We start from the raw sequence: 144179 nt of genomic DNA, 5'->3' as shown, positions 1-144179 counted from the left end.
ATTCTCTTGCTTTTCCCATGTTTGGTGAGGATGAGCTCTGGCATGGCAGAGCTTGGAGAGGATAGTGGAGAGGGAGTCTTCCTCACACTTCCAAGGCAGAGAAGAGTGCTAGTGATTGCTCACAGACCACAGCATAGGTCAAGAAAGGAGTAAACCCTTCTACTTTGATCAAGGAAAAACTGAAAATTTCCTGACCCCTAGAATTATCTCTGAAAATAGCTGCACAAAACCCCTGAAGTTTGGGATAGGATACCCTACACACTGGAAGCAGAGTCTTACCTTAATAAAGACTCAGAATTTCAAGATTTTGGCTGAAAAAACTCAGACTGTAGAATCTTACTTTGGTGACAAAGAAGATCAGAACATACAACCAGAAGAAGAGAACAAAGTCAAAGCTCCTACATCAAAGGCCTCCAAGAAAAATGTGAATTGGTCACAGGCCATGGAAAAGCTCAAAAAAGATTTTGAAAATCAAGTAAGAAAAGCAGAGGAAAAATTGGAAAGAGAAATGAGAGTGATGCAAGAAAATCATAAAAAACAAGTCAATATCTTGTTACAGGAACCCCCTCAAAATACTGAAGAAAATAATATTTTAAAAAATAGACTAACCTCCAGGAAACACAGAGCACACACAACGCAGCCCAACATGACAGGGATGGGACCCTGAACAGACTTCAGGGAGCCACCAACAGCACCAGTTCCCAGATTGTTTAACCCACAAAGAGCTTCAAAGGTCAGTGGGAGGGCTCCTTCACCCAAGAGAGGGGAGTGTGGTCTGGAGTGGCAGCCCCAGGAGACCTCCACCTAAAATGCCTGGGGAAATTGAGCAACTAATCTGAATCTCAGCCTTGAGCTCAGTCAATCCTGACAAAGAACTCAAAAGTCAAGTAACTGGCTGGGAAAATGCCCCAAAAAGGGAAAAAAAAAATAAGACAATAGAGGGTTACTTTCTTGGTGAGCAGATATTTTCTTCCATCCTTTCAGATAAGGAGGAACAATTTGGGTCTTCAGAGGAAGACCTAAAAGTCAAGGCTTCTGCATGCAAAACCTCCAAAATAAATGTGCAGTGATCTCAGGCCATGGGAGAGCTCAAAAAGGATTTTGAAAATCATATAAAAGAGGTGGAGGAAAAATTGGGAAGAGAAAATTGGCAAAAAAATCATGAAAAGTGAGTCAACAACTTGCTAAAGGAGACCCAAAAAAAATGTTGAAGAAAAGAACACCTTTAAAAATAGACTAGCCCAAATGGCAAAAGAGGTCCAAAAAGCCAATGAGGAGAAGAATGCTTTAAAGAGCAGAATTAGTCAAATGGAAAAGAAGGTTCAAAAGTTCACTGAAGAAAATAGTTCTTTAAAAATTAGAATGGAGCAGATGGGAGCTAGTGACTATGAGAAACTAAGAAATTATAAAACAAAACCAAAAGAATAAAAAAAAATAGAAGATAATGCAAAATATCTCATTGGAAAAACAACTGACCTGGAAAATACATTTAGGAGAGACAATTTAAAAATTATGGGACTACCTGAAAACCATGATCAAAAAAAGAGACTAGATATCATCTTTCAAGAAATTATCAAGGAAAACTGCCTTGATATTCTAGAATCAGAGGGCAAAATAAATATTGAAAGAATCCATCAATCACCTCTTGAAAGAGATCCAAAAAGAGAAACTCCTAGGAATATTGTAGCCAAATTCCAGAGTTCCCAGGTCAAGAAGAAAATATTGCAAGCAGCTAGAAAGAAACAATTCGAGTATTGTGGAAATACAATCAGGATAACACAGGATCTGGCAGCTTCTACATTAAGGGATGGAAGGATTTGGAGCAGAATAATCCAGAAGTCAAAGGAACTAGGATTAAAACCAAGAATCACCTACCCAGCAAAACTGACTATAATACTTCCGGGGAAAAAATGGTCATTAAATGATATAGAGGACTTTCAAGCATTCTTGATGAAAAGACCAGAGCTGAAAAGAAAATTTGACTTTCAAACACAAGAATCAAGGGAGGCATGAAAAGGTAAACAGGAAAGAGAAATCATAAAGGACTTTCTAAAGTTGCACTGTTTACACTCCTACATGGAAAGACAATATTTGTAACTATTGAAATTTTTCTCAGTATTTGGGTAGTTGGAGGGGTTACACACACACACACACACACACACACACACACACACACACACACATTTTATATATACAGAAAGCCCAAGAGTGAATTGATTAAGAAGGGATAATATCTAAAAAAAAAAAATAAAAATTAATGGGTGAGAGGGGAATATATTGGGAGGAGAAAGGGAGAAATGGAATGGGGCAAATTATCTTTCATAAAAGAGGCAAGAATAAGCTTTTTCAATGGAGGACAAAAAGGAGGAGGTGAGAGGGAAAAAGTGAAACTTTTTTTCTTCACATTTGGCTTAAGGAGGGAATAACACACTCACTCAATTTGATATGAAAATCTATATTACACTACAGGAAAGTAGGGGAGAAGGAGACAAATGGGGTGAGGGGGATGATAGAAGGGAAGATAAATAGGAGAAGGGAGTAATTAGAAGTAAACACTTATGGGGAGGGACGAAGTCAAAAGAGAGAATAGAATAAATGGGGGGCAGGATAGGATGAAGGGAAATACAGTTAATCTTATACAGCATGACTATTATGGAAGTCTTGTAAAACTACACATATATAGCCTATATTGAATTGCTTGCCTTCTCAGTGGGAACTGGTGGGGAGGGAGGAAGGGAGAGAAGTTGGAGTTCAAAGTATTAGGAATGAATGTTGAAAAATATTTTTGCATACAACTGGGAAACAAGAAACGCAGGTAATGGGGTATAGAAATCTATCTTGCCCTATAAGAAAAAAGAGAAGATAAGGATAAGGGAAGGGAGGGGTGCAATAGAAGGGAGGGCATATGGAAGGAAAGGGGTAATCAGAATGCAAGACATTATGGGATGTGGAAGGGGAGAGATGGGTAGAAAATTTTGGAACTCAAAATTTTGTGGAAATAAATGTTGAAAACTAAAAATTAGTAAATAAACATTTAAAATTAAAAAAAAAAATACTAACCCAAATGGCAAAAAAGACTCAAAAAGCCAATGAGGAGAAGAATGGCTTAAAAAACTGAATTGGCCAAATAGAAAAGGAGGTCCAAAAGCTCACTGAAGAAAATAATTCCTTAAAAATTGTAATGGAGCTAATGACTTTATGAGAAATCAAGAAATTATAAAACAGAACCAAAAAAATAGAAGACAATGTGAAATACCTCACTGGAAAAGACGATGATCTGGAAAATAGATCCAGGAGAGACAATTTAAAAATTATTGGACTACCTGAAAGCCATGATCAAAAAAAGAGCCTAGACATCGTCTTTCAAGAAATTATCAAGGAAAACTGCCCTCATATTCTAGAACCAGAGGGTAAAATAAATATTGAAAGAATCCACTGATCACCTTCTGAAAGAGATCCCAAAGGGAAAACTTGTAGGAATATTGTAGCCAAATTCCAGAGTTCCCAGGCCAAGGAGAAAATATTGCAAGCAGACAGAGAGAAACAATTTGAGTATTTTGGAAACACAATCAGGTTAACACAAGATCTAGTAGCTTCTATAGTAAGGAATCAGAGGCCTTGGAATATGATATTTTGGAGGTCAAGGAAGCTAGGATTAAAACCAAGAATCATCTACCCAGCAAAACTGATTATAATACTTCAGGGGGAAAAATGGACATTCAATGAAATAGAGGAATTTCAAGCATTCTTGATGAAAATATCAGAGTTGAATAGCAAATCTGACTTTCAAATACAAGAATCAAGAGAAGCATGAAAAAGTAAACACGAAAGAGAAATCATAAGGAACTTATTAAAGTTGAACTGTTTACAATCTTACATGGAAAGATGATATTTGAAATTTATAAGACCTTTCTCAGTATTAGGATACATATATATGTATATATGTACATTTGTGTGTATATATAGTATGTGTATGTATATGTGTATGCATATGTATGTATATATACATACATGTATACATATATATGTATAGAGAGAGAAAGAGACAGGGCACAAGGTGAGTTGAATATGAAGGGATGATATTTAAAAAATAAAATTAAGGGGTGAAAGATGAATATAATGGGAGAAGAAGAAAGGGAGAGATAGAATGGGGTAAATTAGCTCGCATAAAAGAGACAAGAAAAAAGCTTTTTCAATGGAGGAGAAGAGGGGTTGGAGGTGAGAGGAAATGAGTGAACCTTACTCTCATCAGATTTGGCTTAAGAAGGAAGTAACATATATACTCAATTGGGTATGAAAATCTATCTTACCCTACAGGAATGTAGGGAAAAGGTGATAGGAAGGAGGAATGATAGAAGGGAGGGAAGACTGGGGGAGAGGGTAGTAGAAAGCAAATACTTTTGAAAAGGGACAGGGTCAAAGAAGATAGAAAAAATGACAGAGTGAGATAGGATGGAGGGAAATATAGTTAATCTCTCACAACATGACTATTATGGAAGTGTTTTGCATAACTACACATGAATAACTTATACTGAATTGCTTGCCTTCTCAATGTGGGTGGTTGGGGAAGGGGAAAAGGAAGAGAATTTCAAACTCAAAGATTTAAAAGGAAAGGTTAAAAATTTGTTTTCACATGTAACTGGGAAATAAGATGTATAGGCAATGGGGTATAGAAATCTATCTTTCCCTGCAAGAAAGTGAGGATGAGGGAGATTAGGGGGTGGAATGAAAGAAGGGAGGGCTGACTGGGGGAAGGGGTAATCAGAATGCATGTCATCTTGGGGTGGGTGGGAGGGGAGAGATAGGGAGAAAATTTGGAACTCCAAATCTTGTGGAAATAAATGTTGAAAACTAAAATGAATAAATTAATTTTTAAAATGGGTGAAATTGGAATAGGTAAAGGAGAGATTACTTGCTGACCTGGGGAGGGGACAGGGAAGGAGAAAGAGGAAACAACATGAACAAGAATCAAGGTAATCATGAGTATGGTGTGCCAATGTAGGAAGGGGAGGGGGAAGAATTAGGGTCACACAGATGCCTTATTGGAGAAGAATGGTAGATGATCCTAAATAGATAAGGGCCAGTTAGAAAGCACAGATGGCATACTAAGGAGTTTAAAGCATATCTGGCATGTAATAAGAAGCCACTGTAAGTCCTTGTGAAGGGGGGTTATATGAGTAAAGAAATATTCTTAAGAGCATTTTGACAGGAGTTTGTAGTATGGATTAAAAGGAGAGAGAAATTGGGGAGACTATCTTAGAGGGGGCCTTTGTGGCACTTCCCACACAAGCTAATGAAGGTCTAGCCTAAGATTATGTCAGGGAGAATGGAGATGATGAATTAGGGACACTGAAAAGGAAGAATGAGTACAATAGAATAAAAAGAAATGAGAAATAGGGACTCTAGCATGTAGGGCTGGTGACAGTATAAAGAACATAAAAATATGGCATGATTTGAGATAAGAAAAAAGTAATTTTTGCATTAAACATGGTTTATAATTTAGCATAATTTTTATCTTGTGGCTCTACAAGTTCTATTAGTGGTGTATGAACTGTCTGATACTAGAGGCACCTGGTGGTTCAGTCAAAGAGGGCTGGGCCTGGAGTCAGGAAGACTTGAGTTTAAACTTAGAACTCAGACATTTAACTGTTTGACCCTGGGTAAGTCACTTAACCTCTGTTTGCCACAGTCTTTTTTCAACGGTAAAATGAGGATAAATAAGATATATCCTTCCCTAATCTCTAAGGTTTGTTCAGCAATCAGCTGTTGGTTTTTTCACTTTCTATAGATTGATTGCTGAATTACATCTGAGAGAATTCTTTCACCCCAATGATCAGGTTTAAAATAGCTCAGAGTCCTTTTTGTTTTGCGGGGTTTTATAAAGCAAACTTTTTTACCCCTCGGGTACTAAGTTCCCCATGCTCCCTCTCCCCCAAACCAATGACTATAATACATTGTGGCTGCTTTCTGTATCTTTCTCTACTCACCCTCAGTCAACAGGGTTCAGCTAACTAATTGAGTGAGCTGATATTTTTGCCACTGAGGACACAAACCAAATGAGATGCTTGAATTTCTTTTCTAGAAACGTTAGGAAAATGGGTTGCACTAAATGTGGAGTAGTGGGGTTTTAAGGGTTACAGGTCACGAAACTCCCCTGTTCTGGGGCCCTTTCCAGTTTCTGCCTTGCCTTTAGTTTGTGGTGTGATGTAATTGTGCCTTTGTCACACTGTAAGATTATCCAACCTATTTCATCTTTCAGTACAGACATGGGGAAAATTCAACTCAACAACCGCTTCCAGTTTTCCAATTCAGAGTTAATTGGCTAACTGTAAATGACAAATCCCCCTTAATCTTTTGGCTATGCTCACGTCTATGTCTGATACAACTATTAGTGCTGGGATTTTAAAGTACCTATTTCCCAGTCAAAGAAACTCTCTAAGCAGTGTTGGAGGTAGGGAAGGAGGAACAAGGAAATGTTGTGCACTGATTTTTTTTAAGGCTACAATGCATTAATTGTGAGAACTTGTTTTCCGTAAACTATTGGCAAATCCTTTTTTCCTCTTTTTTCCCCTCTTATTTTATTTTATTTTTTCTCAATTACATGCAAAACTTTTAAAATTTTTTATTTAAAAAATTGAGTTCCAAATTGTCTGCCTCCTTCCCTTCACTCTTTTTGAGAAAGCACACAATTTGATATAGATCATACATGTGCAGTCATGCAAAATACATTTCCATATTAGCTACGTTACAAAAGAAAATACAGAGAAAAAAAGAAGAAAAATGAAGTAAAAACAACTATACTTCAATCTGTGTTCAGGCTCTATCAATTCTTTCTCTGGAGATGGAATAGTCTTGGATCATTGTTTGCTGAGAATAGCGAAGTCATTCTTAGTTGATCATCATGCAATATTGCTGTTACTGTGTACAGTATTCTTCAGGTTCTTCCCACTTCACTTTGCATCAATTCATACATGCCTTCTCAGGTTTGTCTGAAAGCATCCTTCTTGTCATTTCTTATAGAACAATGGTATTCCATCACAAACATATACTACAGTGTTTTTAGCCATTCCCTAATAGATGAGCCACCCCTTGATTTCCAGTTCTTTGCCACCAAAAAAAGAGCTGCTATAAATATCTTTGTACATATAGGTCCTTTTCCTTTTTCTGGGATCTCTTTAGGGTACAGACCTATTAGTGGTATTATTGAGTCAAAAGGTATGCACAGTTTTATAGCTCTTTGGACATAGCTCCAAACTGATCTCCGAAATGGTTGGGTCAGTTTGCAACTCCATCAAAAAAACATTAGTGTTCCAATTTTTCCACACTCCTTCCAACATTAGTCATTTCACTTTTCTGTCATATTAGCCAATGTGATAGTTGTGAAGTGGTACTTCAGAATTGTTTTAACTTGTATTTCTCCAATCTGTAGTGATTTAGAACTTGTTTTTATATGACTATAAATAGATTTGATTTTTTCTTCTCAAAACTGCCTGCTCATATCCTATGACCATTTATCAGTTGGGGAATGACTCATGTTCTTATACATTTGACTCAATTCTCTCTGTATTTGAGAAATGAGACTTTTATCAGAGACACTCTACAAAATTTTCCCCAGTTTTCTATGTTTCTTCTAATCTTGACTGCATTGGTTTTGTGTGTGCAAAACCTTTTTAATTTAATGCAACCAAAATCCTATTTTGCATAAATTCTTCATAGATCTGACAGGTAAAATTCTCCATGTTCCCATAATTTACTTATGATATCACCCTTTATGTCTAAATCATGAACCCATTTTGATCTTATCTTGATATACAATGTGAGATGCTGGTCTATACTCTTTCTGTCAAACTGATTTTTAGTTTTCCCAGCAATTTTTGCCAGATAGTGAATATTTATCTCAAAAGCTTGGATCTTTGGATTTATTAAATACTAGATTACTATAATCATTTACTGTATATTGTGTACCTATAATCTATTCCATTGATCCACCACTCTGTTTCTTAGCTAGTATCAGATTGTTTTGATAGTTATTGCTTTGTAATACAGTTTGAGATCTGGTAATGCTAAGCCACCTTCCTTTACATTTTTCCCCCACTAATTCCCTTGATATTCCTAACTTCTTGTTCTTCCAGATGAATTTTGTTATTGTTTTTTTACTAGCTCTATAAAATAATTTTTGGTAGCTTGGTATGACAGTGAATAAGTAAATTAATTAGGTAGAATTGTCATTTTTATCATATTGACTTGGTCTACCCATGAACAACTGATATTTCTCCAGTTGCTTATATCTGACTTTATTTGTATGAAAAATATTTTGTAATCGTATTAATGTAGCTCCTGGGCCTGTAGGTTACTTTCAACCTTGTTTTGCTCATCTGCAGAGACGGTTTTACTGGGGATGTGGTCACTGCATATACTATAGCTTTTTGGGGCCACAGGTGAGTTAGGTGACAGGTGGACACCAAAGGTAGATGTTTAGCCCTGAAAAGGGCTCAGGAAGCCCTCCCTGAACAACATATCTGTCATAGTTAGGAGTATGTCTACCCCAAGCATGTGAAGACTTCCCCTGGCAGAATGGGAGGATAAGAACAATTTGTTCCAATGGTCATGAAGTTGAAGCAAGTGCTATGCAGAGCTTATTGAAGACACCAAAGTCATCCACTGCATCACAGGCATTCTCATCATCATCGCAGGCCAGTCATTTTTGACTTTGTCTTGCCACTGGACTTTGGTAACTCTGGAAGAAAGAATGAGGCTGATAACTTTATGCAACTCTTCCTCATTTAAATCCAATTAATCACCTCATGATGTCATTGGTCTTCTTTGAAAATGCAGGACAAACAATATAGTTCTTGGATTTTTCTTGGCAGGTACACATCCACATGTTTTATATTGTCTGCTATCTTTTGCTGCTGGACTTTGTTGGTAATATATAGAAATGCTGATGATTTATGTGGGTTTATTTTATATTCTACTTTCCTGAAGTTAATTATTTCAATTAGTTTTTTAGTTGATTCTCCAAGAGTGTCTGACTATACCATCATATAATCTGCAAAGAGTGACAGTTTTGTTTCCCCATTGCCTGTTTTAATTCCTTCAGTTTCTTTTTCTTGTCTTATTGATATAGCTTTCTAGTACAATATTGAGTAATAATGATGATAATTGGCATTCTTGCTTCACCCCTATCTTATTGGGAAACCTTCTAACTTATCTCCTTTACAAATAATGTGTTATGATGGCTTTACAAAACTTCACTTTTTATTATGCTTTCTAGTGTTTTTAATAGGAATGACTGTTGTATTTTGTCAAAAACTTTTTCTGGTAGGAGTGGGGAGGGAAGAGAAATATTTCCCCCATAACTTTATTATTATATATTTAAAAGGAATGACAGATTTCACATGGTGAATTTGCAGTATAATGTGCAATCATCTTTTTTATTATACTATGCTATGGAAATGTTTGTTTCATTCCATAAATTAAAATAAAATAAATTTTAAAAAAGAAATTTGCACAATAACATCTATTGAGATAACGAAACGATTTTTTTTATTGATATGGTCAATTCTACTGATAAGTTTTCCTAATATTGAACCAGTCCTGCATTCCTGGAATAAATTCCATGTGGTCAAAGTGTATGATCTTTGTGTAATATTGATTAATCTCCTTGGTAATAGTTTATTTAAAATTCTGCATCAGTATCCATTAGGGAGATTGGCCTATGGTGTTCCTTCTCTGTTTTTGCCCTTCCTGGTTTAGGTATCAGCACCATATTTGTGTTGTAAAAGAAATTTGTCTATTTCAAATAGTATATACAGTATTGGAATTAATTGTTTTTTAAAAATATATGGTAGTATTCAGTTGTGAATCCATGTGGTCCTGGGGATTTTTTCTTAGAGAACTCATTTATGGCTTATTAAATTTCTTTTTCTAAGATAGGGTTATTATTCTATTTTTTTCTTCTGTTAATCTGGACAATTTATATTTTTGGTAATATAAATAACTATTTCACTTAGATTGTTAGATTTACTGGCATACAATTGTGTAAAATAGATCCTAGTAGTTGCTTTAATCTCATCTTCATTGGTGGCAAATTCATCTTTTTCTTTTTTGATACTGGTATTTCAGTTTTCTTTATTTTTTCTTCCTTCCTTCCTTCCTTTCTTTGTTTCCTCCCCTCCTTCCTTCCTTTCTTTCCTTCTTTCTTTCTTTATCTATTTTATTGCTTTTATTCATTAAAGCAGCTCTTAGTTTTACTTATTAGTTCAATATTTTTCTTACTTTCAATTTTATTAATCTCTCCTTTGACTTTCAGTATTTCCAATTTGGTGTCTAACTGAGAATTTTTAATTTGTTCTTTTTCTAGTTTTTTTTTTTAAGCTGCATGCCCATTTCATTGGCCTGCTTTCTTTATTTTATTGATGTTAATGTTTTAGACATAAAAATTTTCCCCTAAGTATTGCTTTGGCTGCATCCCATAAATTTTGATGTGTGTTTCATTGTTGTCATTACTTTAATGAAATTATTTCTATGATTTGTTCTTTGACCCACTTATTCTTTAGGATTAGATTATGCAGTATCCAATTAGTTTTTAATATGTTTACACAGCCATTTATTGAATGTAATTTTATGGTATCATGATGTGAAAAGGATGCATTTAATATTTCTGCTTTTCTGCATTTGGTTCTGAAGTTTTTATGCCATAATATATGGTCAGATTTTGTGAAGGTGCCATGTACAGCTGAGAATAAGATATGCTCCTTTTTATTCCCATTCATTTTTTTCCAGAAATCTATCATATCTAACTTTCCTAAAATCCTGTACATTTCTTTAGCTTCTTTCTTGTTTATTTTATGGTTAGATTTATCTAGTTCTGAGAGGGGAAAGTTGAGGTTCCCTGCTAGTATAGCTTTACTCTCTATTTCCTTCTGTATCTTATTTAACTTTTCCTTTGGGAATTTGGATGCTATACCACTTTGGACATATATATTTAGTATCGACATTATTTCATTATCTATGGTACCTTTTAGCCAAATGTAGTTTCCCAGCTTATTTCTTTTAATTAAGCCTATTTTTGCATTGGCTTTATGATGGTTGCTATTCCTGCTTTTTTTTAAATCTCAGCTGAGGCATAATAGATTCTGCTCCCACCCCTTATTTTTAACTCTGTGTGTGTCTCTCCATTTAAAGTGCATTTCTTATAAACAACATATTGCTGGATTCTGGCTTTTAATCTATTCTGCTGTCCATTTAAATTTTTTCATCTCAATCACATTCACAATTATGATTACTGTACATTTTCATCCCTCCTAGTTTTTCTTTGTTTATCCTTCTCTCTCTTTCTCTCCCCATTTCTCTTCAAAAGACTGTTTTGCTTTTACCCACTTCCTCCCTTAATCTGTCCTCCTTTCTATTGGTCCCCACCTCACCCTACCTTCTCTTATTTCTTATTCCTCCTACTGAGGCAGCTAGGTGGTGCAGTGGATAGAGCACCAGTGCAGGAGTCAGGAGAACCTGAGTTCAAATCTCACCTCAGACACCTGACACTCACTAGCTGTGTGACCTTGGGCAAGTCACTTAACCCCAGTTGCCTCATCCTGGGTCATCTCCAGTCATCCTGATGAACATCTGGTCACTGGATTCAGATGGCTCTGGAGGAGAAGTGAGGCTGGTGACCTGCATAGCCTTCCCTCACCCAAAACAAAGTCAAGTGCAAGTCATGTCATCATTTCTCTGATGGCATGGTTTTATTTGGCAATGAAAGATGAACACACTCATCCTACTTCCCTTACTTCTATGGTAAAATAGATTTCTCTATATGCAACTGAGTGTGTATGTTATTCCTTTTTTGAGCCAATTCCAATTAGAGTAAGGTTCAAGTATTGCCTGCCACCCCACACCATTTCCCCTTCCATTGCAAAAACTCTACGTTTCATGCCTCTTCTATGAGAAAATTTTCTTTTCTTTCTCTTTCTTTCCCCTTTTCCCCATTACATTCCCCTTTCTCACCCTCTAATTTTGTTTTTTTTAAATAATCCCCTAATGGCTCACACATATGCCCTCTCTCTATGTGTACTCCTTCTAACTGCCCTAAGAATGATAAATTTCTTAGGAGTTACAAGTATCATCTTCTCATATGGGAATGTAAACAGTTTAACCTTATTGATTCCCTCATGATTTCTCTTTCCTATTTACCTTTTTGTGCTTGTCTTGGGTCTTGTATTGGAAAGTCAGATTTTCTATTCAACTCTGCTCTTTTCAACAGGAATTCTATTTCATTCAAAATTCAATTTTCCCCGGAAGGATTATGGTCAGTTTTCCTGGGTAGGTGATTATTGGTTGTAATCATCGCTCCTTTGTCTTCCAGAATATTATATTCAAATCCCTCTGATCCTTTAATGCAGAAGCTTCTAAATCCTGTGACACTCTGATTTTGGCTGTATGATACTTGAATTGTTTCTGATTGTTTGCAATATTTTCTCCTTATAGAAAATAAGGGGGAAGGAAAGGAGGGAAAAGGGAAAAATGATATTTACATGATAATTTTGTTACATATTTGAAAGAAATAGCAAGTTGTGCATAGTAGATTTGCAGTTTCATGTACAATCTTTTTTAAATTATGCTATATTATGAAATGCTTGTTTTATTCCATAAATTTAAAAAAAATTCAACTTGACCTGGGAACTTTGGATTTGGCTATAATATTCCTTGGAATTTTCATTTTGGGATCTCTTTGAGGAAATGATTGGTGAATTATTTCAATTTTTATTTTACCCTCCAGTTCTAATATACACAGTAATTTTCCTTGATAATTTCTTGAAATATGATGCCTAGTTCTCTTTTTGATTATAGATTTGAGATAGTCCAATAATTCTTAAATGATCTCTTCTGGATCTATTTTCCAGGTCAGTTTTCTAAAAATGAGATATTTGACATTTTCTTCTATTTTTTCATTCTCTTAATTTTGTTGTATTGTTTCTTGATAATTTATGAAGTCATTAGCTTACATTTTCCCTATTCTAATTTTTAAGGAATTAGTTGTACTTCTTTTTCTAGTTGGCCAATTCTATTTTTTAATCAGTTCTTTTCTTAAGTGAATATTTGTGTCTCTTTTTCCATTTGGCCAATTCTGCTTTTTTAAGGAATTTTCTTTAGTGTATTTTTGTGATACTTTTGCCTTTTGGCCAATACTGTTTTTTAAAGTGTTATTTTCTTCAATTTTTTTGTTCCTCCTTTACCAAGCTTTTGATTCTCTTCATAATTCTTGTACCACTCTCATTTCTTTTCCCAACTTTTCCTCTACATTTCTTATTTGATTTTTAAAATTCTTTTTGAGCTCTTCCCGGAATTCTTGTTGATTTTTGTTCGATTCAGTTTTCTTTGAGGTTTTGTTTGTTGCTGTTTTGATATTATCTTCTTCTGAATGTGTATCTTGATCTTCCCTGTCAACATGGTAACTTTCTATGGTCACATTCTTTTTTTTCATTTGCTCATTTTTCCAATCCATTTCTTGACTTTTAACTTTATGTTGAATTTTGGCTCCTCTGGTGGTTGAAGGGCCACTATACCAAGCTTTAAGTTTTTCATGTCTAATATTAACTATGTTAATGAGAGTTAAAGATCTTCCCCACCCATTAATGGGCCTGTCCATTAAGGGAAGTTTGATTAGAGGAGATTTGTTTTGTAGGAAGGCCCATACCTTTTGTTAATTTCTAATGAGGCACTGGTTCTCAATGGTCATGATGCCCTTTGGCTCTGAAAAGTGTATATATACTCTGAGGTAAAGTTTTGTTTTGGGGCTTACTCATTGGAAGTGTTTGTTTGGCCAGATGAGACTCTGGGTAACCACTAAGGAGTCCCTTGGTTTTGAAAACCCAGATTTTGGTGCTTCTCTCTCTGGTAACTATGTATGTATGGTCAGACATTTTTATCTGTCTGTTGATCTGTGATGTATATATTGCTTATGTTCAGACAGTTGGAAGCCCTGTCTTTATTTCTCTGTTTCTATTTTCTCTGAAGTTCGGGGCATGACTTTCCTCCCAGAATTAAGTGAATGATATACGTGATTGATTAAAGTAGATTGTTGACCTCTCAAAAGCTGCTTTCCTTTTAGAAAAGCAGATCTAACAACATGTACAACAAGCCCTCTTGTGTATGCTGGGGTCCTTGTTGATACATTATGATGCTGTTTTCAGAGCTAGCTCTAGGAATCTATAAGTTTTCAGTGCTTTCAAACTGGAATTAGAGGTGTAATCACTGCTCTCCTGGCGTATGCTCTGATCTTTCATTGAGAAAGGGACCTTGTTCCATTGTAGCCACAATTGCTAGTACTTCTCCTGGCCCTAGAACTGTGACTATGTTTCCAGACCCTCTGCAGCTGCAAGTGCTATCAGTCCTTTTGATCCTGGAACTGTGACTCAGGACCCTACTCTCCTGAAGCCATAAACACTAATGCTCCTTTCTTCCTTGGAACTGAGACCAGGGCCCTTGCTATTTTATGAGTAACCACAAGCCTCTTCTATGCCCTAGAACTATGACCAGGCCTTTGCTCTTCTGTGACTGAAAGAGCTGGTGCTCCTCTTTGCTGTGACCCAGAACTGCATAGGGGCAATGTAACAGGGTCCTGAACCCAATACCAGCAAAATATCCTCTGTAATTGCTTTCTCATCAGTAGTTCGACTTCCTTATTGCCGGTGGGCTAAGAGCTCTGCAAGCTGCTACTTCTGCCACTGCAGCCACTCCAATGGTTTGCTGCTGGCACTATAGCAAGACCTACGCTGTACTCTAAGATCAACCATCACCCCAGTGTGACAGAATATTTCTTGCCTTCTGCCTAAGTTGTCTTTAGGCTGGAAAATAGTTTTATTCCAGCCTTTTGTTGGTTCTACCATTCTAGAAATCAATTTGAGGAATTATTTGAAAGTTGTTTGGAGGGGAATTTGAGAGAATTAGGTGAGTTCCTGCCTCTTCATTGTCTTGGCTCCCTCCCTGAACTGATTCTTTTTCAGAGGTTGTAATTCCCTTCCCCTACATCTGAGAAATGCCAAAACATTCTCATTCCAAGCCTTCACTTCCTGCTTTCCGATGTTCTTCCTTTATCTTTTTCTCCCAACCTCTCACACAATATAATCCATTGCTTAGCCCTGAACTAGTCTTTAAGAGACTTTGATTTGCTTCCAAAGGATGCTTTTTATTTGTGTTTCTTAAGCCTGTTTTTACATCTAAAGTACCATGCTACAAATTTTCCTTGGAGACAGTGATGTAATGATTATAAAATATTTTATGCTCTTGGAAAATCTATACTATATAAATACAAGATAGAGGACTGGAGAAAATCACACACAATGACTTTTTTCTTTATAAATGTGTCCTGGCATCTACCTCTTTGGACCTGGCATTTCCAGAGTCCAATAAAAGTTAGGAGGAAAAGTGGGGAAAAAAATAATAGAAAATTTAGATACTTTATATTTTAACTCAGAAAAGGTATTATGAAAAATAAATGCCTATCTACAATGGCAAATTAGGAAGTATGATTACTACATTTTTGAATTAGTGTTTTTATTAGTATTGATAAGTACAAATAGAACCATGGGAGGATTTCAGAAGTCTATGCTACTGATAAGGTTTGTATAAATTGATGCATAATAAAACCAAAGAATAAGGAAAACAAAATGCACAATGACTATAATAACGAGAAAAAACCTGCATTTTGACTATAACAATGTAAATGAAAAGAACAATAAAATGAAACTAAACATTGTGGAATGAATGATTGAGTGAGCAAATGAGTGAAAAAAACTTGCTAATGCCTCCAACTGGCAAGCATTATACTAATCCCTAGAGATACAAACACAAAAGCAAAATAGTCCCTGATCTCAAGAGAGTTATATTCTAATGGAGAAATATAATGCATAGAGGAATGGTGGTCAGGGAGAGGCACTCTGATAAGGAAGCCTCAGGGATGGTTATAAGGGAGTAGATTAATACACTCCATTCAGGAACAGTAGCAGAATTGACTTGATCATGGTTCATGGTTCTATGAGCAAGCTTGTTCATGTATATATATAATGTATATGTAATATCTTACACCCCAGAAACTATGAATATAAACTATTGTGTACTGTCAGGCATGGTCATCTATTGGTTGGTTTTTGCTTACTTATATTTATATTTTGCCTGGCAAATAGTAAGTTACAAATTAATACTTATTGACTGATTTTTAAAATGAGAGGCTCACATAGGGGTAGAAAAGATAGAAGAGAGATGTTATTTTTCAACTGGTTATGTACCTGGAAATGACTATAACCTGAAACCAATAGATATCAATGAAACTGTAAAAAAAAAGACTATGTTTCTATGTAAACTTAAGAATAATCATTATGGCAATGTATTGTAATAGCACAGATGACTGTTATTCATAGAAGGACCTTCTGTATTTAGTGAAAGGCCCAAATGCAAGATTTAAAGAGCAGAGAAGTTAACATAAAAAGAAATATTTCAAGTGGAAACAATGGATATTACCTGATGCTACAATCAAATGGTGTAATTTTACTAATTGGTTGCCATTTTTAAGTGAATTCCTAAAGTAGATGCATATTATCTATTTAAAAAAGCCTTATTAGCACATCAATTTCATAAAGAAGAAGAGATAGCTAATATCCCCTGTTATGTCTGGGATCTAACACTATATGATTACTCTGATAAATAGAAAAGATGCATTTATTAAGAGAGAACAAGTCACTTTGAGGTGCTCTGAATTAATAATCTAATTATTATTTACTGAATGATATTCTAATTAAAAGCTCATGAAATACAACAGCAAGAGGAAATAGATATAGGATAAGGCTAATCCTTACTTTACTAATCCATAAAACTGATACTTCTCACAAAATACCTGGTAAGCTACCCTCAGGTCTTACGGGAAAAAATGAATAGCTGCACTTGGATCTCATTACTAATTCTTAAGTTAAAAAAAAAAACCAAAACAAACTTGGAGCACATTTTGAAAGGTACTCTCAAGGTCATCACACATTAAACTATTCTTATTAGAGAATGATTTAATTTTAGTGATAGCATAGGCCTTCCTGGGCACAGGGAGCCTTCACTAAGAACTTTTCACTTTGAATAGCTAAATGATACAGTAGATAACACTGGGCTTAGAATCAGGAAAACTTGTCTTCATGAGTTCAAATCCATCCCCAGTTATTTACTAGCTGTGTGACTCTGGGCAAATCACTTAACCCTATTTGCCTCAGTTTCCTCATCAGTAAAATGAGCCAGAGAAGAAAATGGCAAATGACTCTAGCATCTCTGCCAAAAAAAATCCCAAATGGAGTCACAAAGAGTTGGACATGACTGAAAGGATTCAACAGCACTACCTTGGGCACATGCATCTTTCAGGGCTCTGCATCCTCCAGGATGCACCCTTCAATTTTTTTTGTGTAGTATCTATACTTCATTTCCCTTATCCTTTCTCCATAAACAACTCCTTCCTAATCTCTCCAACTTCTTATATATCTGCAAAACTATGCAAAATTTTATCCTATGAAAAAGGCCAGATGACCTAAAGTATACTAGAAAATTACTTCCCAATTCTTGTATGTCACTAAAATAACTGAGGACCATGTAGATTTTTTTTTTTTTACTGAAGTACATTCATGTGTCACTCTGATGATTCTTCATGGTTTGGTGGTCACCCTGGTTTTACCAAGGCTATGCCACCAGATCACAAACTCTTAGGAGGCCTACCAAAATGAAAGCCTTCAGGTTGGGTTCTGGGAAAGGACTGTTTGTTTGATTGCTGCCCAAAATAGCTAAATTCATGGAAAATCATCAAACAGGTGGCCACCTGATTATTTCTTTTGACCCTGGCAGTCATTTATGAGGTCATGGAGAGACTGTGATCTCTGTTAGTGGAAGGATCATACAGGCTGATGAAATCACAGATCTTTTGACAAATCCAAGTTATCACATTCACCTCCCATTTCCTCACTTTATCATCGCTCTTGACCTATTCCTCCATCACAGTTACATACAGAGCTACCATACCTTTGTTTTTGCCATCACCCATAACTCTGTTCATGAACCCTGAAATGCCTTTATCTGATCATAATCTGATGTCATTTCACCTCTTCCTCTGTCTTTCACCTCAAAACTCTGTTCTTCATCCTCACATGACCTCCAATCTCTCTACCCCTCATTTCTTTCCCAGGTTATCACACCTACACTGGCCTACACTTGCATTCCCTCCCCAACTCGACATCTTGGCAAACTAGTTCAACTCTACACTGTCCTCTCAAATATCATACCCTCATTGAAGAGCTTGCCCTTCTAAACCACAGCTTTGAATTACCCTCACCATCCACTGCCTTTGCAGCTACTCACATGTTGCTGAATGAAGCTGGAAAAAAAAATCACAAAATCATTGTGTCTGGGTCCCAGGCTTGAAACCTAGATATCATTCTTGACTCCTCATTCTCTTTCATCTCCCTACCACCATATCCAATCATTTGTCAAGTCCTACCATTTCCACCATTGTAACATCTCTTGTATTCACCCCTTCTCTCCTCTGTTATTGCCACCTTCTTAACCACACGCCTGTACTATTACAATAGCTTGCTTGTTGGTCTCTCTGCCTCGACTCTCTCCCCACTCCAATCCATCCTCCACTCAGCTGTGAAGACCTTAAAGTTCAGGCCTGTCCACATCACCTTCCCTACTATTACTTCACTTCCCTACCCTACTTCACCTACCTATTCAAAAGCTCCAGGGGCTCCCTATTACCTCCAGAATCAAACCCTCTATTTTTACAGTCCTATTAAACCTGACTCCTTTTCAATATTCTTAAACCTTACTCCCATCCACATACTCTGTATTCTAGTGTTATCATTGCTTTTTTTACTTGATTAAAAAATATCTTTTATTTTTTTAATTACATGTAAAAAATTTTTAACATTCATTTTTTTAAATTTTGTATTCCAAATTCTCTTTCTGTCTCATTCCACCCCTCCCCCATTGAGAAGACAAGCAATTTGATATGTTAGACACGTGCAAAGTGACATTGGGCTTATTATTATTTCTCATTCCTGAGACTCTCTTAACTGAGCATTCTCACTGGCTGTTCCCCATGCCTAGAATGCTCTCCCTCCTCATCTCTATCTCCAGGCTTCTCTAGCTTCCTTCAGCTCTCAACTAAATTCCCAATTTGCATAAGAAGCCTTAATCTTAGGGCTTTCCCTCTGAGATCATCTTCAATTAATATATCTTATATTTATTAATTATATATCTATTCATATTATGTAAATTAACATATGTTAATTATATGTGTATATAATTAATATACATTAATGATAAATTTACACATATAATTAATACACAATTATGTATCTCTACATGTAATTAACATGAATTAATTATGTTTGTATATATATTATATACATTAATATATATTCATTATATATCTGTATATCTTACTTACACATAGTTGCTCATGAGAGCAAGAAACGTTTCTTTTTTGCTTTGTTGTGTTTTTTGTCTTTCTTTCTATCTCCAGAGCTTGATCCAGGACCTGGCACATAGTATGTGCTTAAAAAATGCTAGTAGACTGACTGACTGACCTTTTGCAGTGGGAGAAGTGACCCTTAATAACAAATAATCATATAATTTGAAGAGTTGAAGGAATCTTCAAAGTCATTTAGCCCAACCCCATTACACACAAAGTCTCTATAGTCAGACCACATTAACTCTAATTCCAATTTTCTAGTGAAATACATATTCATCTCAAAAAATTTTATCAAAGTAGAAAATACAGATACAAACACCATTTAGGCAATGTTACTCCTGACTGCTAGTATTTAGCTGTGCCCAAGCAGCTGCTATTTTGAAGTTTTAATATGTGAAATATATGGCATATTTCATATATGAAGGAGCCATTACATTTCATGAGCTTTTCAGGATCCAACATTAGAGTCACATTATTCTGTTAATGTTTCTTCCTTAGTCTACTTTGCTAGTGAAATAAGTTCCTAGACCTCTATGATCTATGCAAAGGTTGAAAACAGTTTTCCATATAATAAAACATCATGAATCTAATTATGTAGTTTATTAGGAGAATAGGTATTAATTATAAACTGGGAAGCTTTTTACTGTGCATTTTCCTTGCATATGTTCTACTCATTGACTTTGAAATCAAATCAAGTTGTTATAGAAGAGTAAAGCTGAGTGGAAACTAGAGGTCATCCAGAATTTTTCATGTATCCCTCTGGTAATCTCTGTGTGTCCATGATTATACATGGATAGCAGATACTAATGCCTTCCCCTCTTTGGTTATCTGGCATCTACTCTAGAGGCAACTAGGTCATACGACTTAGAATCAGAAAGATATGAGTTCAGATATGACCTCAGAGACTAACTAGCTGTCTAACCCTGAGCAAGTCACTTAACTTTAGTCTGCCTCAATTTCCTCAACTGTAAAATAGGGATAAAAGCACCGACCTCATAGGGTTGTTGTGAGAATCAAGGAAGCTAATATTTATAAAGCACCTACCATGGTAGGCACTTAACAAATGTTGTTCCTTCCCCTCCTTCTATATGTATTTTTTATCTGCCTACATATATGCATGTTGCAATGTTGTCATGTATTATAAGTTCCTTGAGAACAGAGACTATTTTTCTTTTTTCTTTGTAACCTCAGTGTAAGCACAATGCCTGCTATAAAACAAATGCATATCAATTTATTGTTGATTGATTAGATAGTAAAGAGGAGTGGTAAATTAAGAGAGATGATAAAGTGGAATGAGTAAAAGTATGTGGGTATAATGCTTACTTTCAACATAGGGCGCAAGGATCATTAAAACACTGATTCCCTTTCTTTACTTCTCTGTTCCTACATCAAGACAGCCTTGCTTAGAGAAGGTGTTAGTCCTGATGTAGTTTCTGCTTTCAATGTACTCTGGGAGGCAACCTTTGATGGTTACTTCTTTTTTCCATACCCTATCTCAAGTCAGTGTTGGCTTTCACCCTAGAAACAGCCAAGAGATGACTGCAATCATTGTTCCAGAGCAAAATAATGAAATAATGACCTGGTTTTGATTAAATCACAGGAATTGAACTACCATTGTTAGATAATGATCAATAATTTTAGCCATAATTTAGCACATCCGTTCCTATTGCTTTCCTAGTAGTACAGAGAGTGCTTAGTTAGAACTCTCCACTTTGAGTCCATGATAGACAACTAGTCAGGCTCTGCATCCTCCACGATTCTCCCTTCTTTCTGGATTTGTTGTCCTGCTTTGGCATCTAGAACACAATTCTGTTTCCTTTGATGATGATCTGTCTTCTCTAAAAGTAGGTGACTCTAAGACTCTGCCTTGAAGCTTTTTTCTTCTTTATATAGTCTACTCCTTGGCAATCTCATTTGGTCACCAGAATTCAATTGTCCTGTCTATTAACTAACCAACCCTAATCTCTTGAATTCTAGTTCTGTATCTCCATCTGCCTGTTGAATACCTCCACCTGGATGTCCTGTTGGCATCTCAAATTCAAAATGTCTAAAATGGAACTTATCATGTTCCCACTAAACATGTAGCTTCTCCAAACTTCCCTATTTCTGTTGAAAGCATTAACACCCTCCCAGTCATCCACATTTTTAGTTGCCAAGTTATACTTGATTCCCTCACTTCCTTATCAGTTGCCAAGTCAAGCTGGTTCTACCTCCACAAAATCTCTTTTATTTTTCTCTTTCTCTCTACTTATATTGCACTACCCTAGTTTAGGTCCTCATCACCTCTTTCCTGGATATTTTAAGTCTTCTCAATGGCATCCTTGCTTTTAGTCTCCATCCTCTCCAATCCATCTTCCTGAGGCACAGATCTGACCTCCCTGAAAAATATTCAATGACTCTTTTTGTACTAGGAGAAAACACAAACACTTCAATCAGGCATTTAAGGCAGTACTTCACAGTCTGCCTCTAAATACATTTCGAATCATATTAATATCGTCCCTCTTCATACATTCTATGTTCCAACTACACTGATCTACTAGCTGTTTCCTGGACCTAGTATTCCAATCCTTATCTCAGTACATTTACAAAAACCATCCATCTCCTAGCTCAAATTCAATCCCATTCCTTCCCCCGCCCCCATCCCCTCATTTTATCTTTGACCTTCAGAATCCTTAGTTTTCTTCGAGGTCCAAGGTGGGTGTCAGTCCTTGGTGTTACTTTTTCTTATCACTTCAACTGTCAGTATTCTCTCCCTTCTCCAATCATCTTGTATTAATTTATCGGTTTATTTGTGGTAATGATAATAGCTGTTATGCAGCACTTTTAGGTTTGCAGAAAAGCACTTTATGCATATTATTTCATTTGATCCTGTTAACAGACAACAGCTATCACTGACAACAACTCTATAAGATAGGTGCTATTATTATTTCCATTTTACAGATGAGGAAATTAAATCTGGAAGAAAAATGACTTGCCCAAGGTCACACAGCTTGCTTTTGTAGGATCTGAATTCAGATCTTCCTCGCTCCAAATCTAGCTCTATATCTACTATTCTCCTTGTCTTGTTATATATACTATATATAGTTATATAATATACACACATATGTGTATATTTACATACATATATACATGTATACATGCACACACACATATATGTGTGTGTGTGTGTGTGTATAAAATTAGAGTGTTAATCCTGTTAAGTTTGTTGCATGCAGTTCCCCATAGTGGAACTGGTTTCAACAGAGAAGAGAATTAGAATGTAAGCTCTTTGAGAGCTTTAGTTCTTGACTTTCCAAGTCTCAGTCTCTGGCACAGTGTCCTGCACATAGTAGGTACTTAATAAATGCTTGTTGACTTGAACTAACAATTGGTAAAGAATGAATTTTGGTTTTGACTTTCATTCTGAATTTGGACCCCAAAATTCAATGAATAAATAACCTGATGATTAAGGTTATTGATTCATGAAACCTGTTTTAATTAGTCCATTCTTTTAAATGATCTTGTAGGCTTCTGTGAGAATCACTGTTTTGGCATGTTTAATAATTACCTCTACAGAAGATCCCTCTACTAAAGTTCCCTACTGTTGCTTCATCAGTGTTGAGGAAACCCAGGGTTCTAGAAAGCTAAGTCAGTTCAACACAAGCTCCATGAGGTCCCACTAAGCTGGAAAGGCTGGTATAGGCCTAGCCACACCTGCTATATTTGTTGTCAGAAACAGGCTATGTTCAGACAAGCTCAAACCAGACTGGACACAGTACTGTAGATTTTTTCAGCCACTGCAACTGTGAAAAACCTAACCTGATTGCCGCATTCGCTAGTACCTTCCACTCATCCCACAAATTACTTTTTTTATTTTCTATTTTATTTTCTTTGTACATATTGTTTCCCCATAGTAGAATACACCATTCTAGAAGGCAAAGGCTGTTTTGTTTTGTCTTTGTATCTCTAACACATAGCATCATAACTGGTTCATAGAAGGCCTTTAATAAACGATTGGTGAATGAATAAATAAATAACCTACCTGCTAAATTGTGGAGAGGATCGCACTCTGCTTCAATGGAGTATATATATCAATAAATCACACATTTGAATTACTGGAATAGAAGTAAAATGTACAGATTTTTCTAGAAAATACTGAAAATATAAAGTGGGCATAATATCAGTTTTATTTTTGTCAAAACTTACTGGTTTTCCTTTAAACAGATTTAACAAGGAGGTTTATGTCAGAAGTCACCGTATGAATCATCTACATGGCTCTAAATTTAACCAGTCTAAATTATTAAGTGGAAAAAAAAAATCAAAGAAGAAACTTCTAACCTTCATAGTTTTCCTCTATGCTACCGATTGGGACTTAAATTAGTTTGTACTTCATCAAACAACACTGCCTTTCTCTTAAGAGAACCTGATGCATGAGTTTTTTTATTGGCTCCTACTTGCCACTGTAGAACTCATCTGTTACCTAGACCAGTCACAGTGCAATGAAATTTCTCATTCCCAAAGCTAATAAGATTTATTTTAATTACCTTCTAATTGTTTATTAAAGAGGAGCTGTTCTGCAGATTTTCACTTCAGAGCACAAAATCCTGTTAAGCTTGTTGCATACAGCTCCCTGGAGTGGAACTGGTAGCTTCAACAGGCAGGAGAAAGAACAGAACTGCCCAGAACATTATCTCTGAACAAGTCCCAAACTAAAGTGAATCATCCCAAGCAGAACCACAAGCGAACACTTTGCCTGAAGGTCAAGAAGACATTTGGAGCTTTTGCCTTAAGATGTCAAGAAATCAAAGATGCCACTTGGGTCACTGGGAAGCATACCATCTAGTAAATAATAAGACTTATTGATTGCTACAGCTCCAGAAAGGTTGATCTCATTTACTGACCATCTGCAAATGGAGATGTCTCCCCAAAGCCTGTGGTGGCTACATCTTTGTGCTAGTAAGTGCCTAATGACTCATTTTCCTCAGCAGAAGTTTTCATAATCCTGGAATTTAGTGAGGTGTGTCTGGGGAAAGTCTGAGTGTGAAACCTCTCATGTCAGTTTCCCAGGCTCTGCTGGAGAAGAACTCAGCTGGTATCCAGACCAGAAGGCTAAAATAAATAGCAAATGACCTGCCAACTTTAACATACTGTCCATATTCTTGGGTTCCTCATTCCTGAACCACCTAGAAGTCCGTTTTATTTCCGGAGGAAAAAAATAGGGCATTTCTAACAGTCATCTCCACTCTGCTCGTGGGTATTTGGTGAATTATTTATAATCTTAGTTTTTACGCCATGTTCATACACATCTAACTTATACTCATTCATATCAGGCAGTCTTTATTCTTTAAGACATTTGATTTTTTTAAAGAATGTCTATATTTGACAAAACTGCATGTGAAGCTGTACAAATGAAGGAATAAGACTGAGAGAAACAGTATTTCTTTAAGGATTTCTTAAGCTCCTCATAGAGACAGAGTAGACAAGGTTAATTTTATTTCTTATATAGTGCCATATACTTTCATTGTCATTTGCTGTTAAAAGCTGGGCAGACAGTACACACATAAAAAAAAAAGAATGTTTTACTTTTAATCCTTCATTTAGTTGCAAATAAAGTTATTTTAAACCCAGTGGTTTTCCAAAGCATACTGCAAGTGATTTCCAGGGGAAAATGAAACATAAAACTGGACATGTATTTAAAAACGAAAAAAAAACAAAAAAACACAAAACTATATGTCAATGTAAGCAGAGGTTGGTGTACAATTTACAAGGATGCGGGAGCTATAAAGCCTCTCTAGAGCCACCCACAGGTCATTTTAAGGCCAAGAATGCCCCCAAAATCTGTTTTTAATTTTACAGAAATCCTTTGAAATTTGGCACAGCATTCAAAAGTACGCAGAAAAAAAATCTGGTCTTGGGTTTGGCCTCCAACTGCGAAAACAGACTGCTTCTTTTTAACTGCTCTCATAGATCCAGTGACCCACACTCCGAAGAGAGGATTTTCTTTCCTTCAGAAACATCTGGAAAAATGAAGGTTAGTATATGGAAAGTAGATGTCTTTTAAAGAAAGTGTTGGACCTATTGTTAGGAGATTTTTCTGTTTAGAAGGTAAGATTTTTGTCCATTAGTATTTACTTCCTGGAGGGGGCCGGGGATGGGAAATTGTGCTAAATATACTGTAGAAACATAGTTTCAGAGTTGGATGGATTCCAGCAATTACAGTCAGATCGGTGGGAAAAGACAATCAAATGCTTTGTAGGGTGAGAGCAGGAGGATTTAGGTGCAAACACATTTTTGCCGTTTCAACTTTTGAGCAGACCCCGAGACTACAAGTAACTTTTTTTTCTATGTGTGTAGCTCTGGCTCAAAATTGTCCTTGGAGTCGTCACCTGTGTTCTCCTGGCGTTGCTTGTAGTCTGTATTGTTTTACGTCCACCAAGAGGTAAGACCTTACTGTGGTTTACCCTGTTTCCCCATAGTATCTAGAAATTTGGAATGTTGCTACTCATGCTCCCAAATGATTTAAACATCTCCTGAGGGCTGATTTGTCAAAGAAAATATGTTAGTATTCATAAGGCTTTAAAAAAATCATATAATATGATTATTATCGCAGATTAGAGATATACCAAACTAATGAGGATATCAGTGTAGAGATTTAAGGTGAAATTTTAACACACAAGATTCACCAAATCTCTTAAGTATCACCCATCCCATATCAATTTACTTTGTCTATTCGAAATGACATTGATTTAATGGATTCAAAAGTAATTTCTATACTTCATCAGCCTTGTTCTCAGGTTTACTTAGAAAAAAAATCATCTTTGTGGAACTGAAAGTCTCAGGAATATCTGCGTATTGTATAGAGAAAACGAAAGTATTCATTTAAACAGTAGAATTGATGAAGTAGCCCAGTAATACCTAGGTATTGATTTTCTCACTGAACGACATAAATTTGGGCCCAGATCAGAGAATGAGTAGGCTCTTTATTTGAAGTTGAACTAAAGAATACTAATTTCTAAAAATGAGTGTGTATTATGGTAACAACCAATCATGGTGGGCAGGCAGAAAAGGAAAGTGTCACCAGATGAATAGCTTAGATTAAAATTTATTTTGGCTTTTCACCGGAAAGCAAATACTTTTCACTTACCCTGTGGGGTGATTTGAATTTTAAATTAAATGTCCAGAAAAGATAACCTATGGATTTGGTGGCATAACTTCCTTATGTAAATCTTTTTTTGGGAAGAAAGCCTTACCTTTTAGAGGTATTGTTTAGACAAAAGGAAAAAAAAAAGCTAAACGCTCCAGACTCTAATGTTTGGCAAATATCTGGATAATGCATTGTACTGGCAAAGAGATGTCTTCAGCTGGAAGTAAATTGATAGCAATAGGGATATCAAATGGAAACGGTATGATTTTTCAAGTTAAGAAAACACACACAGCCTGAATGCTCCCTGAGCTTCCAAGGACTACAATGAAAATGGGTCTCAGAAAATACATTCTTTGCAGATATGAAAAACTTCCACAGAATTTTCACAGATTTAGAAAGGGGATAGGATTTAACAGAGGGTGAAAAGCAGTATTCAGAATGTCGTTATTAAAAATAGTTTCTTGTCTTCGATGCTTTTTTGTCACTTCTCACTGCTATCTGGCCCCAAAGGAATGTTCGCAGGCTGTTAGGCTGTTGAGGTGTCCCTTTGGCACTGAGTTACACAGGGAAAATAGGATTTTACCTGAGGGATTTGGGGCAATTTACAATCGCAGTGGTCAGGTGGTAGTTCAGAACTGATTTTGACCCCCTTGAGTGTCAATCTAGTTGAAAATAGCAACTGATTTTTAGAAACTCAAGAGAACATGAAAATGACCACTTCCACTTGTTCCCTCAAAATGAATACTTGGAGACAAAAGGGGGATGTTTTGCTCCAACTCCATTTTAGACACACACACTCCCACTTAGATACCTGCATACCTATAATACACCTATAGAAAAGAATAGACTGTCCTTTGAGTTTGGGAATTTAACCACCAATATCTTTTTTTTTAACTGAACACATGATTTTATTAGTACAGGAAAGTCTCAATGAAGAAACCCTCCCTCTACCAATGCAGATGATGAAACTTAGAGTCTTAGAATATTTCCCAGGGAAGTTAGGTGATTTCCCTCGGGTCACACAGACAGTAAATCAGAGGCAGGACTTTGTTCCTGGTCTTCCTCACTCCCGAAGCTGTTTATATTGCTACGCGTCTCCAGGGCAGTTGGTGGCACAGTGGATAGAACACTGGGATGGTCAGTCAGGAAAACCTGAGTTTAAATATGACTTCAGACACTAGTTGTATAACCCAGAGCAAACCATTTAACCTCAGTTTTCTCAAATGTAAAAAGTGAATAGTAATAGCACCTACTCCACAAGCTTGTTTGAGGATCAAATGAGGTAAATTTGTAAAAGCACTTAACACAGTGCCTGGCATATACTAGGTGCTATATAAATTCTTATTTCCTTCCCTACGATTAAAGAATATAGATATGTGATGATTTTCCTTCAAGTCAATAAGTGTGCTGTTCAAGTTTGAGAAAGAGGAGATATTTCAAAAGGGAGAAATTTTCCCCAGCTCTGGCCGAGGCAAAGGTTAGGCAATTAAAGAGAGAATTTCTGAAATTTTAATAATCTCTGAACGTATTCACAGCTCAGACTGTATGTGAACCCAGAGAAAGACTTAACAAAGAAACAAGCCATTAGCAGTGAAAGATAGAGGTTGCTGTGTCTGTTCAGGTAATCACCTAGTTAGTATATTACATCCAGCTAACCCTGGCATCCTAATGAATAAATACTAAAGTACACTGGAGACCAGGTTTTTCACTTCTATCCTGAGAGTTCATTGGTCAGTGACAAATTAGAGATCACTACTATTTAAATCATAGGCTTACATGAGATAGGGAAAAATCATTTTAATGTAAGAGTCCAAAAGTCATATCTGACTACAAAAATACTTAGAAGACCAAAAGATTTAACATCTCTGTTCTGTTTCTGGATTTAGGTCCTCAGATGACAAGCCATGGTTAATCCTAATAGCACAGAGGGCCATGGATCCAAAGCTGAAAGGGACCTCGGTGACTTTCTAATCCAGTGCCAAATGCTTATTTATTTTAAAGATGAGGAAATTGAGAGCAAAGAGTTTGTTAAAGTGACTTGACCAGGAGTTCTACACGCTGCACACCTTTTCTTGCCATTACTTACCCACAACATTCTATGTCTCTGACTGCATAACTTGTCCACCTTGCCCAAAATACTCTGTTTAGAAAATAGACAAGGAGGAGGCTGGAGGTTGGTTTAGTTTGTTTGATTGGAGTAGTAGCCTGAAACAGAGGCTCCCAATATCATTAAATTCCTGTTTCCCATTATTTCAGATTGGGTTTGTTTTCTGTTTTATTTTTTATTCTCATAGGATTGTGTCTATCAAATGACCTTGAGGCTCAAAATATATAAAAAAATAGCTCTAATAAAAACAGTATTTTTGCATTCATATAATGACTTGAAAATAACTTTTTTTAACTGACTTATCTAATTAAGTCATAAGATCGTAGATTTAGGGCTAAAAGGAATGATGAAAGAAGTCATGGAATCCAATGCCCTCTTTTTGCAGGGAAACTGAGGAACAGAGAGATGAATTCGCTTGCCCAAAATTACAAAGAAGAACCAGAGTGAGGATTTGTATGTACCCTGATCCTCTAGAATCCTAATCCACTGCTCACACCACAGCCAACTTTTTAAATTCCAAGTCAGTCAAAAGATCTTAACTCATTTGCAAACTGCATTTGAAACAGGTAGTCAAAAGGAGTTCAGTAATAACCTAAGTGAAAACTTTTTGAAGTTTGGGGAAACAGAAATCTATTTCTTTTTAAATTATCACGTTTAGAAAAATTGGAAGGAATTTTACATGATCACTTAGTTACTTTTCCAAATTAAATTTCAAGGAATTGGTTGGTTAACTGAATGTAATCCCCCTTCCCCAAAAGCCAATTTTATCACCCTCATTTTAATGTAAAGATAGAGCATTCGTGAAATAGATCAACTCTGGCCACAGGGTGATTAGTAGAGGACAGTTAGTATGGCAGTGCTTAGGAAAATGTAAATATCGAGCTGTGGAGAGAACGATAGGAAAGGACCAAAGTGTGATATTAGTGGTGAGCCTAGTTGGATTATTTTTCTTAAACTTATGCTGCCCTAGGAGATTAATATAAAGAGTGGAACAAGGAAGTATTTATTGTCACTTTTACCATAAACCCAGTGGCTCAGAAATAGGACCTAGTCTTAGACAGTGTGGTACAATGGAAAGAGGCAAGAGTTAGAGGACCTAAGTTCAAATCCCTCCTCAGGCACTTATTACTTGGGTGACCTTGGGCAAATGATTTAACCTCTCTAGGCCTCAGTTTCCTCACCTGTAAAATGAGGAGATTGGACTCGACGACTTCTAAGGTCTCTTCTATCTCTGGATCTATAATTCTGTTTTTGGAATCACTGAGGTGCTGGCTCTGTAAATGGCTGCACTTTGGGGATGGGGTTGATGACTGTGCACAAACAGATGTTTTGTTAGTTTTGCGGAGATAGGAGATATATGCCATCTGTGCCCTACTCTGTCACTTTGTAAACAAGATAAGGAAATTTCACTTGAGGGCATTTGTGGGAAGAGAGAGGTGGTGTCCCAGGCATTTGGGGACTCACCTAATTAACCATATTGTACCATATTCTTAATGAATGTTAAAATAAAGGGGAGAAAAGGGGTCATCAGACATATTAATAAAGTTATAACCTTTTTAAAGATTTTGCCCTCAACCTCTAGGTTTAGAATAATAACACAATAATATCAACCAAATTCCAAATAAATATAATTATGAACTTTCAAGAACGTTGAAAAAGGAAGATGAAAGCATCATCAACTTGTTTGTGAATCATTTTTGTGAATTGTAATTTCTTGGATTCATAATTGAAACAATTTTCTGCTTTGCACTCACATAAAAGTCAGAAAATTGCAAATAATTAAAACACAGTTAATTAGTGTTTAAGTGGTTTATGAGTAACTATGCAAAAGATGGGCCAACAAATTGAGTATAAGGGCACTGTCAGGAATTAAGTGTTAATCAAGTAAGTGCTAGATATATTTAGAAGAAGGATATGTTTTTAATATTCATTTCAACTTCTGCTCAACTATTAGAGATCATAAATGATGGCTGCCAAAAGTATGGTTCCAGCATAAGAAAAAGATTACATTTTAATATTGAAATATTAGGAGAGGGAAGTTGAAATTCATTCATATTTATTGCACGCCTCCTACGTGCTTTGATATTATAAACGGCTATAAAAGAAACATAGGACGGGGCTGACAATACATTCATTTACATTATTATTAGGGAGACAGTTCTTACCTATGTGAAACAATTAGGAACAACATCAAATATAGACAGCATTAGAGAAAACCATGAATGCAGTTGTTTTCCTTACCATGAAATTAAGTCGTTTAATTTAATTTACACTAATACATAATCACTTTCTTCCCATTGTCCCACACTCCAGCCTTTAAGGTATGTAATGGAAGCATGTTGTAATTGAGAGTCAAGAGAGATCTGGGTTCGAATCTTACTGCTGAAGTTTATTAGCTGTGTGATTACAGACAAGTCATTTAACTTCTCTCAGCCTTGATTTCTTTATCTATAGAATGGAGATGTTAATAACAGTCACACTTGTCCTCTCCCAATTATACCCTGGTCAGAGTTCATTCATTTTTCTCAGTAGCTGCACATCCAAACTGTGGTGATGTGCTTTTCGGGGAGGGTGAAGAAAGTGGGTTTTAAATTCATCAACCAAATAATTACTTTGAAATTTAATTTCAGTTAGCAGCTATCTGATCTCAAAGGATGTTATGAAGAACAAATGAGAATGTGGAGTGTAAGTGTTTGTGAATAATAAAGTGCTAAAGTAATGTCAGCAATTATTATTACCCCGAGGAATTATACCCAAGGACTGCTGCTATACTAAGAACCCCAGAAATTCAGGGCCTGAAGGAGATAATGAGTCACCATGTTGCATAAGGGACAAAGATGGCAGGGTTCCAGACTGCCATTGTTGGACCTAACACCTGACAACATTCCACATTCCATGGCATTTGAAAGTATCCATCTAAGCAGAATGGCACTGCTTGCCTTGTAACCTAGTACGTGTAGCATTAGGTCTTTAAGTTAGACCTTTAAATGAAGGGAAATGACTGCCAATGTCATCCTAGCACAGCTCATATATACTTGCTACTTCTCCTAGAGCCCTTTGCATTGGGCTGACTTTATTCCCTATCATTCTCTATAAAGCTCCTTTTCTTTTGCACTAAGCTGAAAAAACTTAGCTTTGTTTTAGGGAAGTCTTGATTTGTATCTAGCTGCTGTTGTCTGGCCCCCCCTTTTTAAAACTTTTTAAATAATTTTTTTTAATTTCAAATTTTCTCCCTCCCTTACCTCCTGAGAAGGCAAGAACCACAAAACTCATTGCCCTGTTAAACAAATTTTTACATTGATTCGCCATATTCAATTAAAAAAAGAAAAAGAAAGCAAGAAGTAAGGAAGGAAGAAAGAAAAAAGAAATAAAAAAGGAAAAAAGAAAGAGAGAAAAATTGGCTTCAGCTTGCACTCATTCATCAGTTCTCTATCTGGTGATGGACAGCATATTTCATCACTAGTCTTTGGAATTGTGGTGGATCATCATTTTTCAGAGTTACTATGGTTTTCAAAGTTGATTATCTTGGCAGTCTTACTGTTACCATGCAGATTATTCTCCTGGTTCTACCCATTTTACTTTGCATCAGTTCATATAAATAGTTCTAGGTTCCCCTCCCCCCAAACCATCCCATTCATCACCTCCTACAGTATAATAGTATTCCATCACAATCATATATAACAACTTGTTTAGCCATTCCTCAAATGATGGTCATTCCTTCAGTTTCCAAATCTTTGCCACCACAAAAAGAGCTGCTATAAATATTTCTGTCTGTATTGGTCCTTTTCCTCTTTCTTTGATCTCTTTGGGGTGTAGACTTATGCTACTATCTTCTATTTATACTCAACTTCCTCAAACCACCTTATGTTCTTGGGAGTGAGAAACACAAGCTCTTTCTTTTGTCCTCCATATACCTCCTACTTTGTCCCTAAAAACAAAATATGCCTTTTGGAATGGTGAAGAAAGCACTAGACTTGGACTTACGGGACCTGGGTTCAAATTTCTTTCTCTAGCACTTATTATCACATTATTATTATTTTATTTGTTTTCAGTGTTCTACAATCACTTCCATATATCTTAGATTTTTTTCCCCTCCCTCCCCCACTTCCCTGCTACCTCCCCACTTCTTTCCTGAGACAGTATACAGTTTACACTTATTATCACATGAGAACTTGGGGAACAGGACCTATCCTGGCAAATTATTTTTCCTCTCCAGGGACTTAACTTTCTCACCTATAAAATAAGGAGCTTAAACTATGATTCCATGATCCTAATAATAAGAACTAGTTCATGTTAATCAATCTCACCTTTTCCAGTCAATCTCACCTTTCTCTACTTCAGGGTAACTATAAACTTTGCTTTCTGAGGAATTCCTTATTTTTTTTCTCAAATCTCATTCAGCATATTACCTCAGTCTGAAGTCAACAAATTTGACTTGGCAAAGCACAGCAAATAGGATTTAGAGCTTGAAAACACCTGGGAAATAATCTAGGCCAAATTCCTCTTTTTACAGCTGGGAAAAATGAGGTCCAGAGAAGTGGGGATATTTCCAAGGCCATACAGATAGAAGAAGAGTTGGTGTTTTGTCCAGGTCCTCTGCTTCCAAAACCAGTGCTCTTTTCCGTTGTCTACATCATACTCAGTGGCCACCATGCTTAAGGGAGCTCCCAGTTTCACTCACTTCAGGAATTGCTTATAGCCCCCTTCAGTTAGCCAACTTTTCCATAGCTTAGATGTTTCCTTCTCTTCCTCTGTGTCAAAACCAAAAATTAAAAATTGATTCTGCCACTACTCATGTTCAGAAGCCTCTTTTGCTTCACATATTCAGTAGCTTTCTCCATTTCCTCCACCTTCTCTATCCCCTGTAGCAATTCCCCAGACCAATCAGTTGGCACTATGGGATCTGTACCTGGCAGGAGATGGAGTTCTAATTCTTTCAATGATCATTCATACCACAGCCCATGCATCCAGGGAAATGTGTTGCTACCCTGCCTCAGCCTGGCCTGCAATACACCCTTAAAAAGATTCTCTACCTTACTGTTCTCAATTGATCTGGCTTGCTTTACTCCAGAGTAATTACTCAAACTCTTTCTTGGCCAGCATTTTGGTCTCTGTTGTTTATCCTGCTTCTAAGCATGTAGTCTCCTCCTCAGTTCCCTTTCTGTTCTTTGAGACTATGGCCCATCTTCTTTTCTTCCCACCAGATTTCCTATTCTAGCTTTCATGCACCAAAGCCATTGGTGAACTACACTTGATGACATCCTTGGATTTAATTAATGATGGATAGGGTTCCCTCTCCCTCCTTCCTCTTGCTCCATGCCCATAGTTTGCCCTAAGGCTACTTCATTATTGTTGGACCTACATGTTTTCAAGTAGACAACTGGGTGGTTCAGTGACTCCAGAGCTGAGCTTAGAGTCAGAAAGACTTGAGTTCAAATCCAACCTCAGATACTTATCAGTTGTGTAGCCCTGGGCAGATCTTTTAACCTGTTTGCCTTAATCTACTAAAGAAGGAAATGGCAAACCACTCTAGCATCTTTGCCAAGAAAACCCCATGGACAACATAGTCCATGGGATCGTGAAGAGTTATATAGTAGTGAACTACATATATTTACAATATCTGGTGATTTAGTCACTCCAGGTTTACAATTAGGAAAAAAAAATTCAGCAGTATCTATGAAAACAACAAAGGTATCCCAGCACTGATAAGAAAAGGGTATGGTGTCTCAAATCTACTCTCATTCGTGGTAGCTAGGTGGTATAATGATTAGAGTGCTGGGCTCAGAGTTGGAAAGAATTGAATTTGAACGCTGGTACATATTTCTTGGCTATGTAGCCCTAGGCAAGTCACAACCTTTCTCAGCCTCAGTTTCCCCTTTTGTAAAATGAAAGGGTTAGACTTGATGGTTCCTTAAATCTCTTCTATCTCTGGTCCTTCCTTTCACCTAATCATGAGAACAGGAGCATTGCTACCAAATTCTAGATCTAAAGTTAACAAAAGAAAACATAGAAAGCACCAAATTCTTCCTTTTTCTGTGAAAATAGCAGTATCCTCTGCAGGCAGAAACACACCCCTCACTTGATCTCATAAAACTTTATATTTTAAGGTCCTTACAAAAAGGGACCATGTCTAATTTATCTTTCTATGAAGTCCTATTAATGTACACTAGATATTTAATAAATAGTTGTTGAAGACATCCAGTTGGTTTTCATAAAAGGATAATAATTTTAGAATTAGAAGGAACACTGAAGATCATCTAGTCCACTTATTTTTCTGATAAGGAAAATTGAAGTCCAAAGAGGTTAATTTAACTTGCGTAAGCCATATAAATAGGAAGGAATAGAGCTAAGATTTGAACTCAGGTCCTCTGACTCAAATTCAGCACTCTTATGATTGCCCCCACTGCCTATTAACCGTACAAAGACACAGTCATTAGCCCTGCTCCTGTGAATTAGCAATGTAAGGGTCTATACTGATACTTTTATAAAATAACTAAATAAAAACACTAAATTGAGGCATGAATGATCAGTTAGGCAAAGTTACACATATCAATTAAGAATCAATTGTAGAGAGCAAGGGCAAATATGGAAGAAAAATGAAAGAAAACAAAGCATTTTTCTCTTCAGAATCTTTTATTTACCCTAGACTACACATGTCAAGTTGGTTGTTAATACTATTTCTTTGACTGCATTAATGCAGAAAAACCTGTCAAGTTCAATAAAAATAGAAGCTAATTCAAAGGTGAAAATTTGTGTCAAGGTACATATTGGATTAGCAATAAGCCTGTATGGGGCATTACCATAAAGATTTTTATGAAAGTCAGTTCTGCTTGTCAGGTGACATTCCAGCAGATTTTTAACCATATAAAGAAGGGAAACCAGGATTTTAAATATATTAAGCATTTTCATTTTCCCCCCAGAAAACATGAACCTCTTAAAGAGGAAGGATGTTTTGTTTTAGCTTTTTATCCTCAGCTTTACAAAAATGCTTTGTGCATAATAAGCACTGAATAAATGTTTATTAGATTGGATTAAATTAAATTAAGAAGAATTAAAAATTTATCACCAAAAAAATCTGCCACACACAAAAAAAGAAAAAACCAGTCTCCGCAATAAAGCAAGAGGCAATTCACAGAACCTTTGCCAAAGATACGGTGGAAAATGTCTTGGTTCTGTAGCCAAATCTTGCCTCTGATTGTCTCTTCCTATGTTCCCTCAGGTAAGTTGCTTAATTTATCTGGGCTTCAATTTGCTCATCTATAGTTAAAAAAAAGACCATAGGCCTCTTTTCAGGTCCTTTACAGTTTTAGAGCTATGATCTGATAGAAAAATAGGTAAATGACGCTTAAAAAGTTCTTCCTTGCTATGTCATTAGGATCCTTCTCTACTCATAAAGAATTCAGTGGTGGTGGGGTCTAAATTCGAACCCTACTACACATACCCTTTATTCCTCTTTTTTTTAAATCTTTGACACATCCCTTGGGTTGCACAGCTGTAAACTGAGACAGGTGGAGCAGTGAGTAGAGGCATAGCCTTGGAGTCAGGAAAAGCTGAGTTCAAATACTGTTTCACATACTGACTAGCTGTGTAACCCTGGGTGAGTCAGTTAAACTCTCTCAGTCTCAGTTTCCTTATCTGTAAAATGTGGATAATAACAGTGCCCACCCCACATGCTGTGAAGATCAAATGGGATAACATTTATAAATCACATTGCAAACCTTCTAGCTCTATGTGCATTTTAGCTAGTATTAACAAACTGAAATACTAAAAAATGGACATACTTGCCAAGTATAAAACGCTGACCTAAAATTCTTTCCCTTCAAGGGAAATTGGCTACACTGTGCTCCCTCTGGCTCTACTTTTCCTCCTTCCTCTTGCCTCTGTGGGCATTGTAAACACTTGTATACCAGCATACTATAGAGTTTGGAGGAGGCACTCAATTCACATTATGTCAGTAAGCATTTACTGAGCACTTACTATGAGCCAGGCATTATGCTAAGCCCTGCCAAAACACATATAAGAAGAAAATAAAATATTTATTACCCTCAAGGAACTTAAATTCTAGAGGAAGGTGGCAAAGGTGCCCAGAGTAGGGGCACAGTTAAGAAAGTCCTGTGGCAATGAGCTAGGAGTGTAACATGGAGAAGAATGAAGGTTTGTTAAGCCCTGGGCCTCCTCCTTAAATTGGAGGTTCTGGAAAGAACCAATCAATCAGAGGGAGAGGCTAAAGGGGCAGCAAGTATTTCCAATCCGGTAAAAGAGTAAGCTTCCAGGATAAAGAGTTTTCTGTGGCATGAGAATGTCCCATGGAGATGAATTAGCAAGCGCAGCCTGGAGAGGAAAGATGACACCCCATCTGTCCTCCTTTCCCTTCTCTCCCACCTCCTAACTCTGGCATAAAAAGTTTGCTGGCTTGTCAGTACATGATTTCTAAGAACCCAGTCTACCCTTTGAAGATGGAGGGATGGTATAGACCAAGCTCATTAGAGTAAATGGTAGCAGGATTCATAAAGCCCTTTACTAATTGCTTTTCAGATATTTTTTGAGTCATAATAGAACATATGCTAAGCTCTTCCTGAAGATCAATGGCACTTACAACACCCACCCATATAAAAGAAATGACTAACTAGAAAGGAAGATGGAACATGCCCTCATGCCTTATTTTCCTGGACAAGTAAAAGAGAAATGAGGGATTCTAATTTAGGACATTTGAAAACTGCTCCTGAGAGTGAAGTTATACTAGGGACTCTGGATCCCCAAAAGAATGATCTTTTGATATACATATATATAATATAATATAGTATAATATAATATATATTTTAATAATAAATAATCTATTACTGATAAGGTGAGAGGGAAAATAGTTAAGTTAGAACACACTTTGTTAAAATATATGTTAATAATGGGTGCTATTTAGCATTAATATTAATTATGATTATACTAATAGTTTTAATGTCTCCGTTATAAAGATAAGTTGATAACTTATATTCCAAAAATAGACAATACTTTCTACTGAAGCAAGATCTTAATATTTTAGTGATTTATGACTTCATCTGTATATGTTCCCGTTCCATTTGTAGATTGTAACCATTTTGCAGCTTAATAGGTAGAAATTTTATTGCCTGATGGTCAGCTCACTCATGATGAAGCTCTGTAAACCTAGGCGGTTAGGTGGCACAGTGGAAAAAGTGCTGCACTTAAATGCAGGAGGGATCTAAGTTTGAATCTACCCTCAGATACTTCCTAGCTTTGTGACCCTGCACAAGTCACTTGGGCTCTGTTTGCCTCAATTTCTTCATCTAAAAATGGGAATAAGAATAGCACCTACTTCCCTGAGTTGTTATTAGGATAAAATAAGACAATATTTATAAAGTATTTTTCAAATCTTAAAGCTCTATATAAATATTATCATTATTATTAAATGTAACTAGGCCTGTCCTCAGATGATGAAAAATCAGCTGTCAAGCTATACCTGAAGCCTCTTTAGTATTAAATTTTTTTGGATTTTATATTGACTGCACGTATTTAACCTATATCAAATTGCTTACCATCTGGGGGGGGGGGCAAGGATGGAAAGAAGGGATGTAGAAAATTAGGAACTCAAAATTTCACAACAAATGATTGGTAAAAATTCTATTTACTATGTAATTGAAAAAATAAAATGCTATTTAAATGGGGGGAAAAAAGAGAATTTTTGGAATCTGTGGTTTTACTGGTATATATTTGGAGACCCCAGGGTCACTGCTATGTTTTGATGGGAAAAGTTTAATGGATTAAAAACAAGATAGTTTCTGCAATGCCTCAACATATCTGTGATCTAAGTGAGGTGAGCTTTCCTTCCATTGGAGCACCTACCTCCACCTTCTAATCCTACCTATTAAGACTTTCAATAATTTTCTCCCAAAGTTTCTCTTCTCAGAATGTGTCCAACACATTGGAGGTCCTCCTTATTTATTTGTTAGTTCATTCACTCATTCAATTATCTATCTGTCTGTCTATCTATCTATCTATCTATCTATCTATCTATCTATCTATCTATCTATCTATCTATCTATCTATCAGAACATGTGCTTCCTCACTCTCATTACATGACCAAACCACCACTTTTAGTCATACACTTTCTGAGAGGCAGGAGGTCATCCAGCATAGAGAGATAACCTGAAAATCAAGAAGACTGGACTTCAAGTCCCGCCTTTGGGACCTCTCAATGTCCCAAGCAAATCTCTAAGACTCTTAAGGAAGAAATGAATTCCTGAACTGTACCAGTAGAGGAGTCTTCATGCCGGAAGTTACTCATCCTATGAAATCATAAGTCCTGAATAAAAAATTTTAAATCTCATATGCCACTTCTTGCTCATAAGTCATCATTGGAAGTTTATTATAGCTGACTTGTGCACAATCTGTGACTCTGCACTGCCCCCTGAGTCACCTGTGACTGTGATTTGGTTTTGAAACATTCTAAGATTTGCAATCAGACAGCTTTACCATGAGAATACTTGAGTTAAAAAGAGAGGATTTTATCCTGGGAATCACCCTGTTATCATTAAAAGCAATAGGCATTTTCTCATATACCATCTGAGGCATAATCCATATTGTAATTAAAATGTGATCAAAGTAAACTGTACTATTTCATATGTACTATATATGTACTATAATGTACTCATTTATATGAAGTATTTTGATGAATTCTGCAGTATGGGTCAATAAGGATTAAAATCAATTTTTACAGATTGCTTAAAAAAGCAAGATTACAAGTAAAGAAAATAAGTGAAGTATCTTTATGAAGAAATAAAGCTCATTACACAAGATCATAGCTATAAACATAGGAAAAGGTTTAGGTCTAAAAAAAAGTTAGGTTTTAAAAAGTGTCTTTACATGATGGATGAAAATACAGGAGAAAAGTGAAAATTTTAGTCAATTATTTATACATATACACATATATCCATACTTCCTAGCATCAAAATGATTTGACTGAATTTTTTAATTTTCATCCATATGTTTCAGCATTTCAGTATTGAGTAGACATAGCTCAAGTATATTTCAAGTGGAAAATCATTTTGACTGTAAATTGTGTTGTGATTTTTTCCTCCTCATTACATTAGGAGCAGATTGCTATTTGTTTGTAGAATTTCTAAGAAAAATTGGATGAAGCAAATATGGAGGGTTTTTCTAAGGCTATTGTTTTTTTGTAAAATGGTTTACTGTCAGTTAAATAGAGTTTATAAAACAAATGGTATGAGTTTCATGTATAACAGTTCAATTAAACAGAGGAGTTTTTGCAGTATATGATTATGGAATAAATTCAAGCTTAATTAGGATGGAGAGGAAATGTGAGAAAGCAGATTATAGGACATTTTTAAAAAAGGAAAAATGTGATGTTGTTGACAGTCCACTTCCTGGTTGAAAAAGAGCTAATAACCCTTATCTCACTATAACTACTGTTTGACATCACTTTCTTTAGGAAAAAAAAATATATAGCATTAATAGCCATGCAGATTAATGGAACAAAACTACATTAGTCTTAACTGGTTAAATGGCTGGAGTAATCAGTGGAGTGTGCTACTATACTATACTATACAACATATATACTATATGTTGCTCTGATAAAGACACAAGGGCTTGCTTATAAAATCGGGGAGTTTGATGCTATGACCGCCAAGGTCCCTTCTGGCCCTAAAGCTGTGATGCTATCATCCACAGGCCTTTTGGTATAAGAGATTTGAATTGAGATGCAGCTCAGGGTCATAGCATCACCAGCATACCAAGTCACAGCATACCAGAGCTGGAAGGAACCTTAGAGATCATTTCATTTAATCACATCATTTTATGAATGAGGAAACTGAGGACTAGAGAGATTGCTGACTTGCTAACAAGGGTCACTGGGCTAATTAGCAACAAGGTCATCCATAAGTCGTAAAAAAGGTATAAAGTTTTCTTTACTATGGTTAATATCGTATAAAATGATATATAAAGTCATATATATGTGTATGTTTATGTATATGACTATAAAAGTCATATAAAGACTTTTGAATACAGTCAAAGTTAGAGGAACTTATATCTCCACTTCCTTCCCCACATATATATTTTAATGCTGTGACTGAGGATGGAAAGAGAATTAAAATAAAAACAAAAGGAAAGAGAAAAGAGCTAGGGAACAGTTATTTGAAAAACAATAACTAGTTACACTTCTAGGATATATTTTTATTTTCACACCACTCAAAGACTCGAGTTCAAATATATTCCTGTACTCTGATCAACATAATGAACAACCACAAATTCAAATGAAAGATGTTGAAGAAAGTCACCTACCTCCTGAAAGAGAGGTGATAGACTCATAGAACACAATGAGAGATATATTTTTGAGAGATGGCCACTGTGGGAATTCGTTTTGTTTGACCATGTATATTTGTTAAAAGATTTTAGTTTTTCTTTTTTTTTATTTCAGTGAAGGAAAGGAGGGAAGGTGGGGAATAGATAAAATCATTTTTTGCTTACTGAAAAAAAATTTAATTTATTAAGGCAATATATTCTTGCATGGTTATCATTTAACCTTGAACTGGAATGTGAGTTTCTTAGAGTAAAATTTTCCCTATTTAGAGAAAAATGAGTAGTCCAGATCATTTAAAAAGGCAAAATATTGTTCTTTTGTAGTTCATTTTTTCTTTCTCGCTTTCTCTATTTTTTTGGAGGGAGATTTCTTTTACATGTATATGCATGCATGTAATATACACGTATGTAAACATGTGCATGTATGTTCACTTACACATATACATACATACTTACACCAAAATACATATACATCTTTACTTATTCATCTAGCCCTTAAACATCCCTTTGAGGAGTCTAACTCCTTTGGCCAGTTGGCATATTACCAGTGTATCTTATTTCTTTAAACATAAGGAAGGATACAGAAAGCACTGGAGAAAAGACAAGGCAGATAGAGCTTGCAATGGTTTTCTTTATTGGTGTTCATTGATCTGGTCATTAATACTATCTTCATTTTGATGTTTTCTTTCTAAAGTCCACCACTCAGAAAGAAGTGCAAGAGCTCTCACGTTAAAAGATGTTTTGAATGGAACTTTTCATTACAAAACATTTTTTCCAAATTGGATTTCAGGTAAGTTGATTGTCATGTTTGTGTTTTTGTCTTTCAGTTCTTAATGAGTGTTCTATTCCTATGTGAGTTCCCCAGATGCTAGAACATCTTTCAAATGCCTAAAGCCATCTAAGCTGAAGTGAAAACAAAGGCAATTTGTTTTATATCTCTTAGACCTCATATTAGACCTTGCTTGATAGCTTTCTAACGAACTTTTTCAATTAATATTTATTAAGCACCTACTGGGGTCCTGGGAACAAGAAATTTGAAGCTGAAAGAGGCCTTAGAAATGATATTATTTTGTATTATTTATCTTTGTAAGACTCATGTCCCTCTAAGATTCACTGTTAGCTCCGTGAGGGCAGAGAGTTCTTTTAGAGAGCTTCGCATATAGTGGATGCTTCATAATGCTTATTGCATTAAGTTGAATTAAATTGGAAAATCTAAAAATAAGACCAGAAAACTTTTCTCTAAACACAAAAATTCAGGATCCACATAAGTACAGATGTGGGTTTGGCTCTCTATTAACAATGAAATTAATTAGATTTTTGAAGTAAAATTCCACAAAGATGCTTAAAATTTGGCCACACATGACATAACAATTACAATACATAAGAACTGCTTTTGAGAATGGCTGACACGGGCATACTCTTCTGGTCTGGAATTACGGTAATGAGTTTTCAGATAAGGGTATGGGTGGAATATGAGCAAGAGAACAGAATGCCATTACATAGTTTTGATTATTGAAAACATAAGCGTGTCTGCGTCTGTGTGCATGTGTATACGAGTGTGTGTTTGAGTGTTTGTGTTGAAAAGGGTTGGTGGGGAGAACCTAACCCAACCAGTAATGAGCCAAATGTTCATACTGTCAGACTTTTTCAACATGTTGGTTAGTTTTGCTAAACTGTTTTAACAAACTTTTTAGAATGTCATAAAAGCAGCAGCATTTGGTGATTTTTATACCAATAATGGCTTGTTTTCCCATACAAGTGCTACAAAGAGTGGTGATTTGTAGCTGATATAGTCAAAACAGTAACCAATATTCACCAAAGGTATTTATTTTGTGTTGTGCTTCGTATATCCACTGCCTGTGGAAATATAATCATGAAAGTTAATATAGATATACTTTAATTAATAATGGAGGGGTGTGTGGAATGTTCAGGGAGGACTAGCAACTCTGGTGTGAGGGCATGCCAAGCCCTTTTCAGGGCTGCTCATCCACCTTTAGTGTTCACTTGTCACTCAGCTCTTATCTGTGGCTCCAAGAAGCTGTAGCATGCACAGTGGCCACACCCTGCTAAACCATCTGGGCAGATGGGCTAAGTCAGGTTGAGGGTAACTGACAGGCTTCAAACTAAGTTAGAGGTATATGAAATTCAAAGGTATATGAATTCAGAGGTATATGAAATGCAAAGACTTCTCTAGCGGAATGGCAGATGAGAACAATTTGTTCCAATGGTATGAAGGCAATGGAAGCAGGCACTGTGGAATGCTTTGAGTTTGGTCAGACATTGAAGAAGCCACGGTCACCCACTGCATCCTGGGCATTACCATTCATCCTGACTTTTTTGTCTTGCCACTGGACTTCAAGGACTCTGGAAAAGAGAGCAGGACCAAGGGCTTTGCACAACTCTGCCTCACTTAAATTCAATTCACACACAAGACATCAACAAGTGATGTCATTGGACCTTTTTGAAACAGAGGACAAAAAATAATTAATAATGGAAATGAAGGAAATGGATAAAAACAGTATTCCAGTCACTAAACAGTGTGGAAATGGAATGAGTAATATAACTTGAGTTTAAAGTTAAAAAGATTACCATTGCATTTTTTTTTTTTCAGATATCTAGGGTCACTTTTAAAGATGAATTAAAACACAAAGACACGTTGACATCCTTTCTTTTATAACACCTAGATTTTCTAATGTATTCTATATATCCCTTTTCCTCCAAGAGAGCCATCCATTACATCAAACAGTTAAAAAGGGAAAAAAAGTTTAATAAAACCTACCAACATGTTGAAAAAGTCTGACATTATATACAACACTCCTTATGCACCTTCACAAAGATGAGGAGGAAGAAGCCCTGCAGTGCCTCCTCATAGCTCTCTTTGGGACCAAGCTTGGTCATTGTTATTTCGAAACATCTGTGTTTGTTTTGTTTCTGTTCCTAAAAAGTGATTTTTTAAAATGCTGTTTCATAAAGAAGTGTACCTATTTACTTAATGCAGTTTACATTCACAATCTCAATTGCAGAAGAATATCTTGTTAACATTTTGACATTTCAATAGTAACCTATAACTAGAGAGGTTTGGTATTAATCATAATGTGCATACGTGTGCCCTAACGAAGGGTTCAAGCTAGAAGGCTCTTACTACAATCCAACTATTTCATTTTACAGATGAGGGTCAAGCACTTGTCCAAGGTCCTATCGCAAGTTAGTGCTGGAACCTGTGTCCTCATTCTCAGTGAAGTGCTCATTTTCCTTTAAATAGGGTCACTGTTGAGTTACATTCTTCTCCTTTCTTATTTAAAGGAAATGAATACCTCCGAAAATCTGCAGATGATAACATTATATTGTATAATATCGAAACGGGAGAAACATCTATCCTCTTAAGCAATAGCACCATGGTAAAGTATCACATACATTTATACTTTTCAACATACAGTTTAAAGGTGTTCAACTTATTTAAATGCAAAGTAATCAATCTTGATTAAATTGTCTTGTTCTGTAATCAATTTCTTTATGATTTCAGAAGAGTGTGAATGCTTCAAATTATGGATTATCATCTGATCGGCAGTTTGTTTATCTAGAAAGTGATTATTCAAAGGTATTGTCTTACATTAGTTGCTTAATTTGCCTGCCTGCATGTGTTTGTGCATGTATGTTCTCAAACCCATTATGTAACAAACTGTAGAAACAATTTTGTTCAATAGCTATATCTGTACAAGCAAGTAGAAAAGGCTGGGGAAACCCTTCTATGTAAACTAGACTTCCTGAGTTGCGCTTCACTTTCAGATTTCCTAGCACCTAGTTACTTTATTGGGGCAGTTAGATGGTGCAGTGTATCAAACATCTGGCATGGAGTCAGGAAGACTCTTATTCATGAGTTCAAATCTGGCCTCAGACACTAGTTATGTGACTGTGGGAGCTTCACTCTGATTGTGTGACAAGATGGATCCACCAGAGAAGGACTTAGCCAACCTCTCCAGAATCTTTGCCAAGAAAATCCCCAAGTGGGGTCATAAAGAGTCAGATACAACTGAAATGACTGAACAACAAAGTGACTTTTTAGGATAGAAAGAGAAGCCAAAACTGAGTTTTCCAGGATATTCTTGAGTTGTCTTCAGGTTTCAGTTCATTGCAACCAGGTAACTAAGGAAATACTTCTTGGGAATAAGTGAAGTTAGTCCTGATAAAAGTCCTGATAAATGGGGAGAATTGGATCAAATAAGACTTTATATTTAAAATAAGCCTTTATGAATTCTAATTTGCTTTCCAGGTTAAAATACTCCTCCAACATAAAAGCAGCACAGATAATCCCTGATTTCTGAATAGGTTATCCTTTAAAAGTTTATAAACTATCATTTAGAACTCTGATCTTTATTACCTTTGTGATATTGGACAAATTACTTCACCTGGGCCTAAATTCTCTCATCCATAAAATCAAGGGGTTGGATTAGATGATCTCTGTGGTCCCTTTCAGTTCAAGAACTATTACCCTAAGACTAAAGAAATTTGAATTTCATCCTGAAGTGTATCATGTAACTTAAAGAAGAGAATTTATGATGATAATACTGATTGTGAAGATAGGAAATCTAAGATACGGAAATATTGATTGATGTCCAATCTCACAGAGTCAGTATTAGAGGCAGAACTAAATACCATTTTCTCCAACTCTCAACTCAATGCTATTTTCACTAGATTCTCATCAATTCTTTTTTTTTAAATCTCAGTAAGGATGGAAAATAACTGGTCATTATCCTCCTTATACTACAACATGGAATTTGGAGAAATGACCACAAGTCACTGTCAAGCTAGATTTTTGATGTGTGGAATTTGGGGAAAAATTATATAAAGTATCTTTGATTTCTATGTCCAAATTTTCCTTTACTCTTGGATTCAAAATACTATTTTGAATCCTATTTTGTCACATATCTTTAATATTAAAGAGCAAAAAGTTATTCTTGTCCATCCTCAACACCTAATCAATTATTAATCTTCCAGGTAGATGACAAGTCATTGTTTCCTGGTAAACCATAGCATTTTTTTTTAACTCAGAGAAGTTTCTTTGCCAAACATTCAAGAATCTCTTGAAAAGAATGACACTCTTCATGTTTACCTAGCACATATGCTGCAGAAACATATGAAACAAAACACACACAAAAATGTTATATTCTTCGCTGAATATTTTTTTGTTTTTATCATTCTGAAAAACACTCAATTGTGTGCAAGTCAATATCTCACAAAATGACTACATGTGTAGATAAAATGCATCTCTAAACCTTAATTCCAACATTCTTTTCCCTTTTCTTCATAGCATTATTTTTATGAGTTATCCAAAAATCTTAGTTAAATAGGCACATATGGGAGTGGTCTCAGACAAGGTATTTGCATTTTAATTTATTCACATAATATGTTTTTTAACTTCAAAGTATGTATTATAATGTCATGTGTAGGTATTATGCAGGTGTAAATATTATATAGGTATTTTAAAGTTCAGTTAATTCTTAGTTGAATGAATAAAAATGTCCTTTATGATTTCTTATTCAATAAATGTTTACTTTTAAAAAATAAATAAATAAAATTTCCCCAGTCTATTCACTAAGGCAGCTTATGCTTAAGGTGACTAATGTTATGATACTTTTGAATTCATCTAAATTGGGAACAGGTCAGATGGACCTAATATGAGGTAAAAGCATTATGGGATTAGAACTTTGGAGTGTGCCAAGAAGCACAAAGGACTATGGTTGAAAAAAAAAAGATTCAAAGACCATCAGTGTTGAGTGGGGTATTATTGTGTTCAATCCTGTACTATCTATATGATAATATTACTTTCACAATCCTGAATTTTGCAAGATTTATTGGGTACCTATGGTAATTATTTCTATAATTGTTTTTTTCTTTATCTGACAGCTTTGGAGATATTCCTATACAGCAACATATTATATTTTTGACCTTATAAATGGGTAAGACTTGTTGTCTATTTACATATGTGCATATATAACATTGAAATATAATATGATATGATAGAACATAATATAATACAGTATATTAAAATGAAATAGGACAGAATAATAGACTAGAATAATGAAAGCTAACTTGTGGAAACTTCTATTGGAAATCCTAATTTGAGTATAGACTCCCTTATTTTGTTGCTTTTTTAAGAGACAGATCAGAGCTAATTTTCATTAGGAAACAAAGAAAATATATCCATTTTCTCATATTTGCCAGTTTTGTAGTATTCATGCTAACTGAATACTGTGAACCTTAAATATCAAGATGTTGGACTTTCATCTTGCATCCAGATTTTCACTGATTGCTTTTCTCTAACCTTAAATAAGTCCTTTACTTTACTAAACTATGCCTCAATTTCCTTATCTGTATAATGGGCTTTGGGAGAGCACTGATCTGTACTCTAGTTCTAAAATTCTGGGGTTTTTTATTCTCTAATTTCTTCCTATTTTGGCAGCTTCATGCTGTTCTAACCTCTTCTCTTCATCTGACCTTTTAAAAAATTTTCTCCCTTCTTCCCCATTTCCTTAGCCCCTTTCATTTTAATTGTTCTTTGATTTAATCCCAAATTTATCTAACACTTATTGAATATATATTATATACATATATATATGCAATGTACAAGTCATTATCAGCAGTTGGAGAATGAATGAGTTTGTACTCTCAGCCAATTCATTAAGTGGCATTATATGAATCTCATAGCAGAGGTCAACTAAAACACATTCCAGTCACTGAAGTGTGGAAATGGAATAAAAGTAATAGAACTTGATTTTAAAGTTAAAAGGATAGTTGTTGCCTTAGTCTAAATAAAGGACTTTGCGAGATTTGAAGATGAGATCCCATTTGAATGAGAGATTCAGCTTGGGGTTACAAAATGGGAGAGATCGAAGAGCACCTGAACTAGACTTTATTTACTAATCTTTTCAATTCAAACAGGCTAGTCTAAAACTGGATTATATTTGGGACAGTCATTGGTATTTCACTGGAAATTCCAATCCCAAACTCATGGTCTAATTAGAAATGATTTACCAATTATGCTTCAAGGATAAAATCATTTTAGGGAAAAATTTATGCATCAACCATTTCCCAACACACCTATTTTTCTTAGTCTAGTACTTCTGGAGAGTGGATATATCACATTTAAGTTTCCAAAAGGAGAAAAACACTAGGGAAGGGAATGCTGATTTTGACTTTCTCTTATTTAAAATGGCTTTACCTGAAAGAGGGCATAGACTGTATATTCCTAAGGATTTACTTATCTTGACATGATGTATGTTTCTTTGCTTTTTAAGACAATGAAAACCACAGAGTTAGAAAGAACCTTCTTATAGGCAGGAATGTGCTGAACCTCAAAGATTCTAACTGCTTATAAGAAGCAGGGGGTAGTAGAGTGGAAATGTCAGTAGGCTAGCTTGGAGTTCAAAGACCTAGTCAAAAGGCTGAGATCATTTACCTTACAGGCTAGCAATGTGTCCTTAGGCTTGCCTACAAGTCACTTTTAAATTCCTGGATCTCAGTTTCCTCATCTATAGAATGTGAATAATTTTTATACTTACCTGACAGGTTTGTTCTGAGGATCAGTCAAATAAGACTATCTGTAGACACTGATCCATAAGTAGAAATCAATATGTTAATCTGTGCTCTTATTTAAAGAAGAAAGCCTATCTTTAAAATTTTCAGTTTTGTTTTCTTATCTTTTAGTTTTCCCATATCTTTTCACCTATTTTCCAGAGAGCCATCTGTTTTAACAAATTAAAACAATATAGTAAACCAGTTCATCGAACTAACAGTACCAAGTTCAGTATGATATGTATTATTCTATACCCATAGTCCCTCATCTCAAGAAAGAAGAGAATGTGATACATTCTCATAGTTCTTATTTGAGATCAGACTTGGTTGTTACAATTTCACAATATTCAGCTTTAATTATTTTACTGTTGTGTTTTTGTTTCCATTTTAATCATTGTAAATACTGTGTATGTAAGGAGAGGGGAGTCCACCCCCTCCTCAATTAATTCCAGAAAGTCCAGTTATCTCAATTGCATCAGTCAAAAAAAAAAAAAAAAGCTGAGTGTGAATTAATTGGATAAAGACAAATGACAACATACAGGAGATACCTTGTGATTGATTGAAGATCATACAATGCTTCCTAGACAACATATAAAAAATTTGGAGCTAGGTAGTTAAGTGGGAAAAGACTCCAAATTTAGGATCTGAGGAGGTCTCCTACCCCCTTCTCGTTTACTATTTCCACTAAGTAATTAGCCTATTAGGACACTACACACCCAACTGGGACTAGAGAGAGACACAATGTTGGCCAATGAAAGATCTCCCAAGAAAAGACAACTGACAATCTAGAGATAGAATTGAACAGATCTAACTTTGGAAAATTTTAAAGGTTAGAAGATCTAGAAGTCTGGTTAGCCTTGGTAGCAGTGTCCACCAGAGCATCATGAACCAAGAGAAACACACAACAAGGGCTGACTATATACACTCAAAAAAGGCAGCCACAAATCTCTAAAAGGGCACTCACTCTCAAAGTTCTTGAACTTTGAACTGCAGCGAAAGGGAACTTCTTGAACTCTTTATGCAGGGAGGAAAGGAACTGTAAGTTACCTCTTTGACACACAGGTGTCCTATATGTGCAGCTCACTACCCTTTTACTACACAGACCATTCAAGGGGAGAGTCAACCTCCAGGATGGAGTATTTTTTTTTAATAAAAATTGTCCCTCCTAGGGCTGCTTAGTTAAGTATTCTAGCTTTACTAAGATACAGTTGCTTGGCAAATTACCTTTCTGAAAGCTAATTAAGCCTGCCATAATCAGTGGGAAGCACACCCAGAGAGAGTTCTTGAGCAACAGTAGTAAAAACCCTGGACTCTCAGGGTTATGCTGTCCCCTCAGGGCTCTGCTTAGAACCTTGAGGGGAGAAGTCATCAGCAACTCTCTGAGGACTCAGTCTGTCAATGTGAGTGGGAGCCAGAGAAGAAGTAGCCTGGAGATGGTACTACACATATTTTGTTTTCCTGGTTTTGCTTTCTTCTCTTTGCATCTGTTCATAAAACAGTCTTCCCACACGTCTCTGCATTCATTAGATTAATTGTTTCTTATAGCAAAGAAATACTCCATTTCATTTATTTTCTATAACCTGTTTAGTCATTCCCAATCATCTTTTAAACCAACATTTTCCTAGTGATGCTATCTGATGGTGACACATGGAACACCACAATCTAGAAACAGTCAAAATTGTAGAGATATATGGTAGACATAACTACACTGTGGCATTTTATCAGTGATAACATATATTTGACAAGTGGCATAAAAGCTATCATCCAATAAATGTATCATCTTCTGAAGAAGGCCAGTCATATTAAGAGAGAAAGAAAAGAGATAGCTTGAGTATTATAATGGTATACACAGTAGGAGAAGCATAGGTACCGAATCTTTGATTTTGTGAGTATAGTGAACTCCCAGATAAGGAGATTTTTTTCTACTATTACAGACCAGGACTTTCTTTGTAACTTATAGTCTTAAATGTTTGCCTCCAAGTATAAGGTTAAATGATGTGGAAAAAGTCTTCCAATATAATGCTTAGATCCTTTATAGAAGCTTCATGGGAAGACATAGTTAAGAAGAACAGGGATGGTATGGGTTGCAATCAACATCATTAGAGGGAAAATATACAATGAAATTATTGATCCATTAAAGTATCATAATGTTATTGATCACATCTCTTTTAGAGGTCCTGGGAAGAATAATCAAAATGTCTGTTAGTAAACTAATGTCTTAAAGATAAAAATTTATTTTTAGTACATAATCTAAATCCCATTGGCGGCTGTTTTATCTCTTCTTGTGTAGTATATAGGTGTATATAAGTATATAAGAGGTGTATAGTCATTTATTCAATACGTATATTTAAAGACTTATCAAATTGCCCTGTAATCTCTTTATTTGCATATTAAGTAAATCAAAATATTCTATGTGGAAGGTTCTATGATACGAACAGGAAGAAAGCAAATAGTACCAGAGAATTTATAATATGTCAGGGGATAGAAAATAAACTTTCCCTAAGAGGCCTTTTCAAACATTTTGTCATTTTTATTGTTCATTTCTGTACAGCATTGGAATTTTCCATGCTGTGCTTTATCAACAGACCTAAAAATTAAGTTCAGGTTTCAAGTAAAGTAGAAGGCAGACTGGTTCACAGTTCTTGCACGCCATACATCTCAGTACCATATTTAATTTTTAACTACTAAACAGTAAATTCAGGCAAAAACTTTTCTCCTCAAAACCAAATTAATGGATCATCTTGGAATCTTTAATTAGAGCCTAATTGAGATGTGCATGATTCTAACAACCATTGAAAAACAAAGATGACTCAATTCATCTTACGTAGGAAAAGGTTCCTGAAATAATTTCCGTCATTCTAAAATAATACACACACAGACGTCAGAAACAAGAGTATCTACTGAGCTGTGAAGATTTCACCAGTAATTGGAAGAGACCCAAGGGTACAAATATCAATATTTTCAAAAAAGTCTACTTGAATAATTGTACAGACTACTCTTCAACATTCAGAAAAATAAGGAAGTGCCATAAAATTTCATAAAAGGCTTATTAACAAGCCCTTAAAGGATATGCAAAATAAGCAGTTTGTCTTCAAGACCTACTTGTCTGCCTTAACGTACACAGTACTCCCATTCAACATTCTCCTCTCATGAATATCCAAGATCTTTATACTTTCCAGCTTATGAGAAAAAGCCTATTCTCCAAATGTTTCTTCCCTCTCCATACTCCCTCTTAAGTTATCTGGCTCCACTAACACATTGTTGGTGGAGCTGTGAAATGGTTTAACCATTCTGGAAAGTAATTTAGAATTATGTAAAGAAAGTGGTTAAAATGTCCACAATTTTTGACCCAAAGATTTCGCTGTTAGGCATATATCTTAAAGAGGTCAATAAGAAACAGTATACTCAAAAATTTATAACAGGACTTATTTATGTAGCAGAGATATGGAAACAAAGGCTGCGCTCATTTTTTAGGGAATGAATAAAAGTTACAGGATGTGAATGTAATGGAATATTATTGTAATGGAATGCTATTAGAAATTATGAACACAAAAATGCAAGGAAAAATTTGAATGAACTGATATAAAGTAAAGCACAGACAATTGGGAAACCAATATACACAATGACTACAGCAGGGTAAACGAGATCAACAATAAAACAATTGAAACTGAATATGATAAAATTAGAATGAGTAAGAGAAGTATGAGGAGGCACCTCCCCCTACTTTGCATAAGTGGAGGACTGTTGATATGGAACACTGCATATAATATAAATTTTTTCCATATATTGCTGAGTTTTGTTGAGCTATATTCTCTCCTTCTAAAAAAATTCTTTATTATAAGGTATATGCTGAAAAATGTAAATCATATCCAAACACACAATGAGTACAACGTCACCACAAACACCAGCTTTCCTTCGATGCTTCTTGGATCCCAGCTACCAGGTCACTCTCTCAACCTAAAAAGTGACCCACATTATCCCTGGGGTTATTTTCTGATATTCATATAAGCCTGGAAAATGATGCCTGCCTTCCTCTGTAGATTCTGGAACACAGCTACATTATCCCTCTAACCATCTCCTAAAGAGGAAAAAAACTGTAGGTGGTGAAAAACAAAAAGTGTCAAGCATTTACTCTTTAAAAAATTATCCTCCCCCTTCCTATGTGGAGCATACTAACCTGATAAACAAATTCAACCTAAGGTGTTAATGACTGCTAATGCATTGCTATTTTCTGCTAAGATTTGCATTTTCATAAAGTTTTTCAGACACTTAATTCAAAGGGAACAAACTCAGATTTTTGGTACAGTAGTAAGATGTGTTTGGTGGGGGGAGCAGAGGTTGGACACTATTGGTAATATTACTGGTGTAGGGAAATCCCATTTCTACCAATGAATATCAATCCTAACTGTGCAATCTACTGTACAATTGCCTAGAATTCAGAAAGGCTTCATGAATTGCGCAGGGTCACACACGTAATATGGAGCAGGAGAAGGACTTTGAGGTTTCCTTCTTCTAAGGCCAGTTCTCTTTCCACTACCCCAGTCTGTTTAGACAGTTTTGAACAGGTAGGTCTTTTGTCTGTCTGTCAACACTCTAAAGGCAGTATTTTGCTTTGCCTCCCCACTAGACTAGCCCAAATGCACCCATTACTACAATCTTCAGGAATGATAAATGGAAAAAAATTGACCATGGTAAACCTGGAGGCATCTCACTGTTCTCATCACTCATTAAGATCATTGCCAAAGCTTCTCTGGAAAACTTACAATAAAAACCAGTGAACTAGTACTCCCCAAATAACACTGTGACATCAATCACTAAATCAAGCTTTTGGGCCATAGAATGTTTGAAAGTTTCCCTTGGGTGGAGGTCTTTGTAATATGAAGGCACATTGCCCAAAATGAAAATTGGCTTTCAGTTTAGCCAGAAATCAAAGTTTCTCTTCTTTTTTTCTGCTTGAAGTTTTATTTAAGGCAAAACCTTGCACAAATTTTCAAATAGTAACTATATCTCTTAAAATGTGAATTGCATATTAGCTCAAAGACACTGGGACTTATAAATGAGGATGTTGAAGGTGAATTTTGGTTCTACTATAATCTTACAAATCCCATTCACATACAGGCATGCACAGCCTCTGAAATGATTTCCAAATGTCTTTTGCTATGCATCCTGGGTTCTGTGCCTTGAAAGGTGGGTTACACTATTTTATAGAATTTCAGAGCCTTAATGGGACCTGATGGACTATTAAATCCAGCCAGTCGCCATATTTTATAGGTGGGATTACTGAGGCCCCAAAATGCAAGAGATGCCCCAAATCACCTAGCTAGTTAGGGTCAGAGCAAGAGCTAGGATCCAGGACTCTTCACTCCCAGGTCAGTGATCTTTTCAATATACCATATTCCCTCGCATATGTATTTAATGTTTTTCCACTTTGGTTTTGTCATTTCTATAGATATTCTCTTATTCATTGCATAATAAATGTTTGTTTTCTTTCTAGAGATTTTACAAGAGAAAATGAACTTCCTCATCCAATTCAGTATTTATGTTGGTCACCTGTTGGAAGTAAATTGGTTAGTAATTGCTTAATATACAAAATAATTTTTACTATTTAATCGACCAAAAATAGATAGTTCCAGTTTGCTGTTTGTTTAATTTACTTCCCTGAGAGGGAATTCATTTCAGCATCTATTGGACACTTACTATGTGCAAAGCACCAGGGTGAAAAGACAAAAAAAAATGAATAGGCCCTCACCTCAAGAAACATATATTCTACCAGCCAATATCCATTTATAATTTTTTCTGTTCTTTTTAAACCAGTTTTGATAAATTGAAATGCATCTAAAAAGTCAATGAAAACCTCAGGTTCATCATTGCACTTTAAATTTTTTTATCCTTTTAAAAATGAGTTTTTAAAATGAACATCAGTGAAAATAATATTTTCACAACTTTCTTCGATTAAATGCAGAAATCAGTAGACCTGACAATGTCTAGAATGGTTAATAAAGCATTCCATAGATTATTCATGCATAATCAGACTTTGGGAGGAAAAAGTATCAATTTTCAGAACTGTTATCTAATGAGAGAACCTAATGTATTATTAAGGGTTTGAAATAAAACTTTTCACAAAAGTTATAGTTGGTCCTATTGGGAAACATTTGGGGTAAGGTCTATATTAACTTAATATTTCAGATGTGAACTTCTTTGCATATAAACCAATAGCAAGTTAGCAACTGAGTTTCAATAACAATCATTTTGGAAGAAAAAGTCAATTTTATTTTTCCATTGTCATTATGCTTCCTAACAAACTCATGTTCTTCTCTAGGTATATGTCTATGAAAACAATATCTATTTGAAAGAATCCCCAAGAGAGCCACCTATTCAAATAACATATACTGGGAAAGACAATCAGATTTTTAACGGAATTCCTGATTGGGTCTACGAAGGTAAGTAAGCTAGTGTAATTGTTGTGATTGCTGTTGCTTTACCTATTACTTGAAAATAACTTCATAAGATCAGTAGTACTGGGTTCCATCAATATTTAGGTAGGTCTTTGGCTAATGTGGCACCTGGTGATGTAGGGAATCAGAGGTAATTAGCTGATAAATGGCAACCTGGCATAATGACTCAGAGGGCTATCCTTGGGGTAACATTGGGTTTAAGTTCCACCTCTGACTCATTCTGGATATGTAATGCTAGGGGAGCCACTTAACCTCTCATTAGCCTCAAACAACTCTCTAAAACTATAAATTATACAGAAGTTTCTGATCCACAGTGGTACAGAGGATTTCTTCACTGAGAGTTCCTTACATCAGTGAGATCACAGGTCCAAGTCTTAGACCCCAGGATCCATCTCTGTTAGATTTTCTCTTCCTAACCCCAAAGCAGAAAGTCAAGGAGATTTGGCACTATGCATTATTATTAATACCATCAACATAGCAGCAGAATCCACAGATTATTTAATTATAAAGTGAATTTGATCTACATATTTTTCAAGTGTTTATACTGAGGAACATTTCCTGTGTTCTCCAAAAAGGGGAGAGGAGTGAACCTCTTTTAGCACCAATTTACTCATTTATAAGATGGACCTAATAATAATACTTACCTCACATGGTGGTCATGAGGATCTCATGAATGCAGAAAAAATCATTTTGTAAGTCTTCAAGTACAATGTGAATGACAACCACTTCTACTATTAAAAGATTATGATTACTGTCATCATTATCTGTTTAGATCAACCAATCAATCAATAAACATTAAGTGTATTCTATGTGCCAAGGATTATGTTAAGTGCTGGGTCCTTGAGTGGAAGTCCATCCTTTATTTTCCATGGTTCCCACATATTCTGCCCTCCTTTCCACGGTAGATGCTTCCAAAAAAGACATTTCCACCAAGAAAATTCTGGTGAAATCTGAGTGTAGAATTAGAGAATTAGAGAATCTCAAGCTTGAGAGGGACTTTATAGAAATGTAATTAGATCCAGCTCTTTCCTGTATGAAAAATCCATCTCAACTATCGCTGTCAGAAAAAAGCTTGCAAAGCAATTCCACAACCTCCCTGAGGGACCCATTCTTCCCACTTTCACTGAGGCCCCACATTCCAGTGTAAGCCTGCTTCCCTCAGTTCTGGCTGCCGGAGAACTGTTAAAACCAGGAATGGTTTTGAGAAATCACTGCTGCTGACATTGATCCACTATTAATAAAGAGGAGGTTTCTCATTTCGGTATGGGATAATACACAGAATAACAGACCTGTAGTCAGGAAGACCTGGGATCCTATCCTACTTCTGACATCTACTAGCTGTGTGACCATGGATAAGGTAACAACCTCTCTGAGCCTCTGCATCCTCATTTTTTAAAATGAACATAAAGAATATCTATAGTAGTTGTTTTACAATGTGGTTAGAAAGGTCACGTCAAATAATCTAAGGCATTTTAGAAACTTTGAAGCAATGTATAATAGTTATAAAATAATCTGTGCAATAGATTATTAAATGATATTTCTTGGCCATAATTGGATAAAAGTTTTGACATGGGATACAAGAATAAAATATTCCTGTTTACCACAAATATTTGTTTTTTTAAATTACTGAACCTGTTTCATATAGCATGTCGGTCCTATAAGAGAATCCTTTTATTCAACAAAGAGCTATTTGAAAGTATCTGTAATTATTTTGAAAAGTAAATTATAACAGTAATTAATATAGAGGTGCTTATTTTTCAGAGGAAATGCTTGCTATAAAATATGCTCTCTGGTGGTCTCCAAGTGGAAGGTTTTTAGCATATGCAGAATTTAATGATACAGATATACCAGTTATTACATATTCTTATTATGGTGATGAACAGTATCCTAGAACAATAAATATCCCCTACCCAAAGGTATGTTGAATGCTTTTAACAGCTGCTTTTATTCCCTTGGTGTAAACATGAGCAATAATAACCATGAACAAAGGTGGGATCCACACGTTTGGAAAACTTCTTGTCCTTATGTGTTACAAAAGCAGTTGGGTTTTCTTCGTTTGAACTTCTAACACTTTGGACATCTGGGTGTGCTGCATGAGGCTGCCTTTACAACATACATCTTGGGAAAGCATATGGTCTAAATTATTGAGGGGAAATAAGCTAAATTTCATTTTGGTCCTTTTCAACTTTTAAACCCACAATTCATATTTCCATTTTTTTAAACCCTTCTTCAAGTATCTTAAAATGTGAAGTGGAGAGGGAAGCCTAAATACTGAACTTATTGATTTTTCTCTTAGGCAGATACTGACTTAATTCTCTCTAGCTATAAGGATAGATGGGCTGCTTAATACAGAATTATAGACCCTAGGAGTATTAGTTTCTTAATCTAGGAAGTGTGTTTGTGTGTTGGGGATAGCAGAGAGTAGACACAGCTAAGTAATCTCTAAATAATACCTTTAGCTTTTCTAGTTTAAAAATTCTATGGCTCAATTATTCTCTGCTTTGATGTTTCATCTCCCTGTACTCAGAGAGGAATATGAATAGAGGGTCTAACAGAGCCCTCATTAGGAATTTTTGAGCCCAGGTTTTGTTTAGTCACTTTTCAGTCAGGTCCAACTCTTTATGACCCCATTTAGAGTTTTCTTATCAAAGATACTGGAGTGGTTTGTCATTTTCTTCTCCTGCTCATTTTACAGATAAGGAAACTGAGGCAAGCAGTGTTAAGTGACTAGCTGTGTCACTTAGTAAGTGTCTGAGGCCAGATTTGAACTCAGGAAGATGAGTCTTTGGGCCCAGCACTCTATCCACTGAACCACCTAGCTGCCCTTTATGGACAATCCCTATAAATCAAACGTGAGCAAATGACATGAAAGACATTTACAGTTGAGGGGGACAGAGCAATTTTTACAATGTAATAAATCAGAGACACTCCAACACTGATGTGAGAAAAAGGGGTTGGATTGGCTAGAGAAGACAAGAAGTCATCTTCTCCAAATGCAGACCTGACCATGTGGCTCCTCTACTCAGCCAACTCCAGTGGCCCCATGCAACCTGTAGGATAAAATAGAAGCACTTTTGTTTAGCTTTTAAAGACCTATATACAACCTGCACCAACATTCTTTCCAGATTCTTTGGTTTCTACTGCCCTTCCTTTGCTCTGTGATCCAGGGAAAGTGGTGTTATCTCTGTTTCTCACACACAGTGTGCCCAATTCTATCTCTTTGCCTTCCCATTGTCTGTCTCCAATTTCCTGAAATATTCTCCCACCTAATCTCTGACTCATACAGTGTCTCACCTTCTGGATTAAGTTTTTTTCTGATCTCCCAATGCCTAGCACCCAGCTTCCCCAAAAACCTTGTATTTAATAGTGATAGATACATAGATACATAGATACATAGACAGACAGACAGATAGATAGATAGATAGATAGATAGATAGATAGATAGATAGATAGATAGATAGATAGATAGATGATATAGAAGGAAATAGCAAACCACTCTAGGATCTTTGTCAAGAAAACCCCAAATGGGGTCAAGAAAAGTTGGACTGAAAGGAGTGAACAACAATCACTGAACAGCAGCAGAATATATTTGTATTTATTCCCTCTATATTTATATATGTACTTGCTGTCTTAGAATATAAGCTCAGTGTGAATATGGATTGCTTTGTTCTCAGTTCTGGTCTCCCTACCACCCAGCTTAGTGCTTAGCACAGGAGAGGTGCTTACTAAATATTTGTCTCATCTCATCCTATTGTTCCCTCATTTGACTATTTTTGCTAATTATTATTAAAGTTCTAGAGTTGGAAGGGATCGCAGAGGTCAAATGGGGGTCATTTTACAGAGGAGGAAACTAAGGCCCTTAAAGGTTAAGTGAATTGCCCAAGATGGCACAGGTGCTACGTGGCAGGACTTTAATATGAACCTCAAGTTCTGTGATGCCAGTTTTGACACTTGTCCAGACACTATGCCATTTGCTTCTGCGTGTATTGTTTCTATACTTCTGAAATACCACCAGTGCTGGCAATGCCTGGGCATTTGTGACCTGGGCAAAGCTTAGTAGTGCTTTCCTTCATTACGATTCTGAGCTGCCTAGAGAATATGATAGAAGAGCTGAGCTCCTCATAGACTTCATATCTAACTTTTATAAGGGACCTGAAAATGGGAATTAAAAAATAAATTTCCCATTAGATATGGAAACAGAAATATATTTAGAAGAGTCATTCTTAGCTGTTTTCAAAGACTAAGCAAGCATTAAAAGAACACTATCATGAGGTCAATGAACTACTCTGGGCTGTCCCAGGTTAAAAAAAAACATTCTTTTGGAGACTACATTGTCTTCATGAGTGCAAGTGGTAGCAAAAACAAATTTTTTTTTAAAATCTTCCCTTTCCCCCTGAATCTTATGTAGATTTAAGAATAAACCCACTCGGTCCTGAGACAAAGTAATTGAAATATAGTGAAGTTGAAGAGGTCTTTGTGAAATGATGTCAGCCAGAAACTGTGTGCCTAAGATTGAGGAGTCTCTGAGAGTGGGAGTAGAGATCCAGGATGGGAGGCTGGGAGCTAATGGTGCCTTCAGGGGATTGAATATGGAAGCACATGTGGCTTCGGTGACATCAGGAAGGGTTGAAAAAGCTGAGACAGCAGGAGCAGATCAGGGAAGCTGAGCCTTGCCAAGAAGAGAGAAGGGACTGGAACCGAAGAAGGAATTGGGGCTCAAATAAGGCCCTTGTTTCCTTGGGGGTGAAAAGCTTTGAGAGAAGTTCAAGTTCAGAAGTGGGCTGGGGTGTGTGGAAGGGTGGACTTGTAAGGAAAGCCAACTCGATCCAAAGGATGTAGAGGTGGGAAGACTTAGCCGACCTGGTCCTGAATCCTAAATCCTGAAACAGGCTGAGCAACGTTTGAAACTGATTCAAGCCAAATTGTATAATGTGAGACTTTATATTTGAAGTTTATTGGATTCAAATATGGTTTTTTCCTCCAAGATTCCCTCTAACTAAAGTAAAATAATTTGAGGACTTGAAAAAATGTCTGTGTATGAAGAATAGTGGGCACTGTGAGGGAAGGACACAACAGGAGGGCTAAAAGGAAAAATTTGTGTATCCTGGGGCTATCCCATTTTCTTTTACTGAAATTATTATACTTTGAATTTTATTTAGGAGGAGTTCACACTTCTTTTTTTAGGAAATTGCAGCCTAGGCTCTGTAAGCCTGTGTTAACATATTGAGTAGAAGACAATCAAATTGCTGTTACCACAATTTTCTTTTCAATCAATCAACAAGTATTTATTAAGCATCTATCATGTGCCAGTCACTGTACCATGCACAAAGAATACCAAGATAAAATTGTTACTGTCTTCAAGAAATTTACCTTCTATCAAAAGACAGCACGTACATGTAAGCATATGCCTTCCAAAAGGCATATACAAAATAAATTCTTCCCGACTATTTTGTTTGGAGGCAAATCTCTCCTGCTCCTAAGGGTGGCAGTAACAGCAGGACCAACCAGGTATCCTTCTGTGTGAGAGCTGTCCTGGCCTAGATTTCATCAGACAAACACAATGTGGGCTGATTTCAGTCTCTCCCATACATAACCTCCATCTTTCTCCCCAGTGCCTGCTCTTTCTTTTGCAGGTAGGAAAGAATAATAATGGATGTGAAAGAGTCCCTTGGGAGGAAGAGATCTGCTATGGTGATACATAAAGAGAATCTTCCTCTCACTTCCCCCCTCAAAATGCAGTTTTCATACCTTAAGTATGAAAGTATCAAAAGTCACTCAAAGTTAAGCATCCCAAGTGTTATCACCATGTGCACTTTTTGATGCAAAATTCTTCATTGCCCTACAAATGAAATGTAAATGAACAGTGGTGGGGGGGATAAGAAGGTATTTTTATGATGATACATGCTTTGTTTTGGCTATCCTATTGAAACATTCTTAATGTCCTTAAACAGTACCGAGAAATAGAATTTTATAAACTGATATTCATTGTCTTGACAGGCTGGAGCTAAAAATCCTACGGTTAGGTTATATATTATTGATACCGCTTATCCTGAATATGTAGGTCCTAGAGAAGTACCAGTTCCAGAAATGATTTCATCAAGGTAGTGTATTCTCTGACTCTTCTTACTTTTATTGAAATTATTGTGTTTTGGATTATGTTAAGGAATTCATATCGCATTTTGAAAGTTATAATCTAGAGTTTGTCAATCTATGTTAACCTATAGAAAAGATAAACAATTCCCTGTAAACATTAAGTTTCTTTTCAGTCAGCAAGCGTTTCTTAAACATGGGTGATGTAGTAGGCAATGGAGATTACAGAGCCAAAACGGAAACGGTCCATGGCCTAAAAGAGTTTAAAATCTACAAATAGAGGTTACTATAGGTGCATAAAGAAACCACATTTTTAAAAGTTATACAAGACATATGCCAAATAAATTTTACCTTAATATAACACAACTCTGGTTAACCCCATCCTCCAATTTATGCTTGGGTTGGGGGGAGGCACCATCCCAAGTTCAAGGTACTCTGGGTTTGCCCTTTGAAAAGTTTAGTTCATGAGCTCCTATCAGTGTGTTTACCATTAGTAATCAGTCATGGGACATAATTAGCTCAAAGCATAAACTTTTGCTTATTAACATTGCATGAACAAAATATTCTTTCCAAAAACTGAGAGCTCACTTTTCCACAACTACACACAGCATCAGTGGGAAAACTGAGCACACACATAGATTACACTAGTATAGAGGCAGAGGACCTGGACTCAAGACCTGAGTTTAAATGTTACAAGATACTTATTGACTGCAAAAATGAGATAGTATTTGGAAACTGCTTTGCAAACATTATATAAATATTAGCTTTTATTATTTATTATGTGGCAAATCACTTAGCTTCTGCCCTATTTAACTGTCCAAAAATAAGACTTTCAGAAAAGTTGGTAATCTAGACCAGTGGGCATAATTTTCACACCAGGAATTCTCCACAGTTATGAAATCACAGATATCGATTTTTTAAAAATAAGACTATGTATTTGGATGGCAATGCCTTATAAAATAATATTAATTGCTAATCATAAAAAATCAACCATCTTATAAAACAAGTGAAAAGATCATTGAATTAAAGACAAGATATCAGATTTTCAGGTCTGGTTCTGCCACAAACTAATTGATATGATTTTATGCAAGTTAAAAATTCTACAGTCCTCAGTTTCCTCATCTATAAAACGAGAGTTATACTAGATGGTGTCTATGGCCCCTTTTGATTCTTAGATTCTATGATTCTTCACATCAATATTCTCTATTGTTGTACATATAAAACAATTGCAGTGTCACTGTTCAATTCACAATTGAAAAGAGAAATTTGAAAAATTCAGATGGAAAAATTTGAAGAAAACCTGAAAAGCAAAAAAAATTCAGGGCCCAACTGTTACACCAAAATAACTAGTTTGATTGAATTTTTTTAACCTACTGAATAAATCTATAGTTTTGACATTATTTCTTAAATTCTTTCCCCAAAAATAATTCCTTGAAGGAAGCTATTTGGTATAAAATGGTGGTGTCAGTTTCTAATAGAAAGATTCCTGTGGCAGCATATTGACTTATTATTAACATTATCTATGTTGTAGCATATTTTTCTTTATTTAGTTAAACATTTCCAATTCCATTTTAATCTGGTTGGGCCTCACTGGGGAGTTTTGTTGGCCTCAGTTGACATCTCTGGTATAATAGAGCATTGGACCTGGACTGAGGAAGACCCGCGTCTGAAAGCTCCTCTCAGACATTTACTAGCTAAGTGTCCCTGAGTCACTTAACCACTCTCAGACTCAGTTTCTTTGTCCGTAAAATGGGGATAGTGAAAGTCCCTGTCTCACAGGGTCAATGTGAAGGTCAAATGAGACAGGATACATGAAGCACTTTGCAAACATTTAAGGTCAATAAGCATTCTAGCTATTTTTGTCATTTATTGTTATCATCATTGCTGATCATGGGGCAGTTTATCCAAGAGAGCACAGTGTGTGGCAAAAGTTTCCTAAGGACATCAACTTCCCTGGTGATGCCATTTAGTCACTATGTGACTGTGGACAGATCATTTAACTGTCTTTGGGCCTTCCTTTACTCATATGCAAAATGAGGAGATTGAACTATAGCACAGATATAAAACTGAAACTAAAATTAGAAGTCATAGGATCTAAGATCTAATCCTCTCCTTTTAGAGGGGAGTTGAAACAAAGGACTTTCCCAAACTCACATCTGTAGTAAGTTGCCTAGCAGAATTCGAACCCATGTCCTCTGACTCAAGAGCCAGATCTCTTTCCACTCTCCCACACGGTCTCTAAGGTTGCTTTCACCTCTAAGTTTATGATCCTTTGATCTTGTCATATCTAATAAATATCCCATAACACCATCTTTTCAAAATGACTGCCAACAAGTTACATTATTTTGTTCTGCTGATTAGAATTGTGATTTCACAATCTAGACCAAATGATAATAACTGTCCATTTTGTTTTATTTACAGTGACTATTATTTTAGTTGGCTCACATGGGTAGCAGATGAACGAATATGTTTGCAATGGCTAAAACGTGTCCAAAATGTTACAGTGCTGTCTATATGTGACTTCAGAGACCACACACAAAACTGGGAGTGTCCAAAGGTATGGTACATCAAAACCATTGTTGTATTTTCTGAAAATGAATATACAAAACCAGAGATTTCTATAGCTAATGTTTATAATAAGGTTAGTTTTAATGCTATGATTATTTGGCACTCTACAAAAAAAAGTCAGGTTACAAATTTTCTCTTTTTCTGAAATAATGTATAACACAAGTCCATAGTTATACTTATTCTAGTACTAACATATAAATGTACTTAGTATATAAATGCTAAAAATGTAATACATACAAAATGGAATTTAGAAAGATGGTGGATAAAAGGATAAAATATACTTAGGCAGCTAGGAATCTGAAATTGAAATAAGGTCAGAAATAAAATCTTATAGAAGGAGGACAGAAAAATAAAACGTGAAAAGAAATTAGGGCAAGGTAGGACAAAATGATGCAGAAGAGCCTTTTTGACAAATACATGATAATGAAAAAGACTGAGGAGATGAAATGAAGTAGTTTATAAGTTTAATTCAAGAAAGAAAAGGAAGAAAAAGGGAAAAGGTAAGAATATAGGAAAACCTGGAAACAAAAGGATGTTCATGGAATCTTTAATTAGGAAGAAATGTTTCATTAGGTCAAGTAGAATAAACATTTATAAAGCAAGAAAGAAAAGCAGTCTTTGAATTAAAGTAAACCATTTGATTCTATCTAGAAAATAGGACACATTTTGCAAGGGAAAAGTTATCAGAATTTTATGTAAAAATATTTCAGGTCCTCTATAAGTCAAAATAACTCAAGCTAAAAATGTTTTTAAAATCATTAAATTTTAAATCATTAAAATCATTTGTCTGCAAGATACTTAAATTCTTTCTTAAAGTTTCTGGAAGTTTTTTTTTTTTTTTAGCTCAATGTTAAGTGAGATACACATATTTCTTACACATGAGCCTCATTGCTATTATGGTCTAAGTTTAAGCTTGCTCCTCCCATGGATGCTGTGTGTATTTGTGGGAAGGAGAGAACCAGGCTCTTAGGAAAATGCTTTGTATTATAACTGTCTTTACTATGTTATCTGAGAGTAGAGCTGCCCTCTGGGGACCCAACCTGCCCATTTGAGCAGAAGTAGGGGAATTTTCTTCTTTTCCTTCTTTTCCTTTTTCTTCTTTTCCTTTTCAAAAAGCTGGGCAGTTTACTTTTTGTCCTGTGCAGTTTTCATTTTTGATTTCCTGAAATATAGCTCTGAAAAGACAGGCTTTTTAAAAGTCCATTGTGTTTTTAAACAGAGCTGTTTGAGATGTCTTTAAACCCAAATCATTCTGGCTTTCATTGAACAGCCAATAATAGCCCCAATCCAAGCCTCTGCAGCTCACTGTTTAGGTTTTGATGACTTAAAATGAGTGTAAATAGCAATTGTTTTCTTTTCTCTGGTCTCACTCTCCATCATGTCACTGGTCCTCTTCAAGAACAAAGGATAAACAACAAAAAAATGAAAAGATATCTTTGATTCAATATATGATATTACAGACAAAAAAGGGTACAATTTCTTGTTAGTCCTAGGTATTTTGAAAACACTCATTTCTGCTATTATACTTTTCTTTATGGAGCTTCAGGTATTTTAAACATGTTGACATTTAGAAATATTGACTGCATTTTGGAATTTGCATATAAATATTTATGGTCATTTAGGTATAACATTTATTTAAAGCATTTCTCTAATCTATAGTGTTTCAGAGCAATTTTTTATATGACTATAGATAGCCCTGATTTGTTTTTTTTCTGAAAACTGCTTGTTCATATCCTTTGACCATTTATCAGTTAGGGACAAGATTTTGGATTTCAGAAACTTTTAATTACATTTATCCTCTCAAGAAAAGTTAGAGTAGGCACAAGTTTCTCAGAAAAACATTTATTAGATTATGAAAATGTGTAGCAACTTTAAAAATAGTTTTTCAGAGACATTTAAAACTTTTGTTTAATAAGTAATGAACATCTTGAAAACTTCATTTTAATGTTATGTCCCTAAAATAGACACTGAAATTCACCAAAGGTCTCGTATTTAGGTAATGTCTACTAATGTTCATATTCTGAAACATTTCATCTTCAAAATGTAAATTTTCTGTGATCAAGTCTTTGGAGAGATCTGAGGACACACAAGTTGTCAGTGATCCAACAATGTGATCCAATGTTTAGTTGATTAATAAGGATATCAGGTAAATAAAAGACTTTAAGAGTTAAATGACCAATATCAATAAAACTCCATGGATATATCTGAACTGAGACAGAAAAGCAAGACACCAAGATAACCCAGATTACAAAGTTAGCAATATTGGTTCTTAATAAAAGTTGTAGTTACTTTCCATTCTGGAAGATAGACTGAGATAATACTCATGCAAAAATTGTCAAAATGACCAATTTGATATGAGTAATCACACTGAAATGATGGCCTTACTATGTATAAATGTGTTTGAAATAAAACCCTACCACTAATACGTTAAAAAAATTAACTGGAACATTTTCCATTTTATGATTATTTATAAAAATAGAATGACTCACAAACTGTTAACTGTTTCCTTCCTCAGAGTTCAGAGACTAAGGAAGGAAACAATCTAAGCATTGTTCCCGCTGTGAGATATGACTGTTCTCCAGCTATTATTTAACTACTATACTAAGCACTTAAATCGCATCAGATCTCCACAGGATGTTGAAATGGACATGAGCCCTTGCCGCTTGGGAGAAGAGACATCAATACGTTGGCATCTATAGAGAAAAAATAACAAAATGTCTATAGTAAGAGCCAACATTTCAAATTTAACTATGCTTCAAATGATTTTTTTTTAATGTTCATTTAGATCATCTTCAAATTCTTATTGGAAGTTAATCATCTACCACAGGACCTTGCACATAGTCAATAAAAGTGATTTCATTTCTATTTTTAAGAATGTTAAATCTAATGATCATCATTGTAACAAAATCCTTAATGTCTTATTTTGTTATTCAGAGCCAGCAGCACATAGAAGAAAGCAGAACCGGATGGGCTGGTGGAGTATGGTTTTGCTCTTTACCTTAATATTTTCATGAAATTTGACAGATACTCAGCTATCAAAGGAATTTTTGAAATGTATCCAAACTGGCATTACTTGTTTTCATAGCACATTTAAAGGTAAAAAGCACAAAGGAAGTAATTCCTTAAGTAATTTTGTGCCAGATAATTTCAAAATTTGAAATGGGATTTCAGGCTCTATATTTTTAGGGCTATATTGGAAGTAAGAAAGATGCCTCATGCCCTAATCTTAATTTCTTCACTTGAACGTGCATTTCTAAACTCTTCTTCCTGAGCCCACCTATAAAATTATTTTCAAAGAGAGAAAAATTAGCAGAACTGAAACATTGTGAGAGTCCTGCTATTCATCAAACATCTGAGATATATTAATAGTTTTGACTGATTAATAAGGTATGAAAAAGCAAATAGGATTTTTACAGGAAATTGATCAGACAGGTGGTTTATAGAGGATAATTCTTTCTTTAGAAAGTTCTTTAAAAATAGCTCTTTCTGTATTAAATTCCATGCAACCTGGACTGAAAAAAATGTGGTTGGTTTTTTTTTTTAATGAAGCCCACAAGGAAGGTAGGTATTCTAATATTCATGACTGCTCAATTAACTTTTGTGTTTATTCTGATCTTTTTTGTTCAGCTTTTTTGGTTGATTTTTACCCCTGGATCTAAGTAGGTCCAGGGGGAAATTGTGTTATGATCATCATCCCACTGGAAATCACCTATCCCTGATAAGCATTACAAGATAGGTTTGAACTCACCTGAAAAGCAAGATAAAGATGCTACTTGTACTCACATAAGAGGGCTTATATTCAAGTAATAGCTGGATAGGAAGGCTGCTTATCTACTATGTGGACACATTAGACTTCATAAAGGAAACTCTCAGCACCTTAACACATTAACTCAGGGTACATGGATAAAGAAGACCTAAAAATCATTCATAGAGTGAAATGCTTTGTACATATGGAAACTTAGAAAAGGCAAGTTGACAGTTAAATTATAAATGAAAATCTGCCAAAATTTATTTAAAATTCATTTACTTACCTTTACCTTACATTTACCTTCAGATTCAGTTTTTCCCATTACTTTCCCATTATAAAAGAGCACTTTCATAAAAAGTTATCCAATTCATATATACATTTACATAATAAATTTCATTTAATATATTTACAATACATCCCAAATAAACCTGTGGATAAGTTATACAGAAAAAGGAGATGCCTTGTTGAATTCATACTCTGATACATTATGACACACATTCCTGGTTTTTGTCAGAGGACCTGGGTTTAAATTCTGCCTCTGAAGTGTTTTATCTTTGTCAGTTCACACAAGTCACTTAACCTGCCTGGACCTCAGTTTCCTTATCTGTAAAATGAGACAAATGGACTAGCTGTACTTTGAGGTTCCTTTCAGTTCTAGATCTATAGATTTTTGATCCTAAAGTGACTTTGGGGTGGCATCTGTCTTTGAAACCTCAGTGCCCAGCACAATGCTTTGCATACAGAAGACTCTTAGGTTTGTCACATTGAGTGGGAAGAACTCAGTAAAAGACTGACTTTCTTTAAGGGTCGTCTTATATTCTTGGTCCCTCTCAAATGGACTTCCTAGATTTAGCAGATATAGAAAATATACTTCCTAAGTAATCCTGTCAGAAGCTCAGAATATGAGCTTATTAAAGACAACAGAAAATGGTTATACATTCCCTATGTTTGTTTGAAAATAAGTTATATTTTCACATATATACTCCATATGTCATTATCTACATTTGACCCTGTTCACAGTCCAAAGGAAAGAAAACTAGTCATTTTTATTTAAGCAAATTTGAAGTATCTTTTTAAATATTAGATCAAAAATTTTTAAACATTTTTATTTTAAATTCAAATTCTCTCCTCCCCTCTATCCTTTCTCCACTCATTAAGAAGGTAAGAAATATATTATCCATTATACACATGAAATCATGCAAAACATATTTCTGTAGTAGCTACTTTCTGGGGAGAAAAGCAAGGGAAATAAAGAAAGGGGGAAATATGCTTCAATATACAATCTGAATCCATCAGTTCTCTATCTGGAGATAGACAGTACTTTTCATTATGAGTCCTTCAGAGTTGTGGTGGATTACTGTACTGATCATAATTACTAAGTCTTCCACAGTTGATTCTCTTTATAATACTGCTGTTGCTTTGTACAGTGTTCTTCTGGTTATGCTCATTTCACTTAGTATAAGTCTTCCCAGAGTTTTAAATCTGCATCAGTTCGTGTTAAGTCTTTGTATATTGGGTTTTTTTTTTTCTGACATCATCTTGGTCTTTATTTCTTTTAACACAGTAGTGTTCCATTACAATCATATACCTAAACTTGTTCAGCCATTATCTTAATTTTTAATTCTTTGCCACCACAAAAAGAGTTCTATAAATATTTCTGTACAAATAGATCCTTTTCCCTTTTAAAAAAAATCTCTGACATACAGACCTAGGAGTGGTATTGCTCAGTCAAAGGGTACGTACAGTTTTATAGTTCTTTTAGTATAGTTCTAAATTACTCTCCAGAATCTTTGGATCAGTTCTCCACCAACAGCCCATCAGCGTCCCAATTATCTCACATTCCTTCCAATATTTGTCATTTTCCTTTTCTGTTACATTAGCCAATCTATGGGTGTGAGGTAGTACCTCAGAGTTGTTTTAATTTGCATTTCTCTAACCTATAGTGATTCAGAGAAATTTTTTTATATGACTATAGATAGCTCTGATTTATTTTTCTGAAAATTGCTTGTTCACATCCTTTGACCATTTATCAATTAGGGACAAGATTTTGGATTTCAGAAACTTTTAATTGTATTTATGCTCTCAAGAAAAGATGGAAAGGATCATTGATTTAGACCTAGCGGATACCGTAAAAATCACCTAGTCCCACATTCTTATTTTACAAAAGAGAAAAATGAATTCCAGAAAAGACTTGCCTAGAGAATCATAGAGCATCAGAATCAGAATTCCAGCTCCAAACCCAGTATATGCTTCCCATCATCATATTGTGTGTGTATATACACATATGGTATATAGCATGTATGTGTGTGTAGGTGAAATATATCTCATCTATTTCCTATTGTACATTTTAAAATTATCTTAGTTTTGATGTGCCTTTAGGATGTAGCATAAAATTTTAGCATTAGAATGGATCTCAGAGATGATTGAATATTTTATGTTACATTAAATTTGACAGATGAGAAAATGACTGCAAGATATTAAATTACTGATATATGGTCAGATAGCTATCACAGAGTCAAAAGTTGGAACCAGGGGTTTTGCTTGAGGATTCAGGGCTTTTTTCCATTGATGATGATGACAATGATAGCTAGCATTTATATAGCTCTTCAAGGTTTACAAAGCTTTTTTCATATAATCTAATTTTATCCTCACAACAACCCTGGGAGGTTGGTACTATTATATTTTGCAGATGAGAAAACTGAGAGAAATAGAAGATAAGGGATGTGACCTGTAATAAGTGTTTAAGGCTAGATTTCAGCTAGGTCTTCCTGACTTCTGCTATGGACCTCTATGTTATCCAAGATTCCTATCTGGGTTTAGTAAAATATCAAACAATTCAGAGCAAAAGTATTAGACCAGCTTACTTTCTTGGTTTATTCCTGGAGGAAAAACAAACAATGAAAATCTAGGTTATTACTTTTATTCAACTTTTTAGTAGATTGTTTTATTATGTAGTAACAACCTAAAAAGAGGGAGAAATTAGTTAAGTTATCTAGGATGCTGGCCCTTGAATTTAGAGAAGAGGCAGCAAGGGATGCAGTCACTAAGGTGCTGGACCTGAAGTCAGGAAGACCTGAGTTCAAATACAGCCTCAGACTTTTATTAGCTATGTGACCTTGGGCAAATCATTTAACCTTTTTTACCTCAGTTTCCTCATCTGTAAAATGAGTTGGAGAAGGAAATAGCAAATCACTGCAGTGTCTTTGCCAAGAAAACCCCAAATGGGATCATAAAGAGCTGGACACGACTGAAGTGGCTGAACCATATCAACAAAAAAGAACTTGAAACAATGTTTAGATCAATGAAATATTTTGATATTTTACGCACAATACTACCTGGCTTATATTTCCAACAAAGCCCCTAGGTTTAAGCAAAGTGGACATTTTTCTGGATGTTTCCAAGCCTTATTTTGATTGGGTGTAGACTGAGGTTAGCCATTAATTAGGTTCAAAGAATTAGGAATTTTATCTCTCTCGTTTCTTTTCTGCATTTATATCAACTGCAATCTTGAGCCATGCCATAAGTAAGCACTCCTTCTTAGGAAGTAAGTAATAAATAAAGGCTCATAAACTTTTATATCTAGATGCACAAATTATCAAGAAAATCGACCCTGACAAATGACTCAAATGAAGAGGCTGTCATGGTTTTCTTTGAGTAAGATCTTGATCTGGGTGCTTATCTAGGGCACAGGTGTGACTCACTGGGTAGCCACCTTTAATGCAAAATGCATTATGGGCTCCTGCTCTCCAAATGTGAACTCGGAAATATTTCACACTCTCTTTACTGCACCTGAGTTACATGTTCGGCTAAAGTATTGTTTACTTAGATGTGTGCACTGGAAAGAGTGAAAAAGATAACACAATCTTTGCTTAACATAAATGCTCTTCCTGTTTTCCTGATTTTTAATTCTTAGCACAAAGCTGTACATCATTTTTCACTTAACAGTATTATGAAGTTATAACTACTTTTTTCCACCTCCTCAGAGAAATAACTTACTGAAAGGGCTACAAAAAAACCTTTTGCTCATCTTTACCACCGAATGTCCTGAAATATTTTGAGACCATTTAATATTCAAGTCAATGTTTTTTTCTCTTTATGTTTCTTTTTTTTCTTTTTTAAAAATTCTTTGTTACAAGGGATAGCTCTTTGGGAGGGAAAAGGAGGCATTATATTTGGAAATGAATGAAATGTAAAAACAAAAGATAACAAGAATTTAGTTTAAAATTTAGTTTGAAAGAATTTAGTAGTAAACTGTTGGTCTTGATTTTGAGGATGGAACCAATTTGTAAAGAACCTCTCTTCTTGTTGTAAAGAACCTCTCTTTTTGAAATTGAGGAATCTCTGTTAACAGTTATAATGAAGTCACCAATAAGGTATTTTCATGATTTGGCTCAGTGGGGATGGCATATTGCAAACTGAAAGCTGACCGTACCAGGAGACCCCAGTCATGAAATGACAAACTGCACCAACAAACATTTCTGGAGTCAGCGAAAGGATTAAGTAATCCAGACATCCTAGGATCATAAATTTAGAAATGAAAAGACTTCAGAGGTGATTAACTCCGTTACTTTCTAGATGTGCATACTTGAGATTCAAAAAGGTTAAGCAATTTGCCCAAGGTCAGACAGGAAGGAAGGAAACAAGCATTAAAAAAGTGCCTACTATGGACCAGGCACCATACTGAGTACTTCACAAATGCTATCTCATTTGATCCTTGGAACAGTTCCTTGAGGTAGGTGTTATTATCCCCATTTTACAGTTGAAGAGACTAAGATAGACAAAGGTTCAGTTACTTGCGAAGAGTCAGTCGCATAGCCAGTAAGTGCCTGAGGTTGGATCTGAATTCCAGTCTTCCTCATTCCTGGTGCGGTACTCAATGCTTTATGGCGCCATCTAACGGCCCCCTACCTTCCACTACTGCAGAGAAAACAAATGGCAGATTTATTGCTCTTAGCTTCCTAATTCTGGATTTACTAGGTTGGTGGTAGTTTTGGCATAAAAATATTATCTGTGGGCCATTTTGCTTTTTAGGTACACTTTCATTAAAAGCTAACCAGAGAAGATTTTCTTTTAAGTGAGCTTAAAGACAGTTTTTAAAAAAATCACTTCTGCTTATTAGAAGACGAGGCTGAATCTTTGTGTGTATGTATGTATGTGCGTGTATGTCTGTGTATATGTGCATATATACGTACATTATATATAATTTCATTTTATAGCATTTCATATTATAAGCAAAAAGGGATCTTAGTTGATGTGGTTAAGAAATTAGTATAAAAATTTGACTTTGGAATGGATCTTAGAGGTCATCTAATGTAAATGCCTCATTTTATAGTTTATTTTGCATTCTACAGATGATCAAACAGCCCAGAGATGTTAAAGACTTACTATGGAATTCAATTATCTAGCGTATCCCTGTCCTCCATTACTGTAAGAACAAAGAGTACCATTTTGTACTCTACCCAAGATGGAACTATCAATCTAGATCTCTTGGAAAATGTGGTATCTCTGATATCCCTACTCTATCCCCAAACCCAATAATTTTCAGGGGTGGGTTATGGGATGGAAAATTCCCAGCAGCCACAGGGTAGAATAAAAGCTGCCCCAGGCAGCATGGAAAATACCAGGCTATCTGATGGCCCTCTAAGAACTATAGCCTGTTGTCTTCAGTGTTTTCATGTTTTTTTTTGTTTTGTTTTTGTTGTTTGTTTTGTTTTGTTTGAGACTGGGCCTCTCTGTCTCACCCAGGCTGGAAGTACAACAGCCATTCATGGACCCAGTCCCAATAAAGGTATCTTTAACCTCCTCTGTTTTTCTGACATGGCTGGTTCTCTCCTCGTTACGCAGTCTGGCTCTCCATTTCCAGGAGTTCACCATACTGGTTATGGATTTAGTGCAGAAGACCTATTGGTTTTAGCCCTATTTTAGTTCAGAACTCTTGAACTTAAATGATCCACCAGCCTCCGACTCCCCAAATAGCAGACACTACCACATTTAGGTTTGTTTTAATATTTCAAAACTATTTTCATGATATTACTGGCATAGGCTTGTGACCAGCAAACTAAATGACCTATAAGCCCTTAATGAAGGTTGAATACCATGGTTGTTAGGCAGGTATTGAATTTTAAATTCACATTTCAAAGTACTGAAATAGAGTTCTCTCTATAAAGTAAAATAATTAAAATGTCACAAACACAGGTGTTTAATAACTAGCGAATGAGAGCAAGTTAGTTGTCATATATGACGAACAGCTGAAACCATTACCAAAAATTCTCTGTATGTGACAAACAGCATCTCTGATGTATACCATGGATAACCAGGGAAGGCAATGGATTCTAAGGGCTGTAAACCTAAGTGCCCATTAATGAAACGGTCTTTATTCCTAGCTCTTTTTGATTTAACTGCAATCTCTGTTTGTCTCTTTCAGTTCTTTGTCTCAGCACCTGTTTTTGCTTATGACAGCATTTCATACTACAAAATATTTAGCGATAAGGACGGTTACAAACACATTCACTACATCAATGACACTGTGGTACGTTCCTTCCAAGAACTAGCTTCTCAGAGAGCATTCATTTGAGGCTGCTCAAATAACACTGAGATTTACAGAACATAATGTTTGTCTTTTTATAGGAAAATGCGATACAAATTACAAGTGGCAAATGGGAGGCCATAAACATATTCAAAGTAACGCAGGATTCACTGTGAGTATTCTGTATAGCACGATGTGCGGCTTGTGTTTTTCTTGGTGTTAAGACTGAGCTAAAAATGCTACCGCCTGGTTTCTTTTAGTCTATACTCTTCGAGATTGATTGGTTCCTTGTCATAGTTTAGTATTTATTCTATGGGTAGCTGCCATGGAGTCTAAAAATCTCAGAGCTATAGGGACCTAAGAGGTCACTGATAGAAGCTCTCTACCTGGCGGATGAATCCTCAGACAATTGGGTCATGAAATCTCCACTTGAACGCTTCCAATGACAGGAAACATTGCCTCAAATGGAAGCTCATTCTGTTTTTAGATAGGGCTAATTGTTTGGAAATTCTTCATTCCTGAACCAAAATCTGACTCCCTGTCATCTCAATCAATCAACAAGCATCTGTTAAGTTTTTAACCATGATTCCACATGCTGATCCTAGCTTTCTCCTCTGAAGCCATATAGAAAGACCTGTAATTTCATTAAGGTGGTTCTAATTAGAGACAATTAGGTGGCATAGTAGATAGAGCATTGGACCTGGAATCTGGAACACCTGAGTTCAAATCCAGCTTTAGATACTCACCAGCTGTGTGATCCTGGGCAAGTCACTTAATCTCTGTCTGCCTCAGTTTATTCATCTTAAAATGTAGCTAATAGTCACACCTACTTCCCAGAGTTGTTATAAGGATAAAATGAGATAATATTTGTAAGGAACTTTGCTATATGAATGTTAGCAATTATTTGGTTTTGGGCCTTGATCTCTGATTTTAAGGGCATGTTCATTCCTATCTTCTGGTTTGGAAGCATTTCACCAATGCAGATGGATAACTCACCTGTGATTTACAGTCTTAGAGAATTACCTGGGGTATTGAGAATTTACATGTCTTACCCATGCACGTTCAGTTTGCTTGGGACAGAGGTAGATTTTGATCCTGTGTCTTCTTGGCACCAAGGCTGGTCCTCTCTAAATTTTCCCAGGCTGCCTCTCAAAATGGGAATATGTTTAAAATACATACTCAAGGAATATTCTCGGTCAGAAAATATATTTGTTAGGTGGCATTTCCCTTTTGTTACTTTATAATCTGAGTGAATTAGTCATTATTTCTAATAATTACTGTTAATAGAGAACTTAAATCATGGGGCAGAGAATCAAAATATTGTCAATCCACAGAGGAAAATACATTTGGATGACAATTCCTTCAAATTGCTACTGTTTTCCACATGACCCTAGACTCCAGCTTTCCCTCTATATCAAGGGTCCGTGGAAGGGGCTTTTCTTAACTTTTATGAGAATGGGTTCTTCAGAATGTTCATTCAGTTTTCACTGCCACCTATTTCTTTTAGGCCCTTATTATTTCCCAAGTACATGACTACAACAGTTTACTAACTAGTTTCTTCTCTTCAGTATACCATCAAAAGACATTGTTTTTGTGATCCCTTCATCAAAAACCTATACCTTCTTGTCTCCTATCAAATCAAGCCCATACTCCTAAGTTTGGGATTCAAGTTCTTCCACAAACTGACCCTACCATATGTGTTCAAATATCTCACACTCTTCATTCACATATTCTCTTCTACACCTCTCCAGTCTCCTCACTTCTTATGTATGTCACGTCCTGTGCCTTTGCTCAGACTGTTTCCTGCATCTCAAATATTCTTGCTTTTTCTCCCCATATGCCCAAATACTTTCAGTTGTTCAAGTTCAAACTCAAGCCTCACCTCCTCCATCAGCTCCAAGACTCCAACCCACATAGAGCTCTTCCTTCTTTAAACTCCTATGTTGCTTATCATCTGTCCTCTGCAATTGAGTGCTTTATTAGACAGGTGTCTCAGGAGCCTCTCGGGACCCTTTGTATATGTCATACACATAAAATATCAAAACATTTAAAGCAAATTCATTTGAGGTTAAATATTCAAATAAGTGCCAACCAAAGACATTACCTAGTACAATTAATTCTTTATATAATAATAATAATGATGATGATGATGACATCAGCCAATATTTGTACAGCACCTACTATCTACCAAGCACTATGCTAAATCCTTTACAAATATTATCTCATTGATCCTCACAACCCTGGGAGGTAGGGGTGCTATTATTATCTCCAGTTTATAGGAGAGGAAAAGGAAGCAAAATGTAAGTGATTTGTCTAGGGCCACAAAGCTGGTAAATATCTGAGACTGGATTTGAACTCAGGTTGTCCTGACTCCAGGCCTAACACGGTGCCCACCTAGCCCTTTGATGGCTCAACAAGCACTTTAGAATCTTTAAAGGTTTCATCAGCATTGTTATGATCTCAATGTACCATACAGGAACAGAGTTTAAAGAAGAGTTTGGTTAATAGAAAACCAGATTAAAATTAACTTCTACTATGGTATCACTAGCGTTACTCCGTACTATTAAATCAATGCGGATTTTATGACTTTTGAATATATTTACAGGTTCTATTCTAGTAATGAATTCGAAGACTATCCTGGGAGGAGGAATATTTATAGGTAAAATTTGCTTCATTCTCTTCATTTTTCATATTCACAGATGTTTGAATAAATCTTACTCCAGAAAACCAGAACAATAAATAATTTAAAGAATAAATGGGTAAAAAATAATCATAGATAAGTAATAAGAAAAAATAAACAAATAGAACCGTTGGGTGGGACCATACACAGAAAAAATAAAAACAATTTGCCTCAAAATGGTACATTTTCAAAAACAAATAATCTTCTATCTATCAGAAAGCCTATTAAGTGCCAGAATGTTCCAAGCAATGTGCTAAGCACTGGGGAAAGAGAGACAGAAATGTCCCTGTTTTCTAACAGTCCCTGTTTCTAATGGAAGAGACAATAATTCAATACATAAGTATATACTAAATAATGAACTGTGTCTCTGCCTGATCATTTATCCTGCCTCCTCTCTTGGTTCTACACGGATCAGTGCATGCTTAGACGGTCCCCTAGGATTTGTATACGTTGGGGGTAAGAGGGAGAGGTGGGGAAGAACAGTCAATATTTTTTCAGGGCCCCTGTATATATATAAATTTGATTTTAAAATACATTACAAATGTGAAAGACCCACATGAGGTATGCTGACTTATTGACACAGTTTTATAATAGGTGAGAAATTTCCATATTTGTTTCTTGTCCAATCAGTGCACATCTAGATGTTTCTTCAAAGTGTTCAGGTGGGGTGGGCCAGGATTCAAGGTGCTCCGAGGGAACTCAGCTCAGTCTCAGCCCAGTGAGATGTGAAGCAAGTGGCTGTTCTGTGCTTCAGAACTGCTTCCACAGGTGGACAGGGCTCCCGCTTTCAACGTGTAGATCCCAAAGTTAGTGTCATCAGGTATGTAGCTCTATGAAGGGTTCAGGCAGATTTCAGGGGCCACTCCAACCATCACCCCACTCCTTTAGGAATGAGAGGACATGGGCCCCTGACCTGGAAAGGTTCTTCCCTTGATCAGGGCCCTGGAAAGGTAGTAGAAGTTGGTGAGGTCCCTGAAGGCAGTTACTGTAGCCAAAGTCAAAAACCCCAAAGTGGACAGGGTATCCAACAGCACCCCACTAAGGTCAATAGTATAGCTTATTCCAAAATCAGGGGTTAGTGGTAAGGTTGGTAAAGGCTGAGTAATTATTGGCCAGAGTCACTGGGTCTTGGACAAGCTGCAACTACTATCCTCCAAAGCTCACTGGGACAGGAGCCCTTCTTGCCAGAGTACAAAGGTTTTATTGCCCACTGCACAGAGCTTACTTTGGAGGAGGAGTAAGGAGGAATGAGAGGAGATGGGAAGACACATTGAACCGAGACACTCCTCAATGAGTGGTAGGAAGCAGAGGAAGAGAGCAAGGGAAGAATTTCCTGATAATTTTCTAATTTTACAACCAGCTTAGTGCTCTTCTCATTCTATCACCATTTTCTGTAGATTTCTATGCACAAATACAGAACAAGCAAGAATGTGTTAGAGCTGATTGTTAAATTGTCTGAAGAGGAGAGATCACAGTCCTTAACTGGTCAGCACCTTGAACATTACAGAAAATCAGAAAGTCCCTTCCATCCCCCTAAAAGGTGTCCGAACATTCTTATTCTGATGTTAACTGTCAAAGGGCTTCAGAATACCGGGATTCAGTCCTGCTTCTGATGCTTATCAGTGTGACCACAGGCAAAACATTTAACTTTCTAGGACCCTATTTCCCTCATATGAAGGAATTGTACTAGATGTCCTGTGCATTCTCTTCCAGCTTTAAATCTATAATCTCATGATCATCAAGTTTTATACTTGCTCAGTTATAAATCAGGCTATAGGAAAAAAAATGTATTGTTTAGAAACCACTAAAAGCCATATTGGCAGTAGAAAATGGAGTGGGTTTGGTGTCTTGATATTTAAATTAGGTCCTTTACATGATGCAATACATTTGGATAAAAACAATTGAAAAACTTTAGTTTCATGTTATTTTAATTTCCTCCTAGAATTAGCATTGGAAGCTATCCTCCAAGGAAACAGTGCCTCACTTGTGTTCTAAGGAAAGAAAGATGCCAATACTATTCAGCAAGTTTCAGCAACTTCGCTAAGTACTATTCACTTATGTGCTATGGTATGTAAAGTAACTGGCAAAGCCAATGGGAATGACCCTATGTAAAAAGAATTTCCTGATGGAATGGCTACTGGATTTGGGTTACCCAGGGAAGGAATTGAAGCTCTTTCTTTCCAAACCTCTAGACAGGGGATCTTTACTGAATTTAAAACTTAAGATATTTTCTTAACAGCATTTTGATATAATTGGTTTCCTTTTCTTCTATATGTTTATTTTATGCACTTAAAATCATCGTTCTAAGAAGAGGTTCTTAGGTTTCACTAGACTGCTACAGAAAATCATGGCCCAGAATAGGTTAAGAACTCCTGTTCTAGAACAAACATCTTTCTTGGATTGTTCTGTTACCAGATTGCCTACAATTGGAAGATAAAACTGTGACCTTGCAAGTGCTGAGATACCTTCTAGTCTTACATGTGTGTCTGTGCATATTTTAACTGTACCTGTAAGAGATTACTTGTTTGGATTTCCAACAGAGAAACTACTCCTTCGACCAGACGACTCACAGCAACCTGATGGCATAGGATGTGTCTACATTATATCAATATTTTCCTGACATATAACATTTTCTGGCCTGAAATATTTTATTCACACATCACTAATAGGTTGTTTGACAAGCAAAGAAACATGTCACAAAACCCATAAAGGGATACCCTATGAACTTAGATGCTACAAGATTCGAAAAACAGATTGGGAATTCACATGACACAACAAGCGTCTAGTGAACTCCCAAACTGACTGCTGGGGATTCTCTAACCCTCCAATTGTTTCTCCTTGAATTTATCTATATTAGGTCTCTTTGCGTGGACCTAAAAGTTGCTAAGGGCCATAAAGGATGGTACATTAGATAGTTTATTGAGTCTCAAGTCAGGAAAATCTGAGTTCAAATCTAGCCTCAGACACTAACTAACTTGTAACCCTGGGCAAGTCATCTAACCTCTGTTTGCCTCAGTTTTCTCAACTGTAAAATGAGAAAAATAATAGCACCTATCTCCTAGAGTTGTGAGGATCAAACAAGATAATGTTTTTAAAGTTTTTAGCACACTGCCTGGCATACAGCAGGCATTATATAAATGCTTACTTACTCCATTCTCCCTGTTCCCTTAATAAGGAAACCAAAAAAATAGAACAGGGAGTTTCTCCCAGAGGTGTAAAAAATGGAACCACAGGATTGATTGAGAATCTTGCCTTTACTCAAGGGACCACTGGGTTTGCCCTAGTTCCCAGGGTCAATCCATCAGCAAGTGTCTAATAAGTGCCTACTATGTGTCAGGTAAGGTGCTAGGTGGTAGGGAGAAAACTATAAAGAATAAATAAAAACATATAGAATGTAGTTAAGTCCCAGGGAGTTAGGGAGGGTGGGCACTAGCCTTTGTCCCTCCCTCCTTCCCAATCCCTGCCCCATGTGCTGTAGGGTGAGGTGGCTGAGCTTAGGGGGCCTCTCAACCAAACCCCAGGGGTCCTCTACCCAGGCCTGGGCCAGGGTGTGTTGTTGAGGTCATTTTGTCCAGATAACCATCTGTGGAGATCTGAGGTTGCAGGTTGCTGTGAACACAGGTGATGGGAAGCAGAGGGTTCAGTGGACAAGAGGGACAAAGGAACTGTGTGCAGAGGGGGGAATTAAATAAGGACCACGATATATAGGGGTGCCCCGACACCCTTTTCCTCAGCCCACACGAGAGTACGATTGATTCATCTAAGGTCATTATGGTTTGTTACAGTAGAAACTAAGACAATTTTCTGCTAATAATAAATCAAATGAAAGGGAAACCAAAAAAGAAAAAAGACGTCAAGAAAAGCTTTGTGTAAAAGATGCTGCTTGAGCAGGGTCGTACTGGAAGATAGGAGGCAGAAGTGAAAAGAGAGGCATATGACATAACCAGCACAAAGGGAGATGCAATCAGGAGGACCTGAGTTCAAATCTGGCTTCAGACGTTTGACGCTTACTAACTGTGTGACCACAGACAAGTCACTTAACCCTGATTGCCTCGCCAAAACAAACAAACACACAAAAACAAAACCACACACACAGAGAAGGTGGGCAGGCATTTCTGAGAAGTAGAGAAAAGGTCTATGTAACTGAGTCGCACAGTATGGGATGAAGCCATTACTAAATTGGAATGTGACCCTACCTGTCACATAGCTAAGCCAGAAAAGAGTCTCATACAATAAGTTTAAAGACCATTTTGACATGAGAGTAAATAAAAATCCTGCCCAAAATATTCCCTTCAGCGTGACAGAATATGCCAATTTGTATGAGACATTTTCATAAAATAACTACTTTTTAAAATACTCTGGACATTAGACCCAGGCTATTCAAAACTATGTCCAATATACTATGATCTCTCAAGGCATACATTATTCACCTGTCCTACCTTATGTCTAACATCCTGAAAGTAGTGCCTCCTTTTGTGGAATTTAGTAAAACAGGGCAGTGGTCCAGAGTGCTAATCTTGGTGCTAGAAAAGCCTGGGTTCAAATCCCAACTAATACGAGCACGGCCAAGTCTCCTGAAGCTTGATGAACCTCAGTTTTCCTCATCTGTGAGATTTTTAGAAAGATCAGATCAGATAAGGTACAAATAAGTTCTTTTTACCTGTAAACTCTTTACGTGCTAAATATTATAATTCACAGACTCTTGTAGCTTTTAGAGCTACAAGAGATGACAGATGTCATCTAGCCCCACTCCCTCATTTCTGAGATAAGGAAAATTAGTCCAAGACAAGTGAACCAACATGGTCATGGTCACTCAACTAGTCAGTGACAGATTAGATTAGATTGGAATCCCAGTCTCCTGACTCCTGGGATAATTATTTTTCCATTTGTACCATGTTTGAAAAATCTTAGAAAATGGAACATCTAGACCATATCTACATATATTATAACGCATTTTTATATTACTCCTTTTTTAGTTCATCTTCATATCTATTATTTCTTATCATTAGAACAACTATGTGAGGTAGGTAAGGCAAGTCTCATTAATTACCTTTTTATAGCTAAGAAAACTTCAGCCCAAGGCCACATAGCAAGTTAGTAACAAATCCAGGACTAGAACCCAGCGGTCCTAGCTCAGTGCTCTTACCACTACCCACGCTTCCTGTTCAGTATGGTAATTTTATATTTGGCAAAAAAAATGAACCATGTGGAAAGCACCACCTCATCTGGTGTTTTTGCAAATACAGTAAAATGATTCACTGTGCCAGTGTAGGAAAAACCCATGTAGGACTGGAAGAAGATCTAAGAATCACTAAACTTGTAACTTTTACCTGTTCACAAAGATCAGTGAAAAGAAATCCTAATTGAAGGATGCAAGTATGTTGGCAAATCACACTAATAATTAATTCTAACTGTTAGGACAGGTCAGTGGCACATTGCATAGAACTCTGGACCTGGAGTCAGAAGGACCAGAGTTCAAATCTACCCTTAGACCCTTACTGGCTGTGTGACCCTAGGCAAGTCACCTAATCTCCTTCAGTCTCAGTTTCCTCTTCTGTAAAATGGATCTAATAATAGCACCTACCTACATCCAAAGTTTGTTGTGAAGGATAAAATGAGATAATATTGATAATATAATATTAAGCATCCTTAATATAATGATAATATGATATTAAGTATCCTTAGAGTGCTATATAAATGTTAACTATTATCATTCTTGTTAGTTCCAACATGGTACTGTAAGCTCTCTGGGAGCAGAGACCACATTTGTTTTGTTTTTGTCTTACTTTGTGTCCAGGACTTAGTGCAGCAGAGTAGTAGGCACTTAATAAATGCCAGCTGACTACCGTACTTACTAAAAACAATTAGGTCCTAACAGCCCTAGGACATTGTAAAGAGAGAGGTCCTTTAAGATCTGTGAGTGGAAGAGTGGTACCATTGTGGCTACACCTACAGATGGAGTCTCTCAGGAGAAGCTGCCCTCTTTGTTCACTAGAGTACCAGAAGTGAAGACAGGTAGACCGAGGTTCAGATATTTTACTAATAAACCACTCACCTTCTCTTTTAGCTTTGGCTTCTGCATTGGTAAAAATAGCCTCTAGCTAACAAGGTTGTTTGGGGATAGTAATAGCTATCATCTCACAAATTTGTTGTGAGAATCACCTGCGATAATAGATAGACATCTTAAATTTCTACATGAATGTCAGCTATTATTCTGGCTCGTTATCAAGGGCCTAAAGGACCCTGAGAGAACTTAAGAGGCTAGTGGCTCAAAGTCCCACCCTCAGCGGTTTTATGAAATCTTGCCCCTCGCTTATAATCTGAAGGTATAACGTATAATCTGCAGAATGAAAATGATTGCCTAGGTTCTAGGAGGCAACTTATTTCCCTCTCTTCTTTATGACTTGATTAGCAAGAAAAAAAATAACAATCTATTTCAGTTCATCATTTTAAGAGGAAGAAGGCCATAAAAATACATTAAGAAAAATCCTGTATACTTCATAGATGCCTCTTTCATGAATCCCAAATAGACTTTTATTGGCATTTAACCCATGCTCATCTGAAAATATTTATCCAATGAACTTGCTACTCACATACTATTTTATTGTACAGTATATGAAAGTGGTATATCATTAACCTCAGAATTTATACATCAACAATGAACTTGGCTAAAAACTTACAATCTAGTTTACAGAGTTACAACCTCAATGTGAGAAGTTGACATATCTGAGTGGGAAAAGTTTAGATTCCTTTCTGAATTTTATCTTTACATTAAAGAAAAAAAGACGAGCTGGACTCACAGAAATTAATCAGCTAGGCAGAGAAGAAAGTGTTCCAGAACGAAAACCCATCCCGAGCACTGTTTTGAAGATTATTTCATGTTAGTGTCACCACATAAAAACCATTCATCTTAACCAATGTGATAAGACACCTTCCCAGAACCCATTTGACATTTTTACTTCTAGGGTCACCTTAGTAACAGCACCTTAACTCTTAAGAAATACTATTGGGAAGTGTAGGAAAAGCTACTTTTCTCTCAATCTTTTTCTTTGATGGAGCTCTGATCTCATGTGTTGCTTAAATGTATTTTTAAAGGTGATGTTTACCTCTCTACAGGAAAAAAAACTGCAAAATGAAAGGATGCATGCCACCCTGAGACAAACCAAAGTTATCTCTAAATATCAATTTTTTTGTTTAAAATTGAGCAATGTTTTAAATATAAATCTTGTCTTTGTTTTTAATTCTGCATGCAGGCCCTGGTGTTCCTATTTCTACCCTGTATGATGGCCACAGTGATCAAGGTACTTCATTTTACATATTCTATTATTTCCCTTGAGTTTATAGTTGACATATCCTGTTGCAAAATGCAATAGTCCAAGGTTTTCTTTTCATTAAGCACCTATTCTATGCCGAACACTGTGCTATGGGGCAGGGGAAAGTCAAAGTTTAGATAAAATATAATTTCTGACTTCCTAAAGGTTACAGATTGGTTAAAGGTAGAAACAAACACAAATGTGAAGTGCTACTTGATCAATGAAATTCAGAATTGCAAAGTCCTTTGAAAGGGACAAGAGAAAAGGATGTCACTGATGGGGGAATCAAGGAAAGTGTCATGGAGAATGTGACCTTTGAACTAGACTTGAACTAGCCTGAGTAGGAATTCTTTTTAGCAAAAAGAGATAGTCAACATTTGGGGAACAATGCAGAGAGACAGGACAATTCAAGGTGTGATCAGCAGGCAAAAAGTCTAAAAAAAGGTAGGCCAGACTACAGAGTGCACAGGGAGAAATAATGTGAGATAAGGCTGGAAAAGTAGGATGGTGACAGAGTATTAGGGACCTTAAATTTCAACCAAAGAGTCCAAAATGAAAAAACAATAGGAAATAGGGAGCTTTCAAGATTTCTGAGCAGATGAGCGGTGTGACCAGATTGGTCTACATAGATTAGTGTGGCAGCATTATGAAGGGTGGATTGGAGAGGAGGAGGAGTAGGAAGATCTATCTGTTAGGAAGTCAGTGCAATTACACAGTCAGAGACCGTGTGGTATAATGGAAAAAAGTGCTAGATTTGGAGATAGGACCTGGGCTCAAATTCCATCTCTGCTTACTGCCCTTGTCAATTTTCAGATCACTTAGAGATATGTAAAATAAGCGGTTGAAATGGGTGGTCTCTAAAGTTCCTTCTAGCTCTTGAAATCTATGATGTTATGAAAATAAGATGATATTCATATGATGACAATGGAAAGAGAGAGGAGGAGGAGGAGGATAGATATAAGAGATAGTGAGGTGCAATCAGTAGGACTTTGTGACTGATGGTATGTGAGATGGAAGGGAGAGAGAGGATTGGAACATAACACTGAGGTTGGAACAATAGGAATCTAGGTGAACCCTAGTGCTACAGAGAGAAATGGCTAAGTCAGAAAGAAGAGCAGGTTGAGGGGAAAGAATGAAAGAAATAGTATTAACTAAGTACATATTATATGCCAGGCACTATGTGCTAAACTCTGAGGATACAAATGTAAAACCAAAAAAAAAACCCACCAAAAAAAGAAAAACCCAAACCCAACCCTGCCCTCAAGAAGTTTATATTCTAAGAGGGAGAAATGTTACACATCAATTGACAGTGTCCAGGAAGGGTAAAGAAGTATGGTTCCAAGCTTCTAAGGTTGAAACAAAACAATCAGTAAGCATTTATGAAGTGCTTACTACTCCCAGACACTGTGTACCTCCTGGGCATGATGTCTGAAGGTCTTAAGAAGATACTGATTTGGATCTATACACCTTGAGGTGCTGGTGGGACATTCAGGTAACTTATATAAAGATGTCCTAAAGGCAGCAGGAATTCTGGGACACAGAAGAGAGACCAATCCAGGAAATACAGGGTGTCCTGAAAATCTTCATGTAGTTTTAAGCTATCTAACCTTAAAACTACACTAAAGGACTTCCCCTCCTCTCACATGTAGACTCAGGAATCATCTGCCTAAAGGTAGGACTTGAAAATGTGAAAAGGTATGACAATGATACTGGTGAGGGAAAAAGTATAGAAAGTGAGGAGAAGAGGTCCAAGGATTCCCTGGGGGGAACATTTGCCAAAGATGAGGAAAGAGAAAGAGAAGCCAGAGAAGAATCAATATAGTATGTTTCCTCTGAAACCAAGGGATGAACTAATTATGAAATGGACAGGGGGAGGAGGGAGGTAATAGTTTCAGATGGTGCAAAGAAGTCAAGATGGAGACTGAAAAAAAAAGCTATTGAGATAAAGCCTGGTTCAAATTTTTTCTCTGACACTCGCTTGCACAACCCTAGGCAAACAATTTCGTTTCTTTGGGTTGTAGTTTGCTCATCTGCAAAAGAAGGCTTCAATGTTCCCTTTTGAGCTCTAAATCTAGAATCCTATAACCTGGAGACTTTGAAGAAGTAGTTTTAGGAGAGTAATAAGGGTGAAAGCTAGGTTTTAGGGGGATGAGGAAAAGAGGGTCAAGAAGTATTAGCATCGGGTACAATTTAGTTGCTAGCATAGGTGCCTGGCACACAGCACTGGGCTTCCTAAAAGCTTATTAAATTAAATCAAAGGTCAAATAATCTCACTTATCAGGGTTCATCAGGCTGAAATGTAATCTTTTATTACATAGATCATTATTATACAAATTTTAAAATACTGTAATCCAAATTATTTACTCTGAAACACAATAACTACGCACTAGAAAAGCACAACATAACAAAGTTAGATGTGATCAGTTAGTCAGTCAGTATTCATTTCTTAACTGCCTACTGTGTTCCAGACTCTGTGTTAAGTGCTGTGCTAAGCCTCAATATATGAGCCCCAATCCCAGTATCAGTCAAACAGAGGAGTTCCTCTATATGTCCCTTAAAGTCGTTCACAGCTGTCCCAGATGTTCTTACTTCCCATAAAGGAAGCCTCATCTGGTTGGCATCCATACAGAACCCATACTAGACTACAGAAACTAAGTAAAATTACAATTGAATCTAACTCAAAATGTAGTCAACAGTAGGTAGAGATGTCTAGAAGGGACATTTGTGTCTATTCACTTTTTATCTAGGATATATCCATATATAAGACACACATTCATGCTTCTTAATTTGTCTTCTCCATTTGAATGTAAACTCCATGGGAGAAGGGATGATTTCACTCTTTGTCTTTATATGCCCATTGCCCAGCACAGTGCCTGGCAAATACTTCCTGATCGATGAGTGAAAAGAAATCAAAGTCATAGTTTCCCAGGGGGCATGCTCTTTGGCACTTACCTATAAAAATATAAGCCAAAAAAAAGGAAGAAGACAGAATTTACACTCTCATCTTCAAGGTTATATTTTTAAGCCAGTACCAGATACAAAGGGAACTAAAGTCCTGTGTTCTTCTCTAGAGGAAAACAAAGAGACAAAAGCCATGTGGACTTTACCTTTTCCATTTTATTAAATGCAAGAATGAACTTCAAAACTGGCTTGAAGTATTTACTTTAAACTATAAAAATTCCATAATGCCTCAGTTATCATTTTTGTGGCATCATTTACTAAGCTGTACTGCATAAACCAAGGAGTTTAGGACTTATTTTGAAGTCTAACCAGTGATTCAAAATTTCACATATGTGCAGTGTGGGTTACAGCATAAATATAGGTGTCTGCGTATAATTTTCTTGTTTGTTTTTGAGGCCAAAGTTGTAGAGATTATCATTCTTTTCAACATCCCATATGCCTTCTGTACCCAGTATGCCTTTTGAGCCAATGGCAACTCCATGTACAGAAGTCATGTTGAGGGGAATGAAAATTTAGAACTTGTGTGTTAAAATTGTGAATTCACACTCCTTTCTAGGTTATATAGCCCATTCTCAAATAATAACTCTTGGAATCACACTGATGTCATTTTCTTGGTTGGTTTAACTAACTCTGAAGTTTAAAATCCAGAAGTTTAATTATTTTTAAATTACCCACAATTCTACCTCCAAATCTTAAGTTTATTTCAAATATCTCAATGGATTTTTGTGCAAACCACCCCTACAGTATTCGCATTTGGGGTAAGATTACGTATTGCATGTTTTAGCCAAAAAGGGCTATTTTATCAGAATGTTTGAAGTATACGAAAACTGAGGGCTATAATGGAAGCCTTTTGGCAAACTTAGATGTAGTTGCAAATACTCCTCCAGTTCCTAATCCTCAAAGGGAATTTTAAAAAAAGAAACAGCACAAAAACAAAAGCCTACAGGATGTTCTTCTCTTGTGTCAATTGCCATTTTCCATGAGTCATCCAGACCCCCATTTAGAAAATGTGGCTAACTCTGCATAAACAGCTTCCCTAGAAAGCCTAGGGTGGCTGTTATAGTTCAGAAGAGGCCATCTATTGCTGGGTACTCATGTATGTATTCCAACTTCACAGGCCTGCAATAGGTCAACGGATTTATTCTGTTTCAAAGCTCAAAAGAGTAAAACATAAATGATCTCTGGTGGAACAAGTGCCTCTTTTTTAGATTCTTTAAGATCAAAGACAGAAAGGAAGTCTGTAGCAATTTTTGCCAAGAAATAGAACTTGTAAGAAAGATGTCTTTAAAGAAACATCTTGCAGATAGAAGTTAGCTCTACTTAAATATTTTAACATCCAATCTGAAGGTTCTCCGATTTCACCAATGTGAATACTCCTCTCACTGGGTCAGACCAAATCTTTCCAGGTTTTAGTAGATCACTTATTGAATAGCTATGGCTGGAAAAATTCATCCCCTAGTAACTACCCTAATGCTGAGGTGCCTCTTGGACACTTGAAGAGTTGGTCCTTGGGGGACAGGCAACCACATCTGCTACTTGATTTATACTTGAAGCCTTTCCTGTTTGGTAAGACTTATCAGAATTTGCTCCCTGCTTGGATAACCTTTGAGAGCCTAGTGTGACTTCAACACACAAAGATTGAGTAAAGCATAAAATTTATAAAAGCCACAGTATGATAGTAAAGCATTTTATAAATGCTTATTGACTGACTGTTAAACCTTATAGTAAGCACAGAGGGGATTTTTGCAAGTTCCTGAAGTTTAATATGCAGAAGAATTTGATTTCCAGTACATTTCTTTTTTAGTGGACAGAAGGAGAAACTACAGTCAGTTCATGTCCTTAGGATGCCAGACAAACAGGTGGAAATCCACACACCCCACACCCACTAAAAAAAAAAAATCCAAGAAGCAGTACAGTTGGTTCTTCCCCACCTGAAATGTACATAAATGAATAAAAGTCTATTTTGGAATAGTTGGGCAGGTGCAGAGATCTGAGTTCTTCAGCATTGTCTTGTCATCATGCAAGTCCTCAACCACTTTCAATTCTTAGCATACTGTAAATCCAAAGAGTGGGCCTGAATTCAAGGAAAGGGAATTGTTTTCTTCATGGATAAAGTTAGTCATAATTAACATTTTTATTTTTTCCCAAAGAAATTAAAATACTTGAAGAAAATAAAGATTTAGAGACAGCGCTGCAAGATATACAAATGCCCAAAGAAGAAATTAACAAACTTGAAGTGGATGGAATTAGTAAGACTTTTAAAAATGTTAATGCACCTATTCACCTCTATTGTTTGCATGGTCATTGCTTGCCTTTTCTTTTTTTTTAGCTGTAATGGAAGAGATGCACAGTTTAGAATGCTCAGTGCACTCTAAGGAATCACTGCCTGACAACCTTGAGAGATTTACTCATCATCTCTAAGCATTAACCAATTGAATGGAATAGAATTCAACATTTAAGTTAAAAACTGATAGTACATTCTTCTAGAGCTCCAACTTTTTGTTACCATTTTTTTATTATTGGCTATTTTAATAAGTTTCCTTGATTTTAATTTTACTTGATATGCCCCTAGAGTAGGCATTAATTCCAGTGCCCTATATTAAGGACCTAGGTGGATAGAGTGAGTGCTAAACCTGCAGGCAAGAAGATGAGTTCAGAGTCTACTTCCAACACTTCATTAGTGGTGTGACTCTGAGCCTCTTTCTGCCTCAGTTTTCTTCTCTGTAAAATGGGGATAGCAACAGTATCTACCTCCCAGAGTTGTTGTAAGGATAAAATGAGATAACATGTAGCACTTTGCAAACCATAAAACACTATATAAATGCTGGCTATTATTATAACTCATTACCATAAAAATGTCTCGAGTAATTTACAAAGAAACTTTTCTTCTTTTTTCAGCTTTGTGGTACAAGATGCTTCTTCCACCTCAATTTGACAGATCAAAGAAGTATCCTTTACTAATTCAGGTGTATGTAGCACTTTATTTTGTTGGAGAAATTTCAGTGTTGTAAATCTTTTGATTGAAGGTTTTCCTTTGATGAAAATGAATAAACTCTTCTTGTTAGCTGCATGTGTTCATCCTGTTTTTAGAGATTTATCTTAATTCTTCCACAAATCAGAGCAAATAAAGTTCAGGGGTGGAGGTTAGAAGTGTGATTTTATGAGTATAGGGGACTCCTAAGTGAGGAAACATCCTATACCAAGGCAAGTCTGCACTTTTTCTGCCATTTATCATTTTATAGAGCTTTCTAGAACATTTAAAGGCTGCCCAAGGGGCAACTGGGTGGTACAGTGGATAGAGTGATGGACCTGGAGTCAGGAAGACTCATCTTCCTGAGTTCAAATCCAGCCTCAGACATTTATTAGTTGTGTGACCCTGGGCAAGTCACTCAACTCTCTTTGCCTCAGTTTTCTCATCTGTAAAATGAACTAGAGAAGGAAGTGATAAATCACTCCAGTATCTTTGCCAAGAAAGTCCCAAATGAGTTCACAAAGATATGACTGAAATGACTCAAAAACAACAACTTTCCCAAGGTCACATAGCTGACTAGGACATGTCAGAATCAAGACTTAAATGCAGATCTTTCTGACTTTGCATCCACTGTCTTACATTGACCCTACAAATAGAGTATATCTATTAAAAATGAATGGATTAGACTTTGTGATTTTAAGATGGACTTGTTTCCATTTCCACTGCTGAACTTGATGGGTAGATCACACTACCTTTACCAAAAAAAGTTTCCACTGAAAATATTGGAAGTCTCAATATTAGCCTTTTGAATGGTGTGGTTTGAGAAGCACTCTTTTCTAACACAAAGAGCACTGGGTCTGAAATGAGATGGGTTCCAATCCTAGGTTCAAATCCTGATTCAGTCAATTATTAACTATGTAACACCAGAAAAGGTCCTTTATGTCTTTGTATCTTTAAGTTCATAAGTTTGTAAAATGAAGGAATTGAACTAGACAACCTCTTGGGTGCCTTTCATATATAAGTCTTATGAAATTATTAAACTGTGGAGACTAGAAATGGATGACATCCAGAAGAATCATACATACTCCAAATTATTTCTGACCTGTACACAGTATCCTTAAGACACCATATTTTTAAATGCATATTTCAGAAAGAAACAGATGGCAAAAAGATAGTTCTAACAACTATATATTTTCTCCTGACATGTTAACCCCATAGGCTTCTCCAATTCTTTTTGGAGAGTGTGCTCAAAGGGTTTCCATTTTTGAGCACTTAGCAAAAGTGTGGTCTTCATTTTAATTGTTTCATTTCGAATATAATTTTACTTTTAATCTCTAGCGAAATTATATTTTTCACTATAAAGTATACTGTGTGATATATATTATAAGGGAGTAGATTTCAGTGATAAAAATCAAAATAAACAGAAAAAAATTAATCTTACCATTTTCTTTAGGTATGGTGGTCCTTGCAGTCAGAGTGTGAGACCTTTATTTTCAGTTAGCTGGATAACATACCTTGCAAGTAAAGAAGACATCATTGTTGCCTTGGTGGATGGCCGGGGAACAGCTTTTCAAGGTGACAAATTGCTGTATGCTGTGTATCGGAAGCTGGGAGTTTATGAAGTTGAGGATCAAATATCTGCTGTAAAGTGAGTGCTTTGCCATATGCCTATTAGTAGAGGCTTAATAAGTGTTATGTACTGATTTTCATTGCCTCTTTTTGGCCTTCCTGGTACCTCCATTTTTCTAACAGCCTCAGACTGCCACTGACTTTAAAGATGATGAACATTTCTTTCCCAGGATTAGAAAAAAGATGCAAGGGAAGATAGCCAAAAAGTATTTACCATGTTTTATATTGGTGGAAGGATCAAAACTATATCCATCTTACTCTGATAGAAGCAATCATCTAGAATTCCCAATAGTTTGTTAAAGTCATCTCATGAATGACAGAACTGTCATCATTATAATTTGGCTATTTATAATTATAAAGATGGTCCACAGGAAATCAGAACATCTTACATCTTTTCAGTTGTTTCTAATTCTATGTCTGATAGACAAGTAGATAGGAAGATAGATAGATAGATGGATAGATGGAAAGATGGATAGATAGATGGATGGATAGATAGATGGATGGATAGATAGATAGACAGAGAGATGATAGATAGATGGATGGATGGATGGATTGATGGATGGATGGATGGATGGATTGATGGATGGATGGAGGGATGGATGGATGTAGAGGTATGGCCTCAGAGTTCTGCCACACTAAAGACTTTTAGATGGATTATTGTTGTTGTTAAACCAGTTATCTCTAGGGAACACCGTGGCCTTACAGATATTTTCTGAACCTCTCTCTTTGTTTTCAGAAAGCATATTTTCAAGAAATACATATTGCTGAAGAGTTAATCTTGGAAAGATAGAAGGAATTTTAAAATTATGCTTCAGAGTCTAGTATTTTCACTCAACCAGACTCATTCCCAAATATAATTTTGTCTCCTTTTTTTGTCAGAAATATTAAGAAAATAGTCATTAGAAGTATTATTCAGAAGCACCATCCATAAATATGTATTGGTATTTATCTATAGTTTCTGAGCCTATGTTATTGTTTCATGTATGGGTAAGTAGTATTGAAAAAGTACATTTTTGTGTCCTTTTCAATGCCCAGCACAGAACCTTTTGACATAGTCCACATTCAAGAGATATTTATTGAAAAAGTAAGCAATTATAACTCCCAAAGCTAAGCTAATTTCAGTCTTGGTCACATAAATCACACACAGGTTTTACACCAGAAAACCAACAGCAATTATATAGCAAGGAAGAACAATTAAACTGTCTCAAGTGAGATAACAGATGTAAAGTGCCTTGCTAACCTTCAAATGCTTTGTAAATATTAACTATTGTTATATCATCATCATCATCATTAGTATTGCCGTTATCACAGATAGTGTATCAGTGGATAGAGAGCTGACCTCAAAACCAGGAAAAGCTGTGATCTAGTTTCATTTCAGTCATATACTGGCTACGGGACTTGGACCAGTCACTTAGCTTTTAAGGATTCTAGGCAATTCTCTATGACTATAAGATACACAAAAAGTGCTAACCTCCATTGGTAGGGGCATTTAATTAACTGAGAGTTACATATAAACAATGAAATCACAGGTCCTGTCTCTATCTTTATTATTATTAATAAGTATTTTTATTAATTTACATTGATCTGCTAAGAATTTTCTTTTAAGTTGTCATTTTTTTTTCAGTTGTGTCTGACTTCATGATTCCATTTGTGGTTTTCTTAACAATGATACTGAAGTGGTTTGCCATTTCCTTCTCCTGCTTATTTTGCAGATAAGGAAATTGAGGCAAACAGGGTTAAGTCAGTTGCCATGGGTCGCACAGCTAGCAAGTAGCTGAGGCCAGACTTGAAGTTAGGTTTTCCCAACTACAGGTCCAGTGCTCTATTCACTGTACCACCTTATTGCCCCTTCTTTTAAGTTAGAAGTCCTTCAAGTCATTAATAGCTGCCAGGAAAGGAATATATATACTCATACACACGTACACATGTATACATATCTGTATATATTCCATACAAATTGCATTTGATACTAATAACTTATATCTTATATTTAAACAGAAGAAGATAATCTTTAATATTAAAAAGTATAGATCCTGATTCATTAATTTATATTTATTCTGCCCTGTCAAAAAGATGTAGTTTCATAAATATTTATATTCACATAAATGATATACATCAAATAATAGAGATTTGCTTGAGTAATAAATGGTAAACTGGTAGGTAAGTTATTAGATAACCAATACAGCCAATGCACAGGTATGGTACTAAATCCCATTAGATTTACCTGGACCTCAGATTTCTTATGTAATATAAACTTGCATGGCAGTATTTTCTATCTCTAAAGACCTGGCTTTAAAAAGGATATTAACATTATTAAACTTGTTGCAACCATTATTCCATAGTGCATTGCGTGCTTTTTTGTCACTGAGGTTCACATTTTTGTATTCTATCATGCAATGGAAACCAACTTTTGGTTTACAAGTTCCAAATGTCTTGTAATCCTGAGGATTACATTAAAATACAAGGATGAACATTATGTCTCATTTGTAATTCAATAGGATCTTTCCCAAGGTTGGTAGAGCTAAAAACTTACTTGTTTTGGCAGTGGTCCTAGTATTTAAAAAAAAAGAAAAGAAAAAAGAAAGAAACACATTCAACCACAGGAACAAAATAAGCTACATACGAAAAACTTCTTTGAACCACAGGTCATTCCACATTTTATTTTATTTATATTTACTTACTACTATAAGTGAAACATGCAAATTTAAGGAGAATGAGTGCTCATGAAGTTGCTCAAGAAATATTTAGCATCTTCTTACATTCCTTGGTTAGCGTGGCCATATTACATGTGAACTCCACAGACAGGTCTTGGTGAAATATGTTACCTCTGATCAACAGAGGATCACCAGATCATCAGCCTAGATCTGACAAGGACCTTAGAGACTATTCAATCCAACCTCTTTCATTTTTAGCACCACAAAATAGGAAAGCACAAATCTCATTGGTTACCATAACAACACCAATTAAATAATGGGATTCATATACAGAAGAGAGTAGGATGGGCTTAGTTATTGCATATCTTTGCTTTCCTCAGTCTTATTGATCTAGAGTCTACAGAAAAACTGAATGTCATTCATTACATCTCTTCTTTCATTTCTTCATTCAATCATGTGATACATTGACATTTTTATTAAGTTCTTACTATGTTCCAAGTTAAGTACTATGTTAAGCGCTACTGACATAAAGAAAAAGCAAAAAACAAGGACTGAAAGTAGAAGATAGTAAAGCACTGACCTGAGTCCCCAAAGGTTTGAGATTTAGGAAGGAAAAAACATGTAGGCAGAACAAGAGTAATGACCTGGTGGACAGCTTTGAGGGAAATCACAGGAAGGATGAAGAGTAGGTGTGGGAGGGCTAAACCATAGGAGAAATGGAAAGATAAAAGATTATGATTGAGTAAAGGAGATTCAGAGATCTCAAATATGAATGTGGAACACTTATGGGTGGTGGCCAGATGAAGGGTATTAACATCCTATGAGTATCTGAGGTGGAATGGAGGAGAAGATCATGGGAGATGAGTAGGTTGAGGCACTGTATTTGAGGGACCATTGACCTATATGTTGAATTCCTTTCAAATGAAGGCAGGATTGAGGTTTCATTGGTTCATTAGGTCATTGTAAAGCCCTGTGCTAAGCTCAGTGGAGGATATAGAGATGCAAAAGACAGAGTCCCTTCCCTCAGAGAGCTTAGATGTAAGAACTGTACATAGTGAATATATCCAGGAATTGGTTCCCCCTGCCGGAACTTTTAGATTAGCCTCTTTTCATGAGCACTTAAAGGACTACAGAAATCAAGGAACTTTCTTAGCTACTGTAAACATATGTGCAACAGTTGTTGGTGCAACAGTAGAGACTGCAGGATGGTGGTATGCTGCTTTTGCTGGAAAGCTATTGCCCCACAAAGGTGAAAGGTAAGCCAGGGAACATGATGCTTTGAGAAACTAAGAAAAATAAAAAGGATAGAATTATAATGATAATCCTGAGAAGGATTCAAACCACAGTTTGAACTCTCCCAGAGGAGTGTCTGGGAATCAGACACCACTATATAATCCCTCCATTGCCTCCCCTACAATTCCCCCCTAAGAACAGAATTGTCCTGCTGAATCTTGTGCAAAATGAGAGCTCAGCCATAAATTATCACTATTCTAATAAAATAAAAAAAAATTAGCTCAAGCAACAATAAATATTCCTTTGTACTATACCACACCTCTCACCCCCACAAAAAAAAAATCCTTAAACAAAACAGGGTGGGAGGTGATTGGCAGGAGCAGAATGATGGAAGCTAATGCCCATCTGCTTCAGGACTTTCATCAGAATACAAAGATTTATAAATGGTCTGGCCCTAAGCAGGATATGTTTTATAGTGTTCAAGTTAGCAAAACAACATAATGGGTATGGCCTCCTTGGCTCTCAATACCCAGATACAATTCAGAACTTTTCAAATTCATCTAAACAAATAATACTATTACCAGAAGTTATGCATCAATGATATTGGGTATGGTACTGGATATATGATATAGTGAGAAGGCTAGGGGAAAAAAGAGAGGCAGGGAGGACTTAAATCTGAAATTAGAGTCCAGGATATGCTAAATGTGGCAGCTTGGCAGCAAAGTTAATATAGTGTTGGGTCTGGAGTAAGGGAAAAATCCTGACTTCAAAATCTGGCCTCAAACACTTACTAGCTGTGTGAGCCTGGGCAAGTCACTTAACCCTCTTTACCTTAATTCCTCATCTGCAAAATGAGCTGGAGAAAGAAACGGCAAACCACTCCAGAATCTTTGCTAAGGAAACCACAAACTGGGTCATAGTCAGAAATCTTCTGAAATGACTGAACAATAATACTCTCTAAATCATAAATTCAATGTCAAATTCCTAATGAATGTTTCAAAACAGAGTACATATTTTTAGATATTTTTATATAATATGTCAGTGAAGAGATTTTTTCCCCTAGGTAGCATGTTAATCCATATCCATTTTCATCTTAAATTGAATCAACATATAGGTTACTGTACTGAGACAGCAAGTTTAGATAAGGCATGATCCCTGTGCTCATAAAGTTTGTAGTCAGATTCATTTAATACACTTCAGTTACCATTTATTAAGTACCATGCATCATGCCAAGCAAGAAGAAACAAAGCTTCAAAATGAACCAGTCCTTGTTCTCTGGCAGTATACATTCTACTGGGGGTAAGGGAGAGTGGAATAAAGCATGGAAGCAGATAAGTAAAAACAAAGAAATTTCAGAGATTAAGAGAGAGGACTCACAATTGGGAGAATCAGGAAAGGCCTTGTGGAGGAGGTGGTACTTGAGTTGAGGCGTGAAGGGAACTAGAGATACCATTATAGTGCAGAGGTCAGGAGAAAGCGAATATTCTATGCTCAGCTGCCGTTTTTGAAAAGGTGGGAGATGGAATATTGTGAATGGAGCATAGGAAGGAACAGATACGCATATACTTAAATAATATATGATAACAGTATTAAAGAGGTAGAAACAAAGCACTATGTGAGGTTGTTATATGTGGAAACCATATCTAGCTTAGATGGACTATAAAGGATGTGGCTGGTAGAAATATGTATAAAATTAGAATCATAAAGCAAAATCTGGGTAGGATCTCAGAGGTCATCTAGTCCAAACCCATTCATTTTACATGAGGAAACTGAGGTCTCAAAATGTTTAATAACTTGTGCAATGTCACATTGGTAACATTTGCACCCAGGTCCTCTGACTCCAGTGAATATTCTTTCTGCTACTACATGCTGCCTCTCTAAGGTGGAAGAGTAAGGTGCTACCAGAATGCGGATGCTCTTGATTTTTCGGGTAGCCACATTACTATCTAGAAAATAGGGAGCCATTGAAGATTGATGAGCAAAAGAACTAGTTGAACACATAAGGAAGGTTAGTCTGGCAGTGACATAAGGGATGTATTGGAAGGCAGAGAGGGTAAAGTTGGGCAGATCCATTAAGAGGACAGTCTTAAAGTGGCAGCAAAGGGGAACAGAGGGACATAAGAGATAATAGATAGAACTTAGTGACCAATGAGCTTCCAAAATGGATAAAGAGGAATCACCAATTATTCCAAGATTTCAAACATAGGAAACTAGGTGTTATTATCAAAAATAGTAAAGTCAGAAGGAGAAGTAACAATAATAAATAACAGCTAGCACTTATAACCGATTCACAAAGCACTTTACAAATATCATCTCATTTGATCCTCACAACCATCCTGAGAAACAAGTGTTATCATTATCCCTATTTCACATATGAAGAAACCAAGGCAGGCAAAGTATAAGTGATTTGCCCAGGGTCACATAGCTAACAGCTGAGGCTGGATTTGAACTCATTTCTTCCTGACTCCAGGTCCAACTCTATCCCCTGTGGCAGCTATCTGTTCTTGCAAGTTTAGGGGAAAGTGAATTCTTATATAGTAACTATTGTAAAAGTTGAATCTAGTGGTGGCCAAGAACCAGATAAAACATACCCTTTTAAAATAACCTGCTAATTTCACTAAGCTAATCATCGATGCTTTTAAAATCCTTTCCAAGTACTTATCTGCAATTGATCCTCTATACATCTTGCTTATACATAGTTGTTTTTATGTTGTCTTTCCCATCAGACCTTAGTTCTCTGAGAGCAGGAACTGTCTATAGAATTTCTTTGTATCCTCATGCTTATTGACTGATAGATTTAAGGACAGGGGTAGTGTTTCTATTACCTTCATCATCATCCACAAACACTTTGCACACAATGAGGCTATAAATGTGTGTAATCTAAATCAAAATCTATCCTGAAGTTCCTTAGGATTCAAGAGTGGGAGCAGACCAAGACATCAGAATGAAAGGAACATTTAGACAAAAAAATCAGATTGGACACAAGTCCAATAAGAATTCCTGGAAGAGCTAAAGAAAGGATCATTTTAAAGAGCAAAACAAAGAGATTTTAAGAATCAAATAAGAGAAGTAGAGGAAGAATTGAGAGAAGAAATAAGAGTAATGCAAGAAAATTATGAAAAGAGCGTTAACAACTTGGTAAAAGAGGCAGAGGAACATAATTCCTTAAAAATCAGAATTGACCAAATGGAAAAAGAGGTACAAAAGTACACTAAAGAAAATAATTCCTCAAAAAATGAGAATTGGGCAAGTCAAAACTATTGCCTCCATGAGACATCAAGAAATAATGAAACAAAGTCAAAAGAACAAAAAAATAGAAGAGAATGTGATATATCTCACAGGAAAACAAATTGACCTGAAAATAGATTGAGGAGAGATAATTAAGAATTATTAGTCTACCTGAAAGCCATAATCAAAAAAAAAAAAACATTATAGTCCAGGAAATTATAAAGGAAAATTGTCCAAATATCTCTTAGAACCAGAGGGCAAATTAGGAACTGAAAGAATCCACTGATCACCTCTTAAAAGAGATTCCAAAATGAAAATCCCAGGAATATTATAGTCAAATTCCAGAGTTCCCAGATCAAGGAGAAAATATTTAAAGCAGTCAAAAAGAAACCATTTAAATACTGTGGAGCTATAGTCAGGCTCACACAAGATTTTGTATCTACCACCATAAAGAATAAATATGATATTCCAGAATGCAAAAGTGCTAGAATTGCAACCAAGAATAACTTACCTAGCAAAACTGAGTATAATGCAAAGAATTGGGGGTGGGAGAGGAATGGATATTTAATGAAATAGAAGACTTCTAAGTATTCCTAATGAAAAATAGAAAATGTGACATTCAAACACAAGATTCAAAAGAAGCATGAACAAGGATATGATTTTCCTCTCAAGATTGCTTTTACTGCATCCAGGAAATTCTGAATCATATTCATGACTTCTCAGCAGGACTATTGCAATAGCCTCCTAATGATCCCTGCAACAACTGGGTTTTTTTCTAGATTCTAGCTGAAAAAGATAACTCCATGTTTGACCCATCTATACAGTGGAAAGTTCCTATTTACTCAAAAGCTGGTTAAGTCACCTTCTTTTATGCAGGGTCTACAAGGTTGTCCTGATCATAATTAGTTTGACAAACTTTTATAATCAAAATATCCTTGTGGTTAACAATGGCAGGGAGAGATAGGGGTGAGGGGGAAGAAGGGTATCACAGTCTGTCCACTCACTGACTGTCCCAATGTTTTCCCTCCCCTTGATTCCCTATGAATCTGCCTAATAACAGGAGTCAGATATAAAGATAGTGATCCAGAATTCTGGGCTCTTTTTAAAGAACACCTCCTACTATACACCTAAGCCACTAGCCATGTTTGTCCATCAGTTTGAAGGACTATGGAGTGACACTCTGCCTGAGTTACGATCCTTGAGCACTTGTATTTTTTCTTAGTACCTCACCTAAAATCTCCTCACGAACCCTGCCTCAGGTTTCTGACTACTCAAGTCCATCCATCACACAGTTGTCAAAATGGTTTTCCTAAAGTGTTGGTCTAGTTATGCCACCTCCTCCAACTTCCCATGCAATATTTTCCAATGGCTACTTCCAGAATCAAATATAAACTCTTCTGTTTGGCATTCTAAAAAAAGAAGATGAAAAAGAATTCAGGAGCGCATTTTATTGAGCTTAATGCTTTTAGATTGTGTAATAGCCCTTTGACTTATTTTTACTACCACATGTGTTCTTGTTTAATTTCCTTGTTAACTATTACATGACCATTTCCTGTTCGAGTCATCCTTTTCAGGATAAAACAAGGAAGGAGGGTATTAAAAATTTCCTCTGTTCTCAGGTAGCATCTGTTATTTGCTTTTTCTCATCCATCTAAGGCAGTCTCATTGCTAGCTTCTGGATAATCATAAAGCCATAAATTGCATTTTATATCTCAGAAGTGGCCATCAAGCAAGCATCAGCGGCAAAGAAAAAAAATTTAAGATATTAATTTTTTCCCCTCCATCGTTTAACATCTTCCACCTTAACACAGAATCTGGCCCAGGCTATGGAGGAGTGGTTGAAATAAGTAGCAATTTGCTGTCTGTTTTCTCTGCTTTCCTGGCAACAGCATTTGCATGGACACTGATGCTTTACTTCTCCCTCCCAAATCCTCAGTTGCACCTAGAGCTCCAGGTGACAGCTGTGACTAACAGTACCTCATCCTGTTTGCTTATGCATAGAGATTATAGCAGCTTTGCTTGGATAACTTTGCCAGTCATCCACACCTTTGGAACCTACACACTGTGAGCATTAGAGTCAAGGGAGAATGTGTCTGAAATCCTTTTAAGAAACTCACGGAGTCAACAAATCACAATTACTCACCCCTATGCCCAGATGGCAGTGAACAAAAACCTGAACGGCATGAATAAAGAACATTTTATGGCTCTATCTACATTACCTCTGTCTTTTTGCCTATTTCTGTTGGAATATGGACACTGTGCCATTGCTTTTCTGCAGGTTCATTCTGGTACTGCATCTGTTTCTTGGGAATTTTCTCAAGTTTCTTCCTAACCAGCACTGAATTAAACCACAGTTGGTGTAGACCACATGCCATCACTAGGTACTTGGCAATTCAGCAATGAGGTCCCTTTAAATAAGGCCTTTCATGTTTGTTTCTTGACATTGACCAATGAATCCTATGAATCTCTTCTCAGAATAATGTTTTTAAATGCATAAAATAAAATGCATAGGATTATGAAGGAAACTGCTATATCAAAATTATATTGAATGACAAATTAAGTTGAAATACAGATACTAGGGGGCCTGAAATTCTTTTGCCCTTTGTAGAAAGTGAAGCTGATATCCTCGTCACCATTTGTAAACTGTCCATTAGGGTCAATGAGTTTGAAAAAAAAAGAAGAAGTTGACTTTTTAAAAATTATTTAGCTCTTGAATAAATATAATTCATAATAAGTATAGTGTGTATATATTTTAACATGTGTTTCCTTTACTTTAGAAAATTCATAGAAATGGGTTTCATTGATGAAAAGAGAATAGCCATATGGGGCTGGGTAAGTTGTTTTGTATATTTCTATGCCTGATAGTCAATGGAACTATAATTATTTTCTAACATGTTCTATATGGTTACCTTGATTCTATTTTCCACCATAGAGTGAAGTGAAAATTTAGCAATATTTGTTTGATCAATCTATCAATAAGAATTTATTAAGTGCCCAAATGCCAGTCATTGTGCCAGTACTAGAAATAGAAATGCAAAAGGAAAACAGTCCTCAAGGAGCTTACATGCTATCAGGAGAGGCATATATTGGGATATACAAAACTGAAAGAAAATAGATAAAATGTGATAGAGGTCAGTGGTACTCACAGCTGAGGGAATCGGGAAAGGCTTTATGCAAAAAGTAGCCCTTTAGAGGTATCTTGAAAGAAACCAAGATTTGCAAGAGGTAGAAGTGAGGGGAAGTCCATTCCAGGCATGGAGGACATGGCATAGAGATGAGTAATGGAGTGCCTTGTTTGAGGAACAGTAAAAAGACTAGATTGACTAGATTGTAGGATGCAAGGTTGGGAGAGATCTTAGTGTATTATAAGGCTGGAAAGGTATGTTGGGGACAAGATGAGAAGGGCTTAATGCTTAACAGAGGAGATATTTGTTCCTAGAGATAGTAGGGAGCCACTGGAATTTGTGAGTAGGGGAGTGACATGATAAAATAACCTTTTAGGAAAATCACTTTGGAAAACTCCACTTTGTGGAGGATGGATTGACTTGGGGACAGTCAATTTAGATCATTTAGATCCCTCCCCCTTTTTATTTCTAATGAGTTTCTTTTTTGTGAATTGTCTTTCTCCACTGATAAAATTAACTAATAATTCCACTACTTAAACTAACTGGCAATTTGCCAGGTGGCTACTATATTCTAGGAAAGACTGGACAACATGCTAAAAATTGGGAAGACTCAGAAGATTTAAGTTTCTTTTCTTTTAAAATCTTGGACATCTTTTTTTTTTTTTTTTGGTGTGTCCTTTTTTCATTATTCACTCATGCTTCTCTAGCCCTCTGGTATTTTGGCCTGTGAACTTTTAAAATGTAACCTCCTTAATATACAGCCCAATCCAGTCACATCCTGGCTTTCTCATATTTTCTTTGGCAAGCAAAGTCCTACACCAGACCTAATTTCCATTTGTTTGAAAAAGAGGGGAGTAAGTAGCTTTCAGTTTCTTGTTTGTAGGTCATAGAGATAGTTTCTTACATTTGAAGAGCAGTTTCAAGTAGGAAAAAATGTACACTGACTGAAATAGTGGCATCCTGTGTTGGGCACAGCTGGTGAGGTAATGAGAACTGATGGAAAATATTGGCACATTCTTCTGATTTTCTTATTATAAATTATTCTAATTACAGATCAAGAAAGTTTCCAATTTTCTTCCCCTTTCAGCTGGACTTATATTCTGACTAGCTAATGGCTGTTATTTTATAATGATTTGCTCTGCTTGCTTTTCTTGGCTATCTTTTCTTTAAGGGGCCCCCATGATGTGGAGTGAGTGAAATCAAGCCTGAAACAGTTTGCAGGATTCATCTCCACCCTTAACAGAGTGGCCAAACCACTCATATTGTGAATGAAGGGAAAGTTATCTCCCAAAACTGGCTATTTAGTCCCTCTTAAAATAGACAAGTACAACTACCTAGACCAAGTGGAATGTGGTAATAGATGAAGTATCCCAGTGAAGTATTTCAGAAATGAATTTCCTTATTGTGTATCCATGTTGTAATTCCCAGAGTAAATGATCTCAATACCCAAATGTTAGGTGTAACAATTATATAAAATTATAGTCATTTTCCTTTTATTGAAGTTCTGATGCAGGTTTTAATCATAATAATAATAATAATATCAAACTTTTTAAAACTAAAAGCTATTTCCTCATTCCCTTTATCTTTCTTAAGGGACATATAGGTATAAAGGGATCTTGGAGGGTAGCTATGATTTAGAGTTCACCCTTGTGCACAAATAACTCCCCTATCACCTAAAATTTCACCACTATTCAGATGTACAAAAAATCTTGGAAGGAATAACACATCAAACCCAAATGACATATAAATGTATGTATGCATGCATGCATGTATGTATGTGTGCATGTATGTGCTTGTGTGTATATGTGTCTATATATGTGTGTACATACATATTATATACTTGCACGTATATATCCCTCTGTACACTCTCTCCTTACCTCCAGACCCTCATCACCAATTGCCTATTAGACATTCACAACGAAATATCCCTTGAGCCTCTTCAACTCAACATGACCAAAACAGAACTGATTTATCTTTTCCCTAGAACACATCCCTCTCCTGAACTTCCCTATTTCTGTCAAGGAAATTGCCATCCTTCTAGTCATCCAGACTTACAGCCTCAACTCCCCTCTCTCTCCCACCCCACATATCCAGACAGTTGCCAAGTCTTATCAATTCTACTCCCACAACATCTCTCACATCTGTTCCCTTCTTTCCACTCAATCACCAACCTCCTCTTACCAACACTAGCTGAACTTCCTACTTCAAGGCTTCTCCATTTCCAATTTCTCCTCCAAACACCTACCAAAGTGATATTCTGAAAGTACGAGTCTGACCCTGTCAGTCCCTGGCTAAATAAGCTACAGTAGATTCTTATTAACTAGGGACCATATGTATCCCTATGTATATGTGTCTAGTATGAAATACGTACTCCTTTGTTTGGAATTTAAAACCCTTTACAACCTGGAACCAATCTGCTTTTTCAGGTTCATTAAACATTACTGCCCTTCATGCATTCATTGGTTCATCTAGAGGGACCTCCTTACTGTTCCTTTCACTCAAAAAAAGTCAAGTGCAAGTCATGTCATCATTTCTCTGACGGCATGGTCTTCTTCAGCAACAAAGGACGAACATACATGTACAACACGCGTTTCTGCCTTCTTGTCTCTACCTATTAGAATATTTAGTTTCCTTTAAACTCAACTCAAATACTGCCTTCTACATGAGGCCTCTCCAGACTTCCTCAACACAAAAATTGCCTTGTACTAACCTTTTATATACTTATAAATGTACATGCATAATGGCTCTCTGGAGAGAATATAAACTCCTTTCATTTTTGTCTTTGTATCTCCAGTACTGTTCCTATGCTTAATAAACTCTTGTTGATTATTGACTGATTGAAAATACAATATCAGTTCCTGATTGATTCATAAAATTCATTTCTGGAGCCACTAGGTGGCACATGGATAGGAGCACCAGCCCTGGAGTCAGGAGGATCTGAGTTCAAATGAGAACTCAGGCACTTGACACTTACTAACTGTGTGACCCTGGGCAAATCACTTAACTCTGATTGCTTGGCAAAAATAAAATAAAATAAAATTCATTTCCAAGTCAGTTGGGAGCCAAGCTCTAAACAGGAAGGAGATGAAGGAAGGGGAAAATATAGTGACAAGTCTGGGTGGGTAGCCAAAATATAGCATAAATTCTGGGTGGTGACTAATGAAATAAAAAGTGAGAGGGTACCAAGACAGATGAGGTCTTGGGTCAGCTCTGCCACAGAAGTTGTGGTTTTCCAGATCCTTTCAAAGAGCATGGAACAAGATGTTTATCCAGAAGTCACATTGTCTCCTCAGAGTCCTGAACCAAAGACACATTCACCACACAAGATACTCTCACGCAGGTGTTTTTAGGCTCCAGCGTCACGGAGGAAAATATGTTTCCATGACTCCTAGATTCTATATAATACCAATTCGGGGCCAAATAACTTTGTTTCTCTCAGCTCAAGATCTATTTCTCTATAGACATAATTACCTAGGCAATTTGGTCTTAAATAATCCACACACTACATTTTCCTCAACTACCTCATGGGCATCTTAAGCTTTTTTCATTCTTCCCTCCCCCCCCCCCCCCCCACCGCCCTCCTCCCTGCTTTTAGCGTTTCCACAGCATTCTTTGGCATTTTGTGGCCTGGAGGCACATGCAGTGTAAAGTGCACATGCTTTGTGTTCAGAACCAAGGCTGCAGTGAAGTTGTACAATGCAACACTGGGCAAGTGCTGCCAGAAACACCTTCAATTCATTACATGTTTGATTTTGAATTAATTTTTGGTCGTTCAGAAATCTTTGACTGTTGACAATTTTTTTATGGCCCCGACGTGGGGTTGAGACCCACAGTTTAGGAATCTGTACTAGACCAAAGAGAAAATACAACTTTATTGAAAAGGGTGAACAGTATTTGCTTTGCCTTGGGGTATTGGCACTGGATGGTGGCACAGGTAGGAGTTATGGGGCAAAAGTTACTTCCTGTTTGCTTGTTGCTGGTTTTCTCTCATGCTCAGAAAGCTTTCTCTCCTGACCTTGGCCTCTTAGCTTCCCTGGCTTCCTTCAAGGCTCAGGTCAATCCCCTCTTCTGGGATTCTCCCTCCTTTTCCCTCCTTCTCCCTCATTCCCAGCACATTCCCTCTGAAAATACATTTCACTTATCCCAGCTATTTTTTAGATGTAAAGTTTTTCATGTTGCCTCCCATTAGAAGTGAGCTTATTGAGGGTAGGGGCTGTGGTTTTGCCTTTCTTTGTACCCCCTGTACATAGCACAGTCACTGGCATATGGTAAGCATTTTAAAAATATTTAGTAGCTAATTGATCAACTGACTTGGTCTTAGTCTTCTAGGGAAGTAACATGCATCCCTACCTTTTCACATTTTTTGTCCTTAACATATAAAATGTCTGGTGTATGTTGAATGTTAGAACCAGAAGGAATAGTGATCTCTCTTTTCTTTTTTTTTTAGTGATCCTCTTAGCCTGACTCCTTCAATTTCACAGTAATGATAATAAAGTTAACATTTAAACAGTGCTTTAATGTTTTGCAATGGCCCCTGTATGTATTATCTTATTTGGCATACACAGCAGCAGCTCATAACCAGAAGCCTTTCTACTATGCTCACATTTTTACACCTTGCACGCCTCCATACTCTGTGATCCAGCAACACTGGCCTCCTTGCAGCTCCTCCAACATGACTCTCCATCTCCCAACTCTGGGCATTTTCACTGGCTGGCTGCCAAGCCTGGAGCTCTCTCCTACCTCATCCCACTTCCTGGCTTTCCTCAGTCTCAGCTAAAGTCTCACCTTCTGCAAGAAGTCTTTTCCACTCCTTAATCTTATTGCCTTCCCTCTGAGGTTATTTCCAATTTATGCTGTATATATTTGGGGTTTTTTACATGTGGTATCCCCTAGTAGACTACAAACTCCTTAAAAGCAGAGACTCTGCTTGTATACCCAGCATTAGCGGACACATAGAAAGTGCTTTAAAAATGCTTAATGGATTGACTTACTCAAAATCAGAGTCAAAAGAAGAATTTGAATTCAGTGACTTCAAGGTTGGCACTCTATTCATTATCCTACATAATTTGTAGAGGAGAAAACTCAGAAATAGGAAGGGCAAATGAGTGGCTCATTGTCACCCAGCTAGAAAGGGACAGAGCTAGGGCTCCAGTTCAGACTTTTTCCCTTTGCTATGGAGCTGTCCACTTTTTCAGTGAAATCTAGTATATTTATGGATTCCTCAATATGGGCCCAGCACTGTATTTCATGTTGTTTGTTTTTAGTGCATTGGAGAATTGAGTCAGTTAGATCGAAGAGATACAAGAGTAGGTATTGTCTAAATTACTGGGCTTAGAATGTGGTTATGGCTTTGTGTAGTTAATTTAATGAAGCCTGTCTAATGAGGTGGTGTTGAACAAGCAAGAGTTCCAAAGATGGATTCCTTTCTTTTCTAGTAGTCAAAGTCAGTTCAGATCAGTAGAGATCAACAGTGAAAATGGGAATTATGCCACAAGAAGGATTCCACATCTGCCTTTTTAAGGCTATTACACAGAGGGCCAGTGGGAAAAGATACCAGCATACTTGTCATGGCTGTTATGTTGTTATTCAGTCATTTTGTTTTGTCTGACTCCATGTGACTCCACTGACTTTTTTCAAGGGTTTTTTGGGGTTTTTTTTGGCAAAGACACTAAAATCGTTTGCCATTTCCTTCTCCAATGTGTTCCCATTTTATAGATGAGAAACTGAGGCAAATAAGGGTTAAGTGACTTGCCCAGGGTCACATAACTAGGGAGTATCTAAGGTCAGATTTTAACACAGATCTTCCTGACTCCAAGCCTGGTGCTCTATCCTCTCTATATACCACCCAGCTGCCCCAGTATCATAGCTATTCAGAGCCATAAATAATGCTGGACACATGAAGTTTTTGCTTCAGGGTGCTAACATTGGGGAAGGGGTCTCCTGTGCTTCCTTTCTAAAGCCACTGAAAGCCCTCATAGATGTCTAGAAGCAGAGAATATACAAGTCTTCCTGCCACCATGCTAAATTAAGCTGTGCTGCTATGTCACTTCTTTCCCAGAGCTGCTTCCCCTTGCCCCATGGTTTGATTGTCTCTTCCTGTGCCACTGTACCTCTTTCCCTCCCCTTTCTGGGGTAGAACCTACAGTCAGGTTACCTTCTGGACTGTCACCTAGCATTCTCCCCAACTAACTGGGTGTGCTCCAGTATAAGCTATGTTCACCTAAAGTATTTTGTAAATCTCAACATGATTTCCTATGTAAATGAAACTATGTTTTAAATAATACTTCAAAGAAAATGGCAAGATGCCTCCAAGTGCAAAGGACAACACTCTAGAATTCTCATTTCAGCTCTGCTAAGCGAGCTCTTTCTCACCTCCGGTACCCACTCTGCCTGGGAGGCACACCCACATGTCAGAGCATAAAAAGTCATCTCTACTTGCAGAATTAGTTTTCTAAACTGGGTGAGATTTAAAATGTGCATCCATGGTCATTCTATCTCTCTGGGAATTTTGGTTTTTCTTTCGATAGACTCCAGATATTTAATTCACCTTAGGTTGAATCTGAAATTTCATCTACAATCAATGTGATCATTCACATAGAGAGAGAAGATTGATTCCAGAAGTTCTGACCTGAAAGGCTGAAATAAATGTCATTATGAGTATTATTCCAGTACTTTGCAATCTCTGGTCACTTTGCAGATCTAGAAGTAAAACGAGGTGGTACATTATTTCTCTTTGGGAAGTATGAACCATTTCAATAAAATCAAGAACGATAACGAGGTTCTTTGAATAAAGAACCCAAGCTCATTCTACAGTCCTAAGAAGCTAAAATTAAGAGTGAAATAGCTTCAGTTCCCAAAATAGTTGTTGTTAGTCTGCTAATCAGAACAAATTATTTTTACATTTCAAATGAAAGCTTTAAATAGGTATAATATTATCACTTACCAAAATGGTTTCCAAACTATTTAGTTCATTCTGTCTTAAAAAACACACACAACAAAAAATAAATTTTTCTCTATTAAAGCTTATTATTTTAAAGGGTTTCTTCCTTCTTAGGCAAGGACTTACCTTAATCTAGATGACTTCTTTCTATTCAGGAGGGTTTTTGCTAATAAGCATATTCTATAACCATGACTCATTAAAGGTATTTTTCAGAAGTTGAAAATGAAGTAAAGATCTTAATGACAATGAGTACTACTTCATTCATTTGCAGTCTCTGGTCAATTTCCAGATCATTTTTCAGAAACTAAAAATATAGACTGGTCGGAAGGTGACTCAGTCAGTTGTTGAATTTAGTAAGACTCGTACACACTTCTCCTTTTGCATTCAGAAATGTACTTGATGGTGACATAATCTAGAAGGACTTTCTCACCTTCTTCCTTCTTTTCTTTTGATCATGATTGCTAATGGTAGAGGATCAAAGAGAGGGCTAACCTATGCTCTTCATGGCTTTTTCAAACAATGGAGTGGCATTTTTCCTTAGGAGAATGGTTTCATTACTTTTTTGTGATTTCTTCAAGTAAAATGATTTTTCTTGAAATGCGATCACTGTAGTAATAGAGACAGAAAGGAAACAATTCAAAAGAGAAAACAAAAGTTTTTCCTATTACTGTTATTCATAGCTCTTTAACTATTCCTACAATGTTTTAAGAGGTTCCATTTGAATAGACTCACGTCCACAATTTCAAACTTCTCCTCCCCTTTTCAGCAGTAAAATGTTTGCAAAACAGGTCAAGACAAGTAAATATGGTGCTAACTTTGATTAATTTCTTTTCAGTCCTATGGTGGATATGTATCTTCACTGGCTCTTGGATCTGGAACGGGTTTATTCAAATGTGGTATAGCAGTGGCTCCAGTCTCCAGCTGGGAATATTATGGTATGGAAGCATCTCATAAATGTTAAGTGGGAAATCATTTAGAACAAAATCACCCTGTATATGAAGCTGCTAAAAAAAAAAAGCAAGATTTACAAGCCAAATTTATCCCCATCGTGAGCAGAAAATAAGAACCCACAAATGATTATGTTTACCCAATTCATCACAACTACATTACAACAAAGAAACTGTTTTGTCTTAAGAATGAATTGTCATTTATATATTCATAATTCTTATTTTCTCTCAAATACCTTGTGTTACTTTTGAACTTAATCTTTAAAAACCCAGTCAAGTCCATAACTTTACATGTTACCACATTGCAATCATAACAGACTTCCAAGCACATCTGGTGTAAATGAAGCCCTGGGGCTGAGATGTCACTGAATCTACCCTACACCATTTGAAGGTGACAACTCAATAATTCCAGAAATTGAAGACACTGATTTTATTTCAGTGTTGCTCCTTCCACATGCAGCTTTTTAAAAATGTCAGAATTCATGTAGGATGGATTAAGTGATTTGCATTAATTCTAGTAATTGATCCAATGAGTTTTTACTAGTCAGTCTTATCTTCCCTTGGGGAGGAAGTGGGTAGTGAGGAAGAGGAAGAGCTGTGGTATTGAACAGAGGCAGGATAAGAAAGGAAAAGATGGTTTCATGGTTTCAAGAGGTTGTCTCAACAATAACAAAGATCTCCCTTTGGATATATTTCTAAAGAATGCTAACTTGGAGATGTCGCTCTTCTCTATGGTAACCCATTTCTTTTTAACAAGGCTGCAGGTAACAGTAGAGAAGCTAGATTTTGATGTCAACCCCTTCCTAGAGTAACAAAATCTCCCAAGATGTTGGATACATTGCTTTGCTTAATCACATCCCTTTCTTTCTGTGGGTCTAGTTTAGTCAAAAAAGCACTGCTTGCTTTGGTCCAACAGGAGAAGCCTCCTCCCAGAAACTCTGATGACAATATGATATTAGAGCACGGTTTAAAAAAAGGTCAAAAATTTCAACCAAACTATTCTGAGGGGACAGGGAAAGCATTAGTGTGGGTTTACTGTAAAATAAAGTAACATAAACATAAAGATCTATAAACTCTTATAAAATGTATTTCAGCATCAATCTACACTGAGCGCTTCATGGGTCTTCCCACAAAGTCAGATAATCTGGAACACTATAAAGTAAGACTTTTGTATTTGCTTCATTCTGTGATTTGTATTTTGACTTTACTAGAAAATTCTGAAGGAGTCATTTAGGGATGTGTGTTTTAAACTCAGGACAACTAATCAAAGAGCCTGACTCTTTTTGTCACTTGTAAAGCAAAACATTGCCAAAGAGACAATATTCCTTGACTATAATGCATGCTTAATGTAACTGTTTAATTACATGCAATTGAGTTACTGTTCCTTTTTTGTAGTACCCTCTGCCTCCACTTCAGACACAAATTGTCAAGGCATTGTTTACGTCTACAGCCAATATTTAGTCAAGGAATATTTATTAATCACTTACTACATGTGGGTGAGCACTGGACAGGACAAGAAAAATGCAAAGAGATATAAAGCTCTCTACCTTCATGGAACTTGCAGTCTAGTAAGGTGAGAAGACAGGAACAGATAGCTGTACCAAAGAATGTTACTTTAAAAAGTGCATTTGAGAATTATAAGACCGAGTATTATATAAGATTCAGAGAGAAAGACCCTTTGAAAGGGGGGAAGATCATTAACCAAAAAAAAAAAAAAGGTGATCCAGGAAGTCTTCATGGCATTTGGGTTTGACTATAAAGGATAAGTAGAAATTCAACGGGCAAAGGGGAGGAAATGACATTTTAGTCAATGAAGTGTGACTAGAGCATGAGAAAAAGCACAGATATGGGAATATTCAGGGAAGATACTATATGAGAGGCTGGGCCAGGATAGACATAGAAGGGATTAATATGAGATAAGACAGATAACATGAGAAGCTGCCAGATTGTGGAGAGCCTTGAATATGGAACTAAAGAATTTGAATTTACCCATTGAACAACTGGGAATCATGGACTGGTTTTGAGTAAAGGTACGATTTGACCAATCTTTGGGTTCAGTACAAGTTACTGATTTCATTCTCACAGTATTTTTTTTGACAAGTATTAATTTTTTTCTCCCTCATGCCTCTGAACAATAATAAAAAAAGAAAAATAAAACCTTCATAATAAATACACATACTCAAGCAACAAATTCTTGAATTGGCCATGTCCAAAAATTGAATGCCTTATTCTATACCTTACTACTCTTAACAGTTTTACAAGCTAAGAATCTTTTAGATTTAAACTATTTTAATTGAGGTAATTTAAGAGGTGATGAAAATGTGATACTTTAATTCCTAAGCATTTTTCAGCCAATATAATAAATAATTCCAATAGTAGTGCCTGGTCCTCTGGCTGCTAATTTAGGTGGTTTTCTATGGGCACAATGTGTTAGAGCTTGCAGCTACTGAGCTGATAATATTCTTTCTTTTTCAGAATTCAACAGTGATGGCAAGGGCAGAATATTTCAAAAATGTCGACTATCTCCTCATCCATGGAACAGCAGATGGTGAGGTTTTAAGAAAGACTCTTACACATAAAAATACTGAGCCAGCATCACTTTGTTTGAGCAACATTAAGCATCCTCCTATGCCTGTGCTCAGGGTCAGTACAGAGGTGTCAAGGACATTTCCATATAGAAGCTCGCTTACTCACTGCTGACGGTGTCATCTCTATGACTAGATAATTGTTGGTGTTCATTTCCAGTCAGTGTATTGTCACTCCATACTTTCTGATATTTACCGGGTTTTAATAGCACTTCAAATCTCTCTCTTGCAGATAATGTACACTTTCAGAACTCAGCACAGATTGCTAAAGCTCTGGTGAATGCACAAGTGGATTTCCAAGCAATGGTACATACTCTGTTATTTGTTCTCAGGACTGTGGGCCCCAGGCAAAAATCAGAACATTTGGTGAAACCTGATAGGAGAAGGACAGGATTTGGTGATGGGAGACCAGGTTTCAGTCTACACTTTGTTACTCAATTTTCAGCAAATGATTTAAAGAACTTGAACAAGTCTGGGCCTCAGTGTCCTGATGTGTAAAAAGAGGAGTCCAGATAATATTATTTCTAAGGCCTGTGTCAGCACTGACACGCTAAGCTTCTATTATTTTTGTAAAATATTTTTCAGTTTGACCACTATCTCAGAGTGGCAATGATTCACACAAGGTCCTCTAATGAGTTAGTTTAGAAATAGACCCCAAGTCTTCTAACAGTTAGTTTTATACCCTTTTAACCATACTGTTCTATTAACCCAGCATTATTAATCACTTCTCTCAATAAGCATATAATTTTCCTGGAGAACCAAATGCCATCCTTACAGAAAAGATTAGAAAATACAATATACTCAATTAACTGGTACCACAAAGAACGGTACAGATAGGAAGTGGGGTCTGAGTTGAGAAGAAGGAATACTCAGGAGGAAGGCATCATGGAGCACACTAGGCCAATGATTCCATGCTTTGAGAATTAATCAACTCCTGATTCATTGGAACCATTGTACATCATCCACCTACCAGTTTTCCTAGTGCTATTACCTTGGTATAACACCAATGTGATACCCATAGTAGCTGCTATGAATATGAATGTGTATTTCCAGGGTACATTTGCAAAATATAAATAATCCTCTTCATCAAAGGCAAAACCAAAAATGCTTTTTCAGATACCAGAAAGCCAATTCCACCTTGGTAACAAAGAAGTTTGTACCCATCACCAATCCAGGGAGCACCAACATCCTCAAGCCATCCCTCTGTTAGGCCTCCCTACAAACAAGCTCCCCTAGGCAAAATTCCTCCCTCTCTCACTCAAGCCTGCTGCTCTGCCTCAGTTCTGCCTTGCTCTGTCCCAGCTCTGCCTTGCTCTCACTTTCTGCTCCACCCTTCCTGCTCCTCCTGTTCAGCAAGCTGCTCCCACCGTGGGCTCCATGTGACTCAGTTTCCATCACAGCAGTCATCTGGGCTCAAGCTCAGAGCAGGTCACATAGGCCTATTAATGGGTGGGAAAGATCTTCCCATTCCATTAACATTATATTTGTTTACATAATTTGACCCTTACAATGATCACGTCAGTTAAGTAGAGCAGAAATTACTATTGCCATTTTACATATGAGAAAGCTAAAGCTGAAATAGGTTAAATGACCTGTCCTGTGGTATTCTTACTCCTACTTTCCTGTCTTGCCATAATCCAAATTTAGCTACAGACACACACAAATCATATTTTTATTGGACTCTGCTCTTTTTGAGTGTAAATTTAAGATAGAAATAGAATGTTAGAAAAAATAGTAGAAATAAGACCTGGGATAGGGCACTTTGTGATGGCCGACAGAGCCTTAGGTAAGAATTTTTTCACCTGAGATAAGATAGAGTTGTTGCACAGGGGACATTCCCAATACAGATGCAGCCATATGCAGAGGGGAAGGGCCATCCTCCAGAGAGGCCAGTTTAAATCCCCAAAGGGGATGGTTGGGAAAGACACCCCTCAAAAAGAAGTAATAGGACCCTCAGACTGGTGGTCTGGGGCCAAGTGAAAGAAGGGGATGTGCCACGTGGCACAGGTCAGCAAAGGATCATAAAGTACAAGAAGTGGAGCCATGTTTTCAAACTGCTGTGGGGATGAAGCTTCTCTTACCTGGGAACCCTCCCCCAAGAGATTTCAGTATCCTATACAAAGCCTTAGTTATTGAAACTTTGCTGAAGGCTAATTACTAATTTGACTTGAGGTTGCACTAGGAAAATAGCCAGTGAAGTAGAGGGGAAATAGAGTCTGAGCAAGGGTGAGGAGTTCTTTTAGTTTCCTTTATTTTACTTTCTCCATGGGCATCAATATTCCCCCATTTCCCATATATCAAAGAAGTGCCCACACAAAAAAAGAATTGTCTCTTTCGAAGACGCACTAAATTCATAATTAACCAATGATAAAGAAGGTCCTCTCTGAAGTCTTTATTTTGTAGACAAGAAACCAAAACTTACACAAGCCCTGAGTAGCAACTTTGGTTCCCAACTCAAACAGTACAAAATATTTCCACAGAAAGTCGCAAAAGTACTGCCCTCAAATCAACTTTGTAATTCATGAAGTGAAAATAATACAAGAAATAATCAAGATAAATTTAGTTGGGGCTGAAGAATCATCAGAATGTTGGTTACCATGATTACTTCTAGGGGTTGAAAGAGTATGAGCATAAAATTATTGTACTCTTTATGTTTTGCTATGGTGCTATAGACAAAATCTCACTGACCTCAACCTTGTTATGGCTCTGTAACATGTGCATAGCACAGATTTACAAAAAACTTGTTCTCTTTATTCACTAAAAACATGGATATAATGTAACATCATCCACATTAAAGTTTAAAATTATCAAGTTCTACCATGATATAATTTTTTTAAGTATCATGAATTTCTAGGGTAATTGACATTTATATTAGACTTACATTTCCTCCAACTAGGAAAAATTCAATATATTATTGATTCAAAATAGTAAAAAATTTTTTTATCATTTGTTAAGGTTTGAAAGAGCTACTCAAAAAGTTCCTAGCCTAAATGGCTTACTTACAAATAATTTGTTAATATTTTCTATTGTTTTAGGAAAGCTTTTTGAAAACTAAAGAGCTACATAAATATGAGATGTTATTTGTATTATTATTATTATTATGAAAGCACATAGTCAAAAGGTTATCAAAATAGTCAAAATGCTTCTTTTTACCAAGAGAAGGAAAAAATTCAAAGCTCAATTTTTCTGGAATAAATGAGTTTCTTTCCTTTCTATTTCAGTGGTATTCGGACCAGAACCATGGCTTGTCAGGCCTGTCAACTAACCATCTGTATATTCATATGACCCACTTCCTGAAGCAGTGTTTTTCTTTGTCAGACTAATGGAGGGAATAAAATCCATGTCAATGTCTTCAAAATCTTAACGTAAACTTCTTAACCCCTTTGCTTGTTTCTGTGAGAATGTAAAGGGTGTGCTCTTGTAGCCACTTTCATGAACTATATTCTAACAGCTGGTTACCAATTAGGGGCTTAAGATGTTTAAATTAAATTCTGTTTACATATATCTTTTGATACTGTATGAGAGGATGGAGTCCAAAGCTTTGCTTTTCATTGAAGCAGGATTTTGACAACCTTTTTTCATTCACATGTTCTTTAGCAGAATAAATAAATATTTGTTGAATTGAATTCAAGTTAAAATGCTATTCCTGTGTCAACTTTCATGAAATTTAAGTCCCAGGTTCTATGACAGAAAGAAGTACTTGGCTGGAGAGAACAGATAAAATCAAGCTGTCTGTGAGAAAACAGAAAGATGAGAATAATTGACCTAAAAATAGAAAGATGATAATAATTGACCTGAGCATCTCATTAAAGCTCCAAACAGCAGGAAAAGTACAATGGGCATAAAAGGACTACCCAAGAAAAGATGATTGTCGCTTGTGCCTGGACCTTGTTTCTTTGGTATGGGAATTCCTTGGTATGGTACCTCCCTCCAGTGATGCAAATTGCCAACTTTCTGTAATTCATACCTCTGGTGAGTTACTAGTACACTAAGAATAACTTGCCACATAATCCCACAATTATCTGTCAGAGGCATGGTTCAAACCTGTCTTCCTGACTCCTAGGCCAGCCGTCTATTCATCAAGAAGTGGACCAAATTTAAGGCTGGATTCAGCAAGGCATCCTGAAATTTAAATTGTCTGAAACATCTGATATTTTCTCTTCAGGGAATGTAATTCCCATAAAAGGATTTCTCCTAGCAATATAATAATAAACAACAATAATGGCCAGAACTTATATAGCACTTAAAGGTTTTCAAAAGGCTTTCTATAAATTATCCTATTTGATCCATGCCACAACAATAAGAAATAGGTTCTACCATTATCTCCATTTCACTGATGAGGAAAGTGAGGCAGAAGTTAAGTAACTTTCTCCTGTCACATAGCTAGGGTCTGACTAACCTGCTTCAGTGTTATTTATCTATGATATACGTATATCTCCAGCCAGATGCTCCCCAAATTTTAGATATTTATAATATATTTGATGACATATATTTTATCAAAATTTCCAGGTAAAAGTTAGATCAGAATGTTATACTTCGGCTGGTTTAAGAAATGATTCCTGGATTGTAAGAGTAGCTCCCCACATTCATAGATGTGTTTAGCATCACTACTATGATAATCTAATTTCCAAATCCAAGAAAAAAGTGATCAAAACCTAGGTGTAGAAAAAATTTCACTGGACTATGTGATTGTACAGAGAGTTTAAGTCCTGTAGTCTGGAGTAAATTTTTTTTTTTTAATTTTTTTTTAATTTTGTAATGTTTAACAATCACTGCCATACAATTGTGATTTTATCCCCCCCACCTATCCCCCACTCCCCCCCTCCCTTCCCACGACTGCATACAATTCTGTATAGATTCTACATATATTTTCCTATTGAGTATATTTTCACTATAGTCATGCTATGTAGTCAGACTAAGATAAATGAAAGAAATCGTATAACAAATCAGAACATGATACACAAACACATACACATACACAAACATGATCTGCTACAATATGTGAGTGACTTCCATATTTCTCTCTCTGAGTGTGGCAGGCATTTTGCCTTGAGAACCTCCATTGGGATTTTTTTTTTTTTTGTTAAGAAGTTCTTGTGTTATTACACAAATCTAAGTCTACCAGAAAAAACTCTCACACACTGTGATTGTTGCTGTGCATAAAGTTCTCCTGGTTCTGCTCCTTTCACTCAGCATCAGGTCATATAAGTCCTTCCAGGCCTCTCTGAAGTCTTCTTGTTCATCATTTCTTATGGCACAATAGTACTCCATTACATTCATATACCATAATTTATTCAGCCATTCCCCAATTGATGGACATCCCCTTGACTTCCAGTTTTTGGCAACTACAAAGAGTGCTACTATAAATATTTTTGTACATGTGGGACCCTTTCCCATTTTTATGATCTCTTGGGGATATAGTCCTAGTAGCAATATTGCTGGGTCAAAGGGTATGCACATTTTTGTAGCCCTTTGGGCATAGTTCCAAATTGCTCTCCAGAATGGTTGGATGCGCTCGCAGCTCCACCAACAATGAATTAGTGTTCCAACTTTCCCACATCCTCTCCAGCATTTATCATTTTCTTGTTCTGTCATGTTTGCCAATCTTATAGGTGTGATGTGGTACCTCAGAGTTGTTTTGATTTGCATCTCTCTAATCAATAGTGATTTAGAGCATTTTTTCATATGATTATAGATAGCTTTAATTTCTTCCTCTGAAAATTGCCTGTTCATATCCTTTGACCATTTATCAATTGGGGAATGACTTGTATGATTATACATTTGGATCAGTTCTCTATATATTCTAGAAATGAGGCCTTTATCCCCGAGCTTAGCTGTAAAAATTCTTTCCCAATTTACTACATCCCTCCGGATTTTGGTTGCATTGGGTTTGGTTGTGCAAAAACTTCTCAGTTTAATGTAATCAAAGTTATCCATTTTGCATTTCATAATGCATTCTATCTCTCCTTTAGTAAAGAATTCTTCCCTTCTCCATAGATCTGATAAATACACTATTCCTTGCTTCTCCAGTTTATTCATGGTATCAATCTTTATACCTAAATCATGTACCCATTTGGACTTTATTCTTGTGTACGGTGTCAGGTATGGGTCTATGCCTAATTTCTGCCACACTGTTATCCAGTTTTCCCAGCAATTTTTGTCAAACAATGAGTTCTTATCCCAGAAGCTGGGGTCCTTGGGTTTATCAAACAGAAGGTTGCTATATTCCTTGCCTACTGCATCTTGAGTGCCAAGTCTATTCCACTTGTCTACCTCTCTGTTTCTTAGCCAATACCAAGTGGTTTTGATAATTGCTGCTTTATAGTACAGTTTGAGGTCTGGTAGCGCTAGGCCACCTTCCCAAGCATTTCTTTTCATTAGTCCCTTTGATATTCTGGACCTTTTGTTTTTCCAAATGAATTTTGATATTATTTTGTCCAGCTCTAGAAAGTAATTGTCTGATAGTTTAATTGGTATGGCACTAAATAGGTATATTAATTTGGGTAGAATTGTCATTTTTATTATATTAGCCCGGCCTACCCATGAGCAACTAATGTTTTTCCATTTACTTAAATCTGACTTTATTTGTGCAAAAAGTGTCTTGTAATTGTGTTCATATAATCCCTAGGTTTGTTCTGGCAGGTAGACTCCTAAGTATTTTATACTGTCTACCCTAACTTTAAATGGGATTTCTCTTTTTATCTCTTGCTGTTGGACTTTGTTGCTAATATATAGGAATGCAGAAGATTTGTGTGGGTTTATTTTGTACCCTGCAACTTTGCCAAAGTTGTTTATTAATTCTAGTAATTTTTTACTTGAATCTCTGGGATTCTCTAGGTAAATCATCATATCATCTGCAAAGAGTGATAACTTAGTTTCTTCTTTGGCTATTTTAATTCCTTGGATATCTTTATCTTGTCTAATTGCTACAGCTAACATTTCTAGTACCATATTAAATAATAGTGGTGATAATGGACAACCTTGTTTCACCCCTGATCTTATTGGGAATGCATCTAGCTTATACCCATTGCATATAATGCTTGCTGAAGGTTTTAGATAGATACTGCTTATTATTTTATGGAAAGTTCCCTTTATTCCTATATTCTCCAATGTTTTTAGTAGGAATGGATGTTGTATTTTGTCAAAAGCTTTTTCTGCATCTATTGAGATAATCATGTGGTTTTTGTTAGCTTTGTTGTTGATGTGATCGATAATGCTAATAGTTTTCCTAATATTGAACCAGCCCTGTAGTCCTGGTATGAATCCTACCTGATCATAATGTATTAATCTCATGATAAGATGCTGTATTCGTTTTGCTAGAATCTTATTTAAAATTTTTGCATCTATATTCATTAGGGAAATTGGTCTATAATTTTCTTTCTCTGTTTTGTCTCTTCCTGGTTTGGGTATCAAAACCATATTTGTATCATAGAAAGAATTTGGGAGGACTCCTTCTTCCCCAATTTTCAAGAATAGTGTATGTAGTATTGGAATTAACTGTTCTTTAAATGTTTGATAGAATTCACTTGTGAATCCATCTGGCCCTGGAGATTTTTTCCTAGGGAGTTCATTGATGGCTTGTTCAAATTTCTTTTTCTGAGATGGGGTTGTTTAAGTATTCAACTTCCTCTTCTGTTAATCTGGGCAATTTGTATTTTTTAAAATATTCATCCATCTCATTTAGATTATCGAATTTGTGGGCATAAAGTTGGGCAAAGTAGTTTCTAATTATTGTTTTAATTTCCTCCTCATTGGAGGTGAGTTCACCCCTTTCATTTTTAATATTAGTAATTTGGTTTTCTTCTTTCTTTTTTTTAATCAGATTGACCAAAGGTTTATCAATTTTATTAGTTTTTTCATAAAACCAACTATTGGTTTTATTTATTAATTCAATAGTTTTCTTTATTTCAATTTTATTAATCTCTCCTTTGGTTTTCAGTATTTCTAATTTGGTATTTACTTGGGGATTTTCAATTTGTTCTTTTTCTAGCTTTTTCAACTGCAAGCCTAAGTCATTGATCTCCTCTTTCTCTATTTTATTTATGTAAGCATTCAGAGATATAAAACTTCCCCTAATAACTGCTTTTGCAGTATCCCATAAGTTTTGGTATGTTGTCTCACTATTGTCATTCTCTCGAATGAAATTGTTGATTGTTTCTATGATTTCTTCTTTAACCCAACCCTTCTTTAGAATTAGATTATTTAGTTTCCAATTGATTTTTGGTTTCTCTTTCCATGGCCTTTTATTACATGTAATTTTTAATGCATTATGATCTGAAAAGGATGCATTGATTATCTCTACCTTTCTGCACTGGATTGTGAGATTTTTATGTCCTAGTACATGGTCAATTTTTGTAAATGTTCCATGTACCACTGAGAAAAAAGTATATTCCTTTCTATTCCCATTTAATTTTCTCCAAAGATCTATCATATCTACCTTATCCAGAGTTTTATTTACCTCCTTAACCTCTTTCTTGTTTATTTTGAGGTTGGATTTATCGAGTTCAGAGACAGGGAGGTTGAGGTCCCCCACTAGTATAGTTTTGCTATCAATTTCTTCCTTCAACTCCCCCAACCTCTCCTCTAAGAATCTGGATGCTATACCACTTGGAGCATACATGTTTAGTAATGATATTGCTTCATTGTCTATGGTGCCTTTTAGCAGGATATAGTTTCCATCCTTATCCCTTTTGATTAGATCTATTTCTGCTTTTGCTTTGTCTGAGATTAGGATTGCTACTCCTGCCTTTCTTACATGAGCTGAAGCACAATATATTCTGTTCCATCCTTTGACCTTTATCCTATGTGTATCCCCCCATTTCAAATGTGTTTCTTGTAAGCAGCATATTGTTGGATTATGGCTTTTAATCCATTCTGCTATCCGTCTCCGTTTTATGGGAGAGTTCATTCCATTCACATTCACAGTTATGATTACAATCTGTGTATTTCCCTCCAACCTCTTTCCCACCATTTGTGCTTTTAGCTCTCCCGTCTCCCTTCCCCTCCTCAATAGTATTCACTTTTCTCCCCCTCCTCCTGCAGCCTTCCCCTCCTTCTTTTGACCCCCTCCCTTTTAGTCCCCTTTACTCTTATTGCTTCTTTCCTCCCTTTTAGCCACCCTCCCCTTTCTTCCCCCTTCCCCTCCTACTACCTATAGAGCTAGTTAGGCTTATCTACTTAAGATTATTGTTCCCTCCTTTGAACAAATCAGATGAGAGTACCTCTCAAACAATGCTCATCTCCCTCCCCTCCTTCCCTCTACTATAGTTTTGTACTTCTTCCTGTGATATAATTTGCCATTTTCTGCTTCCCCCTTTCCACACCTCCTATTACATTCCCTTCTCATACTTAAATCATATTTTTGACATGACATCATTTACTTTATGCCCGTTCCCTCTACATATATCCCTTTTATCATAATAGCTGCACAGTTCTCAAGATTAACAGGTATCATCTTCCCTTATAGGGAGGTAAACAGTTTGCCCTAATTGAGTAGCAAGTTTTTGTTTTTGTTTTTTCCCCTCTGTTTACCTTTTTATGATTCTCTGGAGACCTGCATTTGAAGATCAAATTGTCTATTGAGTTCTGGTGTTTTGGTCAGGAAGCTCTGGAAATCCCTTATTTCGTTGAATGACTTTCTCCTTGCCTGAAATGTTATGCTGAACTTTGCTGGGTAGTTGATCCTTGGTTGAAGTCCCAACTCCTTTGCCTTACGGAATATTGGGTTCCAATTCTTTCGATCTTTTAATGTAGAAGCTGCAAGGTCCTGTGTGATCCTGACTGTGTGTCCTTGATATTTGAATTGTTTCTTTCTGGCTGCTTGTAGTGTTTTCTCCTTCACTTGATAGCTCTGGAATTTGGCAACTATATTTCTTGGGGTTTTGAGTTTGGGATCCCTTTAGGGAGGGGAACGGTGGATTCTTTCGATGACTATTTTGCCCTCTGAGTCTAGTACTTCTGGACAGTTTTCCTTGATGATTTCCTGGAAGATATTGTCCAGACTCTTTTCTTCATCATGGGTTTCTGGCAGGCCAATAATTCTTAGATTTTCTCTCCTGGATCTATTTTCCAGGTCAGTTGTTTTTCCAATTAAATATTTTACATTTTCTTCTATCTTTTCATTCTTTAGATTTTGTTTGACTGATTCTTGTTGCCTCATTGAGTCATTAGTTTCTACTTGCCCAATTCTAATCTTCATCGTAGTGTTTTCTTCAGTTAGCTTTTCCATCTCCTTTTCCATCTGACCAATTTTTCCCTTTAGGGAGCTATTTTCTCCATTTAATTTTTGTACTTCTTTTTCCAATCGACCAATTTTCCCAGTTAGGTTTTGGGTTTCCTTTTCCATCTGATCAATTTTCCCAATTAGGTTTTGGGTTTCCTTTTCCATTTGATTAGCTCTTCCTTTTAGGGAATTATTCTCTCCAGTTAATTTTTGAACTTCCTTTTCCATTTCTTCAATTTTCTTTTTCAGGATGATGTTCTCATCAGTGAATTCTTTTTTTATAGTTTTAAAATCATTGGCCAGTTTTTCTTTTATATCCTTCTTCAGACGTTCCAGGTAATCTAGTTGTGCTTGCGAGAAATTCATAGTCCCATCTGAGGTTTCAGATGGAAGTACAGTCTCAGCCCTAACCTCTTTGGTGTTTGTGTTTTGGTCCTTATCCCCATAGAAAGATTCTATGGTTTTTTCACTTTTCGTCTGCTTTTTCCGATTCATGATGTTGGCTGAGTGTTGTAGCTTTTTTCTGGAGTAAGTTTTAAAAGTGAATGTAATGACCATGATCCCTATTGCCAATAGCTGACACCATCAATTGGAAACATATGGGTTGTCTGATTTTCAAGGAACCAAAGGATTTACTCAAGGCTAGGTAATTTCCCAGAAACCACAAGGCCACCCTAGTGAGAACTTATCATTAACACTGTTGCCTTGGACACAGATTTGGCCTGGAGGTTTTACTGTAATCAACAAAATTTTTTTCCTTTTAGGGCTCAGAAGGCAGAGACAATACTCATTCCCAGACTCAAGGGGAAGTTCTATTTGTCTCCTCATGAAATGTTGTACCTGGAATAGACCAAATGGCTGAAATCTGGTCTATCCCACAAACCCACTCCCACACCCACACATACAGAGCAGCTTCCAGGCAAACAGCTTCTATCTATAAACAAGTAAGAAGCTCTCATGAAGTCAGGGAGGTTGTGTAGGTCATTCCAAAGAGGCAAACAGAAATAATCTATTTCCCTTTTAATCCTGAATATGGACCACATCTAGACTGGTTCACAATGCAAAGTGTAATGATTCTGGAATCAGAGGACCCAGGGTTGAAATGCCAACCCTGATGCTCATTATCTAAGCCACTACTTGGGCCTCAGAATCCTCATCTGTAAAGTGGGGGCAGAGAGAGAAATAGAGTTGGACTAGACAATCTCTGAGGTCCCATCCAACTCTAGACTGATGATCCCATAAGGTCTACAGGGGCCTATAAAGGTGGAGCAACACAAGGGACAATACAGGACAATATTGCCTCCCTCTATATAGACTAGCTCAGAAAGCCCAATGTAGACGTCTTCTTTTAAGAATTCACACAAACCCATCCTTCCCTTCAAGAGGAGCTGTAGTAGGGGTTATAAATAGGATTAAATAATAGATTTTCTAGGAGTATTAACTAAGAATTATCTAAAATAGACCCTTACAAGAAAGGTTGTATTAATATTCCTCTCATAGCTGAGCCTAAATTGCCCTGTAGAAACCATCCTGGAAGCGCATCCTCTCCAATGCAGTCAGATGCAAGGAGGATGGAACCAGAGCTTTCCTGGAAAATTCCAAGAACTCTAGGGACAGAGTGAACATTTTGGTGCACCAGAGATGACAAACTCCCAGGGATGACTCTGATAAGCCAGTTCAACCTTCTCTATACTCAGAATGAAAAGCAACCAAACAGTCTATTGAATTAAGTCAATTTATTTTCTCTCCCCGAGAAATCAACTTATTTTCTGTCCCTAAGAAAATTAAAAGTTAGTATCTAATAAAATGTATAGCAGCCATAATATTTTAAGTGCTATAAATATGTAGTAAATCCTCATTTATTATATATTACTCTGTTTTCAGAACCACTCCAGAATGCCTCGTAGCTAAAGAATAAGGCACAAGATGTACTAATGATGAGTTTTCAGATTTAAGAAAAACATACACTACAAGAAAAAAGATGATTGTGTATTTTACTAATATGCATAACTAAGATTCAGCAAACTGGCTAGCAAGTTTTGTAAGGGGCCTTGGTGTAATTAGCTTTATTGGATTCTCCTTCTGGGTTGGAATCCACAGTTAAAATGCAAACAAACTGGAACAATATTAAAGGGGGAAAAAAGTGCCAAATGATAATAAGGAAAGGTTAAAAAGATCACACATTTTCTACTTTCAGGAAAGATAGATACCATGCAAGCTAAGTGATAAGAATAATTCTCCATCATTACATTTTCCCTCAGGTTGTTTTTTTTTTTTTTTTAGGGAGAGGACAAAGAAAGGGAAAGAGTTCAAAGGTCCAAGTAGTGCTTTTAGAAATATCATCTTTCATAAATAATACAAATTTTATCCATTCATTCAATAAACATTTATTCTATGGGAAACAGACTGAGATACAGAGATACATTAAAAGGGGGAGGGGAATCTGTCCTTGAGAAGCTTACAAACTGGCTGCCAAATACCTACAATACAAGGTAATACAATCAAAGACATGAATATATTGAATGAGATAAGGAGAAAAAGTTCCACATCTCTGAGCGATGGAAAAGGTTTCAGGTGTCAACACTGCAGGAATCAAAATCTACACAGGGCCTTTGATCCAATATTTTAAAATACTGAATGGGAAAGAAAGGACTGGCACAGAGAGGCAGGAGCATAGGGAGGGAAGCCCCTCTTGGGGCTTTCTGAATAGGAAACTTTTCCAACATGAGAACTCAGGTTGATTATGGCTATAAAAGGATTGCAAAGTGTAAACCCTATGATATGTAACATCTCTCCCTCCCCCTCCCACACTTCTAGTCTGTTTCATTAAAGGAAACGTGTGAGTAACGAATCTGATTTTCCCAACATTTGAGCATTTTTCAGAGACTGACAGATCTTTATGCAAATGTTGTTGCCAAGCTGTTTGTAATGGTTAAATTATACTTTGACAGGAACTCTTTAAAATATATTAAACTCAGCTAAGGTTTTTTTGGAAATGTTGCCAATTAAGTGACTTTAATGAGCTTCTTGATGGTAATGTAATTAAAATTCAGATGTTCTAATTGTAAAAAAAAATTACAGTTCTGGGAAAGTTAACAGTAAAATAAGCAAATGTAAAATGAATTAGGGCTAATTAAAATGGTGATTATATGGCCTTCTGAGAGGATTCAACGAAGAACAATACTTTCAATTAGGTTGTAATTTTGCAAGTTGAAGAGAGGCTTTTTATTTTACCAAGAAGAAGAAGAGAAACTGTTGTCAGATATCTCAAGTATGGCCAATAAAACTCCTGAAAAGTGCAGCCAAGTGAGTCACTTTCCAAGGGACTGTGAGAGGTGGACTGCCAAACCGCCCTGAGCATGATGGGTAGTATGCTCCTGGGCAACTAGGAATGGACTAACATCTAATTTAGGAGGATAGAAGCAGTAGCTTTTATCTCTAGTTTAAAAGAAAAGCATTTGGTCTTCAGAAAAAAGTCAAAAGTATTAAAAATATATTTAGGACATCTCCATATAGGTTGATAACATCATATATTTAGATTCAGAAAGAAATTTGGAGGCCATCTTAATTTATTTTACAGATAAGGAAATTAAGTTTCCTAGGTCACTTGACCAAAATTACAGAGGCAGTAAACAACAGAGGTTAGGAATTGAACTCAGGTACTAGGGCTCTGGGGAAAGCTGGGTGGTATAGTGGATAGAGAGTTAAGCCTAGGGGTCAGGAAGACTCATCTTCCCAAGTTCAAATCTGGCCTCAGACACTAGCTATGGGAGCCTGGGCAAGTCACTTTGCCTATGTTTCCTCATCTGTAAATTGAACTGGAGAAGGAATGGCAAACCACTCCATTACCTTTGCCAAGAAATTTCCAAATGGGATAATGGAAAGTCTGACACAATTAAACAACAACCCAGACTCCAGATCTAATATTTGTTTCCCAACGCTATTTTCCCCCTCTAGTTTCCTTTTCTACATATAATGAGGTGGTTGGACTACATATAATACTGTATTTAGTCTGTTGCTAATAACACCTTCTGCCTTATTAATAATTGAAATTTACATGACATTATACCTTAAAAATCTTAAATGTTACTTCATGTGATCTTCACAACAACCAGTATGGTAAGTACTTTGGGACTCAGACATAGGCCTTCTTGCTTTTGGATCCAGCATTCTCTCTTGCTAGGTAGCTCAGTGGATAGAGCACAGGGCTTGGAATCAGAAGATTCGTTGTCATGGGTTCTAATCCACCCTCAGACACTTACTAGTGGTGTGACCCTGGGCAAGCATTTTAATAATGTTTGCCTTAGTTTCCTCATCGGTAAAATAAGCTAGAGAAGGAAATGGCAAACCACTCCAGCATCTTTGCCAAGTAATCCCAAATGGGGTAATAGAGAGTCAAACATGACTGAACAACAATGACAACTATCTCTGCTATGCCCTGTATTTACCGTATAAATTACTCTCACTTTAAGTTTTTCAAACTTAGCTGGACTCCTGACAGAGCTTGGACACTACAAATGATAGTAACCATTTGACTAATGCCACAGGGACCATTATTACCTTTTCTTATTTTTATATGCACGTAACCCATTAACAAGCAAAGGCAGCTTTGCCCTACATTGTAATTAGTAAATATTTAGGGCTGGACATGTCTTAATACAATAGGAAATGATTTGAAGTAAATGTTTTGTTCAAATATTGAATAAGAAAAAAATTTGTTTTAGCATTTTACTAAAATATTCAATAGCCTTCATGTAAATCAGAGATGTCAAACATGTGACCCACAACACTCCTGAGTGTCCTGAACCAGATTAAAATGTAATTGGAAAATATTTAACAAAATAAACTTTAAAAACCCAATAAAACATAGATAATGGTAATATGTAGTTTTCTAACATACACCCATAGAGGTTCTTATGTTTGGGTTAGTTGTCTCTGTTTCTATGAGTTTGACACCAACTGATGTAGAGCATAGAATCACTGGATTTAGATCTGTAAGGGATTCTAGAGATTATCTTTAGGCCAAACTCCCCTAGTTTTGTCAAATAAAGAAAATGGAGCCCAAAAAGAGGAGGAGATTTTTCCCAGATCACAGAGGTAGCAAATAGCAAACCTGTTATTTATGTCCAGGTCTTCTGACTTAATATCTAGTGCTTTTAGATATGAGTTCTTATACGTATCTAAAACAGAATCATTATCTTTCCCAAAAACTCTCCCCTTTCCTAACTTATTATTTTATAGATGCTAAATAATATAGAATCTCTATTGTCTCTAGACTTTAGAGTCTCTAGAATTTAGAAAACCACCATCCTCCCATATTCCTAGGTTTACAACCTAGCAGTCCTCCTTGACTGCTCACTCTCATCACTATAGTCATTTGGCTGTCAAATCTTGTTATTTCTACTTTCATAACATCTCTTTGTATAAGTCCTCTTCTCTCCTCTGAAACCAATACCACTCTAATTCAGGTGAACAGGGCCATTGCAATAGCAAGCTAGTTGGTCTCCCTGCCTCAAGTACCTCAACACTCCAAATTATACTGTCAAATCGATCTTTCTAAAGTGCACAATGTCTTGGGGTAGGGGTAGGGGAGAGATGGGGAGAATAATTGGAACTCAAAATCTTGTTGAAGTGAATGGTGAAAACTAAAAAATAATTAATTAATTAATTGATGTGATCGCTGTATCACCTCTTCTATTCCATAAAGTCCATTGGCTTCCTATTATCTTCAAGATCAAATCTAAAACCTTTTTATTTGTATTTGAAGCCTTTCAAAACTTGGCCCCTTTCTACTTCTCCAATCGTCTTATATCCCTTATATACCTCCTCCATATATACAGGGCCCTCCTTACTGCTCCCCATATACAACATTCCATCTTCCAAATCCAGGCATTTTCACTGACTGTCCCCCACCCACTACAATACTTTATCTCTCCCCATCTCTGCCTCCCTGCTCCTTTGACTTCCTTCACAGCTCAACTAAAAGCACTACTAGCTGAAAGAAGCCTTTTCTAGTCTTCCATAATCTTAGGGTCTTCTTTCTCTCTGAGACTATATCCAATTTATACTTTCTATATCTTGTTTGGACACAGTTGTTTGCATTTTGTCTTCCTGATTAGTCTGTGAGTTCCTTGAGTACAGAGACTGCTTAGCATGGAGAATAGCACCTAGTGATGTATAATAAACATGGAATGACTGACCGAAAGGCTCCATTAGACAAATCAATGGGATTATAAATTTAGAGCTGGAGACTTCTGGGAGCCAAGATGGTGGAGTGATTGGTAATTGCTATCACCCTCCCCTTGTTGACCTCGAAGAGCCCAGAGGATATCTTCCCAGGATAAATCTTGGAACAGTGGGAGCAACAGAAGGGGTAAACAGTTTCTTAGCCCATGAGGCTAGGAACATCGCTAAGGATGGTCCCTCTTGCTGTGGCTGAAAGACCATTGCAGGACCAGAGCTGTCCCAGACAGCCCCACCTCGGCAAAATGGGAGAAGATTCTGAGCTCCAGAGGGGTGATATCCGCAACCACCAACACTAGGACCCCAGGGGTGCCTCAGCAACCCAGGGGAATTGGGAAGACACTAACACAGATGGGATCACAAACTGCTGAGCTTGCCCATGCTCTAGCTCAGCAGAGGAGACCTTCTGTGGCCAGAGCACCCCTCCCCCACACTTAATGCAGCTAGCTCCAGGGTAACTCTGGGGAAACCCAAAAAGACTTCACCTGACTTCTGCCTTCCAACCCCAGCCAGTTCAGCACCAGGTAAGCTGAAGCATTTTAGCTTCTACCTGAAAGAACCAGAGGTCACAACACACAAAGCCTCAAGTTTTAGGCACAAGAACTGTGGGACAGAGCCCCCTGTGCCCCAGATGCAGAGATCTACTTTAAAAGCCAGGAAAAGGGTGATCATCATTAGTAAAAAGCAAAGCAGAAAAAGAAAAGATATAGAATCTTTCTGTGGGGACAAGGACCAAAACACAAATACGAAAGAGGTCAGCATTGAGGCTGTACTCCCATCTGAAACTTCAGAAGGGAATATGAACTGGTCTGAAATGCAAAGAGCATTCCTGGAAGAGCTCAGGAAGGATTTTAAAAGCCAAATTAGAGAAATAGAAGAAAAACTGACCAATAATTTTAAAAACATGAAAAAAGAAATCACAGAAGAATTTAAAAGGCAAATTGGACAAACGGAAAAGGAAGTACAAAACCTAACTGGAGAAAATAACTCCTTAAAAAGAACAATTGGACAGATGGGAAAAGAGATGCAAAAGTGAACTGAAGAAAACAATTTGATAAAAATTAGAATCAGGCGAATGAAAGCTAATGACCCTATGAGACATCAAGAATCAGTCAAACAGAATCTAAAAAATGAAAAGGTAGAAGAAAATGTAAAATATCTAATTGTAAAAACAACTGAACTGGAAAATGGATCCAGGAGAGAAAAATCTAAGGATTATTGGTCTACCAGAAAGCCATAATGAAAAAAGAGCCTGGACAATATCTTCCAAGAGAACATCAAGGAAAATTGCCCAGAAGTCCCAGATCCAAAGGGCAAAATAGTCATCGAAAGAATTCCCCATTCACTTCCTGAAAGGGATCCCAAACTAAAAACACCAAGGAATATCACTGCCAAATTCCAGAACCATCAAGTGAAGGAGAAAATGTTGCAGGCAGCCAGAAAGAAACCATTCAAATATCAAGAAGCTACAGTCAGGATCACACAGGACCTTGCAACTTCTACGTTAAAAGATCAGAGGGATTGGAAGGCAAAGGAGCTGGAACTACAACCAATGATCAGTTACCCAGCAAAGCTGAGCATAATATTTCAGGCAAGGAGATGGACATTCAATGAAATAAGGAATTTCCAGACCATCCTGATGATAAGACCAGAGCTCAATAGGAAATTCAATCTTCAAGCACAGGTCTCAAGAGAGGCATAAAAAGGTAAACAGGGGGAAAATAACTTGTTATTCAATATGGGCAAACTGTTTACATCCCTATAAGGGAAGATGATACTTGTTAATCTTGAGAGTGGTACATTTATTATGATGCATCAAAGGGATATACATAGATAGAGGGAGCAGTATAAAGTAAATTATGCCATGATAAAAAATGTGATTTAAGAGTGTGAAGGGATTGTAATGGGAGATGTGAAAAGGAGGAGTCAGAAAAAGGTAAATTATATCACAAGAGGAGGCACAAAAGTATATTGCAGTAGAGCAAAAGTGGGGAAGGAGATTAGCATTGTTTCAGAGTTAATCTCATCTGATTGGTTTCAAGGAGGGAGCAACAAACTCAGTGAAGTATAGAAATACAACTAGCTCTATAGGCAGTAGGAGGCGAAGGGGGAAAGAAAAGGAAGGGGAGGCTAAAAGGGAGGGAATAAGTAGTAAAGGAAAAGAGGATTAAAAGGGAGGGGCGAAAGAAGGGATGGAAGACTGAGGGAGGAGTTAGTCAAAATTAAAACTCTATTGTGGAGGGGAAGGGAGAAGGGAGAACTAAAAACATAAACAAGGGGAAAGGGGATGGAGGGAAAGACACAGATAGTACTCATAACTGTGAATGTGAATGGGATAAACTTTCCCATAAAATGGAGATGGATAACAGAATGGATTAAAAGCCATAATCCAACAATATTATAATTTGAAACGGGGACATACACACAGGGTAAAGGTAAAAGGTTGGAGCAGAATATATTGTGCTTCAGCTGATGTAAAAAAAAGCAGGGGTAGCAATCCTAATCTCAGACAAAGAAAAGAAGAAATAGATCTAATCCAAAGAGATAAGAAGGGAAACTATATCCTGCTAAAAGGCACCATAGACAAAGAAGAAATTTCGTTACTAAACATATATGCTCCAACTGGTATAGCATTCAATTCTTAGAGGAGAAGTTAAGGGAGTTACAGGAAGAAACAGACAGCAAAACTACACTAGTGGGGGACCTCAACCTCCCCCTCTCTGAACTTGATAAAACTAACCTCAAAATAAACAAGAAAGAAGTTAAGGAGATGAATAAAACTCTGGATAAGGTAGATATGATAGATCTTTGGAGAAAACTGCATGAGGATAGAAAGGAATATACTTTTTTCTCAGTGGTACATGGCACATATGCAAAAATTGACCACGTTCTAGGCCATAAAAACCTCCCAATCCAGTGCAGAAAGGCAGAGATAGTCAATGCATCTTTCTCAGATCATAATGCGATAAAAATTATATATCATCAAAGGCCATGGAAATACAAACCAAAAATTAATTGGAAACTAAACAATCTAATCCTACAGAATGAGTGGGTTAAACAATGAATAGCTAAATTAATTTTAAAAATAAACAAATAAATAAATTTAGAGCTGGAATGGATCTCAGAGATCACCCAGTTGAACCTTGCAACTAGTGTCTATGATAAATGTCTCATTTATAAAATATATAGAGAACTGAGTCAAATGTACAAGAATATAAGTCATTCCCCAATTGATAAATGGTCAAAGGATATGAACAGAGAGTTTTCAGAGGAAGAAATTAAATCTATCTACAGTCATATGGAAAAATGCTCTAAATCACTATTGATTAAGGAGATACAAATTAAAACAACTCTGAGATACGACATCACACCTATCAGATTGACTAACATGACAAAACAGGAAGATAATAAATGTGGAGAAGATGTGGGAGAGCTAGAACACTAATTCATTGCTGGTGGATCTGTGAGCTGATCCAACCATTCTGGAGAGCAATTTGGAACTATTCCCAAAGGGCTACAAAAATGTGCATACCTTTTGACCCAGCAATACTGCTTCTAGGGCTGTATCCCCAAAGAGATCATAAAAATAGGAAAAGGTCCCACATGTACAAAAATATTTATAGCAGCTCTCTTTGTGGTGGACAAAAACTGGAAATCAAGTGGATGTCCATCAATTGGGGAATGGCTGAGTAAATTGTGGTATGTGAATGTAATGGAATACTATTTTGCTCTGAGAAATGATAAACAGGGAGACTTCAGAAAGCCCTGGAAAGACTATATGAACTGATGCTGAGTGAAAGGAGCAGAACCAGGAGAACTTTGTACACAGCAACAACCACAGTGTGTAAGGAATTTTTCTGGTAGACTTAGTACTTCATTGCAATGCAAGGACTTAAATAATTCCCAGTGTTCTCTTAAGGCACATCCAGAGAAAGAACTATCAATTTGATTGCAGAATGAAGGAGATCATTTTGTTTTGCATTATGTTTTTGTTTGTTTTATGATTTCTCCCATTCATTTTAATTCTTCTGTGCAGCATGACTAAGGTAAAAATATATTTAATAAGAATGTATGTGTAGAACCTATATAAAATGGTATGCTGTCTCAGGAAGGGAGTAGGGAGGTAGGAGGGAAGGAGGGGGAGGGAGGGGAAAAATTCTAAGGTATATGGAAGTGATTGTAGAACACTGAAAACAAATAAAATAATAAAAAAATAGAACGGAGCACTTGAAAGCTAATGACTTTATGAGAAACCAAGAAATTACAAAACAAAACCAAAAGAATGAAAAAAATAGAAGACAATGTGAAATATCTCATTGGAAAAACAAATGACCTGGAAAATAGATCCAGGAGAGACAAGTTAAAAATTATACGACTACCTGAAAGCCATGATCAAAAAAAGAGCCTAGACATCATCTTTCATGAAATTATCAAGGAAAATTACCCTGATATTCTAGAACCAGAGAGTAAAGTAAATATTGAAAGAATCCACTGATCACCTCCTGAAAGAGATCTGGAAAAAAACTCCTAGGAATTGTAGACAAATTACAGAGTTCCCAGGTCAAGGAGAGAATATTGTAACACAAGATAACACAAGATCTAGCAGCTTCTACACTAAGGATCAAAGGGCTTGCAATATGATATTCCAGAAGTCAAAGGAGCTAGGATTAAAACCAAGAATCACCTATCCAACAAAACTGAGTATAATACTTCAGGGGAAAAAATGGTCATTCAATGAAATAGAGGACTTTCAAGCATTCTTGCTGAAAAGACCACATCTGAATAGAAAATTTGATTTTCAAATGTAAGAATCAAAAGTAGCATGAAAAGGTAAACAGGAAAGAGAAAATATAAGGGACTTAATAAAGTTGAACTGTTTATATTCCTACATGGAAAGATAGCATTTGTAACTCTTGAGAGTTTTCTCAGAATTTGGGTAGTTGGAGGGTAGTTGGAGGGATTATATAGACAGAGGGTATAAGGTGAGTTGAATAGGAAGGTATGATACCTAAAAAAACAAAATTAAGGGGTGTGAGAGGAATATATTGGGAGGAGAAAGGGAGAAATGCAGTGGGGCAAATTATTTCTCATAAAAGAGGCAAGAAAAAGCTTTTTCAATGGAAGGGAAAGGGGAGGTGAGAGGGAAAAAGTGAAGCTTCCTCTCATCAAATTTGACTTAAGGAGGGAATAACATGCACACTCAATTTGGTATGAAAATCTATCTTACATTACAGGAAAGTACAGGAGAAAGGGATAAGTGGGATGTGGGGGGGGGGGGGGGTGAGAGAAGGAAAGACAAATGGGAGGACTGAGTAATTAGAAGTAAACACTTTTGGGGAGGGACAAGGTCAAAAGAGAGAATGGTATAAACGGGGGGCAGGAGAGAATGGAGGGAAATATAGTTAGCCTTTCACAACATGACTATTATGGAAGTCTTTTCCATAACTACACATGTAGCCTGTATTGAATTACCTGCCTTCTCAATGGGGATGGGTGGGGAGGGGGGGAGGGAGAGAAGTTGGAACTCAAAGTTTTAGAAACAAAAGTTTAAAATTGTTTTAGCATGTACCTGGGAAATAAGAAATACAAGTAATGGGGTATAGAAATCTGTCTTGCCCTGCAAGAAAAGAGAGAAGATAGGGATAAGGGAAGGGAGGGGTGTGATAGAAGGGAGGGCAGATTGGGGGAAGGCATAATCAGAATGCATGGTATCTTGGGGTGGGGGAGGGGAGAGATGGGTAGAAAATTTGGAACTCGAAATCTTGTGGAAATGAATGTTGAAAACTAAAAACAAATACATAATTTTTTTAAAAAAGGCTATGAGTTACAGTTAAGCAACTGATTTGCATTAAAATGGAGTTTTCTACACCGTGAATTGATCATATCAATGAAATTTCACCTCCCCCCACATTCCCCCTCAAAAAATTTAAATTTTCAGAGATGAAAGCAATCTTACTAATCTTCAATATCTCTTCTGAAAACAATAATCTTGGGTCATGGTGGCCACTGGTGTGTTCTCCTCCTGGTTAAGGAGTGAGATAGAGACAGAAAGACTGAAATTTCTTTCATAGCCTTGAGTGTAAGGGAGCACACAAAAGGAAAGGACCTGATCAGAAATTTAGCTAAGCAATACCCAAAGAAGGTAGACAAATGAAACAAACATAATAAGCATAGTTACAAAAGAAGTTGGGCACTGAGGAAAACAGAATTTGGATAAAAATTATATAAATAAAAATATAATTCATTAAAAATTGTACTGAACTAAAATTGTACCTGTTCCCTATATTCAGATGAACCATCACTATGCTACTTCAAAATGCAAATTAGCCGGCAATGACTTTGAGAGTTCAAAAAAGTTCAATAAATCTTTTGAAACATCACTGAGCATTTTAATTTTTATGCATAAATAGTAAGTTTTTTTTAATGGTAGGGCCTCAGTAATCCCATGGTAACAAGGATCAATTTAGGAAGCTCTTCTCTCCAGGTGAATTTAGGTTAGATAAAAGGAAAAACTTCCTAAGAACTAAGTCATCCCAAAAGTACAATGGGCTGCCTCAGGAGGTATACCCCAGTGGCAGTCTTCAAGCATAAGTTGGATGAGCTCTTGTAGGGCTTACTGTAGAGAACATGATCTGGGGGGCATGAATAGAATTAGATAGCCAACTCTAACTGTAAAATTATGTGGTACCATGATTCCATATTTTCCAAGCACAAGTGGCATACATACTATCATGCAAAGTGGTATTTTTTTAAATTAAATTTTTATTTTATTTTCATATGAAAGTCTCTTTTCTCTTTCTACCACTTCCCCCTGCCATAGAGAAAACATGAAAAACAAAACCCCTGTTACAAACATTTACGCTGAAATAAAACAAATTCTCATATTAATCACGTCCAAAAAGAATCCATCACCTCTATCTCAAGAGGTGGACAACATGTTTCATCATGAGCCTTCTTTAATTGTGTTTGGTCATTGTGTTGATCAGAGTTCACAAGCCTCAAAGTTGTACAAATGGGTATTTTAAAGTAATATTGGTTGGATGCTATTTCAATATTTTGAAGTCTTTATTGAATCAGAGAGCCAAAACTTGAAAATATTTTTTGTTTGCTTGTTTTTTGCTTTTTATTGTCAGCCACTGGACACACAGATTGACAGGAATGTTAACAAGCACCCAGTTAGTTTTTTTAATTGTGTGGTGTAGATCATACATTTACTTCAACAGTCCTAGCAGCGAAGTCAACTTTCCTTTTAAACTTTAATATTTTATTTCTCCCTAATTACATATAAAAACACTTTTTAACGTTTTTTAAATTTTCCATTCTAAATTGCAACTTTCTTTCATAAGCTCTCACTGATGCTCAGAATGTTGCCTTACCACAATAGTATTGTCAATATCTCTTGGCTTGATCTTTACCCATCAAAACCCAGCCAGAACCTTGAACCCTAAGTTCTCTCTTCCAGAAGTCTGGGAGCCTCATTCTAGAAGAAGTAATCCATATGAAAACTTCCCAGAATCATTGAACTAGGCCCTTGTTCTATCCCTGAGACATCAGAGGTATCTCTTTTTGTACCATGTTTGTGAGAGTGGTGTTGATTAACTTGCTACATTTGACACCAAATCCTCCATATATGTTCTGAAGACACTGTGGGGGGAAGGGCAATCTTCTCTAATAGCAAAATATCAGCCCTGTAGAAATCATCCTTCTTTTCTTGGCATTAGTTATTCATATGTGTCAGTTTTAATGCATTTTTAAGATCTTAGGTTATAAATATGGGTCACAATGTGTACAGATAGTATCCTGTAGTTAAGAAGATATATCAGATAAAGTAGTCTTAACTTTTTTGTATCCTTTTGGCAGTCTGATGAAGCCTATAGACTTCTAAAATGATTTTTTAAAAAAATTCTTAAAATTAAATAAGTAAACCAACTATATTGAAATAAAGATGAATTTTTTTCCTGTCCAAGTTTATGAATACCCTCTAATCATTCCATGGTTCCCCAGGTTATGAACCATACATAGACTAGATAATAAATAATGTTCACATCTAGGGAAGGCATAGGAGTAATCCAATGGACATAAATAGCCATGAGCGAACAGGAAATTTGGTTCTCTGTAGCCCTCAGGAAAAGGAATGTGGAGGATGGTTTTGAGGAAGGCTCATTTATTCTTTTCCCAAGAGTAAGTGAAAACATGCAACATGTAGGAAAAATAAAAAGGCAAACAATATGTGGATGAAAAAAGGGATGAGATAATGGTCTTCAATTTAACCACATGGATGTCAAGGACACTGAACATGAGCATCATATACAAAAAGAGATGGGAAAGACTCAGTTTTTCTAAAAGTTAATGGCAATGCCAACACATACAGTCACTTTGCTAAATAAAAGCAATCTCACAGCTTGACATTTGACACTACTTACTAATCATCCCTTTCCTCATGATACTGTTCATCTCCTGGTTTTTGTAACAACTCATAATTAGGTATAAAGTAAGGGGAAGCCTAAAGTGAAATGAGCTATATGGGGAAGTTGGGAATTTTCCATTGTAGGAGATTTATCAAATGTTCATTTGTCAGGGATGTTGTAGAAGAGATTTCTGTTCAAGTATGAGTTGAAAAAGATGAATGTCCTTTCCAACTCTGAGATTCTATAAATCTCTTCTATTCTGATTTTCTCCTTCCTTCTCTATCTTCTCCTTCACCTTCTTTGGGTCCTCTTCCTTTTTCCTGTTCCTTAAGGGTAGACATTCTCAAGGTTTTGTCTGTAAATCTCTTTGTTTCTCTCTCCATACTTTCTCCTTTATGACGTAACCCATTTTCATGGCATTACTCAGAAGACTACAAAAATCTGTATATCTACTCCTAACTAGTCCCTTGCGTTCTAGTCCTGAATTTCTAAATGCCGTTTGGAGCTTCCCACTAACATTTCCTACCAACACCTCAAAGTCAGTCTCAAAACTATATCTATACTCTAAGTCCCTGCCAAAACCTGTACTTTCTCCTTCCAACCTCTTCTTCTTTTTTTTTTTTTCTGAAGGTGCCACAATTCTTCTAACCATGTAGGCAAAAAAATTGATTATTCCTAACTCCTGACTCCTCCCTCTGCCTCTGTTTCTCTTTGTGTCTCTCTGTCCCTCTCTGTCTCTGTCTCTCTTTCTCTCTCTCTCTCTCTCTCTCTCCAATCTGCTAATAAGTTATATTGTTGCTCTATAGAGTTTTTGAAACATATTTTTCCTCATCCCCATCCCTTCTCATCACTTCTTGCCTTTCCAGCTTTCCAACTGGTTTCCCTACCCACTCCACTTCCAGTCTGTACTCTTCCTAATTCATCCCTTATGCTTTTGCCAAAGTAACTGCTCCTGGGCATACATAGATCTATTGATACAATATTGACATTGATAGTGATCAAAAACACTAAGTTGCCCTTCCCCATGATCTACTACAAATACAAAAATCCATTATCATGGCATTTGAAAGCCCTGAACAGTCTGGTTTCTCTCTTCTTTTCCAATTTTATCTCATATAACCATCTTTGGTGTTTCATTCTTTCCATTTAAACTGTTGTAGTTACTGTGTTACTATTGCTAACATTCCCAAAATCATATCAGATATTAGTTGATAGAGTAAGCATTCTTGTTTCACCCTTGAATTTACTGGGAAACTTTCTGGTGTATCCCTATTGCACACGACACTCACATTTAGTTTTAGGTAGATGCTTTAAAAAAAAAAAAGGTCCCTCTATGCCCCTACTTTGTAGGGTTTTCCTTCATAAAAGTGTTGTAATTTTCCAAAGACTTTTTCTATGTCTACTGTGATGATCATATGGTTTTGATTATTTTGGATTTTAATATGATTAATTTTCTTGTTTGTTTTCCTAACACTGAACTATCCTTGCACCCTTGGTTTAAATTCCACTTGATCATAATGAATGATTTCACTATAATCTGTTTGATAGGATTTTGTTTAAAATTTTTGAGCCAAAGTTCATTGATGATACTGGCCTATAGTTCTCTTTTTGTGTTTTATCTTTCCCTGGTTTAGATGTTAGGATTGTATTTGTCTCATAAAAGTATTCTGGTAGCATTCTTTCTCAATTTTTGAGAATAATCTGTGAAGTATGAGTACTATCTGCTCTTCAAAAGTTGATAGAATTCTCCTGCGATTTAATCAGGTCCAAATTTTTTTCCTTGGGTAGTTCCTTTAGAGCTAGATATATTTCTTTTTTTCTGAGATTGGCTTTTAAGGTCTCTATCTGGTCCTTTGATAGTTTGGGTATTTCTTATTTTTGAAAGTATTCCTCCATTTCATTTATGTTCTCAGTTTTGTTAGCATATAGCTCCACATATATTCTGATTATTCTTTTTATTTCTTCTGGTTTTGTTGTGATTTCATTTTGCTCTTTGTTATTTTAATTATTTGATTTTTCTACTCTCTTATTTATAATCAAATTATCTTCTAAGAGTTTATCAACTTTATTAGTTTTTTCAAAGAACCAACTTTTACTTATAAATTCTATAGGTTTTTTGTTTCTAATTTTAATGTTTTAAATGCATATTTAGCTCATTAGTCTTCTTTTTCTGTTTTTTAATGTTCTTTTTGTAAGACTATTATTTTCCCTTAAAGACTGCTTTAGTTGTAGCCCAGAAATTTTGATACATTTTTTTCACATCATTACCATGTGTTTATTTTGTCTGACAGGTTGATGGCCATACCTGCTTTTTTAACTCATTTGATACAGAGTAAATTTTTTCATTCTCTAAGTCTTATTTTGTGAGTGCATTATTATTTAAATGTGTTTCTTTCAAGAAAAAGATTCGGGGGTTTTTGTTCCTGTCCAATCTATACTCTTTTTTTCATTTTATTGGATTGTTTAATCCATTCACATTTAAAGTTGTAAGAGTTAGGTTTACATTTTCCTCCATCTATATCTAAAATTATTTTATTTTTTCAGGTTATGAATTTTTCTTCTCTTCTACTACAAACATAGTATTATGCTGCTTTGGCTATTTTAATCTTTTTTTTCTTAAGGTGGCACTATTCCCACCAGCTCTTCTTCTAGTCCCCTGATTCCCTCTTCTCATTAGCTACCCTTTTCACTTAGGGTTTTGTTTATTAGCTCCTCTCTCTTGCATTTATCTAGCTATGTATTTCTCCCCCTTCCCTCTGTTTTCCTCTCCTCCTCTTCAGCTAGTCCTGTTCATTAGTTTTTTTAATTTTATTTTTTGTATTCCTTTCCAAAAAAAATTTCTTTCACTCTTTTCATTAGTCATCACCTCTTTCTGTTTATTCTAGACCCTCATTCTCTGATTCATGACCCTTCCAAACAACTTCTCTCTTTCTTTTTTCTCTATATTCTTCATGCAGTCAAAGTTTCCAGGGTATCTATTCTAACCTCTGCTCTCTAGGCACTTTCTGCCACTTCCTTATAAGGTGTGGCACCAATGCAATATTCCCAGCATCTACAGCAGCCATGAATATCCCAGGGCAATTCTCAATCATGAAATACAATAGACTCGCCACATGGAAGACAGAACCAAAACATCTATTCAGACACCAGAAAGCTGAATCCCAACACCAGAAAGCCAAATTAACCACAGTAATAAAAATCTATACACAATAACAATGCAGAGGACAACACCACCTCCAAGCCTTCTCCCTTCTAGGCTCCCCACAAACCAGCTCCATTAAACAAAATCACAAACAAGCTCTTTCACTCCTGCTAGCCAGCTGCCTGCTTGCCTAAATTCTTCCTAGTGCTGACTGCTCTCATGACCAGATTTCCTCTAGGCTCTGCTCCAGTTCTGCTTCTTCCTGTTCCACCCTTCCTGCTCCGTCTGTTCAGCAAACTTCTCCCACCGCAGGCTTCATGTGACTCAAACTCATGTGACTTAGGCTTACATGTGACTTAAGCAGTTCACATGGTCCTGTTAATGAATGGGGAAGATCTTCCCATTTAAATTTATCATTACATAAGGTTATCCCATAGATTCCCTTTTTCCTCTGTGCCTCACTCTCAGAACAATATCTATTATTGTAGCTGTCAGAGAGGACACCATCCCTTGGTAGAGCATTTGATCTATACCATCTTTTGCTGACTTTTCCCCCCTACATTTGCCCAGAAATCTTTTCCCTATATCCATACTCTCTCACTCTTCCAGGTGTCAGGTGCTCCCAGGAGTTCCAATGGCTCTCTTCCCTAGATAAATAGTCTTTTCAGGCACTAAATCTCTCAGATCTCATACAATGTAAATTCTTTATCTCCCTTTACCTGTAGGATCATTCATCAGCGGAACTCCCTCCCACCTCCAAAATAAGGCTTCCTTTCTTTCTTCCCTTTTTAAATTCGTCACCCCCTCCTCTTCACCTACTCCACTGTAAGCTCTTCTTATTCTGAGACCACAGAGGTCACCTTCCCCTCATTGCTGTCTTTTGAATTTAATCCAGTGCATCCTCTCTATTTCCTATTCCACCCCCTTGATGTACCCTCCCATGTTGCAATGTAGCTCCACAAAAGAAGCATTCGTCTACTGGTAGGGTATCACTAGGATCTGTCTATAATGCCCCCAGTCCACCTCTTCACTGTTTCCTCTACCAGATTTCCACATTCACTCCTCTCTTTGGGTATTTAAAAATAAATATCTCACTAATCTTTCTGTTGTCACACTTGCTGTTGCTGTCTGCATTTATTCACTTTTCCTATATTTTTATTTTTTAGAATTTTTAAGAAGCAATTAATCTCTTTAGTTCTGGTTTTCTTTCTAAAAAATGTTTTAAATTCTTCTTCACTATTAAGTATCTATCTTTTGTTATGCATGGTTAAACTCAGATTTGCAGGAAAGGTCACCCTGAGCAGCATCCTGAACTCCAGTGCTCTTTGGAAAACATTATTCCATTCCCTCCTCCTTTTTCTCCTGGGTGTGGAATAGTCTTGCATTATTCCAATATCCTTTCTTTGTATTTGAATTGGATTTCTTTTGATGACTTACAGAACTTGTTGTTTTTTCATTGAATTGTTCAATTTAACCAGTTTGTATCTTGGAATTTACAGCTTTTCTCCCCTAGAGGTGACCTGTGAATTATTTCCACTGAAATTTGTTCTGGGCAATTCTCTTCCATCATTTCCTTCATTGTAGTGTTAAAGTTTTTTGCCCTGTGATGTTCTTTTGGGATATCTACGATCCTTAGGTTGTCTTTACACATTCTGTCTTTTGGGTTTGTATGTTTTCTTTACATAGTAAGTGTATTTTCTTTGAATGTTCTTGTTTCTCATCTTCTAAGTTGTCTTTCACTTCTACGTATTTGCATTCTCAATCTAGTTTTCTCTCCTTCGTTTCTTTCTTGAGGCTTGCCATTACATACTCAAGTTTTCTCTATTCTGTTCATTAGTTTGTACTATTCAGGACATAAATTTTGTTCTCATAATTTTCATTTCTCTTTTAAACCACTCATAACAACATGCTGTGGTCCCACATTCTCCTCAAATTCCACAAGTTCCTCTTTTCATAAGGGTTGGATCATTTTTTTCTTCATTTTGCAAAATTTATTCATAGATGTCTAAACTCATTTATTCGATCTGGAGGCCATATTTTCTTTTGTTACTGTTTTGCCCATTGATTTATCTATTTATGTTTAAGATCTTTTAAATTTGTCCTTCTGGAAATCTTTGGCACTTTCAGTTGTTACTTCTCCTCCTTATTGCTCACTTCTGACTCCCTCCCCTCTGAATGTGGTTTTCTTAAGGGCTGGATCTCAAAGCATCTTAGTCTCCTCCCACACTGATCCAACCTAAGGCTCCGCCCCAACTGACTTTTGGGTGATCAGATATCTGCTGGGTACTTCCCTCAGGCTTGATGGGATGAAGCATAGGTCTCCACCTGGACAGTGTCCTGTGTCCTATTTCACTCCCTCTTTCCTTAGTTCTCTGTACCCAAAGTTCAGATCTTGCTTGTACCAACAGTTCATAGCCTGCTTTTTCTGGCACTGACAGAAGCTGTTTTCTCCACATCCGTGCTGGGGCTTGTAGGTTTCAGCACACACCCCTCACCCCCAGACTTTTGGTTTTGAAAGTATGCAGCCAAGCTAGCAGTTGAATCTTGGAGTCTTGAAGAAACAGCCTGGAGACAAGCCTCTATGCTGCTGGAAAGAGAAAGGGCAGAGCAGAATACAAGCATTGTTCTGATGTAAATCTGCCCTGTTTTGGGGTCTACTGGTGCAGTTTGATGCTGGTAGTGTAGGAGGTGAGAGAGGGATGCTGAGTGAGTTCAGGGTCAGAAAGCATCAGTTACTGGGTTTTGCTTTTTTTTAACCTTCTTTTGAATTTCAGGTGTCCCAGACCACGAAAACAACTGAAATGGCTTTATATTTTGAGCATAATTTCTGTTTTGATGATGTATGAGAGGTCATGGACATTAAAGAAAATGTCTAGTCTTTCATCTTGCTGCTCAAATGAGCCAGAAGTCTTCCTGGTATTATTGGTTCTTTCTTAAATATATCCAATTTGGTCCAACAAATCTTTATGGAGAAGCAACTAAGAGTGTCTTACTATGATTGGTGTTTAGGAAAGGGGCTGTTGGTATAAAGGTTATTGCTTTCAAAGACTTTACAGTCTCCTAGGGAGCCCAAGACTGGTTCAGAAATAACAATAACTTAAATACCAATGCAGAATGTGATAGGCACCATTAAAAAGACTCTGTAGCATTTCAAGAGAACTAGAGATTATGTACAAAATTATCAACATTTGGTGTAATTCTAGCTCTAATTCACATACACAAAAAATTCACTACAGTGATAGAGAGACAAAAGTATACAGTGGGTAGATTCTAAATGCATCTTCTGTTCTTATTAGCAACACTAAGATAACTCAATGGTAACACTATGACTGAATGGGAAACTAAGCTTTCCCAAAATTAAAGTGCTGAGTTTGAGTCGGTAATTTTGTGTGATTTAATTGCCTTATTTTTGCAAATCACAATATGTGTGGTTTTACTTTGTTCACAAGATATGTTCCTAAAAGACATTTTAAAAGTATAGCAAATTATAATTTCCTATTGGTTTCCATGGTAATTTTAGAGCAGGAAATATTGGGTCCCAACAGATTTCAATATTGTGATGGATGTGTGATCTCCTCAATTTGGGTGCTCTCCCCAGTGGTGAAGATCACGGCTCCTTCATTCTTTCTTACTCTGTGTTACCCTTGTTCACAAGTTTATGTAAATTCTTAGTTGACAGTCCTACCAACACTCTGAAGTCCTTCTTCTGTGCAATGATGAAGATTATCAACTCATTCTAATTGGTAGTCTTAGAAAGATATCTGGGGCACTGAGGGATTAAACAACTTTCCCATGGGTCACACATCTAATATATGGAAGGGGTAGATCAGTCTTGAACTCAATTTTTCTTAATTCCAAGATCAGATATCTATCCACTACACTAT

General features: G+C 36.4%; 1 protein-coding gene across 1 annotated transcript; it reads left to right on the top strand.

Annotated features, from left to right (window-relative positions):
* The first annotated feature begins 25371 nt into the window (after positions 1-25371).
* FAP (fibroblast activation protein alpha) lies at positions 25372-115911 on the top strand. The gene is made up of 26 exons (XM_072612159.1): positions 25372-25508; positions 25832-25916; positions 41750-41845; positions 44359-44453; positions 44579-44653; positions 46960-47012; positions 54122-54194; positions 54947-55067; positions 56844-56998; positions 61080-61183; positions 63594-63729; positions 66675-66719; positions 73913-74017; positions 74116-74186; positions 76620-76673; positions 78637-78761; positions 83948-83995; positions 89119-89217; positions 89867-89936; positions 91393-91587; positions 101461-101515; positions 109584-109683; positions 110790-110854; positions 112171-112243; positions 112513-112586; positions 115502-115911. Exons 1-26 carry the CDS (start codon positions 25503-25505, stop codon positions 115601-115603), a joined length of 2280 nt encoding a protein of 759 aa, XP_072468260.1. The 5' UTR covers positions 25372-25502; the 3' UTR covers positions 115604-115911.
* Positions 115912-144179: the final 28268 nt, after the last annotated feature.

Source organism: Notamacropus eugenii, chromosome 5 (genome assembly GCF_028372415.1).
Source record: "Notamacropus eugenii isolate mMacEug1 chromosome 5, mMacEug1.pri_v2, whole genome shotgun sequence".
Classification (NCBI taxonomy): domain Eukaryota; kingdom Metazoa; phylum Chordata; class Mammalia; order Diprotodontia; family Macropodidae; genus Notamacropus; species Notamacropus eugenii.
The sequence above is the reverse complement of the archived record's forward strand: the minus strand, read 5'-3'. Positions and strand labels throughout refer to the sequence as shown.

Coding starts and splice junctions, on each gene's coding strand:
- FAP (XM_072612159.1), top strand. Junction 54,195..54,946: donor CACCTGTTGGAAGTAAATTG/GTTAGTAATTGC, acceptor GTTCTTCTCTAG/GTATATGTCTATGAAAACAA. Junction 89,218..89,866: donor ACTTGAAGTGGATGGAATTA/GTAAGACTTTTA, acceptor TTCTTTTTTCAG/CTTTGTGGTACAAGATGCTT.